This window comes from Piliocolobus tephrosceles, chromosome 8, assembly GCF_002776525.5.
Source record: "Piliocolobus tephrosceles isolate RC106 chromosome 8, ASM277652v3, whole genome shotgun sequence".
Lineage (NCBI taxonomy): Eukaryota > Metazoa > Chordata > Mammalia > Primates > Cercopithecidae > Piliocolobus > Piliocolobus tephrosceles.
This window is the reverse complement of record NC_045441.1, coordinates 86,903,114-87,047,292: the sequence shown is the minus strand read 5'-3', so window position 1 is coordinate 87,047,292 and position 144,179 is coordinate 86,903,114. Positions and strand designations below refer to the sequence as shown.

The 144,179-nt window shown below is 35.1% G+C and overlaps 1 long non-coding RNA gene and 1 pseudogene across 1 annotated transcript; one reads left to right on the top strand and one right to left on the bottom strand.

Annotated features, from left to right (window-relative positions):
* Window positions 1-7,107: 7,107 nt before the first annotated feature.
* On the bottom strand, window positions 7,108-7,372 carry LOC111552380 (annotated as a pseudogene).
* Window positions 7,373-47,286: 39,914 nt separating this feature from the next.
* On the top strand, window positions 47,287-123,904 carry LOC113220103. The gene is made up of 4 exons (XR_003307047.1): window positions 47,287-47,424; window positions 81,201-81,346; window positions 108,201-108,309; window positions 123,442-123,904. It is a non-coding gene; the product is annotated as an uncharacterized LOC113220103 (long non-coding RNA).
* Window positions 123,905-144,179: the final 20,275 nt, after the last annotated feature.

Below are 144,179 nucleotides of genomic sequence, written 5' to 3'. Positions count from 1 at the left end.
AATCTAGAAATATAAGGGAATTAACACATTCTGGAGAAATGTCTGGATTGATGGAGATAAGAGGTGGTGGATGAATATTCCCCTTTTTGGTCCTTTGGATCAACAATTCTGAGCATATATATACTTCAGTGTTCTTTAGGAGGTCCTTGTAAAATTGCCCTGCTTTAAACAACTCGGGAATGTATCTTTGTGTTGATTTTCCCTCTTTCTTGGTTTTTTCATGTATGGAGCTAGAATCCTTATAGATTATTCGAACTTTTTTTTTTTTTTTTTAACTGAACAGCTTGAGAAAGTATCCTTGTATTATTCCCTCTTTCTTGGTTCTTTTTTTCCCAATCTCCAATCCTAATTCTGGGGATAAATTCACAAAATATTCCACCTGTGTTTATATACTTGTCCCAGGCAATTCTTTCTGGAGAACTCAGGCTGAGGCAACTCCACTTCTGTATATAATTATTATTTGATTTGGATTATTGTTAGTAGTCAGCAAGTCCACAATGCTTCAGCCTAGCTGAATTCAAAAGTTCAAATAAAGACCATGAGCAGTGGCTCACGTCTGTAATCCCAGCATCTTGGGAAGCCAAGGCGGGTGGATCATCCGAGGTCGTGAGTTCGTAACCAGCCTGACCAACGTGGATAAATCCCATCTTTACTAAAAATACAAAAAGTTAGCCGGGTGTGATGGCACGTGCCTGTAATCCCAGCTACTCGGGAAGCTGAAGCAAGAGAATTGCTTTAGGCTGGGAGACAGAGGTTTCAGTGAGCCGAGATTGCGCCATTGCACTCCAGCCTAGGAAACAAGAGAGAAACTCCATCTCAAAGAAGATTAAAAAAAAAAAAAAGTTTGAATATTCTAATTCCATGCATCTGCTTCCACTCATATAATTTCATTCAGGCAGACAATTTCACACAGTGGCACAGTTACCACAAGCAGCTCTTAGTTCTTATCTTCTTTTCTAAGGGAGTTTAATTAGAAATAAAATGCCTGCATCTTTTCATCCAAAATTGCAATATTGTGTCCAGTTGGTCTGGCTTACATCACATCCCAGGCTCAATTAGTCACTGGCCAGGGTATGGAAGGCTTTGACCTCTGGAATAATTGAAAGAGGAGAGGGAGGTATAGTTCCTCAAAGAAAAATAAGTTTACTATTCCCAAATAACAACAGATATTTAATATTCATTACTTCTCTTTATCCTGTTCCTCTTCTTGCTCTTCTCTGCTATTTTATCAATATATACTTTTACAAATGATTATTACTATACAATAAGTTGGCTTCCATGTTTATTACGGTTTACCTTATCTTGCAAAGGAGAAAGACCTTTTTTAAGAAAAATAATAAAGTAAAATATGTTAAATAAATTAAAATAAATAAAAAATAAAAGAATGAGAAAAAATATGAAACCAGGAGTTAGAATAGATACCGTAGATACCCTCAGCTGATATTAGAGGATATCCACACACTTGACTGTAAGCTTTCTAGTGCTTACTGTGATCTATGAAATGCAATTAGTGAGAAAAGTATGTGGTTTCTCCATGCCAAAACAATATAATTATTCAGAAAAGGTAAGATACTCCTTTTATCAAGACCAGAAGTTCCTGCAGTAAGCCTCACCAAGAAAATCCTGTACCATTAACAAGATATATCTTCAGCCACTTATTTGTAGTAAATATATTGAAGTTAATTCATAGAACTCTCCTTCTAAAGCCCCTCGGTATAAGCTTAGGACATTATACTAAACTGTAATTTAAATGAAACAGTTATATGGATGTTGGATCTGTGTCCCCACCCAAATCTCATGTTGAAATGGAATCCCAAATCCTGGAGGTGGGGCCTGGTAGGAGGAGATTGGAAAATGGGGGTGATTTTTCATGAATGGTTTGGCACCATTTCCTCTGGTACTCCATCTCTCATGATAGTGAGTGTGTTCTCATGGGATCTGGTTGTTTAAAAGTGTGTGGCACCCCCTCTTTCTCCTGCTCTGGCAATATAAGTGCTCACTCCCCCTTTGCCTTCTGCCATGATTATAGCTTTCCTGAGGCCTCCCCAGAAGCTGAGCAGATGACAGCATTATGCTCCCTGTACAACCTGCAGAATTATGAGCCAATGTCTTTATAAATTACCAAGTCTCTGATATTTCCTTATAGCAATGAGATAACAGACTAATACAAATGTCAATCTACTGTAATCTGAGTATGTGGTTCTCTAAGAGTTTGACTTAATTTAGGAACAAAATGCCAAATATGGAGACCAGATTTTTCTTAGGTCTGGTACAGTAGGCATTAATCCCTAGCAGCCCTTTGATGAAACAAGACAAAATGAAAGTCATATAAACTCAGAAAGCACTAAATATTATCACATTGATGTATTAAATTTTTTGAGAGAATTTACAGTATATAAACATTTATATTTATTACTTTTCATGTATTCAGCAAATAGTACCCACTGTGTTCAATATGTCCTAAATGTTACGAATGTGATGGTGAGCAAGTCTAAATACAGTGGATGCTCTCATAAAGCTGAGAGTCTAGTGGAATAAACTGACATCAACAATCACACTTAAAAAGATATAATTACAAACTCATGTAAGTGCTCTGAAGAAAATAACTTGGCCCTGGTGTCTGCGAGGACTCTTCTAAATATTCATGCATATGAATCAATGTAATACTTTAGTTAACCCTATGAATTAGGCATTATGACTATCCCCAAATTACATATCAGCTAGCTAAGACACACAAAGCAAAAGCACATAGTTACTAATGATACTTCCTGGAGGTGAACATAGGCAAGTCTAACTCCAGAGTCAGCCATTTTGTTCCTGTAACATGTATTACAGTTTTATAAAACCATATAAAAACAAATTGTGAAGAGACCAAACTATCCTTATTTTCAGGTGATATAATCTGAAAAAATAGAGTTGGATGTAATTGATAAGTCATCCCCAGCAGGATGACATTGGCCAAATGATTACACCTGCCAGGGCATCAGCTATGCTGCTTCTGCTAAGTCACCTGGATAAGTGCTCATGCGGGGCAGCCCTGCTCCCTGTGCCCCCAGTCTCCTCACCAAGGGCGGGATTTGAGTCCAACCATAGCATTATTCATGAATTACACTGACACTCAGGGCTAGGTTTTCTCTGCTTGCCCCAACGTCAGAGTTCCCCCAGCAATGGTCACTCTTCCAGCAATGTGCTTATGCCAGAGTGAATAATACACTTTCAAATTCTTTATTATTGGCTTCAGTGGTGGGCTTTTTAAAATCCCAGTACTGTAAATGGGAGAAAATGATAAAACATGCAACAAGTTAGGCCCTGCCTTAACATAACTATTATTAATAAATCATCTACTGGTTCCAATAAAAGAAACAAGAACAATCTCACATACTCCCAACTTAACAGTAAATGGTGTTCCTATACACCATCAGTAACTAAAAGGAAAGGAAACTAAGATAGATTAATTTTCAAAGTAGCAAAACAAAACACTCCTCCAAAACAATCAGACAAAAGAAAGCAAGCAAGTAAATAAAAACAACCTACAGACTATCTAGAAATTACCTGTAAGTAATTTAGAAGGCTGTCGTAAGGTAGGTTTAGCACAAGATTTAAATAAATGAAAACTAAACTGAATGATATGATTTAATATTGTAAAGATTTTAATTCTTCATAAATCTATGATTGCAAAATAATTCCAATAAAACTCAGAGTTTTGGAAAAACATGAGGAGGCTATTTTAAAAATCTACATAAAAAAGGGTAGGCATAATGGCTCATGCCTATAACCCCAGCACTTTGGGAGGGTGAGGCAGAAGAACTGCTTAAGCCCAGGAGTTTGAGACCAGCCTGAACAACAGAACAGGAATTTGTATCTACAAAAATGTAAAAAATCAGCTGGGTGTGGTGGAATACACCTGTAGTCCTAGCTACTAGAAAGGTTGAAGCAGGAAGATCGCTTGATCCCAGGAGTTTGAGGTTGCATTGAGCTATGATCACACCACTGCATTCCAGCCTGAGCAACACAGGTCCTTTCTCTAAAACAAATACATAAAAAAGAATAAAAATGTATATGAAAGAATAAAATTCTGTTGCTTACTAATAGTATCTTTAAAAGATAAAACAGAGAAGAGGCCTCATGCTACTAGATATTAATCCATGTAATCCATGTTAGAGAACATTATCATGGAAACAGTGCATTCCTTATACAGGAACAGAAAGATACACTAACAGTCTTGTATACAAAGACACTGAGCATAGATATAAAGAAGTCCCAAACTTTTAGGGGAGAAAAGATGGATTATTTAGTAGAAGGCATTGCAAAAAATGGCTCACTTTTGTGGAGAAAAAAAATTGTGCCTCATTTTATATGAAAGGTAAATTTGATACAAAATAAAGATTTGAATATAAAAGGCAAAATATAAAAACTAAGAAAAACATTAATAATACAATATGAATTTAAATGCATAAATACTCAAGTTTTTTCTTAAAGAAAATGTTTCAGAAACTTAGAGAAAATATTTGCAATGCTTAAAACAAGAAATTTACAAGAAACTGCAAATCAAAAGGAAACCTAAATAAAACACAAGTAAAAATGGGCAAAAAGCATAAACAGGCAGTTCACAGCAAGGTTGAAAAGTTGTTCTATTACATCACTAATATATTAATTTAAACAGAAACAATACCAAGATTCTATAAGAATGGAATTAGAACTCAGAAAAAATGCCAAGTATTTGCAAATACATATGAAATGAAACCTATTGTGCTTTGTGCACTGTTGTTAGAAGTTTAGAAAACTGCAGATATCCAACAGTATTTAGGGAAATTAAGCATGTTTGTTTTTTTGTGAATATATCTTTGAAGTAGTAATTTCACTCCTTATTGTGTACTCCTTATTATATATTTGCTAGTTCATATTGGGTATTGTTTTAGGAAAAGAAGAGCTACATTTACCCAGGTATTCAGCCCAAGACAATTGGATAATGAAACCAGGATGAGTTCACACCATGGAGTAGCAGGAAGCTTTCAAAAGCAGTGAACATGAGATTCATACACCACCCTAGAATGACTGTGAAACAGAGTGGAGTGGAAAAAGTTGAGCAGAAATTCTTAGCATAAGATCATTTATTTTAATAAAAATAGATACATATATAAAACAACTGTTAATGTTCCTTATGGATATATATTTATCCAAAGACACATGTTAAACAGAATTGTGTAGCTGGAAAGAGAAAGACAAATAGAGTGGCAATTATGGCTCAAAGAGTAAAAATAATAAATAATGAGATAAAACCAAATATACCTTTGTTTTGGTTATTATTATTGCTGTGAAACAAATCCTTCCAAAGTTTAATAACATAAAACAATAGCAAAGGCTTGTAACCAACCCAAATATCCATCAATGATAGACTGGATTAAGAAAATGTGGCACATATATACCATGGAATACTATGTAGCCATAAAAAAAGATGAGTTCATGTCCTTTGTAGGGACATGGATGAAGCTGGAAACCATCATTTGGAGCAAACTATTGCAAGGACAGAAAACCAAACACCACGTGTTCTCACTCATAGGTGGGAATTGAACAATGAGAACACTTGGACACAGGGCAGGGATCATCACACACCAGGGCCTGTCCTAGGGTGGGGGAGATGGGGGAGGCATAGCATTAGGAGAAATACCTAATGTAACCAACATGGCACATGTATACATATGTAACAAAACTGCATGTTGTGCACATGTACCCTAGAACTTACAGTACAACAATAAAAAAGTAGTATTTATCATACTCATAGATCTATGAGTTAGGGCCTCAGAATGGCTATGTCTGAGGCCTCTGCTCAGAAGATTCAGATGGCTGGGGACATAAACACCTGGGGCTATATGATCCACTTCCAAGATGATGTCTGCACTCACATGTTTCAAACCTAAGTTGAGATCATTTAAAGACTGACCTGACTGGGACTGGTCAACAGAACACTTATACATGACTTATCTGTGTGGCTGAGGCTTGTCACAGCCCAATGGCTTGGTTCTGAGGGGACATCCTAAGAGGATCCTCCCTTGAATAGGTGTTCCAAGTAAACCAAGTAGAGGTTCCACGGTTTTTGGTAACCTACTCTCAGAAGTCACAGTGTCAACGCTACCACACTCTATTGGATGAAGAAGTCAAAACCTCACCTTGATATAAGAAGTGGAGATGCAGTCTCCACCTCTTGGTAGGAGAGGTGGTAAAAGAAGCATAATGAAGGACTGGAGATATTGTCAAGGTCATCTTTAGAAAATGTAACCTGTCACATTTGTGCACAAAAAGAAAGTGATAATGTCTCATGAGCTGAGCAATATATTATATTAATCACTCCACATCTCAGGTCTCCCCCACAACACCCCCACACACATGAAAATAAAGAAAAGATGTCTGATCTAAATGGCAGGTGGATGTGATCAGTAAATCTTTAGCCCTTGAACTTAAAGCTAAAATGTATGTAGGAATTAGATGGAAAAGAGGGAAAAGGATTTCAAGTGTAGGAGGCAGCATGTGTTAATGCATTGCAGCAGGAAGGAGCCAGGATCATGGCATATACTAGGGAGTGAAACATGGTCAGTATGACTGGGACACTGTCTCAGCCTGTCCATGCTGAATTTACCCTCCTATAATAAAATACCTGATACTGAGTAATTGATAAATAATAAAGATTTAATTCTCATAGTTCCGGAAATAAAGTCCAAGACCAAACTGTTGGCATTCAGTGTCTAGTGAGGGCTTTTCTTGCATCCTCTGGATGGGAGGAACACTGTGTCCTCACATAGAAGAAGGGACCAACCCTTGTTCCCTCAGCCCTTTTATAAGATCACTAATCTTATGAGAGTCCTGCCTTCATGACTTAATCTCCTCCTAAATGCCTCACTTCTTAATACTATTACATTGTTGTTTAGGTTTCAACATATGAATTTTGGGGGACATATTCAGATCACAACAGCAACCGAGAGAGAATAGGGAGGTAGGTAGAGTCCAAATAATGTAGGTAACATAAAAAATGTTGCAGATCATTTTAATGAGAAAAGGGAGCAATGGAATTTTTATTTTTTTATTTTATTTTATTTTTTTAATTACATGATTTTAACCAGATTTGAACAGAAGAATGGCCACTTGGCCCAGGTAGAAGTAGATGAAGTGTTTAGTTTCATGCGTCAGGTATATCCTAGTTCCTCCCCACCATGCAATGCCAAGTGGGATTGTACTTCTTGTCAAATTCCTTGTTGTTATGAGCCGCAATGTCCTCTATGTTGTTTTTATCCAGCGCCTGAGTAGTGCACTCCACTGAGTCCTGTTGCATCTCTTCCAACATGTCCGCATTTTTGATCACGGCCTTTCGGTCGCACATGGTCACCATGGAGAACTGCAACGGTCTTTCGGGGAAGGTGCTAGCACCGCTCAGGCCCCGCTGGAGCTGCCATGGCTACCGAAGCCCTGGAGCCACACGCCTAGTGATCCATTGAAAAACAAGGACTGCAGCCTAAATTCCAAATACCAGAGACTGAAATTTTCAGGCTTGCTAAGGGAATACCTCGTTGTTTGAATCTTTGCTGTGTTTTGTTCAGGGCATTCTCTGTATTAGTTTGCTGTGGTTATGAAACAATTAGCAGAAGAGCCTATGTTTGTAATTATTTTCTATTCCATACTTCTGCCCCACGTTTTTTTCTCTCAAAATCCATTCCTTTAAAAAATAAATCTGTTGCAGATGAAAAACGTAAATAAATAAAAAGACATGATTAAATGTACGTTTTGAAAATAATTCTATTTCTGTAGTGTGGCAAATAAATAGGAGGAAAGCCAGAGTCAATATAGGAAAACCCATATTTAGACTAATAAAGTGATCTAAAGAAAAGATAAAGTTTGCTTGAAATAAAATGAAAACAGTGGAAGTGGAACAACGTATACTTGTTCAGAGCAGGAATCGCAGTGAAAATGCTAATAATTTGGATATGATAGAGGAAGAAGTAAGAATTATCCTAAACCGAGCAATTGGATAGACTCAACATTTTCTGGGAGAGGCAAAGTTGGTTAGGGTTATGCTTATAAATTAAAGCTTGATCATGGATTTTGAACACAATATCTGTGCTCAGATTTTTCAACCGAAGTAAACTTTTGGAGACTATTGCATAAGTTTAATTTGCTATGAGTATTGAAAAAATTATTTATGAAGTTATAAAGTTTAATCAAACCAATGTTTTCTAAAAATATTTGTTGAGAGTCCTTTTTAAAATCATTTATAAAATCATATTGAGAAACTGAAATGAACAAATATTATAAAACATTCTTTTAAAGAAGATGGATGAATACATATCTTTCAGGAAGCCCAGCATAGTTTCTTTTGACCCCTATTTTAAATTGTTTGAAAAGACAATGTATCTGAGGTGAAAAACAGTATACAATTAATGTACAGAGAATGATAAATTTGGGGTCACATTTTAACAGCAAAACTGGGAGAGAGACTAATGTCACATTGAAAACATTGAGCTAACTGATATTAATTTCTATAGCTAATTGTATTGAATCTGTTTATGTGCTTAGCACTTTACATGTTTAACTAATATATTCATAACAATTTGATGAATTAAGAAATAGCATTATTTTTATTTCAAAGACCATGAAACAGACTCAGGAGAGTTATATTTCTTACAAAAGATTACCTGCAAGTGCAAAAACAAGAATATAAATTTGTGTGGTTTCTATCCATCTCAAAGACAACCCAAATCTCCATGAAAGGGAGACACAAAAATATTTATGAGAAACACTGCCCTGTATTTTATGTTTCTGTTCTACAAAATGAGATGTTATACAATAAGATTTAATAAAATATAAAAAACTAGAAAACTGCAAAGTCTAATAACTTTGGATCAGACTTTCAAAATTAATCAAGGAGAGTATTTTAGATGATTTTTCTCTATGTCACCTGGAATAGGTGTGGGGGATTGGCAAACTGTGAATTATTTGGCTATGACATGATGAATAATATCTGAATGAAAAATATCTAGACATAAGACCCTAGCATGTGCTTCTTAATCACTTTTTGGCAGAATTGAAGCTTCTCATTTGTTTGCTAGCCAAGACTCTTAAGATTAGGTATGGCATCATTATGCATTAGAATGCTTTTATAGCGTATTTCTTGGAAGGATTTTTTGAGAAGCCTTACATCTTAGTAAATGGAAACATAGACCTTTTAAGGTAATGTCCATGAATGAACTCAATGTAATTTTCCATTTTTTAACAGCTGCTGTTCAAGGAGATTATATATATATATATGGCAAACAAATAGCACTTTATAATGTTTACAGGTAGACTTTTTGCTATATTTATTAAAAAGTAAAATCAAAATGCTAAATGGTAGATATTAATCAGACACAAAATAATGCATAGGTTCCACATGTATAAGTTGGTTTTGATGTCATGAAAGAAAGTGCATTTAAATGCTTTGATTAACTGACATAACTAAGAAAAACTCAACTTTATGACCAACTGGGAATAATCTTTGGTGGAAAGTTGGCCTATAATTACTTGTGTCTTATTTGCCTCTGGCCCCTTTTTTTTAAATTTGGCTTTTACACTGCTGTTAACAGTTTTTAGCCTCCAGGGACATCAAGTTTTCCAACATTCTACCAGTAAGGAGAAAAAATGCTCTGAAAGAGTCCTGATATTCAAAGGCTCTTATGCAGAGTCCTTGGGACACTTTATGAAGTCACTGGTCCACACAATTGAGCTTCTAGTGATACTAATAATAGAATTATAAGAAAATATTGAGTATGAATTCATTTTCTTTCCTTGGCTCTCTCTTGTGTGATACATATTTGGTATCCCTTTCTCCTATGTGGTTTCTATGGAAAAATAAGGTCTGAGGTTTTAGTATTATTATTATTTTATTATTTTCTTAATAACGTAAGCATTCACCTCTCCCCTGAATGATCAGCAAAAACGTGAGTGGAGGCCAACAACAATAGCAAAAATCCTAAGCTGGCTTAGAGATTCTCTACTTCTTTCTATCTTATATGCTGTTATTAATCATTTATCAGTAGAATTTATATGATCTAGAAGAAAAAGATTATGGTACAATCCCAGGGAAAATACACAAAAAACTACCACTGTATCTGTTTCTAGTTAGCATCCTAAAGTAAAACTTAAAGAAAGGCCCTAGAGAATAGTATGTGACTTGGCCCAGCTTACAAAGGTAGAAACCAAGTACGATTTAGAATCAAGTGCTGGGTAGAAACAAATATTTGCCTTGAGTATTGTCTTCAATGGAGGCAAAAACAATTTGGATTTTCATACTTTTCGACAGTGGAATAAGTCTAAGACAATGAGTCCTATAAGATACTGGATTACAAATCTTAGAATCACATTCCACGAATACATTTTCCTCCCTCAACAAAATTCCGTCAATCTACATTAAACCATTAAGACTGAAATGGTTTTAAAAATTGGCAAGTAAATAAAACAGTCATAGGGTTTTATTGGACTTTAAGTTCTCACATTCCTTAAATTATACCATGGGCAAACATAAATTTACAATTTATCTGTCTTAACTTTGCCCCTACATTTTGTGAGGTGAAAACATTTCAATTTCAGTAGCTAAGCGATTTCAATGTCCAGTGACTTTGCAAAAAAGTCTACTTTGTCTGACTACCTGAATACACAAGTCCATCATTCTTAAAACAAAATATTTGCCTCAACACTTCTTTTGTTGGCCAGTATAAACTAGTATATAGCTAACTAGTATAAACTAGTTAATTTTTGTCAGCTCTTGTCTTGATAATCTACTTTACCTGGGACACTTATACCTTCCTCTAAGATTTGAATCTCACCCTGTCCTTACCATTATTTCTTAAAACCTTAAAAATGTGCCCTCAAAATCCTGTCCCAAAACTGGAATCTTGAAGCCTGCTGTTGGGCCCACTGATACTATTCACTTGTCTAGATCTTTGAAGCTTATTGGTCCTATGTCAAACTTTCCTACTTATCCGTTAAAATGTTCACTAATTGTCTTTGAGTGAACTTGTCCTATTTATTACCAGTTACTATTCTATCCAAATTCAGATCCTGTTTGTCCAGCTGGACTGACTGTGGTGTATGAAATCACGAATCTTGGTTCAATGTTTAGTCCTGATAGTGACCTAGCTGAATTTGTTAATAGAATTAAGCTTTATTTTCTTCTCCTTCAATATGGGGACAGAGTTAAGCATCTATGATTTTATATCTAATTAATATAGAGAAAGGATTGTCATAGATATATAAAAATTATATAGATAAGTATGTAAAGTTGATTCAATACTTATTTTATGAATAAGCACTGTAACAAGCTCTTTATTGAAATGATAATAATCTAGGGATTGTTATGATTTCCATTTAAGTGACTTGATAAGATCTCAGACTTTATTCTGAATCCAATACATTATGGCTATTATGACTTAGTTTATACTACTATTTTAAGAAATAGAGATAAAGCCCTTGGCATTGTCCCTGATATTTAAGTGGCAACTCCACCTGTCCTTGTGGCTGAGTTTAAGACAGACAGGAGTCCTGATATGGTTTCGTTGTGTCCCCACCCAAATCTCATCTTGAATTGTACTCCCATAATGCCCAAGTATTGTGGGAGGGAACTGTTGGAAGATAATTGAATCATGGGGGCGGTTTCCCCCAAACTGTTCTCCTGGTAGTGAATATGTCTCATGAAAGCTAACGGTTTTATCAGGGCTTTCTGCTTTTTGCATCTCCCTTATTGCCTCTTTGCTTGCTGCCATCCATGTAAGATGGGACTCGCCCCCCTTGCGTTTCACCATGATTGTGAGGCTTCCCCAGCCACATGGAACTGTAAGTCCAATTAAATCTCTTTCTTTTGTAAATTGCCCAGTCTTTCATATGTCTTTATCAGCAGCATGAAAACAGACTAATACAAGTCCCATCATTCTCTGAGTGTGTAATATTCACGTCTAGTCTCTCTGACCTAAGTTAACAACATACGTGCTGCAAAGCTATCACCAACTAATGTTGCCTCCCTTGCGCTGCATCTGTAGCTTCTTTATATTTTATTTATATCCCAGTTGATTACTTCCTATTTTCTACCCAATTATGTCTTTAACAAATCTTAAAGATATTTTTTAAAAACCCACTACAGTATGTATATTGCAGACACAATTCTGTTTTGGGTAATTGTTTTAACCAATAGTAAATTTTTTAACCTGAAGTAAAATGTAATGTAACTGAACTAAAATTAATGTGAACTATAAGATAAATTAAATACATTGACTGTATCTTGCATGAACTACATGACTGTCTATAGAATACCTACTACATGGAATGATCTTTGTTGCTAACAATTAGTAGACAGAAAATTCTTAAATTGTTTTTAAAAGTCAATTTGTCTGAAGACCTTGGAACAAAATGAAATATCATTGACTGACCACACAAGTTGGTGCTTTTGGAACTTAATTCTATCACTATTAGATATAGAAGAAGTAATTTGCTTAAATTCTTATTAAGTAGAAATATTGGTATCAAAAACTGTGAAGCGTCTGAGCATTTACCCTAAGTCATTGCTGACAAAGATAGAAGACTTGTGGTCACATATTACTCCTGGCACAGCAAATAGTATGAACTTTATGTTTGTGTTGGCTCTCACCACTCTGCATGTCCTACAGGGGTGACACAAATAGGTGTAGGTGGATGTCTCATAGGTAGTAGGTTGGTGTCACAGTTGAGAAATGTCAAGCTTAGAGAATCTGAGTCTTTTACAATGAATTGCAAACCTGCCTGATCTTGGCCTTTGAAGGGGATGTTATATTTATTATGCTTGACAATACAATAAAATGGGGGAAACACTCTCTGCTCAAGACAGAGACACTTTTTCTCCCTTCCAAGGTTCTTCACAGTATAAATATCCTTGACAAGATTGTCCAGGATACAGGCTATCAGTACTTTTTGCAAGATGTATAGAAATGCAAAAGATTCATGTAGAATTGTCTCCTAACAGTTGATTAACTGACACATTCTTTGATTAGATTCCAAGTTATGCTTTAATTAAAATTCAACAGTTCTAGCTGGTAATATCGAAAGTGAAGAAATTGATTTATCCTGGTTTTGGGGGCTCAACTCACATGGCTATTTCTGTGTATCCACAATATTATTTTATACTATTCTGAATAACTGATTCCAGAAAATATAATCATGCTTTTGGTACTGTAAGGAGTCGATTTCATTTATAAAATATTGGTGATGGTGCTGCCAGATGAAGTCTGTGGCGATAACTACACCAGAGTATTTCTGGTGACAGATATACCAGAATACATAGAGGAAGAATCTATAGAACCAGACAAAATTTCAGTTTTTGTAGTTTTCATCCTTTGCATTAGTTCATTCACTCAACCTATATGCCTATTCTATATTTAAGATATGGCCAGCATAATTGTATGTATGCTAGAAATATTGTGGTGAATAAAACGGAAAAAACGTTTCCATCTTTTGGAATTTAGAACCTAGTGGCACACTGCATCTTTTCCCGGTAAATCATGACTATTTAAGAGAAACACAGTGAGCAACTTCCTGGTAACTACCAATTAATGTTATGGCCCCATTACCATGCAATTAATAATCGAGAAAGTCGATATTACCACCTTTGACACTCAAAAAGATGAAAAGTGTAGTTATTTTGTCCTACGAACTGATTCCCTTTCCTATTTTATGCTTTATTTTTCTTCATAGTTGCTAATAGCCTGTGTGTGGGTGTTTATCTTATAAGTAAAACTTATTTATTTGCAAATGTTTATTTTCTACTAGAATGTAGGATGCACTACAATATAAGAAATCAGGGATTTCTGTCTGTTTTATTCAGTGTTACATACAGATAAAATAAAAAGTTCTGACACAGAGTGAGTACTCAATAAATATTTGTTGACTAAATTAAATGGATGAACAAAATAGATTCCCAGGGAGCAAAGGGTTCCCTAGATATTCCCAAGGGTAACTGGAGTTGAAGAAGAAAAGGTCTCCATTTGGTATTAGGTGTAGCATATCTTTGTATTAACAGAAAAAAAAATCCTATGTGAAACTTTGTTGGAGGCTGTAATTAAAATATAATTAGGGTTGGAATTAAAGTATAATTGAAGTTGGAATTAAAGTATAATTGGGGTTGGAATTAAAGTATAATTCATTTAATACTGAATATATATGAAAATAAGAAAGTATATTTATTACTTTTAATGGAAATATGTTTATACCCTCCATTCTAATGTGGCCTGGTGTAAAATGGTTTCATGTATAAAAGTGATCATGAAACTTCTTTTGAGCAGAAAACAGACCTAAAATTCACCCAGACACAAAGAAACAAGATATTTTCTTAAAATATGACTTGGTATGCAAAGACCAGGGCAATCTCTCCATATTTAGTTTTAAATCTCAATGGAAGGCAATTAATTTAAGGTGTATGAAAGGATAAGTCCAGAAACATGTTTAATGAAGACTTTCCTATGCCAAGGATGGTGATTATACCAATTGCAAATGATAGATTTATGTTTTTAGCTTTTCCCTCACATATGCCAGCTGGCCTGGAATAGAAGAATTTGAGTTAAAATACACTTCACCATTGTACTAAAAATATCATTTTGACTTGAACCTTAGGACTGAAAGGCCTAAGATAATAGTCTTACTTGTAATGCATACCTTTAGAGATAATATTTTAGACAGTTGCAAAATAGGACAAAAGAGATGACTCTTTAAAAAACATATAATGAATTCTTGACATTTCTGTAGTTTGGCTAAATCCAGTGTAAAAATGGTTTCAGGAAGTGAGATGTTTTATATAATTTCATTTTATAAATAAGAATATGCGTGTTCTTTTAGTTTAAAAATCCCCAAATGCAATGAGTATCATTCACACTGCTTTTGCCTGAGGAGGAAAACAAATTTTCATCTTGTTTTATTTTTTATTTCAATAGTTTTTAATTCAGAAAATCAAGTTTTAAAAATTATATTTATGCCTTGAGAATATCCTTAAGTATTTTTTAGAAAGCAGCCGTAATAAAGTAAAAAATAACTATGAGCAACAAGCTAAAAAAGAATTTTATTCATAAGCAATAAAAATCTCTATGTGATGATACTAAGAATTTTTCAAACTCAAGGGAAAAAGTGACCCAAATCATTTCACAGGTGTCACATTTAGAGAGGAGATAGCATCATTTATTATCGAAGTATTACTAAATCAGTAAAAAAGACATTTAAAAATATCTAAGCCCTCTATATGTTTTAGACAATATTTATATTTCAATCTACAAAATAGTAAGTTATGTATTAATATTTGGAAAGCACAGGAACCCATGACTTGATGGGACTTCTTTCTATAATTCTAATTACTAAATTTAATTCATAAGAAAAATAAGTTGTAATTCTAAGGTGGTTCAATTTATAAGTGAATGATGTGAAAGAGTCAACACTGCTTTTACTAAGTTATACAAAAGAACTACTGACAGAGAAAAAATTCATAAGCCAATACATTTCACAACGTATTTTTAATCAAAGAAAGATTAAAATACCAAACAATAGCCGTTCAGACTAACCTTTTATTCATTAGTAGATTACACCCATTAATCCACATCACAGTTTTCTTATTTTGTCTCTGATAATTCTAGAATTTTTGTTTCTTATTAATATTTAATATTTAGTTGATGGTTTAAACAAATTCTTCAGTTTGGTGAGACATTCACACACACACACACACACACATGTGGATGGTCTTTTTAAGACAATGCTGCTCGACTGAATCCATCTTTGCCAGGTAAACTACGACTCTCCCAGAGAGCCAACACTAGCAACTGCCTAAAAACTACAACCACCCCTTTGCCTTCATCCCTATGTATATAATTTCTACCCTCTTACCAATGAATATAGTTCTTTTTTTAAAAAATTAGGATAATGCTGGGGAGTAGGAATGGGAAAGGGAAAAGAAAGAAGCATGGACTTTGGAAAAATTTGACCCTGAAGCTACATTCATGCCTAACAGAGTTTTTAAAAAATGAAATAAAATAAAATAAAATAAGTCTTCAGATGGTAGAAAACCCAAGAGCTGTCTTGCCACACAATGATCAGAATAAGCACTAAGATTCTGGTGACTTCTTATAACACCTGTTTATAAATATCATTTAATCCTCATAGAGCTCTTTGAGGCAGATGCTTTGTCAGGACCTCTTTAAATATACAAGAGATTAATTTATCTCAACTCTGTATTATATATTTTAGCTAAAATATTCTGACTCAAGATCATGAAGTGCAGTGGTTTGCAGTTTGAGGAATAGTGACAAGGACACTTCACCCACACCGCCTCAGAAGTCATGCTCAAATTGCATTTGGGCTTCTTTAAACTACATATATCACAAGTCTGCTCAGAGTTTAACAGAGAGGCTACTCCACCTAATTATATATTATTTATATTAAATTTCCCCTTGCCCCAATCAGGAAGATTATTTTATACATTTATTATATAGTTAGAATTTTTTTGTTGCCACCTGCCTTATTTTGTGGGATCCTCTGACTTCCTGAATGATTTTTAAAATTTACAAATATTACAGTTTATTATTTATCTTATAAAATTCTAAACTTTAAAAAATGCGTAATGTCATGTGTTCACCATTACAGTATCATACAGAAGGGTTTGATCATCCTAAATCTCCTCATGCTTCACATTTTCATTCCTCCGTTCATGAACACCTGCAATCATTGATATTTTACAGCCTCTATAATTTTGCTTTTTGTGGAATGTCATACAGTTGAAATCACACAATGTGTAGCCTTTTTCAGACCAGCTTCCTTATCTTGGCATTATGTATCTGAGGTTCCTCCATATCTTTTCATTGTTTGATAGCTCATTTTTAAAATCACTGAATACACGTGATGATGTAACACAGTTTGTTTATCCGTTCACCTGTTAAAGACATCCTAGTTGTTTCCAATTTGGTTGTGAAGATGAATAAGGCTAAACATTCCTGTGCATGTTTTCATGTAATCATAGTTTTTAATTCAATTAGATAAATACCTAGGAGAGCTACATCATATGGTAAACCTATTTTCTTTCTTTGTAAGAAATAGTCAAATTCTCTTCCAAAATGGCTACATAATTTCATATTCCCATCAGCAATTAGTAAGAGTAACTATTCTTCCACATTCTCATCAGCATTTGATATTGTTAGTGTTTTGAATCTTAGCCATTCTAACAATTCTGTTGTGGTATGTCATTGCTGTTTTAGCTCAAAATCCCCTAATCGCAACTGACATCATCAAGCATCTTTGCATATTCTTGTTGCAGTTTGCCTTATCTTATTTAGTGAGGTGTTTACTGTGATCTTTTACCCATTTTTCAACTGGAATTTTTTATTTATAGCATTCTATTCTATAAATTTATCTCTAAGCACTGCTTTTACTTTATCCCACTAATTTTGTATTTTTATTCATTTTTAGTACAAAATACTTGTTGATTTCTCTTGAAACTTCTTTTTTGAACCATGTGTTACTAGAAGTATGATGTTTAATCTCTATTTTTAAAATATTCAGCTCTATTTCTGTTACTGACTTCTAGTTTAATTCCTTGTAGTCTGTGAATATACATTCTATGAGTTTTATTCTTCATTTTTTCTTTAGAGTGTATTTTAGGGCCCAGAATGTGGGTTCTCTTGGTGGAGGGTCCATGTGAGCTAAGAAGGCATCATATCATATTGGTTGAAATATTCCATTCTATCAATTAGATATGTTTGATTGATGATTGTGTTCCATTCAACTGTGTCCTACTAATTTTCTGCCCGCGTTATCTGGCTGTTACTGAAAGAGAGGATTCAATTCTTCATCTGTAATAGTGAATTTCTCTATTTCTTCTTATACATCTATCAGTTTTGCATCATATATTTTGACACTGTGTTGTTAGGGGCATACACATTAAATTTTATTTTGTACTTTTGGAAACTTAACCTCTGTAACATTATGTAATGACCCTCTATTTCTGTCTATTTTATTTGCTGTAAAGCTTACTTTGTCTGAAATTAATATAGCTACTCCAGCTTTCTTTCACTTAGAATTAGCATGATACATGTTTCCATTCCTTTACTTTTAGCCTGTGTCTTTATATCTAAAGGGAAATTTTGTAGATAATGCATAGGTATTTTTTTATATAGTCTGATATTCACTATTATTTAATTTGTACATTTAGGCCACTCAAAAAGTGCTTATCAACCACTTTTTAAAGTGCTTTTTTATATAGCTGGAATTATATCTACTGATTTGTAACAATTTATTCTGTGCATTTTTCTTTGCCATTTTCAGTTTTCAGATTTTTCTTATTTTTCTGGTTTTATTGAGAATCTTACATTATTCAATTTTGTCTCCCCTCAATGAAATAAATTTTATTTCCTTAAAAAATGTTTTAGTGATTGCCCTAGATTTTGAAATGTACATTTTACAACTAATTGGAATTCTTTTTCAAGTAACCCTATACTTTTTTTGAGTAGTGTTAAGTACCTTCTAACAGAGTAGTCCTAATTTCTCCCTCCCATTGTTAGTGGTGGTGAATCTGTACACATCTGCAATAGCCTCAATTCTTGCTGGTTACTCAGACAAAAGAATTGGCCTGGGGGGGAATAAGACAAAAGGGGAGACCCAGGCAAGTTTTGGAGCAGGAGTAAAATTTTATTAAAAAGCTTTAGAGCAGAAATGAAAAGAAGTAAAGTACACTTGGAAGAGAGCCAAACAGGTGACTTTAGAAATCAAGTGTGTGATTTGACCTTTAACTTAGAGTTTTATATGCTGGCATGCATCTGTGGTCTTGGGTCTCTTCTCCCCTGATTCTTCTCTTTGGGTGGGCTGTCTGCATGTGCAGTGGCCTGCCAGCACTTGGACAGGGCCGCATGCGCAGTGTATTACTGCAGTTGTATGCACGCTCACTTGAGGCATTCTTCCCTTACTAGTCAAGTGTTTCTATAAAGTCATATACCAGTTAAACTCTGCCATTTTGCCTCCTAGCATGCATGCTTGAGCCCACTTGCCCAACTCCTGAGATCTTATTGGGAAGCTGATCAACAGTTTCAGGTTTTTCTAGCTATTGGTGCCTTTCTCTGGCACAGGCTGCTACCAATTATTATTTAAGAGAGACAGTTAAGTGCCTGATCATCATCTGATGGTCACCTGACGTTCCTGCTGGTAAGGCAGGCCCTCTCCTGTCCTATTCATGTCTGACTAGCTACCTACTGCAGCACCTCTCTTGTAATATTGATGCCACTTACTTACTTATTTGTATAACATTATGACTTTGAACAAATAGTAATCTATCAGATAACTATTACAGATCTATTAGATCTATAATAATAACTATTTATAGATCTATTTTATATAACTATAATAATAACTATTTACAGATCTATTACATAACTAGCTAGATTCATTCCTTTTGACAATTTGTCATAAAACATAGGAAAACAACATTTTATTTTACCGATATTCATTGCTTCTCAGATGCTCTTTCTTAATGGAGCTCCAATTTTGTATATAATTTTCCTTCTTTCTGAAGAACTTCTTGTAATGTCTCTTTCGGGTAGTTTTTACTAAACCTACTAGTAAAAAATATTTCCTCAGGTTTTGTTTTTCTGAGAAAGTATTTATTTCTGCTTCACTTTGGAATGATCATTTTGGTGAATAAATTATTCTTAGTTGGAAGTTTTTTTTCAGCATGTGAATATTTCACTTTACTCTTTTCTTGCTTCTATTGTTTCCAAAGAGAAGTTTGATATAGTTCCTCCCTTGTGTCTATCTTGTTTCTTTTTCTTTATATGAATGTCAAGGTGTATATTTTTTGGTCTTTATTTGCTTAGTGTTTTCTGGGTCTGTGTTTTAGTATCTGTCAATAATTTTTAAAAAATCAGTTATTACTATTTCAAACATTTATTGTGTTCCTTTCTCTTTCTTCCCTAGTATTTCAATTACACATATATTACTCCTTTGTAATTATCCTACAGTGCTTCGATATTCTATTATGTCATTAACTTTTTTTTCCTGTTTATTTCTGTTTGAAAAATTTCTATTGACATAATTTAAAGCTCATTGACTCTTTTTCTCAGATGTGTCGACAAAAGTCATTTTACATTTCTTTCGCTATGCTTTTGATTTTTGGCATTTCCTTTAGATAATTTCCCAATGTTTCTATTTCTCTGCTTACATTACCCATACCTTCTTATATCTTGTCCACTTTTTTCCATTAGATCCCATAAATCATCGATGAATACTGTATTAGTCTGTTCTCACACTGCTAATAAAGACATACCTGAGACTGAGTAATTTATAAAGGAAAGTGGTTTAATTGGCTCACAGTTCCACTTGGCTGGGGAGGCCTCACAATCATAATGGAAGGCAAAGGAGAAGAAAAGTAACATCTTACATGGTGACAGGCAAGAGAGAGAGCATGGACAGGGGAACTCCTTTTTATAAAACCGTCAGATCTTGTAAGACTTATTCACTATCATGAGAACAGCATAGGGAAGACCTACCTCCATGATTTAATTAATCCCACTAGCTCCCTTCTATAATAGAGGGGAATTACGGAAGGTACAATTAGAAATTTGAGTGGGAACACAACCATACCATATCATTCTGCCCCTGGCCCCTTCCAAATCTAACATCCTTTTCCCATTTTAAAACCAATCATGCCTTCCCAACAGTCCCCAGAAGTCTTAACTCATTTTAGCATTAATTGAAAAGTCCACAGTCTAAAGTCTCATCTGAGACAAGGCAAGACCCTTCTGCCTATGAGCCTGTAAAGTCAAAAACTAGTTACTTTCTACATACAATGGGGGTACAAGCACTGGGTAAACACACTCATTCTAAATGGGATAAATTGGGCTAAACAAAGGGCTATTTATGCAAGCTCAAAAATCCAACAGGGCAGTCATATAGTAAAGCTCTGAAATGATCTCTTTTGACTCCAGGTCCCACATCCAGGTCATACTGATTCAAGATGTGAGTGGGCTCCCATGGCCTTGGGGCAGCTCCGCCCCTGTGACTTTGCATGGTACAGCTCTGCTCCTGGCTAATTTCATGGGCTGGCATTGAGTGCCTGCAGCTTTTCCAGGAATATGGTGCAAGCTGTTGGTAGATCTACCATTCTGGAGTTTGGAGGATGGTGGCCCTCTTCCCACAGCTCCACTAAGTAGTGCCCCACTGGAGACTCTGTGTGGGGTTTGCATCCCTTCTGCACTACCCTATCAGAGGTTTTCCAGGAGGGCTCTGCCCCTACAGCACACCTCTCTCTGTACATCCAGGCAATTCTACACATTCTCTGAAATCTAGGCAGAGGTTTCCAAACCTCGATTCTTGACTTCTGTGTACCAGCAGGTCCAATACCATGTACTAGCTGCTAAGGCTTGGGGCTTGCACCCTCTGAATCAATGACCTGAGCTGTACATTGGTCCCTTTCAGTCAGGGCTGGGAAGCAGGGCACCAAGTCCCTAGCCTGCACAGAGCAGGAGGGCCCTGGGTCCAGCCCAGGAAACCATTTTTCCCTCCTAGGCCTCTGGACCTATGAAGGGAGGGACTGTTGTGAAGTTCTCTGCCATGCCCTGGACACATTTTTCCCATTGTCTTGGCAATTAGCATTTAGCTTCTAGTTACTTATGCAAATTTCTGTAGCCAGCTTGAATTTCTCCCCAGAAAATCATGTTTTCTTTACTACCGCATTATCAGGCTGCAAATTTTTTAAACTTTTATGGTTTGTCACCTCTTGAATGCTTTGCTGCTTAAACATTTCTTCTGCCAGATACCCTAAATCATCTTTCTTAAGTTCAAAGTTCTACAGATCTCTAGAGCAGGGGCAAAATGTTGTGTCTCTTTGTAGAGCAAGGGTGACCTTTACTTCAGTTTCCAACAAGTTTCTCATCTCCATCTGACACCAGCTCAGCCTGGACCTTATTGTCCATATCACTATCAGCATTTTGATTAAAGCCATTCAACAAGTCTCTAGAAAGTTCCAAACTTTCCTACATCATCTTGTCTTCTGAGTCCTACAAGTCTTTAGGAAGTTCCAAACTTTCCCACATTTTTCTATCTTCTTCTGAGCCCTCCAAACTGCTCTAACTTCTGACTGTTATCCAGTTCCAAATTCGTTTCCACATTTTCAGGTATCTTTACAGCAGCTCCCTACTATCTGGTACCAAGTTACTGAATTAGTTTGTTCTCATACTGCTAATAAAGACATACCCAAGACTGGGTAATTTATAAAGGAAAGAGGTTTAATTGACTGACAGTTCCACATTGCTGGAGAGGCCTCAAAATCATGGTGGAAGACAAATAAGGAGTAAGGTCACATCTTCCATGGCTGTAGGCGAGACAGAGCATGTGTAGGGGAACTTCCCTTTATATAACCATCAGATATCATGAGACTTATTCACTATCATGAAAACAGCATGGGAAAGACCTGCCCTCATGATTCAATTACCTCTTACCAGCTCCTTCCGAAGACAAGTAGAAATTATGGGAGCTACAATTTAAGATTTGGGTGGGGACAAAGCCAAAACATAAACGATCAAACTGTAAAAGATTTAGAGAGTTATATTCTGAGCAAATATGAGTAATCATGGCAGAGGACCATCTCAAGAGGTCCTAAGACAGTGTGCCTGAGGCAGTGAGGTTACCATTTAGTTTCATATATTTTAAGAAGACAGAAATTATAGGCAAACACTTAAATTAATACATATATGATATACATTGGTTCAGCATAAAGAGGCAGGTTACCTTGAAGTTGACAAGAGTGGTGGTGGGCAGGACAGAATTAAAACTCATAGTGGGATTCAAACATTTTCAGATTACTAATTGATTAAAAGAGTTAAGATTTCTAAAGACTTGTCAGTAGAAGCAATGCTTGAGTTAAAGAGGGCTATGAAGGCCAAGGTTCTTGTTATGCAGATGAAGGCTCCAGGTAGCAGTCTTCAGAGAGAATAGACATAAACGTCTCTTTTCAGATCTTAAAGGTGTCTGATTTATCTCTCTCTGATCCAGGAAAGAACTAGAAAAGGAAAGCCTGGCTGCATTAATGAAGATTCTCTACAGATACTTATTTCCTTCACAATAGACAGCTTTGCAGGAACATTTCAAAATATGTCAAAAAATATGCTTTGGGTTAAAATATTTTTATTTTCTTCAGGGTCTGCTATCTCTTATGTGATGCTATACCAGAATCAGATTGTAAATTGGTATCTTATGGCCACAAAAAGTCTGTTTTGTCAGTTTTATGATCTTTATTTTAGTGTTAATGCTTATAAGTTGTGCATAAATTCCAAAATGGAGGGGATATGTCAAAGTGTGCCCAACCTCCCTTCGCATCATGACCAGGAATTTAGTTTTATAGGTTTCTGTGGGGTCTGTTGGTCAAGAAGGGATCCATTTAGTCAGTTGAGGGGCTTAGGATTCTATATTTAGTTTACATTCTTAATCATAGTAATTTTAGATTCCTTATATGACAATTCTAAAATCTGTGTCAAATCTGAGTTTATGCTTGATTTTTCAATTTTCTCTTGCCTTAGCATGCCTTGTAATTTTTTCTTGAAAGCCATACAAGATGTATCAGTTACAGAAAATGTCCTTTAGTGTGGCTTTTATGATAATCTTGCTAGAAGGTAGCGTGTGAATAATGTTTGCTGTATTCTGTTGGTACTAGTGCTAGAGGCTTCAGTTTCCTTTAGTATTCTTGTTATCCCCGCTCTGCCTCCCTGCACACTCACCCCCAACTTTGGAAAGTTGGAAAGGTTTCCAAGGTTAGAAGTTGGTGTCTTATTGCCACACAGAGTCTGTTTTGTCAGTCTTGTAATCTTTCTTAAAGATCCTTATGATTCTAAAGATCATAAGACTGACAAATAAATAGATGGAAGTTTCAGCTTTCACAACTGTAATTCATTGTGATTTTATTGGTTTCCTGTTGATGTGATGGTAAGGTGTGGGGACAAAAAGTGTTTAATAATCTTGTGATTAAATCTCAATCTTTTAGTGGGACTGAGTTGTTGGACTGTGACCTTCACAACCTTTTATTTTTATTTTTTGCCTTTTTCTATCTCTCAGTAGAAAGAATGATGAAAGCCTGGGAGGATTTAGGGACTGGAGTTTGTTAATTGCCCTCCCTGCAGGTCAGATACGTTTTTGAGAAAATAGTTTTCCTTGCAGTGCTGTCTTTGTTATGGAGAAAATTATTTAGCTGTATTTCAAAAGGGTTATTTTTTCCCTGTTCTGCCAAAAATGTAAGGGTATTTTTCTTTGATCTTCATCATGAGAACCTGGTGTTGTTCTTGAAGGTAAAACTCACGAAAGTATCCTCCTACCACCTCAACCCTATGACTGGGTGACTAGGAGTTTCTCACTCTCAAGCTACACTTCCAGCAATTCATCAAAATTATCATGTAAGTGTTCTTATGAGCATATGACTGCAGCAGCTTCTGGCCCAAATAATCTGATGGCAAATATGCTCATCTTTATTCACCTGTCACTAGCTTTTAGGATGGTGGTTTTGCACTGTGACCTCAATTCTCTGATGCTTCTCTATTAAGTCATTGATTATTGGTTTGTTAAACATTTTCCTTGTTTATGTTTTTATTAGTTATTTATTTATTACTTCTTTCTCTTGAAATTGTTTTCTGTGATCTTAGTAGCACACTATAAACATAATTTTCTCCCTGGTTTTCCCTCTAATTCACAATAATTGAATATTACTTCTCTGTGTTTTATTATTATAATAAACACTAACTCTCTATTCTCTATTGTCCTTTGTGTTCACTTAGCAAACTTTACCTGGAAAGCTCATTTATGCTACTGTCTTCAGTGGTCACCTATAGAATTATGCCATGGAACTATTTTGTTTGGTCTAGACATCTTCCAAAGTTCTAGATGTGTGGATCCATCTATTTACTGAGCGACCAGACACCGAGGCATAAAATTACTGAAAACTGATTACTGAGGAGCACTCTCAAGAGAAAACCTGGTTAAATGTACATATTGCTCAGTGACCTTCCCCTCTTGCAGGAGTGAGCTCTTCTCCAGTTTCTGCCTGCTTTTGTTGTTCTCCAGTGTCTTTAAGAAGGTATCATCATTATAGTTATAGCTTATCTTAGTATCGATGGAAGGTTAATCTGACATAATGTTTTCTTTCATTATCAGAACTATATCTATTCTGAATGAAATTAAACCCTCAAAATGTATTCAAATTTATCTCTGTAGTTCACTACCTAAACCATTGTGAAACTGACACTGAGCACAATGCATTTACTATCTAGGGAACAGTTTCCCGAGTAAAGACTTTTTTTTTTTTTTTTTTTTACAACAACATATATAATTGAATAGGGCAACAAATGTACATAATTACTGAAGAGACAAATTATTTTCTGAATTCTATCCCTGACCTTATAACCCACTTTGAGTGAAAAAAAAAGTTTAACAATACAAATGTCAATGTGCGTATTTGATAGATTTATGTAAGAAAAGAAGAAAATGTTATGAATAGGCATAAATATGCTTGGCTGTATATTAATATATTTTAAATTATTTTTTGAAACTATTTAAGTAGACTCCAAGGCACTCAGCTTAAAAAAATAAAAATAAAAAATAAAAACAAACCTACGAAAAGATTCAATAGATACAATTTTTCAACACCACATTCTGGCTATTTGAAATTAAGAGATTCTGTTTTAGGTAGCCTGTATTGTAGATGGATAAGAAGAGTGGCAAGCACCCCATTTCTTTATAGTAAGTACTGTCATATACCTGCTGTAAGTATTCAGTAGTTTGTTTTCTCAATATTTACTTCAAGATAGTATTTTTTTCCTTTTGTCAGGGAAGAAGGTTTGCACTGGCTTCATATATTGGTCTAATTTTATCTTTTTTTTTTTTTTTTTTCGGTCTTTATCCTTCTGTCTTACTGGGTTCCTAGGCTCTCTGGAAAGTCAATACCATAGTACTAAACATGAAGAATTAGGGGAGGATGACAGGACATACATAGGTTTTAATATTTAACAACACATTGATCAACACGTTGACCAAATACACTAATTATTTTAAAATAAATTGCCTTAATTAGTAGGGAAATATGGTTATGTGTCTCATATTTGTTTTTTTTGTACTTAAGGAATATTAATATAGTTGCTAAATTGCTTTGCTCTTTAAAAGTGTTTTTGGAGCTCAATGTAATTAAAACATTTTTGTTGTTGTTGTTGTTGTTGTTGTTGTTGTTTTTGACAAGTTCTTACTCTGTAGTCCAGGCGGGAATGTAGTGGCAGGATCACGGCTCACTGCAGCCTCAGCCTCCTGAGTAGCTAAGGCTCCAGGCATGCACCACTCACACCTGACTTATTTTATATTTTTAGTAGAAACAGAGTTTTGTCACGTTGCCCAGGCTGATCTCAAACTCAGGGGCTCAAGAGATCTGCCCGCCTTGGCCTCCCAAAGTGCTAAGATTACAGATGTGAGCCACTGCATCACCTTTTTGATGTTCAGTTTATCAGCATGCGAAAAGATAACCAGGCTAATGTTCTAGTACATCCTCATCCCCACGTGTTACCTGTTATTGGAAGGTTGAAATGTATGTAATTAGACAAAACTTTTATTCTTCAAACAGTGACAAGTCTAAAATACGTGAATATTTCCTTGAGAGATAAAACATTGATTTAAAGTCACAATATATACATTAACAATATTAATTAACACTATTAAGAGTTTTTTTATTAAAATAGAAAGGAACAAGGGTACTAGCTACCTATAATTATGAAAATAGTAAACAAAAAAAACTTGGAGATCAGTTAATATTTTACCTAAAATTGTAAAGATCTAATATTTTTGACTCCGTTATCTTATTTAATTCTTATAATAATCATAAAAGACAGGAATTCATTTTCCTATTTTACATTTGGGAATATGGAGACCTAGTAGAGCGAAGAATTATTTCAAAGGCAGTGAAGCAGGGGTTGAACTCAGAACTGATTCTGAAGTTCATGCTCTTTACATGATATATTCTGAAGGCTTTTAGTATAGTGCATAATAATTTTAAAAAATATATTAATAATCTTTAATTATAAATATTAACTAATTATATAGTTTATTCCACTGGGATATTTATTTTAGAACCTTTTTTGTGACTTTGATAAAGTCTGAAAACTATTAAATTTATTATTATACTGTGTTTGTTTACAGCTTTGCAATGCTGATGAATATTCTCACCATATATAGGCTACTGTCTTTCCTTTTTAATTTACTTTTTATTTCAGAAGCATTTTAGATTTACAGAAAGGTTGTAAAGAGTACAAAAATTCCCATATACCCTACATGCAGTTTTTTTGTATTGTTAACAGGTAGCATTAATATGGAACACTTGTCAAAATTATCGAGGCAATATTGACATATTTTTACAGCAATTACTTTATTCATATTTTCTTAATTTTTACTTAATACTCTCTTTTTTGTTCTAACGTCCCATCTGTTAAACCACAGTATACTTGTCACGTCTTAAGCTACTCTTGGATGTTACTGTTTCTCAGACTTTTTTTTTCTCTCTCTCTGTAGAGACATTGACTGGTACAGATTTTCTTTGTTTTTGATGACCTAAAAATTTTGGAAGAGAGTTGATCAGGTATTTTGTAGACTGTCTCTCGATTTGTTATCGTCTGATTATTAGTAGAATGGAGTTAAGTGTTTTGTGGAGGGAGACTACAGAGGTGAAATAGTATCTTCATCACATCATATCAACGGCACACTCTGTCAACATGACTTATTACTGTTGATGCAAATCTTGATGCTGGCTGAGGTAGCGTCTGTCAGGTTTATGCATTGTGAAGTTACTGTCTTTGCCCTGCCTTCCATACTGTACCCTTTGGAAGAAAGTCACTATTCACAGCTACAGTTAAGGGTTGAAGGGCTATGCTCAGTCTTTTTTAAGGTAAAGAATCTGCATAAGTTATTTGATATTCTTATGTACAGGAAAGTTTTTTTTATATTCTTTCTTATTTATTTATTTATTCATTTATTCATTTTTCTGTCACCATGGACTTATAGATATTTATTCAATATTGAGTTATAATCCAAAAATTCCATCATTTATTTTGTTGCTCAAATTATTCCAATTTTGGACATTGGGAGCTTGTTTATTTGGCTTCTGTAACCTTCGACATTCCATCATTGTGGTTTTTTATGGAGCATTTTCTTATTTTCCAGCACTGCAAGGTGTTGTACACTAATTTTTCTTTCTTTTCTCCTTTTTTAGATTTGGGTTTAGCAGTATGCTTGGATAAAAGAAATGAAGCAAGGTAGGAAGGAAGAAGGGAGGGAAATCTACATTCATTCTTCATATTCCCTGGTCCAGTCCGGAAAACAACTATTTATCCAAAGGGCTGTGGTTCTATCTAATGGAGAATGGTATTAGAAACTAAGATCTGGTATAAAAATAAGATCTGGTATAAAAAATGACAGCTTTCAAACTGAAAATAATAAAAAAGCAAAATTGAAAAATCAATTTAGAGATAGAATATGCCAGAATTGTTAAAAATAATTTTGTAATTATTTGTTTGAAAGTAAATATTTACATTTTAAAGGGATTTTACGATAGTATTATCATAAACGAACAAGCATTCATAGTATTAAATTTTTCTAAAGAGACATAATATATCTGTTAACCACAAATATGTCACATGTCAAATACTACTCTAGATGTTTGGAATTTTTCTCTCTCCTTCATGTCTCACTTTGTCTCTTCCTGTCGCTCTTTTTCTGTCTCTTTCTCTCATTCTCTCTCTCTCACACACACACATATGCACACACACACATACATACACAATCACATATACACAAAAAAATCTTTAAAGACAAAAAGAATGTTTACAAAGCTTTTATAATCTATTCAAGGATGTGAGCATAATTTTAATATATTTATTACATAGCAAGTAAAGAGTGGTGACAATCTGATTTACATTATGAGGAGTGATACAAAGGGTCGCAACAATGGCACAAAGGACACTCAGTTGGCTGGTGCATGTATATCAATCTTATGACTTAAAAGAGCAGTAACCATAAGTATATCTGAATATTGTTTTAGCAATAATGCTACTTTCTAATAACTGCATTGACACATGATGACACACACTTAATTCTTCTAAATCATGAGTTGATATTCTTAAATGATCAGGTGAACTGTTTAGGGGAAATGTTAATGGTAAAATGGAATAAAATTTCCAGGTAAAAAGGATTATGCAAAGCTTGATCCAAATACTGCATTTGATTTTAATTAGTGAAATAATCTGAAATAGTGTTTTTTAAACATTTTTTAACATAGATAACTAATCTAAAATGAGTATTTTTAAAATTGTTGTGTTTTAATGATCAAATGTTGGTCATAAAACTATCTTAATTTATAAAATAGTCAAATTCAAACATCAGGCCAATACCCTTGAGGAATATAGATGCAAACTAAAATCCTCAACAAAATATCGATAAACCAAGCTCAGTAGCACATCAAAAAGCTAATCCATTATAATCAGGTAGGCTTTATTCCTTGGAGGCAAGTTTGATGCAACATATGCAAATCAATAAGTATGATTCATCATATAAACAGAACTAAAACCAAAAACCAAACAATTAGCTCAATAGATAAAGAAATGTCTTTCTCTAACATTCAACATCTTTCTGTAGTAAAAACCCTCAATAACTAGGCATTGAAGAATGATACCTCAAAATAATAGGAGCCATCTATGAAAAACTCACAGCTAACATCATACTGAATAGGCAAAGACTAAAAGCATTCCCCCTGAAAACCAGAACAAAATAAGAATGTCCTCTATCACCACTCCTGTTCAACATAGTATTGGAAGTCCTGGCCAGATCAATCAGGCAAGAGAAATAATAAAAGTCACCAAATAGGAAGAGAGGAAGTCAAACTGTTTCCTGTTTGCAGATGACACAATTTTGCAGATTGTGTTTCCTGTTTGCAGATGACACAATTCAATTCTATATCTAGACAAACTTATAGTCTTTACTCAAAAGCTCTTTGATCTGAAAGAAGAAAAAAAAGACGACAACATAAAACCTTCAGCAAAGGTTCAGAATACAAAACCAACACACAGAAATCAGTAGTATTCCTATAAACCAATGACATCCACACTGAGACCAAATCAGGAACTCAATTTAATTCACAATTGTCACGAAAAGAGTGAAATATGTAGGAATACAGCTGCCCAGAGAGGTGAAAGATTTCTACAACAAGAATTATAAACCACTGCTGAAAGAAATCAGAGACAATAATGCAAATGGGAAAACATTCCATGCTCATTCAAAGGAAGAATGAATATTGTTAAAATGGCCATATGGCCCAAAGAAGTTTATGGATCCAATGCTATTCCTATCAAACTAAAAATTATGTTATTCACAGAATTAGAAAAAAACTATTTTAAAATTCATATGGAACCAAAAAAGAGCCCAAATAGCCAAGACAATGCCAAGTGAAAAATAACACAGCTGGAGACATCATGTTAACTGACTTCAAACTATATTACAAGGCTACAGTAATCAAAAGAGAATGGACTTGTACAAAAACAGACAGAGCAATGGAACAGACTAGAAAGTCCAGAAATATTGCTGCCCACCTATAACCAATTGATCTCTGACAAAGTCAACAAAAACTAGCAATGGGGAAAGGACTTCTATTTCAATAAATTTTGCTGAAATAACCTGCTAGACATATGCAGAAGTTTGAAGTTGAACCCCTTCCTTACACTATACAAAAAAATCAACTCAAGATGTATAAAAGACTTAAATGTAAAACTTAAAACTGTAAAAACCCTGGAAGATAACCTAGGAAACACAATTCTGGATATAGGACTGGGCAAAGATTTTATGACAAAGTTGCCAAAAGTAATTGCAACAAAAACAAAAATTGACAAATGATACCTAATTAAATTAAAGAGCTTCTGAACAAGCACACCCTAAACTATCAATAGAGTAATCAGACAACCTACGGAAGGGGAGAAAATATTTGCACACTACCAGTCCCACAAAGGTCTAATATCCAGAAGGTACAAGAAACAAGTTCATAAGCAGAAAACAAACAACTCCATTAGAAAGTAGGCAAAGGACATAAACAGACATTTTTCAAAAGAAGACACACATGTAGCCAGTAAGCAAATGAAAAAAAAAAAAAAATAGCTCAACAGTATGAATCATTCAAGAAATGGAAATCAAAACCACACTGACATACCATTTCACAACAGTCAGAATAGCTATTATCAAAGAGTCAACAGCAACAACAACAACAAAAACGGGTGCTGGTGGAGTTGCAGAGTAAAGGGAATACACACAGTGCTCGTGGTAGTGTAAATTGGGGTAGCCATTGTGGAACTCAGCGTGATGTTTCCTCAAAGAACCTGAAACTTGATCCAGCAATCCCATTACTGGGTGTTATGATGGTTAATATTGAGAGTCAATTTGATTGGATTGAAGGATGCAAAGTATTGTTCCTGAATCTGTCTGCGAGAGTGTTGCCAAAGGAGATTAACATTTGAGTCAGTAGACTGGAAGAGACAGACCCACCCTCAACCTGGGTGGGCACCATCTAATCTACTACCAGGACGGCTGGCAGAGAAACATGGAAGGACTAGACTGGCTAAGTCTTCTTGCCTCCATCTTTCTCCCGTGTTGAATGCTTCCTGCCTTCAAACATCTGACTCCAATCCTTCAGTTTTTGGACTATTGGACCTGTTTGCCAGGGCTCTCAGGCCTTTAGCCACTAACTGAAGGTTGTACTGTCGGCTTCCCTACTTTTGAGGATTTGGGACTAGGACTGACTTCCTTGCTCCTCAGCTTGCAGACGGTCTATTGTGGGACTTCGCCTTGTGATTGTGTGAGTCAATACTCCTTAATAAACTCCCTTTTGTATATACATCAATCCTATTATTCCTGTCTCTCTACAGAACCCTATTACAGGTATATACCCAAAAGAATTTAAATTCCTCTATCATAAAGACATATGCTCACATATGTTCATTGCAGCACTATTCGCAATAGCAAAAACATGGAATCAACCTAAATGCCCATTAACGATAAAGTTGATAAAGAGAATGTGGTACATATGCATCATGGAATACTACGTAGCCATAAAAATAAACAAGATCATGTCTTTTGTAGAAACATGGTTGGAGCTGGAGGTCATTATCCTTAGCAAACTAATACAGGAACAGAAAACCAAATACCATATGTTCTCACTTATAAGTGAGAGCTAACCAATTAGAACACGTGGATGCAAAGAGGAGAGCAACAGACCTCTGGGTCTACTTTAGGGTGAAGGATGGGAGGAGGGAGAGGAGCCGAAAAATTGTCTACTGAGTATTATGCTATTAACTGAGTGTGAATTAATCTGTACACCAAACCCCCATGACACACCATTTGTCTATGTAACAAACTTGCAAATGTATCCCTGAACCTAAAATAAGAATTATAATTTTAAAAGCTAAAAATAACAAAATTGTCAAATTCTACTTTAATTTCTTTACCTCTCACTTTTCAATACACAACTTTTTTTCCTGAAATTTAATATGCTTATTATTTTTTTTGTTATGTTAGAGAAAAATAAAATGTAATATTAAAACAATCTTGATAAAGGAATTTTTAGACATTTCTCAATTTTGCAAAAGGAAATAATAACTTCAATATTAAAATTGATTTAAAATTATAAAACAAGTTTTTATCTTTAAATATTAAAAAAAAACTATAAGTAGCTTACTGATTTGTAATTAAAATTTAGTAAAACCACAACGGCCATAAAACAAAATGACAAAAATCTTTGAGCAAAGAATTACTAATCTATTAAGAAACTTACGTTTTTCATACTGTGGTATTGGATTATTGTTACTGGATACACAATAAGTTCCATTTTTTTCTGTTTGCTTTTGCTTTAGCCAATGGTAATAAAATACTTGGTACTATTTGGTTGTTTTTCTTCTGTTTCAACTGAAAATATTATTTAGAGACCTCATGTAGCCAACTAAAAACATTCATTTCTATATTTATTTCTTCTTTTATGTTGGTCTTATACCAGCATTTGAAATGAAATTTTCCAGTTTGCTGCCTTTTATAAACCATGTTTCCACCATCTACACATTATTTCACTAAGGGAAATAAGTATAGAAAATAGAAGTAAGTATTTCCTTATGAACTATGATTTCTACTCTAGTTATAGAGACTACAGGTGAGATTTTATTGATGTCAGGGAAGTGCTTCACTTAAATAGGGATTATATATTATGTGTAAATGAATTGTAAAGCCACTTGGAAGGCTTATTAGGTTAGGTGAATAGGTAATTCAAAAAGGAGTTTATTTCTAATTTCAACTTTATTTATAGATTGTTAAATAGAGGAATGTTAAAACTAAAATGATACCAGGGATCACTTAGTTCAATCTCCACAAATTAGGTATTTAAGATCTATAAATGTCCTAATTTACAGAAAGCTGTACCACCAGTAACTGACAGATGTAACATAAGACCTCAGCCTCCTGAATTTCGGGGAAATTTAGTTTCCATTGAAATATGCTGTATTCTCAGTTGTTTTTACATGAGTGTAAGGCATTGACTGTGTCGAATGCTTTATTTATAAAATGTTTATGAAGTTTTTAGTCCTATTCAAATGTTTATTTAATTGGATTCTAGTGTAAAACATGTGTCTAGGGACTATGACAAATTGTAGTCCTTGGAATCAGGCAAAACTATTTTGAGCTAGTTACTAGCCAGCTGTGCACTTCTGTCAAAACTCTTAGCTTCTACAGCCGCTATACAAGACTGCTGTGGGGATTATATGTCACCTAATGGGTTTCCTGGACTGTTTTAAGTCATTAACAAATAATATCAGTAGCAGTTATATTGTTTCTGAAATTTTAAGATTTCTTCTCGTGATTTAAGTCCATTTATAATCCATGGCAGGACAACAATTATTTTAAATTAAATAGTATTAGAAAAATGCAGAGCGGTTACAAATACTTCATCTAGGGATTTATGTCAAGGCTGAGTTGTAACAATACCAACACTTTCTTCCACAAAGTAGTCTTTTTATCTGTAAACTAAACAAATGACTACTGAGATTTTTATCTCTAAAACTCATAAATGATATCAGGGATCACTTAGTTCAATCTCCACAAATTAGATATTTAAGATCTATAAATGTCCTAATTTACAGAAAGCTGTACCACCAGTAAGTGACAGATGTAACATGAGACCTCGGCCTCCTGAGTTTTGGGGAAATTTAGTTTCCACTGAAATATGCTGTATTCTCATATTTCCATAAATAAGCTTAAGCATATATCATTAAAAGAACAAAAACAGCCAGAATATGTAAAATACAGTCTATGCTTTGGGGAAGTAATAATTTAAATCAGACTTTTGTATAAAAGTAAAAGATTTCAAATTAATGGAAAAATAAATCATTTTAATTTTTAAAATTATTATACATCATATTACTCGAGACAATTTAATTGGAGAAAATTAAAATTGATATTTAAATATAAAAATAGTACTAATTATTTTAATTTATTTTCATACTTTTATTTATAATACAATCAGCAATATAGCTATAATCCCTGTGATCTTGGGCATGTCACTAGTATTTTTAGGTATTAGAAAATGAAAATAACTACTATGTTGTAAAAGCTCTAGGGAAACTGTCATCATACATGTACAACGGAAGTCTAAATTGATACAACTTTTATAAAAAGCCAGTTGGCCGTATTTATCTACCACGTTACTAGTTAGTAACCTTACCTTATGTCCAAATGATAATTCTACTTCTAGAGAATTCCATGGAGGAAGAAATGAATAAATATATACTAGGATAACTATCACATTTTTATTGATTATACTAAAAAATAAGAAATAACAAATATTCAAGTAGGAAATTTGTCAAATAATTTATACTACATTATTATAATTAAATATAGTAATCATTTTAGAGAAATATGTTATAGCATAAAAAATGATGAGGAATATATTACTATATAAATGATAAAAAATTTAATTGCCAACTTAAAAGTTTTATTAAACAATTCTATGTCTATATATTACATGCACTTATATAATAATTTATGTGGAATGCATATTGCAATGTTTTTACAAATCATCCCTAGCATATTGGGATACAGATTATTTGGTTTCATACATGGTTTTAAATTAAATGGATCATTTCAGTCTCACTGCCATGTAGTTGTTAATAAATTTATTGTCAATTTAATGGCCAAAGTATGCAGACATTATAGAATGGAAATCAATTGTTTTATTTATAATAATACTAAATATTTATAAAATAAATATATAAACTCTCAAGCAAATTATTTTATATAAGCAGAGCTAATATTCAACTGATAGCTACCTGTGCAGGTTTAGTGGCTATTTACGGCTGGTTCTCATTCTGATGGATCAGGGCCTGTGCAGTTCTAGTTGTTAAACATTTAAAATTTTTATTTGTCTATTACTAAATGTAAATTGGTGGATAGTGATTTCAGTAACTAAATTTGAAAAGCATGAATAAGTCTGTATATCGGGGAGGGGGAAATGTATGTGGACATAATCAGTGAAAGTTCGAGATCAGTTGATTTTGAGGTATCTAAGGTACCTGTGGCAAATTATACTTTACTAAAGGGCTACAGAATATTTTTGGTCACTCCTGTTCATCAGGATCCCTTCCATTGCCCCATCATATCCTTTCACCTTAAACATAGGTGGGTCTTTGTGATTTCTTTGACTAAAAGAATATGGCAGAGGTAATGCAATATAACATCTGAGATTAGGTCATAAAAGGCAATACAACTTCTTACTGACTGTCTTGAAACACTAACTCTTAGGATTCATCTGCAATGCTGCAAAGAAGTCCAGAACAAATGCAGAGGCACAGTTAGAAAGCAACTATGACCTCAGTTGGGTTCCCACTCAATAGCTGGTATTAACTTGCCAGCCATGCGAATAAACTATCTTTGAATAAGATCTTTCAGGCCGGGCGCGGAGGCTCAAGCCTATAATCCCAGCACTTTGGGAGGCCGAGGCGGGCGGATCACGAGGTCAGGAGATCCAGACCATCCTGGCGAACATGGTGAAACCCCGTCTCTACTAAAAAAAAAAAAAAAATACAAAAAACTAGCCGGGCGAGGTGGCGGGCGCCTGTAGTCCCAGCTACTCGGGAGGCTGAGGCAGGAGAATGGCGTAAAAATCACGGGAGGCGGAGCTTGCAGTGAGCTGAGATCGCGCCACTGCACTCCAGCCTGAGGCACAGAGCCAGATTCCGTCTCAAAAAAAAAAAAAAAAAAAAAAAAAAAAAAATCTTTCGGACCTCAGAGCCAGCCTAAGTGATGCTACACGGACCAGAAATTAGACTACTCTGGAGTCTTGCTATAATCACAGATTAATTAATAAAATAAAAGAGTGTTGTTGTTTTCAGCCACTAAGCTTTTATGGTCTGTTTCACAGCAACTAATAACTGATGCAGGACCTTATTTGTTGTTATTTGACTTTTGATAAAAATATTTCAGTAATATATGACACAAGAAAATGCAGAAAATTAAGCTCAACTGAATCAAATATGTGCAAAGGCATTTTAAATGTGTTTGCTTGAAGGAAGAAATTTTAATCTGGCTAAAGGAAAAGAGAGACATGAAAAGCCACATCTCCATTATTATGATACTTAATTTTTTTCATAAACAGAATTGAAAGTATTAACATAGTTGTCTCACATTTGCATCTCATAAATGTATAAGTTTTTTTATTACATTTTTCTCTTTGTAAACCACATCGTTCCTCTTTTCATCCCCTTAATTGATAAAATATTTTGTAGGCCAAGTCATACTCTAAAGATTTATTTCGCCTTGGCATGAAATAAATAGTGACTCATGTCTGCAATCCTAGCACTTTGGGAGACCCAGGCAGGTGGACTGCTTGAGTCCAGGAGTTCAAAGTCAGCCTGGGCAACATGACAAAGCACTGTCTCTACAAAAAAATACAAAAATTACCCTGGTGTGGTAGAGTGCATCTGCAGTCCCAGCTCCTGAGGAGGCTGAGATGGGAAGATTTCTTGAACCTGGGAGGTCACGATCGCAGTGATCTGTGATTGCACTACCACACCACAACCTGGGTGACAGAGTCAGACCCTGTCAGAAGGAGAGAGGGGGATTGGGGTGGGGGGAGAGAGACAGAGAGAGAGACAGAGAGGAGAGAAGAGAGAAGAGAATAGAAAGAGAAAGAAAGAAAGAGAGAGAAAAAAAGAAAGAAAGAAAGGAAGGAAGGAAGGAAGGAAGGAAGGAAGGAAGGAAGGAAGGAAGGAAGGGGGGAAGGAGTAAAGGAAGGAAGGAAGGAAAAGAAGGAAAGAAAGAAAGACAGAAAGAAAGAAAGAAAGAAAAAAGAAAGAAAGAAAGAAAGAAAGAAAGAAAGAAAGAAAGAAAATAAAAGAAGGGAGGGAGGGAGAGAAAGAGGGAAGAAGCAAGGAGGGAAGGAGTAAAGGAAGGAAGGAAGGAAAAGAAAGAAAGAAAAAGAAAGAAAGAAAGAAAATAAAAGAAGAAAAGAAGGGAGGGAGGGAGAGAAAGAGGGAGGGAGGGAGGGAGGAAGGAAGGAAGGAAGGGAGAGAGGGAGGGAAATAAAGAAAAATAGAATTTTCTGCAACCATCCAGAAACTACAGCAGACAGTAAGAGTTAAATTCCCAGGAGTTTAAGAAGCTGAGGAATCTTATTATAAAATTTACTTTTCATAGAAATCACTACTTTGTCAATATTGCTGAAGTTTGGGTCCCTGAAAGCCAAGTTTGCTCCCTGTGAACCGTTGAGCAGCACCTCATCTTCCTGCTGCTGTGACTACTTGGCAAACAGGTTCATCATTCCATTCTTTGAGAGGCAGTAGAGCATGGTATTTAATGGTACAGACTTTGAAGCCAGACTAACTGTGTTTGAAGCCCACCACAGACAATCCATGTAACCTTGAGAACTTCATTTAACCTCTCCTTGCTTCAGTTTTTTCATCTATAAAATGAAAATTGTATAATAGTGTCTAACACATTGGAATAGCATTGTGTTGTTGAGGAAACTAAAGCTAAAGTAAGATTCTTAAAACTGTACCTAATACTGAAGAAATACTATCTGTCAAAGTAGCCGGAAGACTTTCTCAAATGCTTTTCAACTTGCTGCTTTTACTATGGAGCTTGAAAATCCAAAAATTCATATTCAGTCTTCTTTGCATTTAGAGGCATCCAGTGATTTAAAGGGGATTTCAGGAAATCACTTGCATTCCTTATTAAAGGAACAGTTGAAGTTAGTATTGCCATTCTTTCTCCCCTTCTGTCAACTTATAAAGCTTCCACATTGGCTACAGCTGCAGCAGGGAAAAATTGAGAAAAAAGCAGGATCCTAAACTCTAACATCTGCCAGATGTTAAGCCCACAGCAGCAAATATTTATGAAAAAAAAAAAAAAATCACTATTGGAGAAACAACTAGTTCAATCACAACATGTATAATGGTACAATTGCTGCAAATAATTCCACTCCTGCCTAAAACGCCTAGCTAGGACTTATAATACCAGATACTCTGTAGACATTTCATACATGTAATGTATAATTCTAATAAGACCTGCTGGCATGAGTACATTATGCCAATTCAAAGGTGAGGAAATTGAGGTTTAGGGAGATTACATAAAATTACCTAAGTTGTACAGTTAGTAAATGGAGGAGTAGAAATCTGAACCAAAGTCTGTAAGAGTTTACCATGCTCTTAACAATTATGCTTTTCAGCTACACTATAGGCATAGGAAGCAACCTAGGGGCAGAGAAAGAGAGTATCTGAAATTGCTTTTATAAAATTAAATACAAAAGTGTTCAGCAATTAAGAAATAAAGATACATTTCACTTAAATTACTTTTATAGATATCCAAATTGATCACATTGATCGACATATATTCAACCTCCTGTTTCTCTTTCCCCATAATAAAATGGAAAAAGAGCTATTTAAATTCTAAATTATACATTCAGCTTTTGGTGGGGAAAACTAATGGTTTGTGTCTGGAGGCATTTTCTGTATCATTTGTGAATGGGTTAGTGGTTGAAATCCACTTCCTAATTGTCATGTGTCCACCCACCACTATTGTTACAGATTTAGTGGTAATTTCAAGATCTGGTATGGTAGGAAGAGGCACTGTTTTCTAGGGCTCTTGATATTTGTCCTTCACTAAAAACAGGATAGTTACAGATTAATTCCTTTGTAACATAATCTATTTCCATTACAGCTCATGTCAAACATGCTATTCTATTTTGTGATTAGGCCCACAAGATTATAAACTCTTACCTTTAGAGGATTTAACCTTTCTAAAAGTAGTCTGAAACTTGAAGAAATCTGTAAACATTTATGTAGGAATCATAACCGCAACCCAAAATAAACAAGCATAGGAAAGCATTGGGGTGGCTGGTGAAGTTTAGAACAATAATAAATATGCTCACTTTGCTACTAGGAGATAAAATAATAACAAAACCAACTGCACAATTAAATATGATGTTTCTTCACATGGTTATTTATTTTCTCTTCAGAAATAAATTTAAGTCTTTTGTTGTTAAGATGTCTAAACATTTTTTAATCAAAAAGCAAAAAAATTGTGAAAATGAAAATGATAATTTATACAGATGTTATGCATTATGATCTTGGGCAACGTAGGTCACAAGAATGATTTAGATCAATCTGGTTTGGTTCCTTTTGAAGAGTTAAGCATTAACATATTCCAAACACATAGAAATAAATTAAAATGCAAAAGGAACACAGATTTTTGTGCATTTGTTCTACATTTTTCTCATTCCTTTTACTCATTCATCCTACAATTATTTATATAGCCTATTATCTTATAGGAAATAAGGAAACTGAAAAGCCACAATCATAGCTATGTCTTCCATGGAAACTTAATAATCTCAAATGAAAAATAAAATGTAACAACTAGAAAGTATTACACATAATGCTGTGTTAAATATCATAAGAGCAACAAAAATAGTAGCTGCAGGGTTTCAAGGATAAAGAGTTCAATGAGAAAATGAAGGGTGAATATGTAGAGGATGAAGACTTTGAGATGGGCTTGATTTTTACTAGATTTTGTAGGGAAAAAATGGGGCACTTCTTTTAGGGAATCAACTTCTACACTTCTGAATGTCCTTCTCTCTGATGCTTGGTCCCATCCCTATCTCAACAACCGTGCTTCAGGAAAAAACAAACAAACAAACAAAAAGCTACCCTAGCAGGCCTGTAGCAGTTACCTATAGAACATTTTCTTGTGGGTTAGGCTTTTGGCTGGCACTGGAATATTCAACCTTCAGAAAGTCTGATCCATTGATAAAGTTGGTTTGCCCACCTGTGTCACTGCACATCTACTTTCTTTCTGAGAGTCTGGAATTTCATCAGCTACAGCCATTGTTTGTGCCTGTGTGACCACCCTCAACTAAAAACCTCAAACTCCCAAATAGGGCTCCTTTGGTATGGCCTCTCCCAAGAGGGAGAACATAGAGAGGCCATGCATGAACCCCTCCAGATTCTGCCTATCCTGTTTCCTTTTCTTTTAATTGATGACCCTGCTGTGTATGCTTGCTGTGTTGAAGTTCTGTGAGTCTTTCCAGTGAATCACTGTGTTTGGATGCTCCCTGGGACCATAAAACATCAGTCTATCGGCCCCTTTCATGCTTTACAACTCTTTCCTACCTAGAATAGGTGCCGTACTGAATCATGTTAGTAAAACTTACACTCTAAAGTAAAAAGAGGTTACTTAATATAACCCTACCAATATATCTCAGCTATCTTGTATGCACCTCTCTTTTGATAGTCACACCCTAGTCATCCTTACCTCTTCCTAGTTTCTCAAAAAAAACTAAGGTTTTTTTTTTTTTTCCTATTTGGGGTCTTACAATTAACTCTGTCTGAATGATTCTTCACTAACTTCTCCCCAAATACCCACCATACACACATTTGAATGGATGGATTTGTTTCACCCCTGATGTCTTAGTTTAAATGTAATGTTTTGTTTGTCTTTTTCTTTTGAGACAGTTTCCCTTTGTTGCCCAGGCTGGAGTGCAATCGTCCAATCTCGACTCACTGCAAACTCTGCATCCCAGGTTCAAGCGATTCTCCTGCCTCGGCCTCCCAAGTAGCTGAGATTACAGGCATGCACCACCATGTCTGGCTAACTTTGTATTTTTAGTGGAGACAGGGTTTCACCATGTTGGCCAGGCTGGTGTCAAACTCCTGACCTCAGGTGATCCTCCCGCCTTGGCCTCCCAAACTGCTAGGATTACAGGCATGAGCCACCGCGACCGGCCTTAAATGTAATCTTCTTAAAGGGGGATATTTTGACTACACAACTTTAAATAGTACCTTCCCCCACGCTATTATTTGCTTATATAACACTCTGATTATTTATTTCTCTAGTCATTTATCAGAGTTTCTAATTATATATTCAATTTTCTTTTTCTTTTTGTTTTTTTTTTTTTCCTTTTTTTGTCTTTGCTATTAGTCTTTAAGTTTGATAAAGACAGAGACCACTTTGGTTTTTTAATCAATGTATACTCGGTCCCTAACCCAGTAGCCTAACAAAGAGAAGGCAATTAAAAATTATCAAATAAAAACTTGTATTCAAATATAGGAGCTAGATGTAGCCAATATTACTTAAAGGAAGGATATTACTTTATTACAATATTACCCCAGGAAGGAGAAGATACTGGATAAACCAGTATACCTAGGAGAAAGCACATACATTACACAGAAGAAAAAACATCAGATTATTTTTTAAATTTTTATCATTCTGATAATTTTTGGATTATGTCAATTTTACTCTTAGAAGTAAAATAGGATCTGTGCAATCTACTGGGTATCCTTGGGTCAAAGAAATGGTACTTAAGTATTTACTGTAGTATTAAATAAAGTACAGGAAAGCTAAGTATAAGCTGAAAAATAATAATAATTCTTCCCTGGAGCAATGTGTGCAAGGCTCTCCTGGAACTGAAAGGACCACTATCCAGTATGCTCAGGCATGTCTAAGACACTGGGGATTTCATCAAAAAGCAAATATATCTGTAGGCTAAGTTTAAACTGTTGCCAAAGGATAGATCTAAATGATTTAACAAGAAAATTGATTCCAGTTTGTCATTGTCTATAAAAGCCTGAAAATCAGTTGATAATATTTATTTATGAACTTCTATAAAAATCTTCCCAGTGCCATATGTTTTAATTTTAACCATTGGCCCCAAGCTCATTATAAGTACCTTTATCTACAAGTCATTTCCCACAAGGACAAGTTTCAGAAAGACCTTTGTCAGTAAAAAGCTGACTATGGGAAATAGTTCAAATTTCAAAAACTTCAATATTTATACCCCAAGACATAATAAAGTTCTGAAATAGAACTTTTGAGGTTATGTTTTCTAACAATAACAACTGTTATCAAAATCCTTCCAAATACATAAATATATATATGATCTGTTCATGTAAATTTTAATGGAATGTATGTAAAGAACAGCCTTATATGGCTCCAAAGTTCAGGTGTAAGTATGGTCAAATTTAGCAACCTTGACTCACTTTGTGGATTTTTAGCCAAGGTAAGATAAGAAACTACATCAAGCCAATATTTAGAAAACTTTGTTTAAATATTTTGTTTGAAACAGTTGCTTTTGCAAGGCATACCAACTGTATCAAAGGATCTTGAAAAATATTTTAAAATGTTGGAAGCAAGTTGCTGCCCTTCCTAAAGAAATCGTTTGAAAAGAATAATATTTATGCAATACACACCACACATATATGATTCACTAGACAAAAAGTGGGCACTCAAATACTTGCTGATTATTTAATTTTTCTAACATATTCAAAAATATATTTTAGGAGGATAGAGGATGTTTTTTAGGGGAATGGAATATTGCTCCTCTATGTTTGACATTAAAAAGTAAATAAAATCAGAACTCCAGGATATTTCATACTCATGTTGAAAAATTGGTTCTGTTGTATTCATTATAGTGACTTCTGGCAAATTCCATGTCAGTTTCTTTTAAAGTGAAAAATCCCTTCTACTCCTTATAAACAAATTGCACATTCAATGGAAAAAAATTATGTGAAGCAAATTGTTTACCTCTTCTTTCAATGAAAGCAAAAAGAGAGGCACATAATAGGGAATTACAAATGGATTTTTAAGGTAGCTTCAAGGAGAGAAGACTGAATTAAAGTAGCTTCAAGGAGGGAAGACTGAATTAAAATTGTGGCCAGCAAGTCTGAAGAAACTAGTAGACTCCTGGGATGCTAGGGTGCAGTGGAGAAAACAATTCGAGGCCAAGCTCCACACATTCCAAATTCAGCCAGCCAATTTCTGACAGAGTGTTCTTTAATTCCCAACCCCTTGGACCCTAGTTTCTTCCTCCATAAAGTTAGATAATCCTACATCCATTAAAAATGTTCCCAGAAATTATGTAAGATAAAATAGAGGGTTTCATACACTCATTAATTTTTAGTCTGACATGAGGGATATCAGAGTCCAGCTTTACTTATTGCTTCTTATTTTTTTATTTTATTTTATTATTATTTTTTTTTTTGAGATGAGAGTCTTTCTAATGTTGCCCAGACTGGAAGGAGTGATGTAATATCCAGTGTTCTCACCATAACATTGAACTACCTGACCCCTTCCTTTTTATAAAAAGGGCTAGAAAATTAGTTACAAAGGAGTGACTGGGTTTATAGTATTCTCACCATAACAAAGATAACTATATGGGGTAATGCATGTGTCAATTAGCCTGATCCAGTCGTTTATATATATATTTCAATACATTTGTTGTACATGATGAATATATACAATTTTATCTTTTTTTCTTTTTTAAACAGATGGGGTCTCTCTATGTTGCCTGGAATGAACTCACACCGTTGGGCTCAACCTATCCTTCTGCCTCAGCCTCCCTAGTAACTGGACCTCCAAGCACATACCACAACACCTAGCTCTATTTTATCTTTTAACTTAAAAATAAATACAAATTTTTAAAAAGGAGTTAGAAAAACATGGTAAACATAGCTGTTTTGAAACTATATATATGTGTATATATATATATATAATTTTAACATAATGCTTGACATATTTAAATGAATGTAACTAAATAGTGAACTTTAGACTAATTCCTGTTAACTATCAAATTGTGTATCTACCCTCTCAGTAACCCCACATGAATATCTAAAGGATATCTCTAAGTTAATATAGTCAAAACTGAAACCCCAAACATGGTCTCCCCGACTCTTCCTTATTTCAGTCAAAAGCATCATCATCTATATATTTGCTAAAGCCAAAGTACAGGAGATTGTCTTTTTTTTTTTTCTTATCTCCTCTCAACTTCAGCAAACTAACCTCAAAATCCAAACAAGTATCAAACTCACCCACAAAATATATCCCTGAATCTGTTTATTATACTTCAGCTCCTTTAAAAATCTCCAAAGCCATCATAATTTCACGCTAGTTTCACCACCCTAATTCCATTATGTAGTCATTTTTTTTTCTAGTTTACCAAAGAAACCACCGAACAGATCTCTTTACTGTCAATCTGTTCTCCACAGGAAAGTCTGAGTGGTATTTTGAAAAGAAAAAAAGTCATGACAATAAACCTACTTAAATATCTTCAGTGGTTTTTCTTCGTTTTTAAAATACAATCCAAATATTTTATGTGAGAAAATCTCTACCAGATCTGTCCCCTGCCTACCTTCTTAGTGTCAACTCATATCACAAGAACACTGATCATCTAACTGTTCCTCAGACAGGTAAAGCTTTCTAAAATTTCAGCTTCTTTGCAAGAGATTTTGATGTGTCTCAAACACATCCTTTTTGTTCTTCAAAAAACTATTTTTCTTTTGGCATTCAGGCTGAGGGTAAATGATACCTCTTTTTGTTGAGCTTTGCTTGAACTGACCGTGAAAAGAAATCAATCTGAGTTTGCACTATCTGCCTGGCATTTTTCATACTAGGTTAATAATCTGTGGTCTGTTCTTTGCCTACTAGCCCTAGATTTCAAGCTCAATGGACAATAGTAAATAATAAACCAATAAATCTTGAATAAATAAATGGACGAAGAAGAAACTGATAAATGCTTGGCTTATTCTGTTTTTTTTTGTTTTGTTTTGTTTTTTCAGATGCAGTCTCACTCTCTATTGCCCAAGCTGGAGTGCAGTGGCACGATCTCAGTTCACTGCAACCTCTGCCTCCCAGGTTCAAGCGAGTCTCCTGCCTCAGCCTCCCGAGTAGCTGAGACAATAGGCACCCACCACCACGCCCGGCTAATTTTTTGTATTTTTAGCAGAAATGGAGTTTCTCCGTGTTAGCCAGGATGATCTCGATCTCCTGACCTCGTGATCCACCTGCGTTGGCCTCCCAAAGTGCTGGGATTATAGGTGTGAGCCACCGCGCCCGGCCTATTCTATCAATTTTAAAGTCAGTTGAAGGCTAGGCTGTGTACTGCTTCCTGTGGCACTCAGCAACATATTTTGTACAGATTTAGTAATCAATGAATATTTTTGATTAAAGTAAAATGTTCCATGTCTCTTCCCCCACCCCCCAACCCTGGGGAAGGAATTTTAGCATTAACAGTTTTCTTAGACCATGTAACAGGTGTGTTGTTTCTGATTTTACCGTGTGTTGCTGAATTGAGAACAGGTGTGCCATTTCAGACATTTCTCCAGTTGTATACTTAGTAGTAAAATAAATACAATGAGTATTTTATATTAATGTAGAAAATAGTTTTACGTTAAATGACATATGAATGTATCTACAGTGACTTAGAGGCATTGTGAATCATTTCACTGCAATCTTAAGTTCTAAATTAAATCCTGCAGCTTGCAGGTGTTACCTCAAGACTAATTAAGAAACACATATGAAAATAAGAATATTTGGTTAGCAAAAAGTCATAGATTTTTACAGCTGAAGAAAATTTAGAGATTGCTAAGATTTGTGATTTCTTATATTAATAAATTGAAGGCTATAAATGTAATTGACTTGCCCAATTTCTTACAAATATATTTAGTAATCTCTTACCAGTCTTGACAGTTACACTTCTAAAAATTCTGTGGTTACCAAAGTCATAACTAGAAAATTAAATAGTTAATTTTAAAAGGAAATATTGAAAAAAGTAATAAAACTGTGCAATTCACATCAGTTTATAATGTCTTCATTTAAAAATTAATCAGATTCATGGGAGGAAAAAGCCACTCAAGTAGCTACCCTTTCTTAAGCATTATCTCTTCAGAGTGTTCATGTACAGTACCACGATCTCCTGAGGCAGATTGCAACACAACTTTTCAGGTAAAAGTTGTACCAATTTTTGACTTTTACAAACCAGATCCTACTACTTTGAACTGAATGACTTTTGAATTTGTATACGCTTTGCTTTTTGTCATTTTTCCTGATCTGGATAAATTACATGTGTAATCCTCTGGTGTTTAAAAAATATTAGTAGTTAATATTGATATATTCAAGTGTACAGTGTATTCTTTTCTATTAATCTCTATCATGTAAAGAGAGGTATTTTTCCTTCTTTAGAAATCTCAAAAATATATCTACATGGACAAATGAGCAGAAATTATCATTGTGGTTTGCTAGGAAAGGAATTGGAGAAAATCACTGTAAAAAGACCATATATTTTAGCATTAGGGTCAACAGGCATAAAACCAAGTTTTCTCAAAACTTCATTGAAGAGAAATAACAGTACATGGACAAATAGGTCATAGCATACATTTCTTCACTCAGTCCAATGTTCTCAAATTGTGCCTTTATATTTTAGCTTATGAAAGTGTTTATAACAGATACTAGTTATAGTGTATAATATATTAATAGTATATCTATTACATACTAGCTATATATGTTATATAACTATATAAGTTATAGTATATATTATATAATAGACACTTAGTTCAGAGAAGATAAGGTCAGCCTTCCTCTCTTGTTCTCTCCCTTCTTCTTTTTTTTTTTTTTGTACAAAAGATTGGTCCAGAAAGATTAGCTAAGACATTGATTAATATGGAGTAGTTATTTAACCCAAAGTAGGACTCTCACAGGGGCCAAGTGGATAGACAGTTTTGTGTGTGCTAGATACATCAGTTTACTTGAAAAGACTGGAAATAAATAACAGGAAATTGGTTGGTGCTCAGATAATTATTGAAAAGCAAAAAATAAAATTAAGCTAGGAAAATAATAAGAATCCTTTATTCTCCTCTTCCACTCATGGTGAATCAGGACCAGTGCAATGAATCACCCTCAATACTTCCTGTGAATGGCAACTGCTAAAGGGAAGCTTCTGCCTCTCATCATATACACTACCTCAGGGGCAAAAAAAGAGATCATTACAATGGAGGCCAAAGAGTGGTAAGAAAGTTCTACTTATTTTTATACCTACTTATTTTTATTTTATACATCTAAATAATTTGTACATGTTGGTTAAGTATGGAGAATTGAACAGTGTTAAAACTAATTGTTGGGGCGGAGCAAGATGGCCGAATAGGAACAGCTTCAGTCTCCATCTCCCAGCACGAGTGACACAGAAGACCGGTGATTTCTGCATTTTCAACTGAGGTACTGGGGTCTTCTCACTCGGGAGTGCCGGACAATCGGTGCTGGTCAGCTACTGCAGCCCGACCAGCCAGAGCTGAAGCAGGGAGAGGCATGCCTCACCTGGGAAGCACGAGGGGGAAGGGAGTCCCTTTTCCTAGCCAGGGGAACTGAGACACACAACACCTGGAAAATCGGGTAACTCCCACCCCAATACTGCGCTGTAACACCGGCACACCGGAGATTATATCCCACACCTGGCCGGGAGGGTCCCACGCCCACGGAGCCTCCCTCCTTGCTAACACTGCAGTCTGCGGCAATCTAACCACAAGGCACCAGCGAGGCTGGGGGAGGGGCGCCCGCCATCTCTGAGGCTTAGGTAGGTAAATAAAGCCGCTGGGAAGCTCGAACTGGGTGGAGCTCACAGCAGCTCAAGGAAACCTGCCTGTCTCTGTAGACTCTGCCTCTGGGGACAGGGCTCAGCTAAACGAGCAGAAGCCTGTGCAGACGTGAACGACTCTGTCTGACAGCTTTGAAGAGAGCAGTGGATCTCCCAACACGGAGGTTGAGATCTGAGAAGGGGCAGTCTGCCTGCTCAAGTGGGTCACTGACCCCTGAGTAGCCTAACTGGGAGACATCCCCCACTAGGGGCAGTCTGACACCCCACACCTCACAGGGTGGAGTACACCCCTGAGAGGAAGCTTCCAAAGCAAGAATCAGACAGGTGCACTCGCTGTTCAGCAATATTCTATCTTCTGCAACCTCTGCTGCTGATACCCAGGCAAACAGGGTCTGGAGTGGACCTCAAGCAATCTCCAACAGACCTATAGCTGAGGGTCCTGACAGTCAGAAGGAAACCTATCAAACAGGAAGGACACCTATATCAAAACCCCATCAGTACGTCACCATCATCAAAGACCAGTGACAGATAAAACCACAAAGATGGGGAAAAAGCAGGGCAGAAAAGCTGGAAATTCAAAAAATAAGAGCGCATCTCCTCCTGCAAAGGAGAAGAGCCATCGCCAGCAATGGATCAAAGCTGGTCAGAGAATGACTTTGATGAGATGAGAGAAGAAGGCTTCAGTCCATCAAAACTCTCAGAGCTAAAGGAGGAATTACGTACCCAGCGCAAAGAAACTAAAAATCTTGAAAAAAGAGTGGAAGAATTGACAGCTAGACTAATTAATGCAGAGAAGGTCATAAACGAAATGACAGAGATGAAAACCATGACACGAGAAATACGTGACAAATGCACAAGCTTTAGTAACCGACTCGATCAACTGAAAGAAAGAGTATCAGCGATGGAGGATCAAATGAATGAAGTGAAGCGAGAAGAGAAACCAAAAGAAAAAAGAAGAAAAAGAAATGAACAAAGCCTGCAAGAAGTATGGGATTATGTAAAAAGACCAAATCTACGTCTGATTGGGGTGCCTGAAAGTGAGGGGGAAAATGGAACCAAATTGGAAAACACTCTACAGGATATCATCCAGGAGAACTTCCCCAACCTAGTAGGGCAGGCCAACATTCAAATTCAGGAAATACAGAGAACGCCACAAAGATACTCCTCCAGAAGAGCAACTCCAAGACACATAATTGCCAGATTCACCAAAGTTGAAATGAAGGAAAAAATCTTAAGGGCAGCCAGAGAGAAAGGTCCGGTTACCCACAAAGGGAAGCCCATCAGACTGACAGCAGATCTCTCGGCAGAAACTCTACAAGCCAGAAGAGAGTGGGGGCCAATATTCAACGTTCTTAAAGAAAAGAATTTTAAACCCAGAATTTCATATCCAGCCAAACTAATTTTCATAAGTGAAGGAGAAATAAAATTCTTTACAGATAAGCAAATGCTTAGAGATTTTGTCACCACCAGGCCTGCCTTACAAGAGACCCTGAAGGAAGCCCTAAACATGGAAAGGAACAACCGGTACCAGCCATTGAAAAAACATGCCAAAATGTAAAGACCATCGAGCCTAGGAAGAAACTGCATCAACTAATGAGCAAAATAACCAGTTAATATCATAATGGCAGGATCAAGTTCACACATAACAATATTAACCTTAAATGTAAATGGACTAAATGCTCCAATTAAAAGACACAGACTGGCAAAATGGATAAAGAGTCAAGTCCCATCAGTCTGCTGTCTTCAGGAGACCCATCTCACATGCAGAGACATACATAGGCTCAAAATAAAGGGATGGAGGAAGATCTACCAAGCAAATGGAGAACAAAAAAAAGCAGGGGTTGCAATCCTAGTCTCTGATAAAATAGACTTTAAACCATCAAAGATCAAAAGAGACAAAGAAGACCATTACATAATGGTAAAGGGATCCATTCAACACGAAGAGCTAACTATCCTAAATATATATGCACCCAATACAGGAGCACCCAGATTCATAAAGCAAGTCCTTAGAGACTTACAAAGAGACTTAGACTCCCATACAATAATAATGGGAGACTTCAACACTCCACTGTCAACATTAGACAGATCAACGAGACCGAAAGTTAACAAGGATATCCAGGAATTGAACTCATCTCTGCACCAAGCGTACCTAATAGACATCTATAGAACTCTCCACCCCAAGTCAACAGAATATACATTCTTCTCAGCACCACATCACACTTATTCCAAAATTGACCACATAATTGGAAGTAAAGCACTCCTCAGCAAATGTAAAAGAACAGAAATTATAACAAACTGTCTCTCAGACCACAGTGCAATCAAACTAGAACACAGGACTAAGAAACTCAATCAAAACCGCTCAACTACATGGAAACTGAACAACCTGCTCCTGAATGACTACTGGGTACATAACGAAATGAAAGCAGAAATAAAGATGTTCTTTGAAACCAATGAGAACAAAGATACAACATACCAGAATCTCTGGGACACATTTAAAGCAGTGTGTAGAGGGAAATTTATAGCACTAAATGCCCACAAGAGAAAGCAGGAAAGATCTAAAATTGACACTCTAACATCACAATTAAAAGAACTACAGAGGCAAGAGCAAACACATTCAAAAGCTAGCAGAAGGCAAGAAATAACTAAGATCAGAGCAGAACTGAAGGAGATAGAGACACAAAAAACCCTCCAAAAAATCAATGAATCCAGGAGTTGGTTTTTTGAAAAGATCAACAAAATTGACAGACCGCTAGCAAGACTACTAAAGAAGAAAAGAGAGAGGAATCAAATAGACGCAATAAAAAATGATAAAGGGGATATCACCACCGACCCCACAGAAATACAAACTACCATCAGAGAATACTATAAACAACTCTAGGCAAATCAACTAGAAAATCTAGGAGAAATGGATAATTTCCTGGACACTTACACTCTTCCAAGACTAAACCAGGAAGAAGTTGAATCCCTGAATAGACCAATAGCAGCCTCTGAAATTGAGGCAACAATTAATAGCCTACCCACCAAAAAAAGCCCAGGACCAGATGGATTCACAGCTGAATTCTACCAGAGGTACAAGGAGGAGCTGGTACCATTCCTTCTGAAACTATTCCAATCAATAGAGAAAGAGGGAATCCTCCCTAACTCATTTTATGAGGCCAACATCATCCTGATACCAAAGCCTGGCAGAGACACAACAAAAAAAGAGAATTTTAGACCAATCTCCCTGATGAACATCGATGCAAAAACCCTCAATAAAATACTGGCAAACCGGATTCAGCAGCACATCAAAAAGCTTATCCACCATGATCAAGTGGGCTTCATCCCTGGGATGCAAGGCTGGTTCAACATTCGCAAATCAATCAACGTAATCCAGCATATAAACAGAACCAAAGACAAGAACCACATGATTATCTCAATAGATGCAGAAAAGGCTTTTGACAAAATTCAACAGCGCTTCATGCTAAAAACGCTCAATAAATTCAGTATTGATGGAACGTACCTCAAAATAATAAGAGCTATTTATGACAAACCCACAGCTAATATCATACTGAATGGGCAAAAACTGGAAAAATTCCCTTTGAAAACTGGCACAAGACAGGGATGCCCTCTCTCACCACTCCTATTCAACATAGTGTTGGAAGTTCTGGCTAGGGCAATCAGGCAAGAGAAAGAAATCAAGGGTATTCAGTTAGGAAAAGAAGAAGTCAAATTGTCCCTGTTTGCAGATGACATGATTGTATATTTAGAAAACCCCATCGTCTCAGCCCCAAATCTTCTTAAGCTGATAAGCAACTTCAGCAAAGTCTCAGGATACAAAATTAATGTGCAAAAATCACAAGCATTCTTATACACCAGTAACAGACAATCAGAGAGCCAAATCAGGAATGAACTTCCATTCACAATTGCTTCAAAGAGAATAAAATACCTAGGAATCCAACTTACAAGGGATGTAAACGACCTCTTCAAGGAGAACTACAAACCACTACTCAGTGAAATCAAAGAGGACACAAACAAATGGAAGAACATACCATGCTCATCGATAGGAAGAATCAATATCGTGAAAATGGCCATACTGCCCAAGGTTATTTATAGATTCAATGCCATCCCCATCAAGCTACCAATGAGTGTCTTCACCGAATTGGAAAAAACTGCTTTAAAGTTCATATGGAACCAAAAAAGAGCCCGCATTGCCAAGACAATCCTAAGTCAAAAGGACAAAGCCGGAGGCGTCACGCTACCTGACTTCAAACTATACTACAAGGCTACAGTAACCAAAACAGCATGGTACTGGTACCAAAACAGAGATATAGACCAATGGAACAGAACGGAGCCTTCAGAAATAATGCCACACATCTACAACCATCTGATCTTTGACAAACCTGAAAGAAACAAGAAATGGGGAAAGGATTCCCTATTTAATAAATGGTGCTGGGAAAATTGGCTAGCCATAAGTAGAAAGCTGAAACTGGATCCTTTCCTTACTCCTTATACGAAGATTAATTCAAGATGGATTAGAGACTTAAATGTCAGACCTAATACCATAAAAACCCTAGAAGAAAATCTAGGTAGTACCATGCAGGACATAGGCATGGGCAAGGACTTCATGTCTAAAACACCAAAAGCAATGGCAGCAAAAGCCAAAATTGACAAATGGGATCTAATTAAACTAAAGAGCTTCTGCACAGCAAAAGAAACTACCATCACAGTGAACAGGCAACCTACAGAATGGGAGAAAATTTTTGCAATCTACTCATCTGACAAAGGGCTAATTTCCAGAATCTACAAAGAACTCCAACAAATATACAAGAAGAAAACAAACAACCCCATCAAAAAGTGGGAAAAGGATATGAACATCCATTTCTCAAAAGAAGACATTCATACAGCCAACAGACACATGAAAAAATGCTCATCATCACTGGCCATCAGAGAAATGCAAATCAAAACCACAATGAGATACCATCTCACACCAGTTAGAATGGCAATCATTAAAAAATCAGGAAACAACAGGTGTTGGAGAGGATGTGGAGAAATAGGAACACTTTTATACTGTTGGTGGGATTGTAAACTAGTTCAACCATTATGGAAAAGATTATGGCAATTCCTCAAGGATCTAGAACTAGATGTACCATATGACCCAGCCATCCCACTACTGGGTATATACCCAAAGGATTATAAATTATGCTAATACAAAGACACATGCACACGTATGTTTATTGCGGCACTATTCACAATAGCAAAGACTTGGAATCAACCCAAATGTCCATCAGTGACAGACTGGATTAAGAAAATGTGGCACATATACACCATGGAATACTATGCAGCCACAAAAAAGGATGAGTTTGCGTCCTTTGTAGGGACATGGATGCAGCTGGAAACCATCATTCTTAGCAAACTATCACAAGAAGAGAAAACCAAACACCGCATGTTCTCACTCATAGGTGGGAACTGAACAATGAGTTCACTTGGACTCGGGAAGGGGAACATCACACACTGGGGCCTATCATGGGGAGGGGGGAGGGAGGAGGGATTGCATTGGGGAGTTATACCTGATATAAATGATGAATTGATGGGTGCTGATGAGTTGATGGGTGCAGCACACCAACATGGCACAAGTATACATATGTAACAAACCTGCACATTATGCACATGTACCCTAGAAGTTAAAGTATAATAAAAAATAAAAAAAATAAATTAAAAAGTTGCAAAGGATACAGGTTTTAATAGAACCTACATGAAGTAAAGCATATATGACATTGTATTTTAGGCTTTCCTTTTCTTTTGTTATCTTTTAGGGGGAGGTCTAGATAATTGTTATAAATATATTCAGGCCCTGTATGAGAAGGCAATACTATAGGTGAAAAATAATTAAGGCAGTCTCTAGTTACAAACAGAATACTTTTTTCAGTCTGTCACTAGCATATCATAAGGCTATTAGTGATTCAGGAGCCCAAAGATTTTAAAATCTTTCAATATTATGTATAGATGAAAGTAAGTTACGTTTTGAAAGTATAAAGGGAAACCTAAAACAAATGACTGATAACAAAGAATTCCAGCGGCTTTGGGTTCTTTGTATTTCCTTAGAACTTCAATTGTAGTATATACTGAAAGATTACAAATTATGAATGTTAATAAGGATGGCAGCAACAGCCCGTCTGGGATGGCCACTGAGAAGATGTCGGTTAATGTGAGGGGAGGTACAGAGGGGCTGTGTGCTTCGTGGAATCAGTGGGGGCCTCGCCAGCTTCCAGGTCGTCTGGGTGGGAGGCCGGTGTTCCCCAGCACAGCTACAGCTGCCCAGCTGTGGTTCCAGACCCTGGCATACCTGTGCTATTTGGGGGCTGGGAGCTGGCAGTAGCCCCACCTTCTACCTAGTTGGTGGGATGGGAGCCCCTCACTCCCTGGTGCAGCTGCAGTGCCCAGCCAAGGCTCCAGACCTGGGCATCCCTGCACCCGTGGGGACCTTGGAAGTCACCCTCATCCCGCAGGCTCCTTGCTTCCATTGCCTGGTTTCTCTGCTCCCAGGGTTTGCTCTGATATCAGAGCAAAGTTGAGGATGAACACAGGCGCTGGGGCAACCTGGCCAGTTGTGCACACACTCAGGGCAGCACTGATATGCCAACCCCCTGCTGCCTTAGCCCCCTCCAGACTTTGAGTGCTGACTAGTATGGGAAGGAGGTTGATGGAGATGCCAAAGGCAGCTCAGGGTGGCCCTGCAGGCATCCTTAGATATGAACAGCCTGGGTGCCTTGGATGACATGTAGATGGCAGCAGGAGGCAGACAGGCTCCTGGGCAGAAAGGGGTGGATCCTGGTAAAGCACCACCTTCAGGCGAGAAATGGCCAAAGGCATGGGGGCCAGGTTGTGAGTTCCAGGTGGAGTCTGTGGCTTGAAGTGAAAACTTACTGTGCTTTTTCCAGGCCTTTCCCATGGCCACCCATAGACCAATTAGCATGCACATCCTCCTATCTGAAGCCTATAAGCCATCCCCCTCCCTCACCCTACCGCCACCCACCCCCACTCAGCCAGACACACAAAGACCAGACAACCTGCCTGCAGATAGGAGCTACACATACACACTCAGGGTCTCTCCTCCTCTTTGCTAAGAACTGCATATTTCTTCAGATGACCTGCCAGTGGAAAGGAGCTACCCACTCCAGCCCTCCTGAGAGCTGTATGGTTGCTTTATAAAGCACCTCTCGGCTTTGCTTACCCTCTAGTTTTCTATGTACCTCGGTCTTCCTAGATGCGGGACAAAACTTTGAATCTGCTGAATGGCGGGAATGAAAGAGTTGTAACACAAGCAAGGCTGAAACAAACACCCCCTTCCCCTACCCCCGACTCTCCATGTTGCAAATGACAGGGAGAGCAGAGCTGCAGCCCTTCGGGAAGCCTAGACCTAGCTCATGCACCCTTTCCCACTCCGTACCTGGCTTACCCTTGTAGATCCCGGCTGGCAGCATAAGCCAGGCACAGCCTGCCACGCTGAGTGGAGGGCAGAAGGAGCCCAGCAGGCCTGAGCAAAACTTAGGCAAAGGCGCCACCAGCCACAGAGGCTTTAGGCTGGGAGAGTGACACCTTAAGGATTCTATGGCAATAGTTTATTATCTTAAATAATAGGATATATTTTGTATGACACATATATGATATCCTATGAATTTCAGTCAGGGTTATGTTGATGAATGTTCAAAACTTATTTTTCAGGAGAAAAGCATCCATGATCTTTTGTTGATTTCTGTGGTGTAAATAATCCCAGCGAAGCCACTTTTTAACTGTCAGCAAGGCATCTTCAAATACTGAGTTGGAAGTAGATATGGACCATACCATGGGCTCTCTAAAGAAGGTGTGAGTCTACTCCAGCAACCACTGATCTTAACTCATCATCCATGCTTTTCTATACATAGAATATCTTACCATTAGGTCTAGGCACAAAAACTTAACTCACCTATGTAATTTCTACATGATTTTGTGTTAATTACATTTTTGCTTAGGATGAAATGATCAGTATCTATGGCCCCTTAATAACTTCACAAAGTTATTAAGCTAGAAAATTTTATATATGATTGAGATGCAGAGTGGCCTTTTGAAATTTTAACATAACATACTAATTTGCTTGAGAAAAAAATATTTTGTGATAAGGCTTCATCTTACATAGGTCAGAGATGTGGTACACAGTAAAGAAGTAAACAGCTAATTTTTGGGGCAACTGACTTTATTTGTATGTTATCATTGTCCCCACTTCTTCACTATCAGTGTGTTCCAGACTCTGTGCTTGCCCCTTCAATTATATAATTCTACACACCCACACCCAGAACATTAAAGTAAAATTAGGAAACTGGTTTTAATGACTACATAGTATCCTTTTGTATGAATATGTTCTGATTTTCTCCCTAGTCTTAACTTTTGCCTCTTCTGTTGTTGTGTTTTTTCTAGTTTTATATGTTGTATCCAAAAAATCCCTTAAAATCACTTTGTAATTTAGAAGGAGAGGTATAAGTATACAAATAAGTTAAAAACCTTTCTCATACAATTGATCCTCATTATTTATGGATCCTATATTTGGAAAATTTGCCTATTCACTAAAAGTTGTTTGTAACCTTCACGTCAACACTCAGGTTTTCACAGTTATTTGTGAAATGCATAGAATTGTGACAAATTTGAGTCACCTGGGGCAAATGTTCCCAGATGACATCAAATAAAGTGACACCTGCCTTTCTTGCTTCAGGTCTCAGATTATAGAACAAGTATCTTGTTTCAAGATGTACTTAAAGCCAGGGTTTTCACATTTTAATGCTTTTTGTTGCAATTTTGTTGCTTAAAATGGCCAAGAAGAGTAGTGCTGAAGTACTCCCTGGTGTTCTTAAATATAGGAAAACTGTGATGTGTCTTAATGAGAAAATACATGTGCCACATAAACTGTTCAGGCATGAGTTATGTGCAGTTGGCTGTGAGCTCAATGAGAATTAATTGATAATAGAGTACATATAAGAATAAGTGTTTGGCCCTGTACTCACAAGGCTTATTATTTACTCACAAGGTTTGTAATCTATTTGTTGAACTTCTATTTAAATGAGATACTTAGGGTTATTTTAAATTATATTTTCACTATTGCTTAAGCTTATTTTAAAATTATAATCTTCCTAGTTAGGAAAGTGGAAATTAAAACAAGAGTTAGTGGAAAAATCACAAAATAGTCTTCATTCCATTTTCACAAGATCATACCACAAGAATTGTCCCGGAGGCAGGGAGGCAAGATAGTGGAATAGAAGCCAGCACCGTTCATAACCTGTGCTGTAACACCAAATTTTAACAACTATCTGCAACAGAGAAGTACAATCACAAGAACTAAAAATCAAGTGAGCAATCACAGTACCTGGTTTTAACTTCGTATCATTGAAAGAGGCATTGTGGAGGTTCTGAGAGATAGTCTTGAACCACAGATGCCACCAGAGAGTATGTACATTTTGCAGAAAAAGAGCACAGTGAATGCGTGTTATTATCTTGAATTCAGTTCTGCCCTGCCGTAGTAGAGAACAAACCCGAACTGAGTTCAGCCAGTGACCACACACAGAGGGAGCATTTAGACCATATCTAGCCAGAGGAGAGTCATCCATTCCATTGGTCAGAACTTGAGTTTCTTGGAAAGTCTCACAACCACAGGTCAAAATGCTCTGGGTCACTAAACAAACTGAAAAGGCATTCTAGCACCCAGGGACTGATTCCTAGGCAACTCCTAGTGCTGGGCTGAAAGTCAGAGGACTAGGGTGGCATGTGACCTAGGGAGACACTAGCTGAGGTAGCTACACAAGAGCTTGCATCACTCTAACCCAACTCCAAGCTGTGCAGCTCCCAACAACAAAAATGTCCGCTTCCTTCTGCTTAAGTGGAAGAAAGCAAAGACTGGAAAGGATTTTGTCTTGCATCTTGGATATCAGCTCAGTCATAGTAGGACAGGGCATCTGGAAGAATCGTGAGACCCTTATTCCAGGCCCTGTGTCCCTGGGGATTCATCACTGCTGACTAAATAGCCCTTGGGCCCTGAGTAACCACTAGTGATACCCAGGTAGTACGCCATGGGCCTTGTACTCTAAGGCATGCTGGCTACAGGTGTGATCCAGCATGTTACTGGCTGTGGTGGCTATAGTGACATACTCTTCCTGTTTGAGAAAAGTAGAGGGAGAATTAAATGGGACTTTATCTTGCACCTTTGGTACCAGCTTGGCTACAGTGGGGTAGAGAAACATGGAGGCTTTTGGGGTCCTTTAGTTTAGAACCAGATTCATGGACAGCACTTCTAGACCTGACCTTGGCCAGAGGTTAACCCACTGCCCTGAAGGGTGAGTCCAGACCTGGCAGTATTCACCACAAGCTGATTGAAGAGCGCTTGAGCTTTAAGTGAACTTCGGTGGTTGACCTGGAAGAACTTCCTTGTGGGCTAATGGTGGTGGTGCCCACAGGGAGGGGCTCCTCTGTCTGTGGAAAGGGGAGGGAAAAGCTGGAAAGACTTAATATTGTGGTTTGAGTGCCAGCTTAGCCACAGTACAATAGAACATCAAAGAAATTTTTAAAGTTTTTGACTCTAATACCTGGCTTCCAGAGAGCATATCTGGACCCACCTGGGGCCTGGGAGAACTCACTGCCCTGAAGGAAGGGCACAAACCCAGATGGCTTAGACACCTACTGATTGTAAAGCCCTAGGGCCTTGAGTGAACATAGGTGATAGTAACAGGTCTTGGGCAATCCTTAGTGCCGTCCTGGTTCAGGTCTGACCCAGTGCAGTGCCAGTGGTGGTGGCCACATGTGTGCTTACATCACTACACCCCCAGTTCCATGTGGCTCAGCAGAGACAGAGAGAGACTCTGTTTGAGGAAATTAAGATGAAAGAATAAGTGTCTCTGTCTGGTAATCTAGAGAATCCTGGAATTTATCCAAGACCACAAAGGCAGTAACTCTACCAGTGTGAAAAAACACAGCAATATTGAGGCCTAATTACCTTTGAATACCTGGAAAGCCTTCTCAAGAAAAATGGTGACAAACAAGCCCAGACAGTGAAGACTACAATAGATACCTAACTCTTCAACTCCCAGACATCTACAAACATCAAGATTATCCAGGAAAACATGACTTCACAAAACAAACTAAATAAGGCATCAGGGACTAATCCTAGAGAAACGGAGACATGCAACCTTTCAGAGATAATTCAAATTAGCGGTTTTGAGGGCACTCAAAGAAATTCAAGATAACACAGAGAAGAAATTCAGAACTCTATCAGGTAAGTTTAACAAAGATATTAAAACAATTTAAAAGAATCAACAGAAATTCTAGAGTTGAAAAGTACAGTTGACATACTGAAGGATGTAGGCATCTTTTAATAGCATAATTCATTGAGCAGAACAAAGATTTACTGAGTTTGGAGACATGGTATATGAAAATAGTCAGAGGAGATAAAAGAAAAAAGAATAGAATACAATGAAGCATGCCTACAAGATCTAGAAAATAGCCTCAACAGGGCAAATCTAAGAGCTATTGACCTTAAAGAGGTGGTAGAAAAAGAGATAGGGGTAGAAAGTTCATTAAAAGGAATCATATTAGATAATTTCCCAATCCTAGAGAAAAATATGAATATCTAAATACAAGAAGTTTATAGAACACCAAGCAGATTTAACCCAAAGAAGACTATCTCAAGGCATTTAATAATCAAACTCCCAAAGATCAAGTATAAAGAAAGGATCACAAAATCAGCAAGAGAAACTAATAACATACGATGGAGCTCCAATATGTCTGGCAGCAGAGTTTTCAGTGGAAATATTACAGACTAGGAAGGAGTGGCATGACATATTTAAAGTGCTGAAGTAAAAAAAAAAAAAAAAAATTTTACCCTATAATAGTATAACAAGTCTAGTTATCCTTCAAGCATGAAGGAGAAATAAATACTTTCCAAGACAAATAACACCAGACTTAATCCTACAAGAAATGCTAAAGGGAGTTCTTCAATCTGATTAATAGGGATGTGAATGAACAAGAAAAAAAAAAATCATCTGAAGGTAAATAACTCACTGGAAATAGTAAGCAAATGGAAAACATGGAATATGATAACACTGTAATTGTGGTGTGTAAACTTCTCTTATCTTAATCCTTTTCCTCTTTGCTCCAAGAATACTCACCGACAACACTTGTGGCTGCAGTAGTTATCCTGAGATAATTATGCCATGAAATATCTCACTTTCATTTTTATTTTCACATTGCTTTAGTACATTAACTTTGAAAATCCTATTTATAGCATTCTCTGTTTTTGGTAGTGGTCTTTCCATTTACAAAATATAGTAATTCTCAATCACTAAAAATGTCAAATCTTAGAAAATGTAGCATTCCTATGTGTGAGGCTAACATCATTGTTGAATAGTTGTTGGCTGAAGATTCATTTGATGAATTCGATTGTTTCTGAAATAGATGATTCTGATGATTCAGATAATTCTAATGTTAGTTCTGTTTAGGAAACAGTTTTTATACTTTATTTTCACATTTAAGAAAGGAAAGAAGGAAGAGAAGACTACAAAACAACCAGAAAAAAAAAAATAACAAAATATTAGTAGTAAGTCCTTACTTATCAATGATACCACTGAACATAAATGGGAGTAAACTCTCCAATCAAAAATCATAGAGTAGTGGAATGAATTTTTAAAAAGACTCATTAATCTGTTGCTTACAAGAAACACACTTCACCTGTAAAGAAACACAGATACTGAAAATAAAGGGATGGAAAAATATAATCCATGCCAATGGAAACAAACAAACAAAAAGCAGAAGTAGCTATACTTACATCAGACAAAATAGGTTAAAGGAAAAACACTACAATAAAAGACAAAGAAGGACATTATATAATAATAAAAGGTCCATTTAGCAACAGGATATAACCACTATAACTATATATGCAGTCAACACTAGAATACTCACATATAAAGAAAATATTATGAGAGAGAGAGAAAGAGAGAGACCTCAATACAATAATAGTTGGAGACTTCAGCATACCACTTTTGGTTTTAGACAGAAGTCCCAGACAGAAATTGAAGAAACATCAGACTTAATCTGAAGTATAGAAAACATAAACCTAATAGATATTTACAGAACATTTCATTCAATAACTGCAGAATGCACATTCTTCTCCTCAGCACATGGATCATGCTCAAGAATAGACCATGTTAGGTCACAAAACAAGTATTAAAACATTTAAAAATTTTGAAAAAAAAAATTTTTAAGACTGAGTCTCACTCTGTTGCCCAAGCTGGAGTGTAGTGGCGCCATCTCTGCTCACTGCAAGCACTGCCTCCCAGGTTCACGCTATTCTCCTGCCTCAACCTCCCAAGTACCAAGGACCACAGGCGCCTGCCACCACGCCCAGCTAATTTTTTGTATTTTTAGTAGAGACAGGGTTCCACCGTGTCAGCCAGGATGGTCTCGATCTCCTGAACTCGTGATCTTCTGCCTTGGTCTTCCAAAGTGCTAGGATTACAGGTGTGAGCCACCGCATCTGGCCAAAAATGTTGAAATTTTAAAATATTGAAATTTTTAAAATATTGAAATTGATAAAATGTTGAAATTTTATCAAGCATTGTATCTGACCACAATGGAATAAAACTAGATATCAACAGCTAGAGGAATTTTGGAAATTATACTAACACATGGAAATTAAACAATATGAGCCTGAAGGACTAGTGGGTCAATAAAAAAGTAAGAAGTAATTGAAAAATTTCTGGAAACAAGTGATAATGAAAACACAACATACCCAAACCTATGAGATACAGCAAAAGCAGTTACCTAGAGGGAGATTTATAGCTATAATTGCCTGTATCAGAAAAGAAATAAAACTTCTAATAAATAATCTAAGAATGCATCTTAAAGAACTAGAAAAAGAAGAGCAAATTGAACCCAAAATTATTAGAAGAAAAGAAATGACAAAGATTAGAGCAGAAGTAAATGAATTTGAAATGAAGAAAATAATACAAAACATCAACAAAACAAAAAGCTGTTTTTTTTTTTTTTTTTTCAAGGAAGAGAAAATTCGCAAACCTTTAGGTAAACTAACAAAGAAAAAAGAGAGAAGACAGAAATAAATAAAATCAGAGTTGAAAAATGAGACGTTGAAACTGATACCACAGGAATTCAAAGGATCATTAGTGGCTATCATGATCAACTATTGCAAATAATTTGAAAAATCTAACTTTAATTGTTAAATTTCAAATGAATAAATTCCCAGCCACATATAATCTACCGAGATTGAACCATGAAGAAATCCAAATCATGAACAGACTAATAACACTTAATGAGATGAAAGGTGTAATAAAAAGTCTCCCAGCAAATAAAACGTGGGACCCACTGGCTTCACTACTAAATTCTACAAAACATTTAAAGAAGAACTAATACCAATCCTACTCAAACTATTCAAAAAAAAAAAAAAAAAAAAAAAAAAAAAAAAAAAAGAGGAGGAGGGAATACTTCCAAACTCATTCTACAAAGCCAATATTACTTTGATACCAAAACCAGACAAAGACACACACACAAAACCAAAACTAAAGGCCAGTATCTCTCATGAATATCAATGCAAAAATCCTCAATAAAACACTAGCAAACCAAATTGAACAACACAGTAAAAAGATCATTCATAGCAACCAAATGGGATTTATCCCAGAGATGTGAGAATGGTTCAGAATACTCATATTAGTCAATATAATATATTATACCAACAGAAGAAAGGAGAAAAACCATATGATCATTTCAACTGATGCTCAAAAAGCATTAAAATTCAGCCTCCTTTCATAATATAAATTCTCAAAAACCTGGGTATAGAAGGAACACACCTCAACATAATAGCCATATTCAACAGATCCACAGCTAGTATAGAAGACAATGGGGAAAAACTGAAAGCCTTTTCTCAAATATCTGAAACAAAACCAGGATGCCCACTGTCACCACTGTTGTTCAACCTAGTCCTAAAAGTCCTAGCTAGAGCAATCAGAGAAGAGAAAGATATAAATGGGATCCAAATTGAGAAGAAGCAGTTGAATTATCCTTGTTTTCAGATTATATAATGTTATATTTAGAAAACCTAAAGACTCAACCAAAAATCTATTAGAACTGATAAACAAATTCAGTAACACTGTAGGATACAAGATCAACATACAAAAATCAGTAGCGTATTTATACACCAACAATGAAAAATCTGAAATATAAATAAAAAAGCAATATTCTAATTTACAATAGCCAAAAATAAAATTAAATACCTAGGAATTAACAAAAAAAGTAAAGATCTCTATAATAAAACTATATGATACTGATGAAAGAAATTGAAAAGAACACCAAAAGAGTGGAAAGATATTCTATGTTCATGAATTGGATGAATCAATATTGTTAAAATGTCCACACTATCCAAAGCAATCTACAGATTCAGTGAAATGCCTATCAACATAACAATGACATTGTTCCCAAAAACAGAACAAACAATTCTAAAATTTATATGGAACCACAAAAGACTCAGAATAGCCAAAGCTCGCCTCAGCAAAAAGAGCACAACTAGAGGAATTACATTACCTGACTTCAAATTATACTACAGAGCTATAGTAAATAAAACACCATGCTATTGGCATAAAAACAGACGTATAGACCAATGGAATAGAATATAGAACCCAGAAACAAATCCACACACCTATAGTGAACTAATTTTTGACAAAGGTGCCAAGAATATACATTGGAGAAAGGACAGTCTCTTTATTATAATAAATATTGCTGATGATAAAACCTTCTATCCACATAAAATTGAATGAAACTAGGCCCCTATCTCTCAATGTATACCAAAATCAAATAAAAATGAATAAAGGCCTTAAATCTAAGACATCAAACTATAAAACTGCTACAAGAAAACATTGGGGGAAACTCCAGGATGTTGGTCTTGGCAAAAATATCTTGAGTAATACCCCACAGCCATAGGTGACCAAAGCAAAAATGCACAAATGGGATCACATCAAGTTTAAAGGCTTCTGCACATTGAAGGAAACAATCAACAAAATGAAGAGGCAAAAGAGGCAAATGACAGAATGGAAGAAAATATTTGCAGACTACCCATTTGATATGGCTTAGCTCTATGTCTCCATCCAGATCTCAATTAGTAGCTCCCATAATTCCTCCCATGTGTTGTGGGAAAGACCTGGTGGGAGATAATTGAATCATGGGAGTGGGTCTTTCGTTCTTGTGATAGTGAAAAAGCCTCATGAGGTCTGATGGTTGTAAAAATGGGAGTTTTCCGGCACAACCTCTCTCTTTGACTGCTGCCATCCAGGTAGGATGTGACTGGCTCCTCCTTGCCTTCTGCCATGATTGTGAGGCCTCCCCACCCATGTGAAACTGTAAGTCCACTAAACTTCTTTCTTTTGTAAATTGCCCAGTCTTGGGTATGTCTTTACCAGCAGTGTGAAAACAGACTAATACAGTAAATTGGTACCAGTAGAATGGGGTGTTGCTGAAAAGATACCCCAAAATGTGGAAGCCACTTTGGAACTGGGTAACAGGCAGGGGTAGGAAGAGTTTGGAGGGCTCAGAAGAAGACAGGAAAGTGTGGGAAAGTTTGGAACTCTGTAGAAACTTGTTGAATGGCTTTGACCAAAATGCTGTTAATGATATGGACAGTAGGGTCCAGGCTGAGAAACTTGTTGGGAACTGGTGCAAAAGTGACTCTTCTTATGTTTTAGCAAAGAGACTGGTGACATTTTGCCCCTGACCTAGAGATTTGTAGAACTTTGAACTTGAGGGAGCTGGTTTAGGGTATCTGGTAGAAGAAATTTCTAAGCAACAGAGCATTCAAGAGATGACTTGGGTACTGTTAAAGGCATTCAGTTTTAAAACGGAAACAGATCATAAAGTTCAGAATTTTTTTTTTTTTTTTTTTTTTTGAGGCGGAGTCTTGCTCTGTCACCGGGGCTGGAGTGCGGTGGCCGGATCTCAGCTCACTGCAAGCTCCGCCTCCCGGGTTTACGCCATTCTCCTGCCTCAGCCTCCGGAGTAGCTGGGACTACAGGCGCCCGCCACCTCGCCCGGCTAGTTTTTTGAAGTTCAGAAATTTTGCAGCCTGAAAATGCAATAGAAAATAAAATCCTGGTCGGGCGCCGTGGCTCACACCTGTAATCCCAGCACTTTGGGAGACCGAGATGGGCAGATCACAAGGTCAGTAGTTTGAGACTAACCTGGCCAATATGATGAAACTCTATCTCTACTAAAAATACATAAATTAGCTGAGTGTGGTGGCAGGCGCCTTTAGTTCCAGCTACTCAGGAGGCTGGGGCAGGAGAATTGCTTGTAGCTGGGAGTTGGAGGTTTCAGTGAACTAAGATCACGCCACTGCCTCCAGCCTGGGTGATAGAGTGAGACTCCATTAAAAAATAAATACATAAATAAAAATAAAAAGTAAAGAAAATCCCATTTTCTGAGGACATACTCAAGCTGGCTGAAGAAATTTGCATAAGTAATGAGGAGCCTAATGTTAATCACCAAGACAATGGGGAAAATGTCTCCAGGGCATGCCAGAGTTCTTTGCAGCAGCCCCTCCCATCACAAACCCAGAGGTTTAGGAGGAAAAAGTGGTTTCATGGCCCAGGCCCAGGGTCTCTCTGCTGTGTGCAGTCTAGGGACAGCTTCAACTGTTGCTTCAGAGGGTGGAAGCTCCAAGCCTTGGCAACTTCCATGTGGCATCTAGCCTTACATTGCATAGGAGTCAAGAACTGAGGTTTGGGAACCTCCACCTGGATTTCAGAAGATACATGGTAATGCCTGGACACCCAGATATAAGTTTGTTGCAGGGCCAGGACCCTCGTGGAAAACCTCTTCTAGGGCAGTGCAGAAGAGAAATGTGGGGTAGGAGCCCCCACACAGAGTCACTACTAGGGTACTGTGTAGTGCAGCTGTGAGAAGAGGGCCATCATCCTCCGGGCACCAGAATAGTAGATCCACTGACAGCTTGTACCATGCATCTGGAAAAGCCACAGACACTCAATGCCAGCCCATGAAGCAGCTGAGAGGGAGGCTATACCTTGCAAAGCAACAGGGGTGGAGCTGCCCAAGGCCATGAGAACCCACCTCTTGCATCAGTGTTACCAGGATGTAAGCAAGAAGATCATTTTGGAGTTTTAATATTTGACTGCCCCACTGGATTTTGGACTTGCACGGAGCCTGTAGCCTCTTTGTTTTGGCCAATTTCTCCCATTTTGAATGCCTGTATTTACCCAATGCCTGTGCCCTCATTGTATCTAGGAAGTAACTACCATAATTTTATTTTATGGCTTATAGGAGAAACGGATTTGCCTTGTCTCAGATTAGACGTTGAACTGTGGACTTTTGAGTTAATGCTGAAATGAGTTGAGACTTTAGGAGACTGTCAAGAATGCATGATTGGTTTTGAAATGTGAAGACATGAGATTTGGGAGGGGCCAGAGGCAGAATGATATGGCTTGGTTCTATGTCCTGACTCAAATCTCATCTTGTTGCTCCCACAATTCCCAAGTGTTGTGGTAGAGACCCAGTGAGAGATAATTGAATCATGGGGGTGGGTCTTTCCCATACTGTTCTTATGATAGTGAATAAGTCGCATGAGATCTGTTGGCTTTAAAAATGGGAGTTTCCCTGCACAAGCTCTCTCTTTGCCTGCCACGTAATATGTGGCTTGCTCCTCCTTGCCTTCTGTCATAACTGTGAGGCCTCCCCAACCATGTAGAATTGTAAGTCTATTAAGCCTCTTTCTTTTACAAATTGCCCATTCTTGGGTGTGTCTTTATCAGCAGTGGGAAAATGGACAAATACACCACCTGACAAGGGATTAATAACCAGGATATATAAGGAGCTCAAACAACTTTATAGGAAATAATTTAATAATTCAATTAAAGAATGGGCACAGTATTTGAATGGACATTTCTGAAAGAAGACATACAAATAAATGGAAGCAGATAAAAGAAAAGGTGCTTGGAGTAATGTGAATCAAACTATAATAACATATCATGTCACTCTAGTTAAAATGGATTACAGACAAAAGAGGCGATACCAAATGCTGGAAAGTATGTGGAGAAAAAGGAACCCTTGTACACTTTTGGTGGGAATATAAATTAATACAACCACTGTGAAGAACAGTTTGGAGGTTCTGCAAAAATTAAAAATAGAGCTACCATATGATTCAGCAATCCCACTGCTGGGTGTATACCCAAAATAAAGGAAATCAGTATATCAAAGAGATATCTGCACTCCCATGTTTGTTGTAACACTGTTGACAATAGTGAAGATTTGGAAGCAAAGTAAGTATTCATCAACGGATGACTGAATAAAGAAAATATGCTATTGATACACAATAGAGTACTATTCAGACATAAAAAGGAATGATATCCTTTCATTTGCAGCAACATGGATGGTTCTGGAGGTCATTATGTTAAGGGAAATAAGCCAGGCACAGAAAGACAAACATCACATGTTCTCACTTATTTGTGGGATCTAAAAATCAAAACAGTTTAGCTTATGAAGATAGTATGTGAATCATTACTTCAGGCTGGGAAGGGTAGTGTGGGGGTTGGGGGGAAGGTGAAGATGGTTAATGGGTACAAAAAATAGAAAGAATATATAAGATCTAGTATTTGATAGCACAACAAATAGTTACTAGAGTGACTATAGTAAAAAATAATTTAACTTTACATTAATAAAAACTAAGAATATGACTGGATTGTTTGAAACACGATGGATAATTGCTTGAGGGGATGGATGCCCCATTTTCCATCATGGGATTATTATGCATTGCATGCCTGTGTCAATATATCTGATGTACTCCATTAATTTATATACCTGCTATGTACCCACAAAAATTAAAAACAAAAAATTATTCCAAATCATTTTTAGCAAATGCAGTTATTGATAGGTTAGTTTTCTTCCTCCATTGATGTTCACATTCTCCACAAGACTGAAGCTATTCCAGTTGTTTCTTATTTTTTTCAACACACTCTATGCTGATGAACTGTCCTGTGTCTTTAATTATTGTGCTTTGTACCCGAGAGACTGAAAGGAAGTAGACACCACCATCACCAGCACAAAGCAATTCTGGGAAGAATGCCTTTGAATTCAAATTTCAATTACATTGTTGTTTTAATCATGAGATTAAAGATATGGACAAACAAGCCCTAATGTGGGACCTGGAGACAGTGAGAGTGGGGTGTTTTGCAGATGTTTAAAAGTTACTCAGAAGTACAAGTGTATATACAAAGAAAATGTGACTATTATCTCTCTGTGAATGCCTGCAAAGCAGCATTACCCAGACATATGGAACAGGTTTTTCTCTTCCCAGAAAGAAATTAAAATTTAAGGAGAGGAAATAGAACAAGCAGACAGAGAATCCATTTATTATATGGCTCCCGTGGACCATATTGCACAGGGAATGATACTGGGTAAAACCCCCATGCGAAAGTGGCTTTTATAACTAACCAACTCAACCATGTGTTTAAAGCATTTTAAATTTCCCTAGAGTTGACTCTCAGAAGTAAAACTAAGAACTCTTTAGTTAGTCCAAAGAGGTTTAATGTAACTTTGAACAAATTTCTTGCAGTCAAACATTTTTAAGGAGCCCAACTATCTACTAAAGAATTCTGATTACACTCCAACTCCTAAATCAGCAGAGATTATAATTATGCTTTACTTTTTTTTATATCACCTAGCACTCTCGGGGAAAATTCTGGGTTTGTTTCAAAGGTTAGAAGGTAAGGATCAGAAAGTCTTTTCAATGGAATATGTTTTGTTTCTTAAATAGAAGGCACGCATACACACAGATGGATTATTTTTCATGTGATTCAACAGCAACATACGATCTCTAGCGAACATCATTTTTTAAATAAAGAATGAGTGCAATATAAAGAGGAAAACTATTAAATATTGTACAACAAAAGAAAAACAAAAGATATTTAGTACTTCTTTAAGTATTCCAAAAGAAAGACTAGAACCATACCTACTTTTCCTTTGTTTTATTGTCATTCCATATATTTGCCTTTGTTTATTATCTCCAAATTTTTCCTTCTTGGCAATCTTCATTTTCAGCAGCAGGAGGCAAACTAGACGTGTAAAGGAGTCTCAAAGCAAAGCACGACAGAATGTCTTTGAATTCAAATTTCACATTGTTGTTTTAATCATAAGATTAAGGATGTGTACAAACAAGACCTAGCGTGCATCCCAGAGACAGTGAGAACGGGGTGGTTTGCAGATGTGTAAAAGTTACCAAGAATTACTAGTGGACAAACCAAGACTGTTCCTGTCATCTCCAATAGAATAGACAAAAAATAGAAAGCTAACTTATTAATATTTATTATAAATGATTTGGACGTGTACTATGTTTTTGCTGAAACTAAATAAGGTAATTTATAAATTGTTACATAAATTATCATGCTTTTTATTTTCTCAAAAAAGAAGAAAACCCTTCTGGGATAAAGGGGAGGGTGGAAAAAATTTTATAAAATGAAACTGTCTGGGTTTTTATGGTTCCCTGTTTTACATTTAAATCTTTAATCCATTTTGAGTTAATTTTTGTGTAAGGTATAATGAAGGGTTCCCATTTCAGCTTTTTGCATATGGCTAGCCAGTTTCCCCAGCAACATTTAATAAATAGGGAATCCTTCCCTCATTTCTTGTTTTTGTCAGGTTTTTCAAAGATCAGATGGTTGTAGATGTTATTTCTGAGGTCTCTGTTCTGTTCCATGGGTCTATATGTCTGTTTTGGTTACTGTAGCCTTGTAGTATAGTTTGAAGTCAGGTGGTATGATGTTTCCAGCCGTGTTCTTTTTGCTTAGTATTGTCTTGGTTATATGGGCTCTTTTTTGATTCCATATGAAATTTAAAGTAGGTTTTTCTAATTCTGTGAAGAAAGTCGATGGTAATCTGATGGTAATAGCATTGAATCGATAAATTACAAAGGGTAATATAGCCATTTTCACTATATTGATTCTTCCTATACATGAGCATGGACTATTTTCCATTTGTTTGTGTCCTCTCTTATTTCCTTCAGCAGTGGTTTCTGGTTCTCCTTGAAGAGGTCCTTTACTTTCCTTGTAAGCTATATTCCTAGATATTTTGTTCTCTTTGTAGCAGTTTGAATGGGAATTCATTCACATAGGCATGGGCAAAGACTTAATGAGGAAAACACCAAAAGCAATTGCCACAAAAGCCAAAATTGACAAATGGGATCTAACGAAATTGAAGAGCTTCTTCATAGCCAAAGAAACTAGCATCAGAGTGAACAGGCAACCTACAGAATGGGAGAACATTTTTGCAATCTACCCACCTAACAAAGGTCTAATATCCAGAATCTACAAGGAACTTAAACAAATTTACAAGAAAAAAAAAAAAAAAAACAGATCAAAAAGTGGGCAAATGATATGTACAGTCACTTCTCCAAAGAAGACATTTATGTGTCTAACAAACACATTAAAAAAGGCTCATTAGTGATCATTAGAGAAATGCAAATCAAAATCACAATAATATACCATCAGTCAGAATGGCAATTATTAAAAAGTCAGAAAACAATAGATGTTGGTGAGGCTATGGAAAAATAGGAACGCTTTTACCCCATTGGTAGGAATGTAAATTAGCTCAACTATTGTGGAAGATAATGTGGCAATTCCTCAAAGATCTAGAACCAGAAGTACCATTTGACCCAGCATTCCATTACCGAGTATATACCCAAAAGATTATAAATAATTTACAATAAAGACACATGCACCCATATGTTTACTGCAGGACTGTTTACAAGAGCAAAGACATGGAAACAACCCAATACTCATCAATGATAGACTGGATAAAGAAAATGTACACATACACCATGAAATGCTATGCAGCCATAAAAGAGAATGAGATCATATCCTTTGCAGGGACATGGATGAAGCTGGAATCCACTATCCTCAGCAAACTAACACAGGAACAGGAAACCAAACACCGCATGTTCACACCCGTAAGTGGAAGCTGAACAATGAGAACACATGGACAAAAGGAGGGGAAACGACACACACTAGGGTCTGTTGGGGGGTGGGGGGCAAGGGGAGGGAGAGCATTAGGACAAATATCTAATGCATGTGGGGTTTCAAAACTAGATGACAGGTTGATAGGTGTGCAACAAACCACCATGGCCCATGTATACCTATGTAACAAATCTGCATATTCTGCATGTGTATCCCAGAACTTAAAGATAAATAAAAAATAAATAAAATGAAACTGTCTGGAGTTGTTACTGCCTTTAAAAGGGATAGCACAGCTTATGTTGATAAAAATTGGCATATATAGCCTTTCCTTACAATGTACAGAAATTGGTAAGAAGCAAGGAAAAGGCAAGCTATTTTTAAAGTCTTTCTTATTCCTTCTGTGTTGCAAAAATGAAAAGATCACTTACTCTAGGGCTCTATTCTTAGAAGGAAAGAAAATTTTGGGGTAGTGGTCTTTCATTTTAATAAGAATATTAATGATTACAGTTATCCTGTAAACCTCCTCCCCATTTTTAGGACAAGATAATAATATTTTTTAAGTCACAAAAATTTTGTGAGAAATAAAGAAGATAATATTCTGTATACTAAACAAATGTGTATAAATTAAACGAAGTATATAATTATTTGTTATCAATAGAAACAAATAATCACAGAAATGATCATAGCACAGTTCCCTTGGAATTGTTGCCCAAATGACATTTCTCCAGAATATCTGAAAATGATCTGTGAAAGACCTATTCAGTGATTCTGAATATCTTTTAGTTTTGAGGATAATACCAATCTTTTTGGATATAAATGGAGTTAAACTATAAAGTATTTCATAAAGTTATAAGCAGAAAGCTAGAAGAAATATATTTATACTGTGTGGGCTAATGCCCTACATTTATAGATAAAAAAATTATTCTGAACACATAAATTATAAACTCTAGATATTATTTATAATACAGATTCAGGATTGGTAAACACTTTCAGAAAAAGGTCAGATAGTAAGTATTATTAAATTACTATTTTTTATGACTATGATTATTAAAATATTTTTAATAATAGCCATTCTGACTGATGGTATCTCATTGTGGTTTTGATTTGTATCTCTCTAATGATCACTGATGAGCTTTTTAAAATGTGTTTATTGGCCACATAAATGTCTTCTTTTGAGAAGTGGCTGTACATATCATTTGCCCACTTTTTGAAGGGGTTGTGTTTTTAGCTTTGTGGGTCCTATATTCTCTGTTGCAACTACTCAACTGTGCCATTATAGTATGAAAGTAGCCATTGAGAATGTATTGAATAATGACTGTGGTAGCTTTTCAGTAAAACTTAATTTATGAAATCAGGCAGTTGTCCAGATATAGCCCATGGACCATAGTTTATCAATCCTTGCTATAGAGTAAAACTAATAGTGTAATTCTGGACAGTTTCCTGACATCAGACTAATACAAGACAATGGGATCTAAAAGTCCATCACAGGCTAGCATAATCGGGAATTCTATTAGAAACGAATTCGTTATTTCGTTATTTATTTAACAGGTGTTGAACACTGCTTAGTGGCAGACACTGTGCTATTACCTAGGTAAAACAGACTTGCAGGGTGTGGGCTCTTGCCTTCCAAGGTGAAACACAGATTGCATGATGACTGCTTGTTATATTTCAACAAAACCATAATGGAGCGGAAGAAAGTTTTTAAAGGCCCAATTAGAATGATCAAAGGATTATAAAGGCTTCTTTATGAAGATACACTTAAATAATTAGGACCCTATAATCTGGAAAGAATAACTAAGAGGTGATATGTCTGATTTTATTTAAATTAACTTTATAGATGCTAATAGGTTACATGTGCTAATTTATAGTCAACATAGCTTGGGGAGTCTCTTGTTGAATAATTTTGTGACTGCTAATAAAAAGGCATAAAAAATAATATATCAGAAACAGAAATCAAAATTGTAAGAAAAGTTAGATATTCAAAAATTCACATTTTTTTGTGTGTCTTCCAGAATTCTTCTATACACATATAATACTTTTTGCATTGCTATTATCCTAGATAAGATGTAATCCTTTCTCAATTAATGTAGTATATATTCTCATGCTGTCAGTCATTACAATGATAATTTCATTCAATTTTGGAATTTTCTTCTGATTTCTTTGACTTTTCACTGTAGAAGATATGTTACCCTTTGATGTATTTCTACTCCATGTTTTTTTTTTTTTTTTTTTTTTTTTTAAAGCACAGACTTCTATCTACTGCTACTCGAATCTTTATCTCAACTATCTTTTACATTTTCATAGGTCACAGATACCTCAAACTCAACATGTCCTGGAAATAAACTATCATTATCGCTGTTCAAAGCAGTAAATTCCTTTTTTATTCCTCATCTTTCCAAATAGCGATATCATAAACCAAATTCTCAAGACAAGATTCAAAGGATTACTTTAGACTCTTGTTTTCCCTCTCCTCTGATTCTGCAGGTAATTGCGTATTAAATTCTGTCACTTTTACCCCCTGGGAATCAGTGCCTTAGTGTAGACAGTAACATTGCTTGCTGTGATTATGGCAAAAATCTTATTTCTAGCCTCCTGTCTTCAATTCATCTTCCTCTCTGCTGCAGAATTATCATTCTAAATGTACATTTGATTATGTAACACCTAATGAAAATCCCCCATTGACTGCAATAATGATCCAGACTATTTAATCACAAGTAAAATAAATCTTACCTAAACTGGATTAAAATTATTGGGACTTGACTAATTTAGAAAGGTGTTATGGGGATGACAGGATCCCTGGCTTGAATGACGTTTTAAAATTTATTATATCTGATTCTCTGTCACAGTTTTCTCTGTCTCAGTCTCTCTCTCTCTTTTCTCTGTTTTTTCCTTCAAGAAAGTTTAAAACACTTGATTTTTTGTTAAAGAATTAAAAGATTCAGAAAACACCTAAAAGTAATGGATTTCAATGCACAATTGGGAAATTATTGGAAAATTCTGCTTGGTTTTGTTCTCTGTCTCTTTCTCTGCTTTTTATCTTTCTCCCCTTTCATTATTAAAACATCCTACCCAAATCAAAAAATGAATATTCAAAAAGCTAAATATACATGTAAGTATCTAGGGACAAAAATTTATATAATAAAGAAAACAATGTGTTTAACCTTAGGAAAAGGAAGGTAACAGTCTTAAGATTGCTCAAGCTAAGATAACAGATATGTCTCGATTGAGCTAATTCCCACTGAAGGGTTGACATTGTTAGACACTTAAGTGATTTTGATTATTTTTAGATATAACTTGTGTAAATTGATGTATATAATTTATATCACCATTTGAGCTATTCTAGTTTATTTTGATTATTTCTTTTTGTTGTTGTTCTTTAGCAGGTTAGTTAACATGCATCACAACTTCCTCCAATCATATACTGTTAAATAAGAATATTAGTAACAACACATGAAAAGTGACTTGGATATTAAAAATATATACGTAGGCCAATATAAAAATTCAGAAAATGAAAGTTGTATATACACATATATACATAAACACACACACATTGCTAACTTATTATTTCATATATATCAAACTATGCATTAGTGTTATATTCATGATTGCTAAGTTATTATTCTTAAAATAAGTATACTTGAGAGTGCTAATTATTATGGGAATTCAATTCTCTGAAAATGAAGAAAATGACCATTTTTAATTATAAAATGCAACCTCAAAAAGTTGTTTGCTAATTTTTTACACCCCACACTGAGTTCTGAAGACATCGCTCACGTAAAAGGAAGAGATTAGTTCCAGTCTTGGGGCAGTCTTTAGGGAGAGACAAGAAATATCAACTTACATTTACAAAATGATGTTTCAGGGCCCTTTTGTTGAGGTCTCCATGCACCAGCTGACATAAGATGTTGAGTTACATGTCAACACAGGGAAGAAGGGCCTGCACATATCTCTGTAGTAGATCTCTGCCTGATTGATCCACTAGACAAAGGAGGAATACTATGTTAGCGGATAGCATTCATTGGTTCCCACAGTAATTCAAGTATTTATAGACATGCTTTTTCATTTTCCTTCATACTGAATCTTGAACCACTTAAATCCAGACTATACCAATTATCAAGTACAACTGTTTGAAATCAGGGTTCTTTGACAATACTTCAAAAGTTTTATTTTAAACTATCATATGCATAGATGCTCAAAGACACCAGACTTGAATTTTCCCATGTAAAAATAATGTGAAAGATCCCTCTAATAGTCTACCCCCTCATATGTATAATAATGTTATTATATTTACAAAAAGAGACACAATCTGTTACTTATACATTATTGTTTCCTTTTTAAAAATGGTTATTTTGAAATAGAATTCCAGCTGAATCATTAATAAATATCACTACATAAAAATTTTACACATTAAGCAAGCACCATGAGCATTTACCTGTGATTATTATGTTAGTGCTTTACAATCCCTTAATTGAATAATTGAATAAAGATAAGAATACATAAATATATTTAATTGATTAATCATATTTGTCTGATTAGACTTTATTTTTAATATTATAATACAGGGAGATCTTTGTGGAAATAACAATGAATATTTGCTACAACTGAGTATGACAGAGGTATGCTAAACTGGACCATATAGTTATAAATAAAAAAGAAAGGTAAGGTCATGTGAACATCAGATTAGTTTATATGGAATTAATTAACTCAGTAATTACTACATTTATTTTAAAAATTCATATGAGATAAAAAGTCATAGTAGATACAAGGTAGGTCTAAAACGTTAACTCTGAACCTGAGAAATTAAAAATTAATAGCAACAGAATTAGCAAAAACTTGGATAATGCTATTAATTACCCGGGTGTGGTAGCATGTGCCTGTAATCCCAGCTACTTGGGAGGCTGAGACAGGAGAATCGCTTGATCCTCGGAGGCAGAGGTTGCAGTGAGCAGAGATCACACCATTGCACTCCAGCCTCGGCGGCAAGAGCAAAACTCTGCTTCAAAAACAAAACAAAAAAACAAACAAACAAAAAACAATATCACATTCATGAGGCACAGTGTTTTCAAACCAAATTATTGGAAAACTATGGATACCAGGAGCAATACAAGGATTTTTAAGACTTCACTTTGAATTTTATGAATATTACATATGTGTGCGTGTATAACTTAAAATTATATGAAAACATTCAAATTTATAATTTACTCTATATTAATACATTAGAGACCAGTGATATGTTAACTCATGCTTCAAATTTAATTGACAAAGGACTTCTTATTTTTCTCCAGACCTTAAAATAAACATCTCCAACTGTAAACCACATTAAAATGTATTTGAATTTCTTATAATGTGTCATGGATCTTCATCTGAATTCACATTTCACCTGGGCACCCATGTGTTAATAAAATGTATGCATGAGTACACGACTTGAACACATATACACCATGTTTCATTAAATGCTAAACAAGTCTCAGCCACGTATGCTAAGAGAACACTCACATCAGGGAATAATAGTTTTTCAGTAAGAAGTAAACATCTAATATACAATATTATCATAGACTTGTATCATTTCAACATTTAGAAATCCTATTTTTTGTGTATTACTTATATTGTTTTAACATTTAGGTTGTTTGAGAGCAATTGATTAAATTTGCACTTAGAATTTATTATTTCACTTTAGTGTTTCCAAATCAACTTAGTTCAAAATTATGTGATTTTTTTTTTTTTTTTTTTTTTTTTTTTTTGAGACATAGTCTTACCCTGTTGCCCAGGCTGGAGTGCAGTAGTATTATCTTGGCTCACTGCAACCTCTGCCTCCCAGGTTCAAGTGATTCTCCTGCCTCAACCTCTTGAGTAGCTGGGATTACAGGTTTCTGCCACCACTCCCAGCTAATTTTTGTATTTTTAGTAGAGATGGGTTTCACTATGTTGGCCAGGCTGCTCTCAAACTCCTGACCTCATGTGATCTGCCTGCCTCAGCCTCCCAAAATGATGGGATTACAGGTGTGAGCCAACAAGCCTGGCTTAAAGTAGGTGAAAATGCCAAAAGATCTTAATCAAGATCCAGTTACTATGTTTTGAATATACAGAATTTTGCTGGATTATATATATATATATATAACAAACTTAATAGGATTGCTCTATGTAAGGAGTCCTTAGTTCTGGGAGGGAGAGAAGTTCAATTTACTTTTGGTTGTATTGCATTGCATTGCATACTCATTTACAAAATAGTTATTGTTTAAAATTTTTACCATGTGCCCCCTGTAACAAACTAATTGTCTAGTGCAATGTAGCAGATGTTATAATTATGGATTTTTTTAAATGTAATTTGAAATGACTTCATCGTAAGACTCCAAGGGTTCTTGAATCTAAACAACCAATATAAAGTAAATTTGAATCTGATGTGCAAATGTTATCATTAATCATTTAAATAGGAAAATATACACATTTTTTAAGTCAGGAAATACATTTACAAAATGCATTTGAATATTTTCTTTCATATATGTCATCTGAGAAAATAAGTTTTAATAGCCATTTTCCCATAACTGCTATAAAGCTTAACTTTACAATATACTTTCACTTGTATTGGATCATTTAATTCTTTAAAGAAAAAAAAAAAAAAGACATGTGAAGTGGGAATTACACTCATTTTATAGTGAAGAAAACTGAGGCTCAGAGAAGTTTAGAGCTTCTGGTAAGACCCAAATGTCCTATTCTATTTTTTACAATATTTCCAGGGATGGAAGATGTACATATGAAAAATAAATAACACAAATTTGAAAGTACAACACAAGCAAGTACTTTCTACATAAGAAATTGAGAATTCAAAAAATAATAAAGGAATGGAAGTTTTATTCCAGGAGCACCATGAGAAGGCCTTATGGCCTCAGCGCTCTGAAGACCAGCACTGACACCTGCTAGAGCCTCTGCCTTAGTGCCAGTAACTCGATGTTTTTTGGGTTCCTTGTGTCTAAGTCCATGTCTGGGATTCTTTCTACTATCTCTGTTCTGTTAGGATCGAAACCTTAACTGTCTTTGCTACTTGCTGCCTAAGATACAACATGTATTCATTAATAAGTATCTGATAAATGAATTTATGTTTTCTGTCATCAGCCTAGAGATTGGTTTTATTTTCTTGAACCCTAAACAGATTATTGAGTTGTAGCTATAGATGCCATAATTGTAACGCTGGTAACTTATCTGCCCTCTTATATTATACATTGTTTTCTCTTCACTGGTCCCCCACTGTCATGTTAAACTAACTGATTAAAATATAATCTATTGCTTTATGTATGTAACCTTCTTCACCTCTGTCATGCCCACCAATTTTTATTTGCCTAACTGTGCACTGTTTGGTATATTGCATTCTCTCTGATGCTCATGACTTCCTGAAGAGATTACAGCTTACTTCATTTACTAAATATCCATTGTGCTCAATTTATAAGTTCAATGCCAGGCCAGCTGTACCACAAATGTCTCATCTGTACTTATTTAGACTGTGTCCCGGCCTGTCCTCAATCATGACACAGAGTATAATTTACCACACTGATCTGTGCAAAGGCATTCCTCCCAGTTATATTTGACAAGAACATAAACATTATAGACAGCATTTTTTCAAACCTTTAGCATTCATGATGGCACCTGACATTCTTGAGAATCACAAAGAAAAAAATGAATAATGTATCTTTGACTATCATTTCTGTAGAAGGATCATCTTGCAATGCTTTATTTAGTAAATTATTATCAGCATATTCTTGCAAAAGTGTATATTCTGATAATTGTGCTTTTCCTATATTCCACTTGAAATCTAGGTAATGTATGCTGCTGTTAATCATACACAATAGCCTGCAATGGATAAAAGTTGTTGTTTAAATTCCTCTAGAATTCCCCACCCCCATCCCCCTGCCAACAAATTCTACTCCAAGAGGAAACTCTGCCTCTTTTTTTTTTTTTTTTTTTTTTTAGTAGTATCTCACTCTGTAGCTAAGTCTGTAGTAAAGTGGTGCAATCAGAGCTCAATGCAGCATTGATCTCCTGAGCTCAAGTATTCCTCCCTGCCTCACCCCTCTAGCCACACAGCCTGTAGCTGGGACTATAGGTACTTACCACCACTCCCAGTTAATTTTTAATTTTTTTGTGTGAAGATGAAGTTTCATTATGCTGCCCTGGCAGATCTTGAACTCCTGGGTTCAAGCAATCCTCCCACCACAGCCTCCCAAAGTGTGGGATTACAGGCCTGAGCCACATGGCCCTGCAAAGAGTAATCTCTATCCTAAACTTTGTGTTTGTATGTCCCTTATTTTTATTTTTATTTATGTATTTATTTTTGAGACAGAGTCTCAGTCTGTTGTCTGGGCTGGAGTGCAGTTGCGTGATTTTGGTTCACTGCAACCTCTGCCTCCCTAACTCTAGTTGCCCTCCTGCCTCAGCCTCCTGCGTAGCTGGGACTAATTTTTGTATTTTTGGTAGAGGCAGGGTTTAAGCTTGTCTCTTATTTTTAGAGTGTTTTATAATATAAATAATATAATATTTTAAGTCTTGCATGCTTTTGAATTTAAATAGTACATTGTGTGTAATTGTACATTAAGAAATTAATTTTCATTTAAAAATATTTAATTCTAAAGACACCAAAATTTATTTATCCACTCTATCGATAGATTTTGGGTATTTTCAAGGTTTTATAGTCTTGAAGTGGTAATATAAATATTCTTATGGTCTTCTGGTGCACATATGTTTCCTTAGGTACAAGTCTAGGAGACATATTGCTTGTTTGAGATGTTAAAATTTACAAGATAATGCCAAATTGTTTTTCAAAGTAGTTGTAGCAATTTACATTCACACTAGTAATATGTCATTAACACCAATGTTTTTCTCCAACATTTGTTATTGTTGAACTTCTTAACTTATGAAAATTAAACAGTGGCACAATGTTGTCTTGATTTAAATTTCTCTAATCTCTAATATTGGTTCTATGCATTTACTTTTAGAATACATATTCCTAGCTTTTCCCCACCCCCAAAAACACACAAAAATGAATTCCTCTAGAATATCTGTAATTAAACATTGTGCTATATAGGTTTCGAGTTGTAGCTGAGTACAGGTCAACTTTATGAAAAGATACTCACAAGGCTATTGCTTCTTATTGTAGGTTTATTATAAATCAGTAGAGGAATAGTAAAAACAACATTATAGTAAAAGTTTTGGTAATGGTCTTTCTTTAGGATTTTAAAGAATCAAAATAAAAATAAAACAAGTAAAGATGGAAGTAGATAAAATACAAATGGTGACCATTTACTCCATTATAATATTATTAAGACATTGACTAACGGAAAATCGTATTGATTTTTTTGCATGATGCTAAAACTGAAAAAAAAAAAAATACTTCACCCTTTAATGGATCAAGCTGCATGTTCTACTTTCAAAAATATGTAATTTTCATTATGGTGCCATAAAGAAGTTAGTGTTATCATCTATACTTCTATTATCTTTTTAAATATATGTAGCCAGTAAACATTGAGTTAAAACTTTTCCTGTGTTTAACCAGCACCAACAAGCAGAACATTAAACATGAATTTGATCACCAGACAATATTTTAAGCCCATCTTTAAATAGCCTATATGAGTTAATTTTATTTAAAATGAATGGCTTGGTTAATTCACTTAAATCAATGGTTTTATCTCTCTGTAAAACAACAGTATCCCAAACTTGTACCTAATCAAAATGTACATAAGGAACTTACTTAAAATATTTATTCTTCTACCCTCTCTTAGTGAGTCTAATTTGGCAGATTTGGGGCTTGGCTCAGAAATTTGTACTTTCAACATGAGCTCCAGACTAATGGTTTATCAGCTACACTTTAAAAACGATTTGGGGGAAGGACTATCAGAACAGACTCTCCCTTTGCTAGAGTTCCTAACTAAGAACCCTGAGATAATCATGTCACTATATTACAACCTGGGCTACAGAGCAAGAGGCCATCTGGAAAAAAAAAAAAAAAAAAAAAAAAAAAAAACCCTGAGAATTCAAAGTTGATTAGAACCTGAGGAAGCCCTCTAGAATGTTCTCTACATTTGAAAAAGAAATAAATGTAAAAATTTTTTTAAATGTAAAAAAAAACTGCTCTAGAATGTATATTCTCAACCAGAGTGCCAGCTTCATGAATGCTGAGATTTGTGTTGGTTTTACAGCTTGAATGTCTCTGGTGAAGGCTTTCAATAGATATTTGTTGAAAAGGAAAGAAGGAAGAAAGCAAAGGAGGAAGGATGGAAGGAAGGATGGAAGGAAAGAAGGAAGAAATGAAAGAAGGAACAAAGGAAGTTAATGAAGACTCAAGGTGATTCTTAACTTTCTAATATAGAATTCTCTTTTTGTTTCCCCCTTCAATCCAGATAAATGACATGCCATGATGGAAAATCTGAAATATGTTTTGTGATGCCTTTTTGCTGCTACTACCAAGAGTAAACCCAAACTCTTGAAACTGGGCCTTTTTCCTCTTTTTCTGCTATTCCCCATAGTAACCTTCCTTGCTTGCACGTTCCACTACACCTCAGTGATGCTTCAGATATGCAACTAAACTACTGCACAATAAATATAAAGCTAGGACAAGTCACTTAATTCAGATTTAAATATACAAATTTTCCTTGCAGTAACTTAAAATTGATACTTCTCATCCACTGATTTCCTGCCAGGATCTTGCCTACTAAGGGCCATGATTATTCTGACTGGCATATCTCATTTTTTCCCTTTAGTTAGGCAAGTTACTTTAGTGAGACTCTTAGTAGAGACTGTATTGTTTGGTGTCTGGAAGACTGTCTTTTTTTTTTTTTTTTTTTTTTTTTTCCCAGTGTTTTCTTTATAATCTTTGTAGTCTATTGTATTGGGTAACCTTGGATTATAAACTCAGTTTTGAGTTCTAAGACTGATTCATTAACACACTTAAACCTTAGGTTATTTATTTTATTTCTGGAGACTTCAATTTCGTTATCAAAAAAATGAGAGCACTGCTAGAGAAGACCTCTAGGATCTCTGCTATTGAATGATTGTGTAATTCTCTGCAGAAAGGTAATTTTCCTTGTAATGCTGACTCTGATTCTTCAGATTCACTCTCTTTCACTGTACCCTCGACTATTTGTTTTCTTGCTCTCTATTAAGTAGAAATAAATCCACAAATTTTCTGAAGATAGAAATAATACTTCTCTATCACTTTTGGGGAGGGATGATATTTTGTCACAACTCTATAGGAAACAAATTAGGATTCAGAGGGGTTTTGACTTTATGAACTTGAGAATAGCTCATGTTGAACATGAAAATTTGCATATTATCTGACGCTCTTTAAGATCTTCTAAAATGTTTAGCAACAGGGAAGTTATCCAGCCTTGTTATCTGAAAAAAAAAGCTGTGAGAAAACAATTACACAAACTTTTGCTCGTTAACAGATGGCTGACAGACACAGTCATAGGCCCCTTGTTGTTTTGTTACATTTTTTGGAGCAGTTTAATCATGTTAAATAGTAAAGTTTTCACTCCCCCAGAACCACCTCCAATACATCATGGTTTTACATGTTGATGAACAACGTCACCTCAATGCCTTAAAAAAATGCAAGATATTTAAGCCAATTTCCCCATGTATAAAATAAATGTATGTATATATATCTCTTAGCTCCTAGGTCCTTCCTGTCAGCGCTTAGGTTTCCAGAATTAATGGTCCGTATATATTCTTTCTCTGCCTCTGATTTCTCTCCTTTCAAGTAATCTTAGCACTGTTTCTCTTTCTGTAATACCTATGTCCTATAATTCTATATTTCCCTGCTATACTTTACCTTTAACATGTATGCCTTACATTTAATTCAACAAATATTTATTGAATCGATATGTATAAGGTATAAATGTTCAAAGATTTTTTAGATACAGCTTTTACACTCTAGGAGTTTTGCTAAGAAAGAGAGAATATATAAACAATTGTAATAAAGAATTAGTAGAATATATAGATAGATAGTTAAAGAAAAGACTAAAGTTTGGCCAGGTTATTTCTTGTTAGCTCTATTTTAATTAACTAATTCATTTTCAAGTATAGTAAAGACTAGAAATTGATTCACACACAGATTTTAACAGTGGATTTATGCATTTGCATTGTCTTCTGCCAAAATCAGACCTCTAATTTTTAATTTTTTTTTTTTTTAATGTTTGTATGGTAAAACTGAAAAAATGACTTGGTGGCAGACTGGCCTTTCACATTAGCTCTTTAAATTACACTAAGTAGGCAAGAGAAGAATATAATTACATATGAAGTCAGCAGTGCTTAAAAGATAAGCAATGGAAATGTTTTATGTCCATGATAGCAAATAGATTAAACACTTACTATGGGGCAGGCACTATTCTTAATTTATTCATATAAATTAAGACTTAAACTCCCTTATGTAGAGACTATTATAATAAACATTTTATAAATGAAGGAAAAGACAGAAAGTTGAAGTGAGTTGCCTAGCGAGGAATAATCATGCAAGGTTGTTCAACTTAAGAGCCATGTTCTTAGTCTTTACCTCTATGTCTCTCTGGGGTAAGAACACTGTTTGAAGGACAAATGGCTATGGAATCAAATAAATTGGGATCCAAGTATTTCTGATACTTTGTATGAATCAATCCGTTAGTTTTAGATGCTTTAGAAAATAAAAAGGCCATTCTATCTAAAATATCTAATAAACTTCCTTGAGTAAGGACACTTGCATCTGTCCAGTTTCCTACACTTGGGCAAAAAGTATCAAGATTTGCATTCATGGGCTTCTGTCTTTTGAAGAGCACATGCATTTTATTGGCATCTTTTTAGTGTGTACATGTGGGGTGCATCCCATCCAAAGATAAATGCATACCACAATGGCTGAAACATGGCTAGCAAAATAGTTGTGTTGAAAATTTGTTCTGACTCTTAACTATCATCTAACCATCAAAAATAGCTGACGTGATAATGATATCAGAACAGCTGTGCTATTTTAAAGTGTTTTGGTTCCTAAACAACCTCCCACTATTACTCCCTGTCAAGATTTGCTGTTTTTATCCACTTGTGCAAATAAATTATTACTTGAATATGGAATAGATCAGGAGAAAATATGAAAGAAATATGCTTAAGTAGATATATTTCCAGACCCAATAGTAATGGATGCAACTGATTTGCCAACTACATTCAGTTTATACATTGTAAAAATGAATCTGCTACCAGAAAGCCTGAGTTGAGAAAGTCCAGACTGGTTTATAACAATTTCCTGCTGGTGTTTTTTGACATAATTTAACTCTGAGTCAACAAAAATTTTTTTCTATATCATGTAGCTTGACAATATTAATTGAATACTTCCCCTTGGAATTTGAACCATTGACAAAGAAGCCAAAATTTTATCATGTTTCCAGAGGTCAAAACTTAATTAGCAGGCAATAGTTTCCTGAGCAGGTACAGTTGTTATGTCTAAAAAAGACCTCAATGAAATATACCATCACTTAACGCTCAGTTTTCTGAATAAAAAAGAAAACGGATCCACTGGAGGGTGAACGTAGTGTCATGATAACTAAAGTCAATTTGTTGGTTTAGGAATCTGCTTAGAATTTTAGTTATTCAGCTGTGTTTACTAATAAACTGTGCAGGCATGTAAACAAGCAGTCTCAGTGACACAATGGCTAGACTCTCTGTTTCCAAAATATTGGCCCCAAGTGCAAAGTTCATTCACAAAACTACACTTCCATTGGGTAAGCAATGGATAGCTGAGCAAAAGAGAAGCTATTGTTCTAACTTTGTGATATTTTTGAACATTATAAAATCTTAAGGTACATTCTAGGTAATACTACCAAAGAATAAAAATAGAATAAGAGCAAACTTTCATATAAATGCATACAAACACCACATAATTCTTTTAAATTTAAAAAAAAGAGAGGGAAAGGAAAAGGAGATGAAGATCAGTATTACACTTCAGGCTTTTTATGTAGGATATACTAAAAGACCATGACCAAATGGCTCTGCCATTGTGGGTAGTTCCGGACCTGCCATTTCCCACAGTCCAGATTTTTTTACAGTCTCTAAGATTGTTTTATAAAATTGTTAGATCACATCAATAAGATCTGCCAAATTAAATATTTGATTTTTATCTGATATTCTATATCTGGTAAATACACACACACACACACACACACACACACACACGTCTAACATTCTCTAAGCAACTCAATGATTTAACTATTAATGTTTTATGAGTTGTAAATATTATATATATATCCCTTTAAGTAATAGTTCATAACATACATTTAGCTTTAGCTTTCTACTCAACATATATTTATAAACTTTAACATTACTGAAATATTTTGGATCCCAATATACACGTACTCTCTAATTCCTACAGAGTTTAAATTAAAGCTACTTTTAAAGAGTTAATAAAGTTTCTTATTTAGTTTTTAAATGAAGGAAATAAAATTTGAGCTTGAAATATTAAGATTGACTCTTCATGGGAGCTGGAATGAATTATTTAGAAGCATTCAGAAAAACACCGCTTTGCTATATTTTTTTTCTAGCATAAAAGGTGGATACCCTATTTACTCTGAGTATTTCCTAAAATTTCATGGATTTTGTGTTTTGATCCCAACGTAAACATTTTGGAAGTTAAATATTGGAAAAACCTTGGAGAAGATTCTTGAATCCCACCTTTATATTCTTTCCCTCCGCAGCTGAAGTAGAAGTTTTCAGCCTTGTCCTAACAGAACTTCACTGCAAATACCTGCGTCCCTTTGTTTCCCGTCTTAGGCTTTCTTCAGCTCTGAAACCAAAAATGCACTGAACTTAACATACTCAGGGGCAATCCTTAACAGATGGAAGACTTAGTGGATAAACCCCCAGCCTTCGTATTGTTCAGTGGGACAATTTGAAGGTGTGGTCCACACAATAGCTCAGAGGGGGTCCAATAAAGTGGAGCATCAATTATCTGTAGCAGTAACCCTCTCATTAATGTACCATTTATTGGCTTTTCTCCTTTTCCTGTCTCACGTATCTCATCTGTCCCCCACTTTTATCTCCTAAGATCACTTCCCAAACAAACTATATGTTTGTTTGTCTTTTTCTCGCATTGGCTTTTGGAGAAAAATGAACGAAAATAGTTTGACCTCCAGTTTCTATAAAGAGATACTTAAACCTTTCCAATACAAATAAACAAAAGTTCAGTGAACCTCTTGAAGTAAAATTCACAAAACAATGTTCTGATGAATTAATCTATATGATTCGAAAACTTGTGTATTCCATTGCCCTGATTGCACAGATAATCTAAATATCAGAAAGAAACCAAAGCTATCCTCAATTGTACCTAATTTTTAGTTTTGATGATGCATGAAACTTAGATGTTGCTATGTTGTTCAGTATTTGGCCAGCAAAAAGCTTGGCTAATTCTCTTATCATTAACCACAACCTACATCAGCATTGTTGCCAAGAATGTGAAGATAAACTCCTCAATGTAATACATGCCAAAAAAATTGTGTCCTTTGTGTCTAATTGAACATTTTTTTCCATTTTTTGGAAAGTGAGCACTTTTTTTCAATTATGTTTGTTTTTAAAAAGACTGTAATTTTAACTGGATGAACTGCTTACTAATTCTTTCTTCTTTTTCTGTTTTCCCTGTGGAGTACTTCCTATTTACTTTTCTTATCTAAGGTGAACAACATAATGTTTATACATACATACACACTATATATATTAAAACATATGTAGTTTTATATATGATGTGTGTATATATAGACACACACACATAGTTAAATGATTAGTTTAAACACACGAACAAGGTTGGTTGAAACTCAATGAAAATGCTTTATTCCCAAGTATTTTTACTAAATAATAGTACCACTAAATTAGAAAATTTTCAGGCCCTAGATTTTATATTAGGGATTTATTTAGCTGTAGTGCAAATATGTAGAATATAATTCATAGGGAAACATTTTTTCCAATTAAGATCTTTGGGGATTATACTAGCAAAAAAATACTTAAATTTGATATTTGAGGCTAATAAAATAAATGTAATTAATAATAATGCAAAAACATAACTACAATTGTTAAAATATATTAGTTTAATATTTTGTCTAGTTAATTTAACAAAAGAAAATGAGACGGAGCAGAGAAAAGGACAAAAGATAAATTGTCAGAAAGTTGGTCTACTTTGTAAAATTCTTAAGTGACTTAGATGCAACTAAATAACATGCTACTTGAAAATATAAATAGTGAAATTTCTTATAATTGTAATTGTTATTTCATGGCCAAATGAGATGTAAACTGTAGAAAACCTCTGTTTTTCTAAGTTGTAATGAGGAAAACTTATCTTTCTGTCTATATGTAACTTTTCAGAGCCAAAATATCTCTGAAAAAATTCGTCTCTTTGAAACTCTTTTCCTTTTCTTGTAAGCAATAATTATGCCATTTTTCAAGTAATGTCTCATTCTTAAGAGCCATCAATGACATTGAGAGAGCTATAAAAGATTTTAATTTTATGTATTGACAAGCATAATCCAAATTTCCTATTTCACCGGATAAAAGTAAATTCTGTACCATCTAGTCTAAAGGTAAGATTTATTATTTTCTGTAAATACTTAAAGTTAGTAAACACATTTTTAAAATTTATTTATTTATTTATTTATTTATTTATTTATTTATTTATTTATTTATTTGAGTCAGAGTCTCCCTCTGTCGCCCAGTCTGGAGTGCAGTGGCGCGATCTCGGCTCACTGCAACCTCTGTCTCCCAGGTTCAGGAGATTCTCCTGCCTTAGCCTGCCTAGTACCTGGGACTACAGGGGCCCGCCACCACGCCCGGCTAATTTTTTTTTTTTTTGTATTTTTAGTAGAGATGGAGTTTCACTGTGTTAGCCAGGATGGTCTCGATCTCCTGATCTCGTGATCTGCCAGCTTTGGCCTCCCAAAGTGCTGCGATTGCAGACGTGAGCCACCATGTCTGGCAGTAAATACATTTTCTGTTGGGCAATACATTAATTTAGAAATTTAAAATTAATAAATAATTGCCAGCAATCAATACTATTATAGATAACACCTTTAAAAAAATACAGTAACTTAATTGATGTTTAATTTCATCTCTAAACAATTTATTTTAAGTAAGGAATTGCAGGATGGCCCCAAAGTTCAGTTGAAGCTAAAGCCAGAGCTGTCCAACTTCCCACCATATTTTCGCCTCCATGCCGAAAAGGGAAAGCATTACCTTTTGATCAAAAATGAAGGATATGACTAAACCTATTAAAAGTTGTGCTCTTTTCTTCCCCACATTTTGCGTTTTGGATTTCCCCCTTGCTGTTCTCCTGAGAGTGAGTTCCCATGAGACGTGGTTGTTTGAAAGTGTGTAGCACTTTCCCCTTTGCTCTCTCTCCCTTCTGCTCCACCGTGGTAAGATGTGCTTGCTTCCCCTTCTCCTTCTGCCGTTATTGTAAGTTTCCTGAGAGCTCCCAGCCATGCTTTCTGTATAGCCTGAGGAACTGTAAGTCAATTACACCCCTTAACCTCATAAATTACCCAATTTCAGGTTTCTGTTTTGTTTTGTTTTGTTTTCCGAGACTGAGTTTCACTCCGTCTCCAGGGCTGGAGTGCAGTGGCACAATCTTGGCTTACTGCAACCTTCACCTCCAGAATTCAAGCAATTCCTCTGCCTCAGCCTCCTGAGCAGCTGGGACTACAGGCGCACATCACCAAGCTAAGTTAATTTTTGTAATTTGTAGTAGAGACGGTGTTTTGTCATGTTGGCCAGGCTGGTCTCAAATTCCTGACCTCAGGTGATCTGCCCACCTCTACCTCCCAAAGTGTTGGGATTACAGGCGTGAGTCACAGTGCCCAGCCTCAGGCAGTTCTTCATAGCAGTGTGAGAATGGACAAACACAGCTACATTCTTGGGACCTCCATTTTGGACTTTCATCTCAAGAACTGTGAGAGAATAAATTTCTGTTGCTTTAAGCCACTCAGACTTTGGTGATTTATTATAGCAGCTTTAGAAACTAATATGGAAGGTGGCTAAATATTTTATATGACTTGTATACTTCAATTATTGCTCACATGTCCAGTATTATACATAAGTAATTAAAGATTCTATTCTTCCTGAGGTAATAACTTACTAGATAAATAATTAGTTAACATTCTTTGAATGGTATCCATGTAGAAGGCACCATTTCCATTGTTTTCATGTATTAATTTGGAAAACTTTCATAATTACATAAAAATATGTACTAGTATGTCTTCAAGTTTATTATTCTATTAGTGTTTCTTTCTTCCTTCCTTTCTTTTTTCTGCTTTTGTATGGATAGAATCAACCTTTTGTATGCTGTTACTTTTACCCTATCTTTATATTTCCTGGGTACCAATCTCCTTACCTGCAAAGAAAGAGATTTGAAAATGTGGTCTGTAGAGTCCTCTCCTGACATAGCCTATGATTCTAAATCCTATCCACAATTCCCAATTCAAGACCAGATGGCCATTTTCAGTTCCCCCACCCATGTTGCCAAGATGGGCTGACTTCTCTTTGCCAAGTTTCTTCATGGGACCAATGTGGTACATCCAAAGTGTATCCAATCTTGAAAAAAATGATGACATCCTGGAGGCTAGACTATGTGTTATACTTTCTTATCCTCATCACAGAATAGATGTTTAATAAACACCTATATTATCATCACAAAATCACTTATATCTTGTATGACATTGCACTAAAAAGAAAAGAAAGTTACTGTCACTTGATTAACTTTCTTATCTTTTAGGGGGCACAAACTCTGCTTTTTACAACTTTTACTCAGGAGACTGATTTGGCACAGAGAGAACCAATTAAGTATCACTATTTTTGTTGTATCACTTCCCCCTGCATATCCTGATTTAAAAATTCTTTTACTACCAAAGAAATAATGCATCACTGAATCAGAAAATGTTTAATTATGGTCTGGTGGGAGCTTTGCTCACACGTAAGTAAACCGTGTAACTTCTGGAGTCATTGAAAAATAGTATTTCTTATTATCTGACAAGACGTCAGCTATGCACTTAGGACAAGCCTCAAAAACACTTGTTTGACCATAGGTGGATAGGTGGACATTGGGTCAGAGTCAGATAGACTTGTGTTTGAAATACAGCTTTGCCATTGATTATGTAAACTTAGAGAAGTTGATTAACCCTTCCCAGCTTCAGTTCCTTTGTTACAGTAAAATAGAGATGCTAGTAACTATCTTATGTTTTTGTTGAAAAGATTCCTTAGGATGATGTACATAAACCACTTAGCATTCCTTGGCATAAAGAAAGAAGCTCAATAAGTAACTTTCTTACTATTTAAATCATTGTGTGGAAGCATTTATAGAGTGTATTTTTGTTTATCTTTAAAAACAATTTGCTTTGGTTTGTCAGATTAATTTGTGAGAACATGAATAGCACAGTTGTATAAGAAGTTTAGAACCTGTTTAGTGTAAGATCATGGAACCATCGAATATTAGAGCAGTAGAACCCTGAGACATGAAACATTTCATTTCACTTCCATCATTCACAACACAAAACACATATACATCATACAGACGAAGAAAGGGAGACCCTGGAAATCGGAATATATATTTTTTTGTTTGCATATATGGAAAACTTGGAGGCTAGTCCTAATTCTCTCTTTCTCTAGCCAGCATTGCTTTATCCACACAATCCAGTCCTCTCAGATAATGAGAGAATAACATGAAGAAAATTGAAAGAAAGTAACAAAACATGACACAGATGTGGAGTGTATGTGTTATCTATTAACAAAGTAATGCTATAAGACAACCATAATGCTCAGTGACATACAATAATAAACATTATTCAAATCTATAGGTGGGTTACTTATGCTGGACTTAGCTGGACAGATTTTCTGATCTGACTGGGCACCCTCAGGCATCTGTGGTCTGTTTCTGAGGAAACAGACGGCTATTGGCTGAGGCACTCAGCACTTCTCATAGTCTATTATCTTCAAGGTAGCTTGGGCTTGGTCTCACAGCATGGTAGGAATCCAGGCGAGAGAGAGACAGCAGAGGTACTCACATCTCTTGATGCTTAGGCTTATCCTAGCACAGTATCACCTCTGTCAAAGTCTACTAATGAAATACATCATGAAACCAATCCAGAACTAAGCGGTGGGGAAACAGACTCCACTTCATGATGGGAAAAACTTAAGAGTGCTGTTGCTAAGATGTAAACACCAATAGGGGTAAAGAGTTGGGGCCAATTTTGTAGGCATTCAAAGGAGATTGTATAATTATGTAATAAAATTTACCTTTCCATTCTCTGTCTTATAATATTTCTCCAAAATATTTGATACATTGGTGTCTAGTTGCTCTCTAATTGATATCATAAGAAAACTTCAACATTTAATAAGAAAAAAATGCCAAAATAAAATCTTTTAAATGTTAATAAACTCAGTTGAATTGCACAATGTAAATACCAATTTCATCTCTTCTTTAACCATAATCAACCTTCTATACCCTTAGTCTGAGTGCATGTGGTCTGTTCTTTATCATGAGTTAAAACCAGCATTTGAAATCTGTTTGTCACTTTCTGAAATCAAGATTAGAATTAAGTGTTAATGCTACCAAATATATCAATCATCTTAACACAACCATTTAGGCACTCATACAGAAGCCTTATAATCCTCTTACAATACAACATATGAGAAAATCTTGAAAATTATTGTTGTGATATATATGCATTTTATACATTTTTATTTTATTTATATTTTATATATAAATAAGAGTAAAAATAATTACTTAAAGAATCAGTTTATGTTATTATTTTTAATGGCAAATCAAGTAGATTTTAGGTGAAAGGTTTAGAGTTGAAATAATCTATCTTATGTATAAGGTAGAAATATTTGGCCTTTTTCTAAATTATTGTTAGTTAACAAGAAGTCAATTTGAAAGGTTGTTTATAAAACAATTTTATAGTTACTGTTTGAAATATTAGTAATATTCTTCAAGGATATTAGTAAGTTATTGGAACTTATTAAGAGGATTAATCTCTGAAATTAATTTGCTATCGTAAACACATTTTTAAAAAATTGAACTTATCTCAATAGTACAGTATTAAAATAAGCTTATTCCCTACTTCAACACTTAATACATTTTTGATAAAATAAATTACTTTCACAATAAATATATTATGAAAAATGCATATTATTTTTCTATTCCACTGGAAATAAAGGTAAACTTTAAAGTAAGATGATTGTTCTATAAATTTCAAGACAATTCTAAGTAAAAAGGTGCTAATCTCATCTTAATGGTGTTACCTTAAACTTAAGCCAAATCATAAGAGTATAAGAAACCAGGCTAGGAGGGAATGAAATATGGGTCCCTGAGCTTTAATAAAGAGTGATTATTTCAACTGAGGTTTTTTTCAGGACTTGATGCTTTTTTACATCACTGACATTATGGGAGATATTATCAAAATTGGTAACAAATATTTTTGAAGATGTTAATATTTGAAGAACTATAAATGCAAGGCTATAGTTACAAATGCTGTACATCAAACTTTTCCCTTATGCACTTATGAAAAAATAACATTATAAATATAAAGATTTTCTGTTTTTCATCTTTCGTCAACCATGAATGACTTCCAAATTCTTCTGTTAGCACAGGAGGAATAATGTTTCAAAATGTATTTTTTTGAGCATGTATATTGGCAATATAAGGGGCTAGCTGAACTTCTAACACCTGGCAGATATTAACTCTCAGTTAATGCACTTTTTCTCTGGTATTTCTAAAAGTGCTGTACTGCAATATTTTTTGTTTGTTGATTTACCTGGTTAGACAGAATAGGTATCTAATTTAGAAAAGGTAGCTCTTGTTTAATGTGACTTTATATTTATTTACAGTGTTCAGTATTATGTTACATTCTCCTTAATGAAATCAGCTAAATTCCAACAACAACAAGAAAACTCTGAGGTATTCATGTAGAGTAGGGTGCAATAACCTTTGCTGTTTTCCCAATAATTCATTTGGCACTTATTGCTTGTAATAAACAGATCTCTTCATGCGCTCTGAGGGAATCTGATCTTTCACTAAGGTAAGTGCTACCCCAAGGGTTCAAAGAGGATAGAAAGAATTTAGAAACCTCAAAGTTGGCTTCTGTGAACACCTGGTTAATTATGTGAGACAATAAATGGGAAATATGACAACTTTAAACATACTTATTTTATTTCCAGGCTACCAGGTTGTGTGTGTTTGTGTGTGTGTGTGTGTGTGTGTGTGTGTGTGTATGTATGCATGTAATTGTTTTCCTGCTTCCCTATGTAGAATACATATTTTAAAAACTTTATAATAAACCTTATGAAAGATAACCCTCTGGACTCTGGCTCATCTAATTTTACCTTAGAAGGAATAGGATTAGCTACCAATCTTAATACCAAATACATGAAAAGCTACCAAATCATTAGGATTGGAAATCAAAGCACATGGACATTTAGGAAAGATCTGAAATTGTTCATCTGAATTATTTTAAATGTTAGGGATATTTGTGATATTTTAGTATATGGAAGTATATTTTGCATTGAGTCTCATCTCAGTCTTTACATGTATAGATGATATACATGTAATAATGTTTATGTTCAGTTGTTGTTTATGGTCAATGAGGGGTAAGAGTAACTCTCCCATTGTCTTCCAGAGTAAAATTGACAACCATAATAATACAAATAATAGCTAATAAAATATACTATTTTATTAAATATGTTAATCTTTCCAAAACCATGCTGATTTTACTATTACTATTACAACTTTACTGATTAGAAAGTTGATTTTAAGTAGTTAAACATTTACTTTCCCACAATGATCCAGTTCACAATGGGTGAAACTAGAATTCAGATAGAGGTGATGATTCCAGAATTTGAGCTGTTATTAGCTGCTACACTGTACACTGGATCATTTGTTTTAGGAGGTTCAATCTCACATTTGTATTTGTACTTATGCAAAGCCCAAAATACTCCATTGAAAATCAATATGGGTATGACAGAGGCCTCCTTTTCTATCACAGGTTTCTTCCCTTTATGCTCATTAGAGCTAACCTAATAAATAAAAAGGTTTATTTTTATGAGAATGTTTCTAACATATCAATATTTGCACATGCCATATCATTACCAATAAAGTTCACTAATGAACATGGCTTTGTACATCAAGAACTGTAAATGGTCCAAAGTGTGTTTTATTCTTAGGCAAAATAAGTAACTTACCACATATATATGTGATTTTGGAGGTGCCTACAGAACTCTTCTGTACCATTGTATCTCCACTCCCCAAATCCCAACCACCATCAAACACCTAATTTACTCATCACCAAATTCTGAATTGGCAGGATGTGTTATACATGGAAAAAGCTCCAATGTGGGAAGAGTTGATAGTTGAAGGAAACTGCAGGCTTGGGATTTGAACTAATGCTCTCTCCATCCCTATCTCAGTAAGAAAAGGCAGGACCTTGCCAAAGAAATGTCACAATAAAAGGGAAAATGAAACATCTATGGTACTGTAATATTCTAAATGATGTCAGGACCTAGAAAATGCTATCCTTTCATAAATACCATTGTCAAATATCAAAATGTTAGTGGTATAATAGTAGAAATTAAAAATCTAATTAGATCAATATACTAATTTAGTAGTGAGATCCCATTTCCTACTTCAGATTTGGCTTCAATTCCAAAGAAAAGTCAGAAAAAATATTTTTAATGCTGTTGTAATAGCATTATAGTTCTTTATTTTTGTTTTGCCTCTGTTTCAAAAATTATATCTATGTAATTTATTTTATAAATTAAAAAAAAGGCCACTGATTTTACCCTCTCTATACAACCTTATTTTTGCAATATAACTTTTTGTATCTCCTCAAACTTGCAACTCTTCCATCAAGAAGTAGAATCTATCTTCCACCCCTTGATTTGTGGCTTATCCATATGACTTGCTTTGACCAATGGAATATTAACAAGTGTGATGCTAATAGAGATTTAAAACTATTTATGCACTGGATCTTGCTCTCTTGTGGCTCATTGAATCTTGACGCTCCATGTGCAGACACCTGAGTATCCGTGGAGGATGACAAAACTTTTCAAATGAGGACTTTATAGACTAATCAACTTGCCAACTGTCAGATATGAGTGAGATGATTCTAGACCATTAAGCCTTGGCTGAGCCTGTGTGGACAAAAAAAAAAAAAAAAATTGTCTAAGCAATCTAAAGAATTGTGAAAATAATAAATACTTGTTGTTTTAAGCCAATAAGTTTTGGGGTGGTTTGTTACACAGCAAAAAATAATTGATACATTCTCTAGCTTTTTGTTGTTGTTGCTGTTGTTGTAGATACAAATCTTTAAGAAAACATAGTTAGCACTTTCTGGCATGAGAAAAATACATATGGAAATGTAAAAATATGAATGTTCACACTATTCAGTAATTCTAAGAGAGCATCTAATTGCTAGGTTCTGAAATAGAATGAAATACCACTGCTCAGTTTACACGACGCAAAACTGGCTCCCGTTGTGTTGCCAGTGTTACATGTGAGGAAAATGAGAAGTACAGTTACGTTTATGTTGACACGTCTTCATTTCAAGTTTAAGCATTTGATTTGTTTATACTTTCCCCCATTTCCTTGGTTCAGCTGCACTGTCTGGGTTTTAACAAGCTTCAGTTTTACCTCATTCGGTGAGACAGTGTCTGAGTTTAGGATTAACATTTGTACAGTGAAACATAAATGCTCATGAATTGTATATAATATTTTAGCAAAAGCTTATTTAGTTTTACTGCTTTCACAAATTTTTGGTTTAACCAGCAGTCTTCTGTTACTCCCTTACAAGTTCAATTTAATGAATGGTAAGAATGTAATAGTTGGAATGTTTTTATTCTAGGTTAACAAGTTTAGTAGGTAGCTGCTCTCTGCTATTAAGTAAAGTTTCAAATTTTATTTTATCTTTTTCTATTTCCCTCTATCCCAAATTCAAACTGCTTCTCTTAACAAATAGATCTAAAAAGTTTAAGTTACTCTGAAATAAGTGTATATCTTGATCAGATTAAGTAAAAATAATGCTTGGAAAGTTTTTTAAAAACTACGCACAAAGTTTGATGTCACTGTAACACCATTTTTCTGTCTTGTGTCTGTAGTATATTTTTGAAATCTTCTGCTTTCCCTATTTTTGCCCGTTTTCCAGTGTCCTGAAATAAGCGCTCCCTGTCCTCAGGAATTCAGTGATCTAAACATCATAGATTTGGAAGAAAACTTAGAGGCCTTCCTGAGTCTATATTTAAAATATATTTTACTCCTATTATCAGTAAGAAATGCATTAATATGCATATAATATTAATAACATATCTTCATAAATTAATATTTATTTTCATATTTTCATCAATGCGTGATGATAGTTTTTAATTCTATTTTATTTTGTTTCCACTGACTTCTATTATCTTTTTATTTGTTGGGTTTTTTTCTTGTTTTGCTTTTGTTTGTAAGTGTTGGTCACTCACTACTAAATTGATTTTGCATTTTACTATTGGATTTTGATCTATAGATGGAAATACACTGTCCTACATTAGAAGGAATAAAATAATTTACATCTTAAGATGCTTGTTATTATAACTATTTCATTCCTTCTCATCTTTGTCTGCTTTTCTCCTAGTAAACTAGATATCTCTATTCTAACCTCCTCTTAAGGCAGAGGAAATGTTATCTTCACAGATCTCAGGCCCATGGCAGTGTCATCCCATGAATCTTTTATCCTTGGATCTCCTTTTCTTTGATTTCCTGATAATTATAATTGCTCTCAAATTGGCTTATAGTTAATTTCATCTTTTTTAAAAAGTGTCTTTTTACCTGTCCTTCTTAAGCCACCCTACACACATATACCCTGCTTCCAGCTACTTTTAAGTTTTCTTTTTTAGCTTCATTTTTCTATCCCAGTGGCCCCTGCTCCAAGACTTTGTCTTAGATACTAATTCTTGTGATAACAGCCCTTATCATCATCATTTTTGTAGAGCCCCAAACACTACTAGGAATAATTTAAAATGGCTGGAATCAAGTATGGTTAGCAAAAATGACTGCCAAAGATGGAGAAACTAAAAATTATTTTGATGAGAAATGGGTCCCTCTACTGGTTTAAAAAATAATGAAGATTTAATTAACTAATTTATGTCCCTTGAATGTTTTTCTGTCACTTTTCTAGATAAACATTGAACAATGATATCAAGTAAATAAATTAAAGTTTGAGAATATATTTCCTTGTTTAGAATTATGTCAGGTAATCTCTCATGTATGAGCTGAATTCCAGTCTACTCTACTTCCCAGAATTACTCAGAACTCACTGGAGGGAAGCTCTTGCTTTTCTGCCTCTGGTATCTGCTCAAATGCAGGCACTCTTATGGTTACAAACTTTCCCAGCTTCCACTCTCTCTTATGTTTCCCACCCCAAACCTTTCAATCTATTTTCCCCCTACTTACTTATGTCCATCATTATGAGAAATGAAGTATTTTATTTTCAAAAGTGTCCATCCTTGCAAGCACATACAATTAAAGTGGGATATGTGCATTCCTATCATGACTTTCTAGACTTTCAGCTGTAAGATGGGGATGCATTTATACTGTGCAGAGAATCTCACTGTGCTGAGAACCTATATTCTTCTCTTGGGAATTAAATCACTTCCCTTCCTTTCTCCTCACTAAACTCAATTCCCAGTTACTCAGGGTTTATTGATCGCAGCTAGATGTAGATAGAAAAGCAAAGTTCAGGGTCGTAGGTCTCTGCTAGAGCGCTTTTGCAGTTTTGAAGATTACTGAAATCATTGTATTGCTAATTGGTGGATTTCAATAGGGAGAAGAAAATCAGTCAATGTGGGCTGAGAAAATAGTTAAGTGCCAATAATCTTACTTCACATTTAATAGTCACCACAGGCCTTCCCTATTTCATCCTTTGTTTATCAATAAAGTATTTATTTATTGATTCATTTCATAATGGTTATACAATTTATAACCAGAGCCTAATTTTGATTTGATAGTTTTTATCACTTCTTTATAGCAATATAGGTCACATAGTAATCTGCCATTTTTCACTAAAGTCAACGTATGAATTGTTATTTGATCCCTTTAATCTGGAGAACCAGCTGAAATTTTTAATTTTAGAAAACAGAAGCGAAAAGCAGAATTTTTCTTAAAAACAAGAGCATTATGTATATCCTTAATTCTGTAAAACTCGATCAACGGAAGCCAGAAAGTAGTAAGAGCAGACTAATGACAACTGTTGCCAGACAATGCCTCCTTGATGGAATTAGCTACATAAATAATTTGTAAGGCCCCAGTGCAAAATAAAAAGTGGGGCTTCATGTTAAAAAATTACCAAAAATTTCAATTCACCCATAGCAAAACATTAAATTATTCTCAGGGCCCTTCTATGTATATAGGACTCTTTGCAACTGCACAGGTCATGTATATCCATGAAAAAGGCCTTGATTCTAGAACTTGTTTTGCAAATGTATACTGAAAGCTACAATCTCCTCCTCATTTGTATCTGTATTTATTGTATTGAGTCTTTTTTTTTTTTTTTTTTCCATCACAGGCAGAACTTCTTGGAAGAGTACTATAATTGCTAGCAAATTCATTGGGAAACTGTTTATATGTGTGGAAAATAACACAATTAGATTTCTGCTTCATACTATTAAGCAAATAATCAGTTCTAGGTGGATTTAAGACTGAAATGTAAAAATTGAAAGTTTTTTTTTTTTTTTTTTTTTTAATTTTGAAAACAATAGAGATTATGGTTTTAGGCCAGGGAAATGTTCTTTAAAGAAGGTGTACAAAAAACACAAAAGTTGAGATTGATATATTTAACTATATTAAACATTTTAGAAACCAAATTGAAAGACAAATTAAATACATTTAAAAAGTCAAGGCTATAACATGAGAAAGTTATCTGTCACACAGATAGCTGATAATAGAGGTTACCATCAGAATGTATAAAGGATCCTTTAAAATAGGCAATTTTATATTTTAAAAAATACTATAAAAATAAATATACTTGAATGACCTATATATCTATAAAAACATGCTCATTATCAGAACACTTCCAGGTACCATTTTACACCACATCCTCAACTCCATCAATAGCCTTGGATATAGTCACAGAACTTCTGAGTCACGAGGAGTAGGGTGGGGCCTTGGAAAGTTAAGTTTGAAGAAGCTCTCTGAGGGATTCTGATGAGTACCATGGTTAAAAAATGTTTTCCTGAATTTTAACAGATCCTAGTCCAAAGGAATCAATCATCATAGCCTAAAATTGTAACTTCCACACAGTTTTTCAATCTGTCATTTCCTTTCCATTGCTGTGGTTCATAGAGTTTAGAGAGGGACTTTGGTACGTGTAAAGAGGTTGGTCTTAAATGTCAGACAGCAGTATGCTCCAGCTGTGCAGGAGATGCAAGGACCATTAACCAGAGACTTCCAACAACCACATGGAAAGCAAGGAGAATAGAGTTCATGAGTCTCCATCAATGTCTTCTATATTTCTATATTTCTATATTAGGTGGCAATCATTTCCTCCAAACCCTTTCTCTCTAAACCCACAGCTCACAGAGAAACTGTATTTCCTGATGTTCACAAGAACCTGTCTCACTTCTTCTTTCATCCTTGATTGATGGAAGGAATAAATCATTCTTCACTTCTAGTGAAAAAGCAGGGAAGAAGTGCTCAGGGAAGGATGCAGCCAGGACATGGGTTTTTATTGGACCTGAAAAGATGATTAGTTGCCCTACAATAGAGCAGAGGCATGTTCTGATAACAGTAACTTCTGTATCATTTGAGGCAAAAAAAGAAAAACAAACCTTATATAGTGTCTCACAAAAGAACCCTTTAGCTAATCTCTCTAATATGTAAAAAGCTGTACATCTTAAGAAATAAAAGATTAAAAATATATATATATATAAAATGGGTAAAATATGTGGATAGAATTTACACAGAAAAAATAAATATATATAAATTACATGAAAATTTGCACCGTATTTTTCTTTATAAAAACGGCAGAGATTACTATTACTGGGAAACTGGAAAATTTCAAAAGTTTTACAGTTTATTCTGTAGCTGTGGCTTTTGGAAAGCAGGTACTCTCATGTCTTACAAAATGGTCAATCTCTGTCAAGGAAAGTTCCCTTTCATCTATAATCTCATTTTTAGAAATCCACCCTGACAATAGACCTTCCAGAATACAAAACAACATATTATGGTGAATTGTTATAATTGTGTGTTGCCTCAGCATTCATTTTGAATACAAGTTAAACTTTCTGATACCAGAAGCAGGGCTCAGTCATTCTTGACACAACTTCCAGTTCTACACCACACTTATATGGCTCAACCTGGCCAAAGGACTTAGATCCATTTCTCCCGCTTCTTCTAAAAGGACAGTCAGGCTTAGCCTGGGAATGTAAGGTGATCCACACCGTATTCCCTTACATATACTGCTAGTTGCCATGTGCTCTCCTCCCTCTCTGTCTGACTCTTCATTCCTGCCTCTTATGACCTGGGGAGAGGACTGCCCTCTTGACTCATTGTGTCTCGCTGCCCAGGATCTGTAAGTGAAGATCTTTGGATTTGTTTCTTATTGCGGTAGTATATTAAATTTGCGCCTTCCATCTGAAAAACCAGGAGCTTCCCCAGGCTGGGTTTTTTCCTGGAAATGCAGGCGAGAGCACGAAGTCAAGCTTTCAGTGCCAGAGCAATGGTTAGTCATAATCTGGACACAGGTCAGACAAGAGAAACATGGGTATCTGCCAGTATAAAGAAGTTTCCCATGTGACAGACACCCCAACCCCACACCATCATCACGAGTTGGACAACTAGACATTAAGCCATCCTCCGAGTAAAAGAAATAAATATCCTATGAAAGGCGTACTGTAAACACCCATATCCAGCCCCAGTCCTTTTCCTTTAGGGCAAGGTTACCTGGTGCTCTGGTACTGGAACCCCAGGTTAGCTGGGGGCACTCAAAACACATATGCAAATGTTATTTTTTATGATGCTATTTTGTAATAGCAAAATTTCAAAACTTAAATTCTCATCTATAAGAAACTGCTTTAATAAAGCATCATAAAAAAAAAAAAAAGAAATACTAAGTAGCCGTTAGAAAGAATGAGAAAAATCCGTATAAATTGATAGAGGAGTAATTTCTAGATTATAATTTTATGGAAAAAAGGAAGGTCAAAAACTGCATTTAATACTTTAATATGGTATCATTTGTGCAAAAAGAAGATAGATTTTCCCCCAAAAAGAACTAGGGAAAAGATAAAGCAAAAGGTAATAAAAATGATTATATAAAATGGATGGGAGGGAACGGGTGGAGCTAAATATAGTGAAAGGAAGATTTCCTTGAGTAAAACTTTTAATATAGTTAAAAATCTAAATAAAATTAAAAATCTAAAGCTATCTAATAACTGAGTCTATAATTATTACTATTAGTGGCAGTATCCCTATTTATGATGTTATTTTATGGGTACTGTAGAATAAAGCCAATAAATTAATACATTAATTTTATTAAAAGAAGACATGCCTGTAATCCCAGTGCTTTGGCAGGCAAAGGAAGAAGGATTGCTTGAGGTCAGCCTGAGCAACATAGTGAGGCACCATCCCTACAAAAATGTTTAAAAATTAGGTGGGCCTGGTAGCACAAGCCTGTAGTCCTGGTTATTTGGGAGTCTAAGGCAGGAGGATTGCTTGAGCCTACTAACTTGAGGCTGCAGTGAGCTATGATCATGCCACTGCATGCCAGCCTGGGTGGCAGAGTGAGACCTCGTCTAAATACATACATACATACATACATACATACATACATACATACATGCATAGTTTTACTAAGAGAAAAAGAGGTACCAATATAAAATACAAGGTAAAAAAATCCTGTTAATGTTAAAATTTTATTAGAAATATTAGTTTGAATTCTTGATTAAAAACACCAAAAGATATTTCCTGTGTCTGTCTGCTATGAAGGTCTAAAAACAATAATAACCTAGTAGCAATGAGACACCAAATGACCAGATATTCGTTTCTAAGTACAATTGCTGATTATAAGTAATTAATATCTATTATGCCAGAAGCAAAAAAAATACTAAAAGACTCATGAAGTAAAAGGGAGGGGGCAACACTGACCTAAAGGGGCCCCTTCAATTCAGGTTAATTTGAGAATCTCCTAGAATAATGACAACATTTGATTATAATCTCCTAAAACTGTGAGTCCAAAAACACAAAACATAAAAAACAAAAAGGAAAAGTCTCCTTTTACAGAAGACTACCAATAGAGCATAGAATAAATGATGAAATTAGATGAAATGCGAGAACTAATGAGTTTATATCTCCCAATGTAAAATCTCCTTTAGGCAATTACTATAAATAGATGTTTAAACCATTGGGTTAAGAATCATTGAGGAAGAGAAACTTTTTGCATCAGTTGTAAATTATTACCCACAGATTAATAGATAATTACAGAGGAAAAAATTACAAGGAAGAGATATGACAATCACTACTCATACCCAAGTGATCCAGCAGTTAAGCACACAGTGGAGCAGCCTGATATTATGTACCTCCTACGTGTGATGCTGTAGAGTGCACAGCATTATCCATGAGCTGTCATTGCTAAACGACAGATTTTCCCTGAAGGTAATTATGATGAAATAAAATAATGCAAATTCAGACAGCAGAATGTTCTCCAATAAAAATGACCTGACTCTTCAAAACAAAATGTAAAACAATAATAAAAAACAATAAAGTATTTAAAAATAAGACACAAAAGGCATGTGTTAGGGGAAATTCTTGTAGATTAAAATAGACTAAATAGTCATAACAATTAAATGCCATGATGAAACCTCATTGGATCCTATATCAGGAAACAAACCTAAAAGTTACTTCTAGGACAATTGGGAACATATGATTGTGGACTGAACACTCAATAATCTTATAAAATTATTGTTAACATGTATTTTATGTCTGATAATGATATTGTGGTTATGCTGGATAATGTCTTTCTTTTATAAGGTGTTTGCTGATGTATTTATGAGAAATTATTGTATCTGCAATCTACTTTTCAAATCGTTAAAAATTATATGCAGAGAGAAAGAGAGACAGAGCAATGGTGGAGGACAGAAACACTGATGAAGCTAGGTGAAGGGTTTAGAGCTAGTCATTGCATCTTTAAAAAGTTCTCTATAGAGGGGGATTTTTTTAATAATACAAAGTTGGGGAAGGGGAAGGTGTTTGTCTCATATTTACTTTCTGCAGCTCATATTCTGAAAGTTATATTCTTGTTCTTTCCAAACTGTACAAAAACTCCCTTGTTAAGCAGTCAAGCTATAACCACAACAGCAACACCACACCCTCAAGTACAGTTGAGTTTTGTATATTGTTCTCTCATTTCAAAGAGCAAACGGCTATTTCTTGCCCTCCCTGTCCATCCCCACACTGTCTCTAAAGGGCAAAAGCCCAGATAAGCAATTTAACAGTTTACATTAACACAGAAGACTTAGTATATGATTTCAGGTTAAGGTGATTTCGTAATTGCTATTGCTGTTGTTTTTGCCTATTACATAATTTTTCCCAGAACAAAGAATTCTATGACACAACTGGGGATTATATAATATAGCTTTAGGAAAAATCTAATTACCTAAAAATTGTAAATGACTCCCATATATGCACATGCTACATTACGTGGATTTGTGGGATATCCTCACAAAATTTTCCATTAGGTAAAAATGCATTTCCTGAAATATTAATGATACCTGTAATTATTTTAGCAACATTAGTTCTCTCCTTTAGATTAGGTCTGTATAGTGCTAAAACCTACTAATTGTTTAATAAATACATGCTGAGTAAATCACTGAATGTATGGTACTAGAGTCTTGAGGTTCAATATCAGTAATCAATAAATAGATCTTTGAGTATAAAGGAGATGTCTGAGGGAGATGTGTAGACTTTAAGGGAAGTAAGTCAAAGAAGAAAAATAAACTGAAAGGGGAAGAGGAAGGGTAAAAGAATGGTAATAACTGGAAGCATCAAGAGGGATGTTTCATTCATATTCTTTAATTTTTCTCTTAGTCATATTTCAAATGAGTACTCACTACCTCATAGCTAGAGGCTGTCATATGGGAGAGTGAAACTTATAAAAAAATTCCCTTTATTGCAGAACGTTCTATGAGGCATCACTGCTGGAGAAACTATTAGAGTAAAAAAGAGGTAAGAAGTAAAATAAAACTTGAAGAAAATAGGCAAGAAATAAAACTATAACATCTGTAACAGTTACATCTGTAGTTTAAAAAATGAATGAGCAGACTTAAAAAATTTATACTTTTGATTTTATGTTCTATTAACATACTTGGTTTGATTTCTCATAGACCCTTACTTTAGTATTTCCAATTAGAACCACACTCTTTAAAATTGTGTTTGCTGCATATAAAATAATCATTGCTGTAGCAAATCTTTCAAAAACTAAAGTCAAGGCAATTTAAAGATGTGTGATGGAAAAGAGAGGGGGAGTTAAGTCAAGAAGCAACAATTAAGGAAATGTCTTAAACACCAACTCTATTTTGGTTTTCTTGAGCATTTCCACTCTTTCCACTTGTGTTAGTCACCATCCCGCAGTTTCCTTTCATGTCACTGAAAGTGAGTTAACTCAGAAAATAAAGCGGCATCTGTCTCCATGCTTTCGCTATTCTAAAAACAACTTACATTGCTCGCTACTGCGGCATAGAAGTTTAGTCAGACTCATTTGTTTTTCAAGTACCTTCCACTGTCTGCTCAGAATAAACACTATTGGAAAAAATTTACTATAGTAATCTTATGTGAGTTGTTTCCCTCTCTCTGAATTCAAAACATTTTTTCAGTATATGAGAAAGGCAAACTCAATTATTTTATGCTCAACAGAATTTTACGGAATCCCCTGACAGTTCAGATAAACTACTAAATGAATGTTTATTAGAAGCATGCATGCAAACGATACATTATAGGGAGGAAACTACTCGAAGCAGTTATTCCACCTGTAAACAAAGTTTGCCTGGGAAGATTTTATTTTATTCCTAGAAAAATGCTATGGATTAGATTGAAAACTAGAGAGTATGTCATTTTAATTTTGTTTGTCTGACTCTGAATCTTGTGTAACCAAGAATGTCTATTCTCATAGATTTTGAATTTAGACCAAGTAAAAACTTGACAATAGACTTGGTGTCTGCTTTTCCCAAACATCATAACTTTTGAAAAACCCATACTATCAGCTGTGGTGAAGACAGGAGATGAGGGAGACAGACAGATAGATAGATAGATAGATAGATAGATAGATAGATAGATAGATAGATAGATAGATAACGGACATAGATAAATAATTTTACTGGCAATTCTACAGTCTCCTATGAATACCTGCACCACTCTTAACAGATTTTAAGGTTTATTTTGTCATCATTGTGAAACCAAAGAATAGGTAGAACTAGCCTAAATTTTCAACAATGGTTTTAACACAAAGTATAACACTTATAACAACATATATTGTATATAATGACTTTAACTATTTTGATATTAGTTATCTTTTCATTATTTAGGATTCTAATCAATAGAAGAATTGAAGCATATCAGTTAAAAATCTGTTAAGTTAAAAATCTTAGTTTATAATATTTTAAGGAATAGTATATCTGAGTAGATATACATAGTCATAGAATGACAAGCAATCAGAATAACAATGGAACTTATGTTATATTAGTCCCGGGACATCATCAGATGATTCCAGACATGACCTCAATTGCTCCCCATAATATTATAGCAGTGTCATGCATATATGAGACAGTAAATATGGAAGTGTGCTTCTAAACAATTTCCTGATAGTGAATGTTTTAAAACTTATCTGTGACTCTATTTAATAAGTCTGATAAAATTGTAACTAAAAGAAGGACAAAAGAGGAAAAAAAGGTGCAAAAAAGAGGAAGCAGAAGGAAAATAAGATAGAGAAGGATAAAGATAGGGAGAGAGGGAGAGCTCAAACCACCACCACCATTATCACCACCACCATCACAACAACTGGGATAGCGATGTTCCAATGGAGTAGTATTATTATCATTATTATTGCTTAATCTTTATTTCCATTAGCACTCTAAGTGTGACATATGAAAGCTTCCTAAGGAAATAGATTTGAGAAAGCCAACTCGCAAATCTAGTGCTTCATTATATCAGCTGCATAAATTGTTTCCTAATTGGATGCTTACTCATCTTTTAAACATACTACCAGGTATACAATGTTCAGGTGGAAAACCAGTTTAGGTTAATATGCCATGTTATCTATTAGCACGGTAGCTGATTACTAAGTAATGCAAATGTTTAAATTACCAAAAAAAAAAAAAAAAAAAAAACTACATCCTAATAAAATTTAACTTTAATTCTCTAGAAAATACACAAAACAGTGGACATTTTCAGGCATCATGGAGCATTTAGACTAACATTTTCCTTCATATTGATGTCAAAGAGAAAGAATCAAAGTGACTTATGTCACCAAAAGAAACAGGAAAGAAATATTATTTTAAACACCTACTCACAGCTGTTACCAAAAGTCATAGTAGATTTACTATCACATCAAATAAAAAATCAAAACATTGTTTGTCTTTATTATTTCCCCTACCGTGGGGAAGTAAGTGACCCATGCTAGTCGGTGAATTTTCTTCCTTTCTGGTGCACATGACAAGAGTAGGTTTTGGCATTTATTTTGCATTACTGTCATTCTACGAAGAAACTAGAAAATATAAAATATTTGTATATATTAATTTCAGAAACCAAATTGCATAATATTTGTAATGAATATTAAATGCAACAAATTCAAAGTCATAAAGAATTAGATATACTTTTATGTTAAGATGGCTTTTCTGTTAGGCTTATCTTTCAGAATTATAGCATTGGACAAATACATTTATCTAGTTTAGATCTGAATATCTACATTTACATGTGCACATCTTCATACAAGTCAGACATGCCCACAAATATGCTCCTTTAGTAGTCTGAGCAGTTTTGCTGACCTGTTCCAAAATAGAAAGAAAATTATTAAGTAGAAATTCCCCAAGGGGAATCAAGTTTAAGTAATTTAAATGACAGTCTTGTTTAACTTTGCATTTTTCTATAGGAAGTCATCTCCTGATCTTGTCAGAAAGAATTTTTTTTCCTTTGTAACTCAATAACACCCACATATGCCTTTGTTATAGTAGTCACTTCATTTTCAGTTTATTTTCCTTATTTCTCTCTATTACACGTAGAACATAGAATTTTGGTTAGTACTTAATCACCCATTACACATAGAACATTGTTTAGTACTCAATAACAGATAAATGAATGAACAAAAATTATTATTTAAATTCTATTATGTTTCACGTATAGCAATTCTACAAAAGAGTGCAAGGGAATAATTAAGACACAGAGCCAGTAGTTTATCAACACAGAATTTGGTTCCTTTAAATTAGGTGCTTACTGCATGTTCTCACTCACAGGTGGGAACTGAACAATGAGATCACTTGGACTCGGGAAGGGGAACATCACTCACCTGGGCCTATCATGGGGAGGGGGAAGGGAGGAGGGATTGCATTGGGAGTTATATGATGTATGTAACATCAGTTACATTGGGAGTAACTGATGTAAATGACATGTTGATGGGTGCTGATGAGTTGATGGGTGCAGCACACCAACATGGCACAGGTATACATATGTAACAAACCTGCACGTTGTGCACATGTACCCTAGAACTTAAAGTATAATAATAAAAATAAATAAATACATAAATAAATAAATTAAGTGCTTAATATTAATTTGTCAAGTGGATTTATAATTAAATTATGCAAAAATTAAGTGACAATATTATATATTACGGTCTGTAAAATAGTAAGAAAGCATCTTGCACTTGTTACAAAAAACAGTAAATATCCACTGTTTTGAGGTGACTTATTTATAAAAACCTCAGTTAATTCCAGTTAAGTTGACAAGTTCTGTTTTGGAAAGATTTTCACCCATCCTGGCTAAGAAGCATTAATGACAGCTTAATCCTATCACATCTTTTCATGAGAATACTATGTTTTGGCAATGACCTCAATTATAATGCTAGTTTATTCTTTTTCTGAAAGATATACCATGAAACTTTTAACTACTCCACTCCCACAACAGGATGTTCTGCTCTGATTGGCAGGGAGAGTTTGAAGGTGGGCTGGCAGAGACTGTGACCGCAACTGACTGCGTTCTGCAGAATTATGGTAATGAAATTGAAAGCCAACTTTCGTGAAGCAGAAACCCTCAAGGTAATTGCCATGTACTATAACTTTTCCTCCCATTTGGAAAACAGAAATAAACAGCACAGTTTCCCCATGAATCTACTGTATTTACCAGTATTGTTTGTGGGGTATACTTTGCCAGTTGACATTACTTTAGTAAACTTATTATTATATGGTGAACACCTGCCCCATAAATATAGAATAGAAAAGCTATATTATATTTGTGTTTGGTGAAATGAAGTGTTACCCAAACTCAGATGTGGTGAAGACCTTTTCTGCTCTCTATATTTATGGGAGCTACATGCCACTTAACATATACCAAATTTGGTAAGCAAACAAGCTTGACTCAAAGTTCAACTTTACATGATCTTTGTGACCGGAGATTGGGTCATTCAGTTTCTAATGTATAGTTTCAACTAAGTTAGAATTCTAAGTATGTTTTAAATTTTAAAAATAAAATGTTAAGTTTCTTACTGAATAGCTAAATATTGAATTGAAAGACTACTTCTACACTAGATTGATGGAGTTTTCTCTTATTAGTATAGAAAACCATCAGAAGTTTATTTAGATTAGGTATTACTTAGGAAGATAGCATTAGGAAGTATAGCCTTATATTTTCCTATAGCGACAGGATGTAATGGTGAGAAAGAACAGAAGCCAGAGAGATCTGGACTTGCATTTCTGCTACTTTCTGTATTCTTAGATAACTCACTTCAAATCTCTGAATCCTAATTGTTTGTTTAAAAATACAACTCTATTCTGTAAGTCTCTTTTTTAAGTATTTAGAAATAACATATATAAAGACCAAAAACAATCTCTGGCATAGAAAATTAAAACACATTGTTACCGTGATTGCTGTTAATACTACTACTCTTGTACTTTTAGTAAAATATCTTATAATTTAATTATTCTAATATTATACTTTCCATTTGTCTTATTGTGAAGACGGAAATAAAGTTATAATTGCAACCATCAACAACAAAGACATTGTTGAATGCCTACTATGTCCAATTGTAGCTGGATAACAAGACTATGAGAATTGTAAAACCAACACAATGTCCAAACCTCTTTCCTCAAGTCAGCTGGTATTGCCACTGAAAAGGAATTTAGTCTGAACCACCTGGAAGAAGGTATAGCACTAGAACTGAGGGTCAAATACCTTGAATTGATTATCAACAATTTCTTCATTTTTCAAATAAAAAACTGTGACCTATTAATGTAAAGGTAACTGAGAAACAGTTATTGATTTATACACACACACACACACACACACACACATATGTATATATTCCAGATAAATGTAATCTTGGTATTGCTAATTTCTTGTTGTACTTCCAAGTTACAAAACAAAACATAAATCAATCTAGCATGCCCATAAATAGAGTCTGATCATAATTCTCTGCTCTCCTCAGACTGGAGAAAACAATGTTACCAGATAAAAATATAGTGAATGACGGTCTTAACAGCGAAATTGAGGAAACTGTTTCCTCAGTTAAATTCAATGTGAATTTCCTTACTTTTTATTTCATTTAGAAGCAGAATTTCTCATGAAGAATATACTGTAAAGAATTTCTTTATATTATACTCACATTATTAGTCATACTCATGTGCAATGGAATATTCTACAACAATTTTTTTTTTAAATCTGAGGCAGCTTTACATGAACTAATGTGAGCAAGTCCCAAGACATGTTAGGGGAATAAAACAAGACTTTACAACAATGATCTAACCCCAAGGCAGCAGCGAGGCTGGGGGAGGGGCACCCGCCATTGCTGAGGCTTAAGTAGGTAAACAAAGCCGCTGGGAAGCTCGAACTGGGTGGAGCTCACAGCAGCTCAAGGAAACCTGCCTGTCTCTGTAGACTCCACCTCTGGGGACAGGGCACAGCTAAACAACAACAACAAAAAAAGCAGCAGAAACCTCTGCAGACACAAACGACTCTGTGTGACAGCTTTGAAGAGAGCAGTGGATCTCCCAACACAGAGGCTGAGATCTGAGAAGGGACAGACTGCCTGCTCAAGTGGGTCCCTGACCCCTGAGTAGCCTAACTGGGAGACATCCCCCACTAGGGGCAGTCTGACACCTCACACCTCACATGGTGGAGTACACTCCTGAGAGAAAGCTTCCAAAGTAAGAATCAGACAGGTACACTCGCTGTTCAGCATATTCTATCTTCTGCAACCTCTGCTGCTGATACCCAGGCAAACAGGGTCTGGAGTGGACCTCAAGCAATCTCCAACAGACCTGCAGCTGAGGGTCCTGACTGTTAGAAGGAAAACTATCAAACAGGAAGGACACCTATACCAAAACCCCATCAGTACGTCACCATCATCAAAGACCAGAGGCAGATAAAACCACAAAGATGGGGAAAAAGCAGGGCAGAAAAGCTGGAAATTCAAAAAATAAGAGCGCATCTCCCCCTGCAAAGGAGCACAGCCCATCGCCAGCAACGGATCAAAGCTGGTCAGAGAATGACTTTGATGAGATGAGAGAAGAAGACTTCAGTCCATCAAATTTCTCAGAGCTAAAGGAGGAATTACGTACCCAGCGCAAAGAAACTAAAAATCTTGAAAAAAGAGTGGAAGAATTGACAGCTAGAATAATTAATGCAGAGAAGGTCATAAACGAAATGACAGAGATGAAAACCATGACACGAGAAATACGTGACAAATGTACAAGCTTCAGTAACTGACTCGATCAACTGGAAGAAAGAGTATTAGCGATTGAGGATCAAATGAATGAAACGAAGCAAGAAGAGAAACCAAAAGAAAAAAGAAGAAAAAGAAATGAACAAAGCCTGCAAGAAGTATGGGATTATGTAAAAAGACCAAATCTACGTCTGATTGGGGTGCCTGAAAGTGAGGGGGAAAATGGAACCAAGTTGGAAAACACTCTTCAGGATATCATCCAGGAGAACTTCCCCAACCTAGTAGGGCAGGCCAACATTCAAATTCAGGAAATACAGAAAACGCCACAAAGATACTCCTCGAGAAGAGCAACTCCAAGACACATAATTGCTGGATTCACCAAAGTTGAAATGAAGGGAAAAATCTTAAGGGCAGCCAGAGAGAAAGGTCGGGTTACCCACAAAGGGAAGCCCATCAGACTAACAGCAGATCTCTCGGCAGAAACTCTACAAGCCAGAAGAGAGTGGGGGCCAATATTTAACATTCTTAAAGAAAAGAGTATATAATTCTATTATTTTTTTCTTGTTCTGGAACTTAGCATGTTTAATTTAATTATACATTTTATTGTTGTGAAAACCACATTACATAAAGTTTACAATTTTAACCATTTCTAAGTGTGTGGTTCTGTAGTGTTGAGTATATTCACATTGTTATGAACAAGATCTCCAGAACTCATTCCTATTGCAAATCTGAAACTTTATACCCATTAAACAATAATTCTCCTTTTCTCTCAAGCTCTGATAACCACCATTCTACTTTTTGTTTCCATGAATTTGACTATGTTAGATATCTCATATAAGTGGAATCATACAGTATTTGTCTTTTAATGACTGATTTATTAAACTTAGTATAATGTCCTCAAGGTTCATCCATATTGCAACATGTGACAGGATTTCCTTTCTTTTAGGACTGAATAAAATTCAATTTTATGTATATGCCATGTTTTGTTTATTCATTCAACCATTGATGGACATTTGGGCTGCTTCTATCTTTTGGCTAGTTTCATGTTTTAATTGAAAACATATGAGATATGTAATGTCTATATCCATGTATAATTGGATATTTATGATATAACATATATATAAACATTTTACCAAAAAATAAGTTTTGAGAGTAGAGGAAGGTATCATCTTAATTTATTACCAACATTATTTCTCTTGAGGTATAACCACTTTTATCAGTTCATTGTATATCACAAAAAGATTTTTTAAAAATGTATGCATCTATGTACATTTAAAATTGAATTATGTATGCTATGATATTGTATTTATTATTCTATTTTTTAAAACTAGCACTCCTTTAGAGTAATATTTGTATCAGTAAATAGAACTTTACCTCATTTAACTGTTTATTAAATATATGATTATTCATGATTATGTGGACTGCTTTCACTATTGTGTTATCATTTAACTATTTTTGAAGTATAATACATATACAGAAAAGTATAAACACCAGTTAATGTACTTTCACAAACTAAATTCACCTAGATCTGCAAATAGATGATTACCAGCCCAAGAAACTTCCCAGTCACTATTAACTCTGAGTGGCAACCACTCTCCTGACTTCTAACAACATAAATTAGTGTTGTCTCTTTTCGTACTTCATGTAAATTGAACCATATGAACAACATTCTTTCTTGTGTTTTATCTCTTTCATTCAACATTATGTTTGTGATCCTTATTCCTACTGCTGCAAATCCTGGCAGTTAATTTTTTTCATTCTTATTTCTATACATGCCATTGTATGAATATAAAACAATTTGCTTATTCATTCTGCTTTTGATAACCATTCAGAAAATTTTGATGTGGGCTACTATAAATAGGGCTGCTGTGAGCAACATCATTCATTTATTCTGGTGTACACACTGCTGTTAGTTCTATAGCTGGCAGTGAAATTGTTGAATTATCAGAGCATGTACAGATTTAGCTTTAGAAGATCCTGATAAATAATTTTCCAAAGAAAATGTACTAATTTGAATTCCAATCACAGGGTGTAAATAAATAGTTTTATCAGAGGCGTGTGAACCAGAGCAACTCCATCTTAAACAGGAGCTGAGTAAAAGGAGGCTGAACCCTACCTGGGCTGCATTTCCAGACAGTTAAGGCATTCTAAGTCACAAGATGAGATAGGAAGTCAGCATAATATACAGGTCTTAAAGACCTTGCCGATAAAACAGTTTGCAGTGAAGGAGCCAGTCAAAACCCACCAAATCCAGAATGGCAAGAAGACTCAGTGCTACACTCCCATCGGCACTATGGCATGAGTAATCCACCCCTTGTTTAGCGTATAATCAAGAAATAACCATAAAAATGGGCAAACAGCAGCCCTCGGGGCTGCTTTGTCTACGGAGTAACCATTCTTTTACTCCTTTACTTTCTTAATAAACTTGCTTTCACTTTGCACTGAGGACTCACCCTGAATCTTTCCTTGCCCAAGAACCCTCTCTTGGGGTCTGGATAGGGACCCCATCCTGTAACAGTTTCTTCATTTTATTATCACATTTAGTATTTTCTACGATTTTTATTATAGTCACTGGTGAATCTACAATAGTATCACATTGTGACAGATATACGTGTGCTATAATATGCATGCACCATTTCTAGGAATGGGTACTGCACTTCAATGATTGCCTATGGTCGGGGAACAAGAATTTGGGTGTGAAGTATATAGTAAAACTCACTTCTCACTTTATAGTTTTTGATACTATTTGAAATATTTTAACATGTGCTATATTATCTTTTTAAAGTTTTCCTTTCTTTCATGTCCTTTTTAATTTCTAAGAGAAAAGTAATTCGTCTTTAATATTAGTCTAAAAACCAATTCATTTTTTATCCCAAGGCCACTGGGAGTTGGACAATCACATGGGAAGTGTAAAGCTCAAATTCTCTTGCCAGCCGTTAAGTTTTTGTGGACAGAGCAAGGAGATGGGAAACAGAACGGAAGTGAGGCTGAAACTCCAGAGTAGTATGAAGAGCCAGATATTCACGGCCCTCCCAAACATGACTTACTGTTCTCTTTACTATCTGATTATTACTGATGTTGAAAGTTTCTTTTTTAAAATATGTGTGTGTGTGTGTGTGTGTGTGTGTGTGTGTGTGTGTGTGTGTATTCCACTGGGGTCCAGCCTAGAGGTGTAGAAGCAACTGTCTCTGCCTCCCTGATACTGGCCTATATTTTCATACTGGCCTGACCTGAAGTCGAAATCAAGAGAAAAGTCATCAAGCTGACATATAGGTATGTGATCAAAATTCTTTGTGCTATTAAAAGAGAAAGAAAAAATAAAGCAAGGAGAAAATATAGAATTAAGAAGTATGATTTCAAGATTTATTCTTTGATTGAATAAAATTACCCTCAAATGACTCAACTAACAGATGACTAAGGTTTTACAAGTTGTATTGTTAGGGAACTCCTACTTGGAAATCAGCTACCTGTGATTTCCTCAAGAACCTACTGGGCCAAAGCTCATATGATTCTTAAGTACTGTTCAGGTTGCAGAGCCTTCCTTGTGCAGCAGGATACTGTGTTCCCTTGTGAGTGTGACAGTAAAGATCAATGACAGGAGATGGGTCAAAGCAATGCATTAATACCACCAGTAGAGAAGAATTCCCCATTTATTCTTTTGACTTTATTGGACTGTTTCTGTTTTCCCTAACATTGTTTGTTGTGTAAGATAGAATGGTTAGGTTTATAATCAGAATTTGGCAGGGGTGCTGTGAGGACTCACATTTGAATTTGATTAAGGGAAATGCATTTTACCCAGAGATGCTGGCCCTAGAATACGATGACTTAACAGCATGTCTTTGGATTGTTCCTGTTGGAGAGAGGATGAGTGCATGTTTATTAAGTAAAATAATTATATTAGGTGGAGCTATTCATGGAATTATACACATATGTGTTAACTAGACAGCTAAAAAATAAAATGTGGAAGATATAATTTAACCCCCTTGTTTACTCACATTTTGTTTATTAACAGCAAGTGTCATCATTTCTGTGGATCCAAGCCTCTCACTCCACGTGATTCTGGGTGGTACCAGTGCAATAAGTGCCATCCTATTTTCCCTTTCTAACCTGTATCCCCCCAAAAATAGGTCTGACTTAGCATATTAGCCATCAGTTTGATCACAGTCATTGGCTTATTTATGTGATGTCAGCATAAATTCTTCTCTGGGATTTAACATGTGGGTGCCAAAGGGGAGAAAAGCACATATGGGTGCTAAAAGGGAGAAAATATGTATTTATAATTAGCAAAGCATACTAAGCTCGGAGGTAACCTGGTCTTAGAACAGGATAGTTACAGCTCAGGTTACCTCTGAGCTTAGTATACTTTGCTAATTGTGTGTGTGTGTGTGTGTGTGTGTGTAACTTACTTTCCTCTGACCTTAGTAAGCTTTGCTAAGAACAGTCTAGAGTCTTGTGTATACATATTACTACTATTTTTTCCAACATGGAGGAATCTTACCTACAATAAGCCAAATGACCACCAACAACAAAAAAGGAAAGCTGATGAAGCCAAGAGACAGAGTGACTGACTACTATGTGTCCCTAAGTTACTAAAGCTTACGTAACCTCCAAGAAACCTCCGAGGTAGATGGCTAAGAGACAAGGTAATTAAGTGATGGAAACTTAAGTCTCTGAATCAGTTGGAGGCACATGGATTTTGGCAGTTTGTCATGGGTATTTGGAAAGTCAAGATCACAATGTAATTGTACATTTTTATGTAAAGAAAAATGTTTCACCATGTCGTATTCTAAAATTTGTGTCACTATTATATAAAGATGGACTTACACATATGTAACTTTATATATAGCTTGATGCCTGGTTTTCTACAGTTTGTCTTTGATTTAAGAATCAACCATAATTTAAGAGGATAATGGATTATTGAATAGTTAGTAAACATTAAATAGTAATAATATAAAATATGTTTAACATGCCATTGCTTTTATAATCAAAGTATGTGCTTACATTAAGTGAATGGAATATCCATATTATGAACAATATGTAGTTACGATTGTCACAGGTAGAGCAGAAGTTTTCTCTCTTGCCAGGCATTTAACACAACCTAATAACATGGATAGAGAGACAAACACTCAAGAGGAATAATAAATTTATGTTCTGCTGCTATAAGAGGATAATTTTATGTTTTATTAAGATTGAAGCTTACATTGATATTAAAAATTGTGCTTAATGGTAGGAATGTGAATTAAATTCTTACTGTATTAAGCCTATTTAGCAAGTAAAAATAATTTAGTATATTCAACACATCATGTTTTATAAAGGCTGTATTGAGGAAATGGTTACCTTGCCACCTTAATAGTGGTGTATAATATGAAGCACACCAAAGGTCTAATCCCTTCATTTTATTGCTTTCTTCCATTTTCTCAGCTGAAATGACAAAATTAATCTTCCTGGTCTGTGTTTTGAGTGAGTTACAGTCAGTAGCATCCTGTGCTCAAAAAAACAGACTTCACTCAAGGCAAACAGGCGTGGGAGGAAGGAACGTGTGACTCAAAATTCATCTGAACTTAAAAGACTGTCTTTTCCCTCATGCGTCATCAAAATTAGATGTGTTATGTCATAAAGCTTTACCTTCTTACTAAAACTGTGTTTTAAACTGCTTAATTTTGTTGACGAGAGGTGGAGTGGCAGAAAGGAAAGCATATGCATTGATTATTTTTTAGTACACTGGAAGAAAAGACTGCATGTTTAAGCAATATAATTTGTAGGTTTTAAGATTATTTGATAAAAGATAAATCCTCATGGGCTTCAAAAACAGTAAACCTATTAACAGATCTAATGTGACTTGAAATCATTTTAAATACAGTATGTACATTTCCAATGCTTGATTAATAAACTGCTTGAAGTTACTTATCTATTAGCTCATCAAATTGTCTATTATAAGTAGCCTTTGTATGTAACGTAATACATGTTTTTAAATGGATTATTTAAGAAATTTGATTTTAATATTCTTTCATTATTTTCTTTTTAATAATAAATGGTTAAATAATTGACTCTTAATTTTAAATTTCTCATAGTAAAAATGTATATTAACTGAATATGGGTTTTATAATTTTTTTTAGTGCCACTTTAAACTTTTTTTCAGGAATTTAAGTCTCTCATAATTTGTAGTCATGAAGAATACATAGTTTATGCTGTTTGTGTATTGGAGATAATGTAGAATGGAATATTATTCAATGACGCAGTTCACACTAGTGCTGATCTCTTTCACTGCAGTGAAGTCACAAATGAATTTGCTAAAATGTACTAAGGAGATTTTAGAAGAATAAAATAATAAAGATTTTTAATTGTTTTTCTACTCACTGAAAGGTTATACTTTTTAATGATACAAAAAGTATTTGCAATATTCTTGCATGTGAATTTGTAAAGAAATATTAGTTTCTCTACAAAGTATTTTAAGTAAAACTCTGCTTGGAAAGAGGTTAGATAAACTTTGGAGGACCCTTCAGGTTCTTGAGTCAGTGATTCTGTGATGTAAGCAAATAAGACAGTATGGATTTGAAGTGGACATGTTTCAGCCAAGTCCTTCTATGAGCTGAGCCAAGCCAGTCATCTGGTTTTAATGAACCTCCTTTGGAATGCAAAAATTTTAATGTTTTGCTTGGGGCCACTATAGTTTTAATTATTTGTATTTGACATGTGTTGAGCAATAGCTAAGCACTTGTGATTACTCAACACAACATTTTATGTGGTGCTTGCTTACTTTAGCCTGAAGTGTAAAATATAAGCATTTTTCAGATAGGGTAAAGGGAAATAATTATAAGGATAGGCCATTGGTATTTCTGATTGAAGCTTAAAAACATTCAGAATAGTTTAAAGTTAATGTGACTTACTGTCCATGTTTTTGTACATATTCAGTTATCTTCAAAAGTATATATTAAAAAATTCTGAATCATGCAACTTTAAATTAGGAGATTGTGAATACTTGATCACAACCAGATGTTTTGAATCTCTACTAGCTAAAGACAAAAAGGGAAGTAGATTAAATTGCATAAGTTAAGAACAATTACTGCATTGAAATGGAGTGAATTAGGACCTAAATTTTTAAGTCCAAGGACCTGGTTTTTAATGTCAAAATGTTTTGCAGATATCCACATAGTAGCTATGGTAATTTTTGTAAGCTCTGATTAGGAAATTATGTAACAACTAAAACTGTCATGAGGTCAGTGACATTTTAAAATGAATTTATATGTTTAAAAATAGAAAATATCTACTAGTTTAAAAATAACGTGAACATGAGAAATACTATTTACTAAATCCACAAAAATATACATAATGAATTTTAGGATACCTTATTGTAACTAAGAACTCCCTGAAGCTTCTTTCATCTTGAGTACCAACATTGTTATTAGAAATTAATCAAACATATTTAATATCATATTATTATTTAAATAAAGAAGTTCTCAACATCTAACCTATTTTAAAAACATATATAAAACTATATAAATATAAATAAGTAAATAAATTGATAACTACAAAACAATGCACATACTTCTAAATATGTTGAATGTAGATCATTAAAATGTTTTTTCTTTATCTGTTAGGAAAAGCCAGCATATACACTTCTAACCTACATTAGAAGAAAATGTAGACTCTGTTAAATCTCATGGATAGATAGTTTTAAAGATTTGTATTTTAGACATGAAAATATTCTTCATCATTTTTATTATGTATAATATAAGGTATTTTTTATTTAATTTTTATCATTTTATGGTGCTCATCAGAAATGCTTAAACTAATGCTTTTAAAGCATGGTTATAGGAGTTTGGATTTGAGCCTACTTCCTTTTGTATAAATGTATTCTGTAGTGAGAAACATGTTTTAACTATATAGACTGTACTTCTCACTGGTTTTACTGATATTATAAATTATATGCAAAAGAGAATGAATTGAATTATCAAGTGTAAATCTGTCATTACTATTATAAACATCACTTGCTTCTTAACACAGAGGTAATACTCTGATATTAGCCTCTAGAAAAAAGATCAATATAGTACCATGAAGTGTAGTGCCCATTCTAAAACCCAAAAGGCACAATGTTCCAATTTCTTTTATTCTATAAACTCAAGTCAATCAGTATTCATGACATTCTGCTCCATTACTAGCAGTATTCTAAGTTCTGATATGGTGGCTACAAAAGAGGAAATGTAAATGGTTGCTGAATTCACATAAGTGAAAGTATGGGTACTAGACTGCACTCATCTACTGTAGTTTCATCGACAGTAGTCTCCCCTTAAACACAGTGGATACTTCAAAAATCCCCAGTGGATGCCTAAACCATGGATAGTGTCAAGCTCTATACAGTATATACTATGTATTTCCTGTTCATACACACCTGCAATAAAGTTTAATTCATACATTAAGCACAGTTAGACATAGATAATAACTAACAATTGAATAGAATACTGTAATAATAGTTATGTAGATGTAGTTTTTCTCAGTATCCCTCTCTCTCTAAAAATTTCTTATTTTTGTACTATATAACTGGTAGCTGAAATCTTGGAGAGTAAAACCACGATAAGAGAGGACTACTGTAGCAAAGAAGGAGTAATTTTTCTATGCCAGTTGGCCAGTGATAAGAACTTAACAAGTCTGACTGTATTATCATTACAAACAAGCTGGTAATTCAATACATCTTTATATTAACAGGGGCTGGTGGGATTTCCACTGACCTTCTTTTTTTTTTTTTTTCTTTTTTAGTCCAACCAAATCAATTTCTTTGGATTGTTTATGAAACTTGTATTAGACTTCCTGTTCACAAGTGTCAGTTGCACTAACCAAATAGAGTTGGGTGATTTTTCTTTGCTCATAAAGGTGATAGTTAACATGATTAATACTAGACTATTCAATGTTGGCAGATGAATCTGAATAATTATGATGACAGGCTTTAGTATATTAATGAGGGTTTATTGGGATTACAGAGGGTGAATAACAAGAACAAATTGTGTTGACAATACATTCATAGATTTTTATCAACAAAATTAAATAATTATTTTCTTATCATCCCTAGCTTAGTAAGTTATCACTTCATTCTGCCAATTTTGAGAGCAAAAACTTTAAAATCATCTTTGATAGCAATTTTTCTCTTATAGCGCACATCAATTCATTAGCAAATTCTGCCATCTCTGTATTCAAAGTTTGTACAAAATCCATGTACTCTTACAGTCTCGACAATTACCGCCTTGTCAATGCACTCAAAGTATAACAATAAACTCCTAATACATGAATAAAGCATGGAATAAAGTACATTCCCAGCATGTAAGAAAATCAGTGGGTGATTGAAACAAAGAAAAAAATGACTAAGGTAATGTAAAACTATATATGTGTTTTAATATGTTAATAAACATGCATGCTTATTGTGTATGTTTAATTTAAACACATTAAATGTAGCCTTACAAAATCTAGAATAAAATAAAATATTCTGGGCCGGGCGCGGTGGCTCAAGCCTGTAATCCCAGCACTTTGGGAGGCCGAGACAGGAGGATCACAAGGTCAGGAGATCGAGACCATCCTGGCTAACCCGGTGAAACCCCGTCTCTACTAAAAAAAAATACAAAAAACTAGCCGGGTGAGGTGGCGGGCGCCTGTGGTCCCAGCTACTCGGGAGGCTGAGGCAGGAGAATGGTGTAAACCTGGGAGGCGGAGCTTGCAGTGAGCTGAGATCCGGCCACTGCACTCCAGCCTGGGCGACAGAGCGAGACTCCGTCTCAAAAAAAAAAAATAAAAAATAAATAAATAAAATAAAATATTCTAATATCATGCAATCAGTTCATAGAATTGAAACTTTTTTTTTTTTAAATATCATATCCATCAGTGATCCTCAGTAATGCTGTATTTCCCAGGATCTGGAGTGATTCAGCATATTTCTCCAAGTTTGCAACATTTCATGACCTGAGTTTCTTAAATTTAAGTGCTAGAATGATTTAGGTATAACTCTCTAAAACTGACTATGATAGATCATAAATGCTGCTTCTCATTTCTTGGAACAAATTATATTATTTAATATAATTAAATATAAGTTAAAATGACTATTCTTATTAGAAAAATGTATCCATCAAACAATTTTAGGCTTTTATTTTGTAATTTACCATTAAAAACAAAGAAAACTATCTTACAGGACCAATAATGCTGGCCAAATAAGAAATCCACTAGAATTGTTACACATTTAAATCTGGTAGACGAAATGTTTCTTTTTTTGTCTCTATCTTTTTTCTTTTTCTTTTTCGTTTTTTAAAATGAAGTTTCACTGTCCTTGCCCAGGCTGGAGTGCAATGGAGCGATCTCAGCCTACTGCAATTTGGGTCTCCCAGGCTCAAGCAATACTCGACTCAGCCTTCTGACTACCTGAGATTACAGGTGCCCGCCACCATGCCCGGCTAATTTTTGTATTTTTAGTAGAGACGGGATTTCAACATGTTGGCCAGGTTGGTCTCGATTTCCTGACCTCAGGTGATCCGCCCACCTTGGCCTCCCAAAGTGTTGGGATTACAGGCATGAGCCACTGCGCCTGGCTGTCTCTATCATTTTTTATACTTTATTAAGGTATAATTGACAAATAAAAGTTATATATATTTATGGCGTAAAAAGTGATATTTTGATACATGTATACATTACAAATTGATTAAATCAAGCCACTTCACATATTCATCACCTCACATACTTATATTTTTTTGTAGTGAAAGCATTTAAGATTTGGTCTCTTAGCAATTTTATGTATTAAAAACTTTATTATTAACTATAGTCAGCATGTTATATATTATATATTCATAATTTATTTATGTAATTGTAACTTTATATACTTTGACCAACATTTTGCCATCCCCCACACCCAGCCACTGTCAACCAGCTTTCTACTCCCTGCTTCTATAAATTCAGGGTTTTTAGTTTCTACATGTAAGTGAGATCATACAGTACACATCTTTCTATTTCTGGCTTATTTTACTTAACAGTGTTCTCCATGTTCATCCATGTTGTGTAAATGAGAACATTTTATTATTTTTATGGCTAAATAGTATTTCATTTTGTATATAACCACACTTACGTATCCATTCATCTGATGATGGACACAGGTTAATTTCATATCTAATTTATTGTGAATAATGTTGCCATGCACAAGAGAGAGCAGCCATCTCTTTGACATACTGATTTCATTTTGGGGGGCTATATACCTATATACCTGCAAGTGGGATTGCTGGACAATAGAGTATACCTATTTTTAATTTTTTGAAGAGCCTCCATTCTGCATTCCATAATGGTTGTACTAATTTACATTCTCACCAATATGGTACAAGGGTTCTCTTTTCTCCACATCTTCCTCAATACATGTTATGTTTTGTATAATAGCTAGTCTAACAGATATCTCACTGTTGTTTTAATTTGCATTTCTCTGATAATTAGTGATGTTGAACTTTTTTTTTTTCATATATCGGTTGGCCATTTTTATGTCTTTTCATTATTAAGTTCTTATAAGATGTATAGTTTGCAAGTGTTTTCTCCAATTTTTAGGTTTCTGCACTCTATTGATTGTTTTCTTTGCTATGCATTAAACATTCAGTTTGATGCAATCTCTTTTGTCTATAATTGCTTTTGTTGCTTATGTTTTTGGGTTCATGTACAACAAAATACTGTCCAGACCAATGTCAAGAAATTTTCTCATAGTAGTTTGACAACTTCAGGTCTTATGTTTAAGTCATGAATTCATTGTTTTAATTTTTTGCATATGGAGTGAAATGAGGTTCTAATTTCATTCTCCTGCATGTGGATATCTTGTTTTCCAACACCATTTATTGAAGAGACTATTGTTTTTCCTGTGTATGTTCTTGGCAACTTTGTTGAAGATTAATTGACTGTACATGTGAAGATTTATTCTTAGGCTTTCTGTTTTGTTTCATTTTTCTCTATTCCTGTTATTAATGCCAGTATCATCTGTTTTGATTAGCATGATTTTGCAGTAAATTTTGAGATAAGGAAGTGTGATGGAAGTGTGATGCCAGCACTTTTGCTCTTTTTTGCTCAAGATTGCTTTGACTTTTTGGCATCTTCTTTGGATTTTACAAATTTTATATTTTTTTCTGTTTCTGTAAAAATTGTTACTGTAATTTTGATAAGGATCGCCTTGATCTGTATATTTCTTTGGGTAGTATAAGCATTTTAATAATATTAATTATTTCAATCCATGAACATGGGATATCTTTTCATTTATATGTCTTGTCTTCAATTTCTTTCATATATGTTTTATAATTTTCAGTGTATAGATATTTCACCTTCTTGGTTATATTTATTCCTAAGTGTCTTTTTAAAATGTCATTATAAATGAGACTCCTTTCTTGATTTTTTAATCAGATAATGTATAGAAACACAATGATTTTTGTACATTGATTATGTATCCTGTTACTTTACTTAATTAGTTTATTAGTTCTAACAGTTTTTGATTTAAATGGTATTTATTATCTTTCAGTTCGCAGGTGCTGTTCTCAATCCAGGAATACAATGATGAATAAGCTAAAGCCCTTATTTCAGAGCTGACACACACTATACCTAATGTATCAAAAATGGTTCTTGCTATATTTCTGTTTATTTGTTTTTATTTGCAAGAATATAGATAGCATCTGCTTTGACATAAAACTTTTATGTGTCTTATGTAGTTGATTTATAAATGTTCTATCTATAAATATAAAACAATAAGTTACTAGTAACAGTTGGCTTAGGAAAACTTTTAATCATGTCCTACATTTTACAACTTGTAATTTCTACCAAATGTTTGTATTTTTATTAGTCTTATTAAATATAATAAATATTTGCCTTACTTAACATATTTTAATAGAATTCTTCATACGTTTAGCAGAAAACTAATTATGGTTTCCCATGTGATTTTTCTTTCATATACACAGTATTATTTAAAATAAATTTTTATAAAATAAGCCAAGTGGTTTTTATTGTAATGTATATGTTACATTAAGAAATAATATACATTCTCTAATGCCATTTTATATGCTATCTTCTAAGCACTAAGTTATGTTTACCAGGAAAAGGTTCAATTTGGTGACTTAAGTAATTTCTTTTCTATTCCTTATTTAGAATTGCCAGTAGTGTAGGCGTATGTCTGGGCCATTCGCCCAACTATACTAGTGGTTCCCTTTCATTTTCTTTCCCTGATTCAGCATCAAGCATGAGTTACATATGGTCACCAATCTTCCAGACAAAAAATAGCTAAAGAAGAGTAAATTTTTCCACTACATTAGTCATCTGGGACTCCTCTCTGTGGTCAGTACCTGTATGGAAAAAGAATTAAAAAAGTGTTTTCACTGATAACAGTCCTTCAAACATATTATTTTTTCAAAAATCATCAAACCACAAAGATAGTTCCAGTCAGACATCCAGATGTTTACTCTGAGTCAGAGAGTAGCTATCAAACACTGTGGTAAGGGATTCCCTAAGTAGGTAACCGAGTTTTCTGTACACAGCAAAGGCTCTTAGACTTGGATTTGAGTAACTAAGTTTTATTTAGTTTGCTGACTTTTAAGTTTCATTCCATGACTTTTCTGACTACTCTGTATAAAATTTGGAGCTATTTTTTATAATAAATACAATGTGGAATAGAGCAGAGTTCCCACAATGAGGTAGTTCATAGATGCATCAGATGTGCTTAAGAAACTATAAAAATAGCTAAACGCCTAGACACATTATAGTTAGCATCATCAAATATCATTGGAACTATTTAGAGGATAAGGGTATCACATACGTTTGAAAATATCAGGAAGTCTTCACAAAATTGATTCTACACTTTATGAGACTGAAGGATTTCAACACAGAGAAAGAGGGTGACTTTTTAGGGAGAAGCAATGTTATGAGCTTGCATTAGACTTTTGTGACCACAGGAAATTATTAGGATTAAATCATGAAAACTATGCAGAGCTTTAATTTTGGATGCTGATTTGATCATTTTTATTTAATTTGGTAGCCATTTTTTAGTATAATTACATTTTCTAAGTATGATTTAGAAAAATTAATCTAAAGTCTTGAATAGAATGAAATAACATCAGGTAAGAATAAACAAATGAAACCAACGAGGAGATAATGAGACCAATGAAGAGATAAGAGACCAATGAGGATGCAATACAAAGTACAAAAAAAAAAAAAAAAAAAAAAAGAGAGAGACAGAGAGAAAAGAAAGGAAAGGAGAAATGTATTGATAAAGTAGAAATTACACTGCCTAACTGGCTAAGAAATACATTTGACAAATTATGCTAAAAATTTCTGTTATTTTGAATTGGGACTTGTATATTGCAGATGTTTTTATTAGATTGAGAGGTAGGGTAGTAGACTTGGCTTTCAGCCTACTAAGTTTGTAGTTCCATGAGTTCTTCTGGGCAATTTATCTAGTAGACATTTAAAATCAGAGAATTGAAAGCCTCTAATTTTGTTATGCAAAATTGTCATCTCTTGCCTATGGTGCCATGAAACAGAAAAGGATAATTTTATTTTGTAACACAACTTGACTCCACTGCTATGGTGCTGTGAGCAGGGTCACCAAAATCTGTTCTGTTCTTCCAGAAACTGCAGATAAAGGGAACCCAAAAACTGTCAAGCTGGCAAAAGCATACTAATTCTTTAGCAGCCACACTACTGGTCTCCTTCTCTCTGCCTCAACTAGTTCACTGAATGATAAAAATCACTGTTTGTCTTCTCTGCAAGATTCTGATTATGGGAAAAATGACTTGTGAGACTAGTATTAGGCTCTAGTAAGTCTGATGTACTTTGTGCTACAAATTTGTCTTGTCCTATTCTGTCATAAAGAGGGTTACCATAGGATACGATGCAGGCCTGGGACTCCTATAACCTCGTGTTCAAGCTGGCCTTGCAGACTGGTCAATTAGAAAACATAGCTGCATTTCCCACAGGCAAAAAACTGGATATGGTTTCCCTCTTGTCTTGTTTTGTATTCTCAAGAGCTTGACTTTGTGACCATGTGGGGATACTCTCTCTCCGTCTCTGCCATCCAGAGGGTGGGAAGTTTCAGGTTCATATTAGGTTACTGGTCTGAAAGGACCGAGAGTCGATGAGATGCATTAGCACATTCTTCATCCCAAATGTGTCAAGCCCTCTGGTGAGTTTTGTTTTAAAATGTCCCATACTATGGGGTTTTTGCCATCTTTTGCTATATTAAGCCCCTTTCTGAGGGTGAATTTTTGGGGATCGTGAGGATGCCTCCTCTATGATCTCTCCAGAAATACCTCTTCCATAGTTGATAAGAACCTGGAACATCACCATCTGAGTTTCAAAAGGGCTTTTGGATTGAGTTACTATTTGAACTAAGTACACCATTGAAAGAAAAATATTTTTGTAGATATTTTATTCTCAACAATTGAATAAAAAAGTTTAAACTTAGAAAATGACATATAACAATGTCATGGCTAGCCTTAGAATATTCTCTTGGGCAGTTAAAATTCTTTGCAAGCTTTAAAATGGCTGTTCTAGACTTCTTTTCAGAAAAGTGCTGGCAACTGCCCAATGCTGTACATTGGTAGCAAAGGCTTTGCCCTTTCATGATGGTGGCCTGGGTTCATATCTCTGGCTTAGGAAATGAGTCCTTTCTGGTTTAATACTTTTGGAAATTTTGCTATTTCTTGATTATTTTTTCCCTCCATGGACAGCGTCTGATCTTCAGTCTTGCACCATCTCATCTTACAGTGGTTCCCTCCTTCGGTAGATTCAGGATTTGACGTAAAAATTGGATCCTTGACTTTTGGGGATCTGTTCTGCCTTCCACCTATCCCTCCCCATTAGGCCTAGAAACTGCATGCTCTCCTGGTGCTGTTCCTTACAAGATTCCACCCTAAAGCCAGTAATGCAATTAAGAAACTTACATCTAAGAAAATCACCACAGGTAAGGATATCCTTATTTTGGCCATGTGAACTTCTACTCATACCATTTTCCCTGAGTTTGGATAAAACATTAATTATCTGTATTGTTTCACTTAAGAGTTACCACTTTAGAAATGCAAATTTAGTGTTGTCTAGCTGACATATGTTTAGGACAGGGAACAGGTAATCAAGAGACTAATGGCCTAAAACGAGGAAGAGAATCTTAAAAACTGGCAAATGAACAATCTTATAACTCTACCAGATCTGCTTTTTCTGTTCATTTACATGTGCCATGTGAGTGATGTTTCACAACCAAAATTATATTAAAAAGTTCCAATTAATTGGCTTAAAGAAAAATTAGCACTTAAACATTTTCTCAAAAAATAGAAATTTTAACCCAAATGCATTTTAGTTCACATAACCTTAGTAAACTTCAAAATATACTTTTTAACATTAGTAAAATAAAATTAAAACCTTTTCATAACTTAGACATGATTTAAAGTATACAGGTCAGTTACTGTCTTTTCTAGACATTTTAAGGTCATAAACTCCTTATATGACATTTTTTGATAACTATTTAACTTGTCTGTTTTACAGCCATTAGATTCTAGGAAACGCCTGGGTACCTATAGAGTTAGCCACATCCCTTGGCTGTGCTGGGAAAAGTCAGACATGGTCAGCAGTTCTATTTTTGTCCTGTGTTCTGCAATCTAATAGATTAAAAAAAATATATTTACGTGGTTGATGGGTGGAGCAAGATGTCAGACAGAAGGCTCCACAGATTGTCCCTCCATCAAGGACACTAATTTAACAACTATCTACACAAATAAGCACATTCATAAGAAACACAAATCAGGTAGGCACTCACAATATCTGGTTTTAACTTCATATTGCTGAAATAGGTACTGTAGAGGAAAGCAAAACAGTCTTGAATAGTAAATGCCACTCCTTTCCCATCCCCCTGGCAGGGGTGCTGTGGTGATGAGAGCGTTTCTGTTCCTTGTGTTGAGGGAGAGCCAACAATTGTGATGCACTGAACTCAGTGTTGCCCTCATTATAGCAGAAAGCAAAACTAGACCAAAATCAGTCTCACCCACGAAGGGTGCATTTAAACCAGTCATAGCCAGAGAAGAATCACAAACCTCGGTGGCTGGAAATTCGGTTCCTATACTCCTTGCTACCACAGGATAAAGTACTCTGGGGTGGCAAATTAATCTGAAACATAGTTGAAGCCACTAGAACTGCAATGCCTAGGCAAGTTTTAGTTCCAAGCTGTGCCCAGGTACTACACTGAGGACCGTGGGTGAGATGCTGAGACTTGTTGGACTCAGGTGAGAGCCAGCACATTCCCAGTTGTGGTGGCTATGGGGCAATACTCTTTCTGATTGAAAATGATAGAGAAAAAAGTAAAGGGGCCTTGTCTTGCACCTTAGGTACCAGCTCAGCCACACTGGGGGTAGAGCACCATGGAGGCTCCTGGTGTCCCAAATTCTAGGACTTGACTCTTGGATAGAATTTCTGGACCTACCCTGGGCTGACCTACCCTCACCTGAAAGGTGAGTACCAGGCCAGTCAATATTCACTAGAAGCTGACTAAAGAGCCTGTGAGCCTTAAGGGAACATTGGTAATCATCTGGTAGTACCCCCCAATGGACTAAGGTGGCAGTGATTACAAGATAAGGTACCTCTTCCTTCGGAATGGGAAGGGAAGAGTGGGAAGGACTCTGTCTTGTGATTTGAGTGCCAGCTTAGTTGCAGTACAATAGAACCCTAAGTGTACATGTAAAGTTTTTGATGCTAGGCCTTGGCTCCTGGACAACACCTCTGGACCTACCCCAGGCCTGATGGAACTTGCTACCACCCAAAGGGAAGGAAATAGACCTAGGCTGGCTTTGCCACCTGCTGGCTATAGACCAGCCCTCTCCCAGGGCTTTGAGCAAACATAGTTTGTAGCCAGGAATTGGTTAGAGCAGGCCTTGGATGAGATCCAGATATGTATTGGATTCAGGTCTGACACAGCACAGTCCTAGGTGCCCTAGGGGTGGTGGACACAGGGGTGTTTGTGTCACTCCAACCCCAGTTTCAGATGGCTCAGAATAGAGGTACAGATTTTGTTTGGGAAAAAGTAAGGGGAGAGTACAACAGTCTCTACCTGGTAATCCAGAGAATTCTTCCAGAACTTGTCCAAGACTATCAAGGTGGTATCTCTACAAGACTGAAAGAATTACAGCACTACTGGCCTTGGGGTCCCCCTTAAGCAGATAAAGCTTAGATCACAACTTTCAAGTCCTTTCAAATATCTGGAAAGCCTTCCAAAGAAGGATGGGTAGAAACAAGCCCAGACTGCAAGAACTATAATAAATATCTAACTTTTCAATGCCGACACATAGATGAACATCTACAAGTATCAAGATGATCCAGCAAAACATGACCTCACCATAGGAACTAAATGAGGCACCAGAAACCAGTCCTGAAGAAATAGAGATATGTGACCTTTCACACACAGAATTTGAAATAACTTTGTTAAGGAAGCTAAAAGAAATTCAAGATAACACAGAGAATGAATTCAGAAATCTATCAGATAAATTTGACAAGAGATTAAAATAATTAAAAATAATTAAGCAGAAATTCTGGAGTTCAAAAATGCAATTGTCATACTGAAGAATGCATCAGAGACTTTTAATAGCAGAATTGATCAAGCAGAAGAAAAAATTAGTGATCTTGAAAGCAGGCTATTTGAAAATGCACAGTCAGAGGAGACAAAAGAAAAAATATACAAGAGTATTGGCTCTAAAGAGGAGACAGAGAAAGAGATAGGAGTAGAAACATTGTTTAAAGAAATAATATCAGAGAACTTCACAAACCTAGAGCAGATATCAATATACAAATACAAAAAGGTTATAAAACACCAAGAAGATTTATCCTAAAGAAGACTACATCAAGGCATCTAATAATCAAACTCCCCAAAAGTCAATAAAAAAAAGAGAGAGAGAGAGAGAATTCTTAAAGCAACAAAAGAAAAGAAGCAAATAACATAAAACAGAGCTCCAATATGTCTGGTAGCACACTTTTCAGTGGAAAATTTATAGGCCAGGAGAGTGGAGGAAGACATATTTAAGGTGCTGAAGGGGAAAGAAATCCCTTTTACCATAAAAGAATATATCTGGTTAAAATAAACTTCAAGCATGAAGGAGGAAAAAAAGACCTTCCAAGACTAACAAAAGCTGAGGAATTTAATCAACACCAGACATGTCTTTCAAGAAATGCTAAAAGGAGTACTTAAATCAGAAAAAAAATGATGTTAATGATCAATAAGGTATAAAACTCACTGGTAATAATAAGTACACAAAAATACATAGAATATTATAACACTATAACTGTGGTGTGAAAACTGTTCTTCAGTGGAAAGACAAAATGATGAACCAATCAAAAATAATAACTACAACAACTTTTCAAGACATATCCAGTACAACAATGTATATATATTAGCAAGAGGTTAAAAAGCAAGGAAATGAAGTTAAGGCATACAGTCATTATTAGTTTTTCTTGTTCCTTGTTTGTTTCTTTGTTTATGTAAACAGTGTTAAGTTGTTATCAGCTTAAAATAATGACTTATAAAATAGTATTGCCACATGGTAACCTCAAATGAAAGAAGATACAAAAGATACCTAAAAACAAAAGAAAGAGAATAAGTCAATCACTTTACTAAAAGGAAGACAGAAAAAGAGAGAGAGAGAGAGAAAAGATGACAAAACAACCAGAAAACAAATAATACATGTCAGGAGTAAGTCCTTACTTAGCAACAATAACATTGATTGTAAATGAAGTAAACTTTCCAACAGAAAGACATACAGTGGCTGAATGGATGAAAAAGCAAAACCCATTGATCTGTTGCCTACATGAAACACACTTTACCTATAATGGCACACATAGAGTGAAAATAAAGGGATGACAAAAAGATATTGTATGCCAATGGAAACCAAAAAAGAGCAAGAGTAGCTACACTTATATATCAAACAAAATAGATTTTAAGACAAAAACTATAAGAAGAAACAAACAAGTAAGATCTGATAAAGCTAGAATATATATATAAATTTTAAAATATATAAGCTCCAATAGTCTTTAACATCTAACTTTCAGCATTGAAAAAATCTTCCTGACACAAAATCAACAAAGAAATATTGGACTTAATCTGTATTGTAGAACAAACAGATATAACAGATATTTATAGAACATTCTATCCAGTACTTGCAGAATACACATTTTCTTCAGCACATGGATTATTCTCACAGAATGGAAGAAAATATTTGCAAACTACCCATCTAACAAGGGGTTAATTACCAAAATATATAAGGAGCTGAAACAGCTCTGTAAGAAAAAAATCTAATAATCTGATGAAAAATGGGCAAATATTTGAATACATATTCCTGAAAAGAAGATATACAAATGACAAATAGAATTATGATTAGGTGTTTAACATCATTTATCATCAGAGAAAAGCAAATCTAAACTATAATGAGATATCATCTCACCATGGTTAAAATAGTTTATACCCCAAAGACAGGCAAGAACAAATACTGGTGAGTATGTGTCTTCCTTTTAGTAAAGTGATTGACTTATTTTCTTCTTTTTGTTTTTAGGTATACAAGGGAACTCTTGTACACTGTTGTTGGGAATGTAAATTAGTTTAACACCATGCAGAATAGTTTGAAGTTTCCTCAAAAAGCTAAAATATAGAGTTACCATATATCCCAACAATCCCACTGCTAGGTATATAACCAAATAAAATCAATTTATTGAAGAAATATTTGCACTCCTGTGTTTGTTGTAGCTCTGTTCACACTAGCCAAGATTTGGAAGCAACCTAACTTTCCATCAACAGATGAATGGATAAAGAAAATATGGTATTTATACACAATTGAGCACTATTAAGACATAAAAAAAAATGAGGTCCTGCCATTTGCAATAACACAAACGGAGCTGGATGTCATTATGTTAAGCAAAATAAGCCAGGCACAGAGAGACAAAGTTCACATGTTCTCAATTATTTGTGGGATCTAAAAACCAAAACAATTGGGCCGGGCGCGGTGGCTCAAGCCTGTAATCCCAGCACTTTGGGAGGCCGAGAGGGGCGGATCACGAGGTCAGGAGATCGAGACCACCCTGGCTAACACGGTGAAACCCCGTCTCTACTAAAAACTACAAAAAATTAGCCAGGCAAGGTGGCGGCGCCTGTAGTCCCAGCTACCCGGGAGGCTGAGGCAGGGGAATGGCGTGAACCCAGGAGGCGGAGCTTGCAGTGAGCTGAGATCCAGCCATAGCACTCCAGCCTGGGTGACAGAGTGAGACTCCATCTCAAAAAAAAATAAAATAAAATAAAAATAATTGAACTCATTAATATAGAGAGTAGAAAGATGGTTATCAGAGTTTGGGAGGAGTAGTGGGGAAATGAGGGGCAGCTGGGGATAGTTAATGGAAGCAAAATATAGTTTCAATGAATGAATAAGACCTAGTATTTGATAGCACAACAGGGCAACTGTAATTAGTAATAATGTGTTAATTTTGAAATAATTAAAAGTATAATTGGATTGTTTTTAACACAAAGATAAATTCTTGAGGGGATAGATACTCCATCTTCCATGATATGATTATTACACATTGTATATCTGTATCAAAACATCTCATGTACCCATAGAAGATACTTTTAAAAAATAAAGACATTGCTTATCAGTTTTTCACTAAAAATAAAAGTTCGTTAAGAGTTAGCATTGTAACATAAGTAATTTGGACTGCTGAAGGAAGAGTTTTACATTCAAGGCATATAAGGAAAGTAGAATGCGTTCTTAGCGAAAGGTTATAAGGCATTGAAATATGTTTTTTATGTTTTTTGTTAAAGTAGTTTTGTCTATATTAGAGGGGTTTTATTGTATTGTACTGTGTTAAAAGAATGATAAAACAAAACTGAATATTCTTGCAAGTTGTAAAATATTCATAAGAGGTTGATTTATAAAGGATTTTCTATGTGTGTAAGCAAATGTGGTCAAATTTAAATGGGATTATTCAATATTCAAAATTATTCCATTTGTTTTTCAATGAATTATACATTAAAGAACATCAATGCAGGGCTAGCATCTGGGATCATATTTCACAATAACAAGATTTTCTTGCAGCATTGATTTGCTCTATAATATAGAATTACAAAAGTTATAAGAGAGTTATGAATATCTCACTTTATGGTCAAACTGATTAAAACTAGATTTATTTACAAAATTTTCTTAAGGGTAACTTTAGCATGAATGATACACTAATGCAAAAGTCAAATTTGGTTTTCTTTTTTAAACTTTTTTTTAGAATATTGAGACATTTTGAAAGTTTGCCTTTTGAGCAAACTGCAGGAAAAAGTGAAAAAATAGGGAAGATGGAAGAAGCAGATTCAGAAGGCCTCAACTCATCTTTACTGGGTCTTGTCGTTTGGAAAGCTGAGTCTCCTTTCTATCAACAAGTAAAGATATTTTTCACATTTGAAACCTTTGAGTTATAACTTCTGCTAAATTAGTAATTTATGATCCTGTTCTGTGATATCCAGGGTTTTAAATCTTTGATATTTGACAAAGCTTTCAAAATTGAAATTTCAAGTTATAAACTAAGTCCTTTTGACCTCATTTACCTTTCAGATACTAAGTTCCCAAGAGCCTAAAAGAGACATTTGGCTTATTTGGCATGTTACAGTCACAAAGGAAGCATTGTCAGGTATAAAATGGTGTTTCTCTTTCTTTGAGTTGTCTTTGTATAAATGTGTCCTTGGTGTGTATTTCAGAATTGTCTGATACTTCTATAATTCTGATATGACTGTGTATGCTATTAGTAAAAATTGATTGTTATGTTAAATTTTTGAATGCCACACAAATGACCCAATTTCTCTGTCAATTTTGTCTTTAACTGTGGTTATTCTAAGACTTGTGTCATCCACAATTGTTTTACTTTGACTCTTTTCAAAAGGTGCCTTTAAAATCAACTATAAGACTCTGTCGGGTGCTGTTAAATGCAGGTTCCCAAAAAATTTGGAAATAGTGTCATTGAAATAAATCAAGAAAACTTTCCAGGACTCTCATGGAGAGCCCAATATAAAGTAAAACAGAAGTTAATTGCATGAACTGACAATAGAAGATTGCAATAGTTTTGTTATGATGTTTTGCTTAAAACATTGCTAATAATTTTTGTTTTGTATTTCAGAGTCAAGAAAACTTCTTTTGAGCCATTTACAACATCTAATAGTTGAGTAAAGTATACTACCGTGAGCAAAATTAGAACATATTTATATGTCTCTACATGATTTCTCCAGAATTTTGAAACAAATTGTGAGTATTCTTAGTTTATGACAATATAGTTATTTGCAGAAGTTTAATAAGAATCTATTTTCTTTTGAAACACAACAAAATTGGAGACACTGGTTATTTTACCAAGGCTTTGAATCAAATGACATGTTTTCAGACTGCTTTAAGAAATTGAAGTTGACCTATAAAGCTGATAAAAGCCTTTTGGAAAAACTGTCCTCATATCTTGTTCTGTACAGAGTTTCTAACCCTGTGAAAAATCTCACTTTCTGGTAGGCCCAGGAACCCCAAGTTATTTTTGGACTTCAAGAAGAGAGAAATTCACTCAATTTATACAGGTATCTGCAGGCACAAATAAATCCTTGGCTGGATTCAAGAGGCTTTTAAAAGACTTAATTTGAGATTCCTTATGAAAAACTTCCAACAAAGCCATTAAAAAAAAAAAAAAAAAAAAAAAAAGCCTATCTGGCTAAAAATTAGGTCAACTGTGATAAGACTAAAGCTTATTTTTCAAATACATTGGTCCTACTCTGATGTGTCTTTGGCAGAAAGGTAGAGAGAAAAACTATGTTTCACAAAAACTATAGTACACTTACTAGATTGTGGCCCTGTTTATTGTTTTTGAGTCTCTCTGATGACCCAATATTTGATGGGTTCTCAGAGTTATTTACCTGGCTCTCTCAAGGCTTGCAATTAGCTCTGTATGGATTCCTGAAGCTAGGGCTTTCACTCCTTGTGATAGGGCTTATTAAAACTGTGGATAAAAGTGCCTGAAGTGGCTACATTGCCTGGGTATATACTCTGGGGTTCGTTGTCTCATGCCAGGAAAATTTAGGACATGGACACACAGTAGGAGTTTAGGAATGGAGGTTTAATAGGCAGAAGAGAAACAGCTCTCTTCACATAGAGAAAGGGATCTCTGAGCAGAACGGACAAGCTGGCAGTGGATGTGCTGGAATTTAGAGTCCAGTTTGAGGAGGCAATGTCTGATTTATGTAAGGCTCACAGATTGGTTTGATCAGATATGACACATAGTGCGTGAGGAAGGGTGGTGGCCTCACCCTAATCTTATTATGCAAATGTATTCTTCTCGGCTGGCACCATCTTGTCTGCTCCTTACTGTACATGTGGCTGGCAGAGAAAGGAAAATGGAGCCACCATCTTGAACATGTCTAGCCCTTAGTTCCTGCTGGCATTCACCCGTGCAAGCTCCCAGCTTGCTTGTCTGTGTCTGAAGTTTGGTTTTACAGGCTGCTTTGTTAGAAAATAATTTGAGGCTGCTTTTCATTAAAAAGAAAAGCCTTACCAAGGACTTCTGTACCCTCACTATCTGCCTAAGTGATTTCTTCTTAATTCCTGTATCAGTACTAATGTTTTTGCTATGTGGATGTCGAAATTTAAAGCAGACACCAGTGAATATACACAGACAACTGCAAGATGATTTCACTCCTTTTACCCTAAGAGCAACCCTTACCACAACTATGCACCCTGTCAGCAGGAAGAAGTTAGAGTATTTGCCAGTCTTTCTCATCTCCATTGCTCACACCTCAGAATTGAGTCAATGTGAAGCCCAAGTTGGGTGCTTAAATAACCTTTACAGAAATAATAACAGAGTGAAAAATCTAAAGTGACTGACTACATCTTGCTTCTAGCTTCAAAGGTTGGCTGTCTTCACTCATTCCTTGGCATAAGGCAAAACTAACCATGGAGAAATTTAGTTTATAATTTAGCTTTGCAACAAGGGTGATAATAGGCCTTCTTGAAACTGATCCCTTCCTTGTTCAGTGACGGAAATCACCTTTGCAAAACTAATGACAGGCCACAAGATTAGGATCATTGGAGGGTCCTGAATTCTGCTAAAATGTAGACATTGTTTCTATAATCCTTTGCTGTTCACAAGTCATGTGTCCAGAGGTCATAAGATTTATGACATCCCCAATTGCTCCTACAGATAGCATCACTACTGTAGAGCCTAAGATTGGTCTTTGGATGTTTTTGATTACTTTTGAATTCTCAGGACTGACTGACCCCACCCAGACTCATGACTCATGGTTCAACCAGTTTTGTGGTCTCCCTCCCTAAAGGCAGCCTCAGTATATTAAGACCATTTTCCTGCCCCATGATTGCATCCCCAACCAATCAGCAGCACCCATTTCCTAGTATCCTACCTACTAAGCTATGCGTCAGAAACCCAAAGCTTCAAGTATTCAGGGAGATTGATTTGTGTAATAAATTTATCTCTTTCATGGCTAATCTTGTATTAAACTCTTTCTTCAATACACTAATAATAATACAAAAATATTGTTGGAGATCAGGAAATAACTACATTGCAAGGTAATTTATTTCAATTATTATTGAAATAACTACATTGCAAGGTAATTGCATAGTTATTTTAAATTACCTGCCTGGTATCCTGAATGTCCTCAGAGGGCTGCAGGGAGCTCTGAGAGTGTTCTCTAACATGTTCTCCAACTCTCCATATCTGCTCTGGGTCTTGGATTCTCCATCAGGGGATCTGGGGAGAGTCCTTCATGTAGGTGGCAGTAAGCTCTTCTGGGGATCTTGCTTGAGCTTCTTTGGACTGAGAATTCTGTCAGATTCTGGATGGGGCCTGATGTGTCTGCCCAGCTTTGTGGCCAGGCAAAGAGAAAAACCTGCGGAGGGAGGATACCCAACTGAAATGCATCACTCACCGCCAAAGATGAACCCGACACTAGCTTCAGCAAACCTGGGTGGTGAATGGTTTTAAAACTTTGCTAAAACCAGAAGAGCTGTGTCCACTCAGCATCAGGTGAAACTGGCCAAATCGGGGCAGCTGGATGGGCTTCTTGGGGACAAGGGAGAAAACTCCATTTTATTTCTGAGCTACTGAAAAGCAAGATAAGGGAGCTCTTGAATCAGACTTGCTCTAGAGGTGTGTCTATGAGTTTGCTCTCCACTTCCCTGGCTCACCTTCGGTGGTCAACGAGGGCCCCTGGAACTAACTGTGTGGGAAAGGTTTGTGGAACTAGAAAGCTCCTCAAGTTCAAAGGAGTTGGAGTTTGTATGTGAAGTTTAAATTATACTCGAAGGCAGTGGCTGCAGGTAAAAAAAACAAAAATGAAAACCCAATACAAACATAAAAAGAGTTAAAAAAAAAAAAATTACCTGCCTGGTAATAGCTTGGAGTATTAATGTTTTAGCAGACTATTTGCTCTCAAAAGAGATTGGAATCCTTTCGTACAAGTAGAACCCGAGTGACATTTTTCTTAATCAGAGAGAGATACACACCTAAGTATTTTATGCCATTTGAAATGTTATTGTTTTCTAACATTCTTTTATTAAGATAACCATATTAATAAAAAAATTTAAATATATTACTACTTACCTGGTTTGATTTGCACAGACTTTTTTGGTAATAATTTCTCTTAAACTAGGTTGTGAGTACCTAGAGCGGAGGCATTGTGATGTGTTCATCTATATAATTCAGGAACTATGCACTGAAAATTGAATTAGCCCCAATGGGAGCTGAATTAGCCCCACATGTAAGTCCTCAAGTATCCTAGATTCATTATTACTTTGAATGAGGGAGCACTTTAGATGATTTAGCCTGACAAGTGATCATCAGATAACGAGTCATCAAGTGTGCTATGCTGGCATTAATGGAGCTTCACAAATTGATTTTATTTCTATTTCCTGCTTGTTATTGCTAGAAATGGAATTCTTGTGGGAAAAAATTCATTTCTTGATCTTCCTATCATTTCTACTTTGCTATGCTTGGCTCATTACAGCAAAAGTCCCAGTCCTTTTATTCAATAAACAAATATTTATGACTACAGTTTATGTTCCAGGCACTGTTCTAAATGCTTGGTATATGTCATTGCGGGAATCACTGATCGCTTTCCTTATACAATTCACATTTAAGGAGGAGTGGGGAGGCAGTCAACAGAAAATGCATGAAATGGTTAATATGCCAAAAGAAGAAAAGTGGTAAAGGAAAAAACAGAGCAAAGCAAGGAATATCTGGAGTAAGAAAAGTAGGAGGGTTTCACATTGCATTTTATGAAGTTAGTCATTGAGGTGGTGATGTCTGAGCAAATAAATGAATTAATCTCAGAAAAAAATCCTTTTATGTATGGAGCAGTCAGTGCAAAGGCTCAAAGTTGGAGGCACATCTAGTATTTGTAAATGATGAGGAGTCCAAGAGCTGGAGCAGTCAAGTAAGAGGGAGAGTATTGTGAGATGAGGTTACAAAAATAGTAAAGGGGTCAATTCAAGCACTGTCTGGTCATTATAAAGACCTATTTTTGCTCTAAATAAAAATGAGAGCCAGGGCAGGGTTCTCTTCAAATCTTCTATGTTTTTATAGCCTCTGTCTTTATTTCCCCTATTAAAAATACGAGTACATCAAAATATCCCATTATAGTAGCAGATTTGTCTATTTCCCTGTAGTCTTAAAAGTTTTGCTTTCAATGTTTTATTAGGTGACTATAAGTTAAGAAATGTCATAAATCCATGGTGAATCTGATGTTTTAAAATCATTATATAGAGGCTACTACTAATAAAGCTGTTTTTGTACAAAAAATTATTTTGTCTGAGAGTAATATATCACTACTAGAATACTTTTTGGCTACTATTTGTCTGATGGGTTTCTTTTTTTTTACATTGTATTACTTTCTACTTTTCTTTAGCTTATGGATGTATTTTAGAGAAGCAGCATACAGCTTGATGATAATTTTGCTTGTTTCCTTGTTTGCTTTTTCCTTTTCCAATTCTATCCGATATTCTTTACATTTTCACTGACCCGTATTTTGTTCTTTTTACATTTGTAGTTATTGTGCTTTCAACATCTTCTGTATTTTTATGTTCTTTCATTATTTTTTGTCTTATTTTATGAATTGATTACTTATATTGTTTTTAGATTTATTTTATTGATTATATATTAATGTGAGAAGTATAAACATAATTTGACTTTATAAAGCATATGCTTGAAAATTTACTGTGCACATTTAACTGGATATTAAATTAAATAATACCTTATTTGTTACTGGATAAGCATAAGAATCTTAGGAAATTCCACTCTGATTATTTTAAATGCTAATATTGTCCAGTAGTTTATTTATCTTCTTTTTACAAAGAGTAAAACCAAACAAAAACATCATTATTATAAGGATTACTTTTATATATTATCTATTAAGTTGTCTTTATTTCCCCAGAGGGAGTGTTACAGCACTCTTTCAGCTCTGCCATGTGCAGACAGCTTAAGTATTAACACCTCAGTGGGCCCTCTATCATTTTGTATGAGGTGGCCGCTTTCCATCAGTGTGGGCAAAGGGTAAGTGTATCAGCCTTTTGTATTCACACTCGTGGCACCTGAGCTCTTGTATGGCTTCCAGGAGAAATGGTGTCCCATAAACAAATTGAAGCATGGTAAATGCAGGCAATTTTATTGCCGATGTAGGTGGCTCTCAGTGGGAAGGGGAGCTGAAAAGGGGATGGGCAGGAAGGTAATCTTTCCGTGCAGTTCGGGCAAGGGACCCACTGCGTTCCACTCCTCATTGGAGGAATTATATATATATATATATATGTGTGTGTGTGTGTGTGTGTATGGTATATATAATATATAATTATAAGTATATATAATTATATAATATTTAATGTATATTTCTATATATAATATAAAATTATAATACATATATATTTATTTTTGCATTTTTTCTTGGTATTTCAGTTGAAAGTTTTTCTGGACCTGGCTTCATGTTCACTTCAGCTGTGTCACATTTACAGATGAATCCTTTGAAGTCATACATCATTTCTATTATTGTATTTCATATTTCTAGGATTTCCTTCTGATCATTTTATAGTTTCATCTCTCTGCTTGCATCATCCATCTGTACTTTTATTGTGTCTCTTCATTTCATTAGAATCTATAATATATTATAACCTATAATATATTAATCATAGTTATTTTAAATTACCTGCCTGATAATTCCTACATCTGTGTCACATTTGAGTCTGGTTCTAAGGTCTGCATTTTCTCTTCAGAGAGTGTTATATTTCATAGCTTTTAGCATGCCTTCTCAATATATGGTGAAAGCCGGACATGATATATTGGATAATAGGAACTGAGGTAAATAGACTCTTACTGTGAGGATTTATGCTAACATGCCTGGGAGCTGTGAAGTTTTTAAGGTTTGTTGTAGATGTAGGTGACAGAAGCTTCCATGTCTTTTAGTGTCCTTGATTTTTCTCCCCTCTTGACCTTGGGCTTCTGTAAGTACCCCTTCTTAGATAGAGTCTGTGTCTTATACCTCTTTACCTGTTATCTTTATTACTGTACCACGACCCTGGTGTTAAGTTGTAAGAGAAGGTAAGTATTGTACAGTCATATAACTAAACTTTAGTCTTTAAGTGGGTCTGTGTCTCAGGACTATGACATCATATTTTAAAATGTTATCATATTTCAAACAAATATGATAGCCCCTCCCCAAGACTATCTATCCAGATAGATAGAAATATATACAGAGAGATATAAATATATTTCCTTTTGCATTTTTTACTTTTAGCATTTCAGTTGAAAATTTCACTTCAGCTGTGTCAAATTTACAGATTACTCCTTTGAAGACATATTTCATTTCTATTATTGTGTTTTGTACTTCTAGAATTTCCTTCTGTTTCTTTTATAGTTGTCATTTCTCTCCTTATATCACCCATGTGTACTTTCACTGTGTCTCTTCATTTCATTAGAACCTGTATTAACCATAGTTATTTTAAATTTCCTGCCCTGATAATTCCCCCTTATTTCCCATCCTCTTCCTGTTTACAGCATTTCGTTTGCTTCTTTAGTCCCTTATTTACCATACTTCCTCTGCCTTAGATGAGATAAAAAAGGTGGAGGGAACTACAAGTTCCAAGGCATTACCTATCACCAGCTGTTATAAGGGTTCAGAATTATGCATTGGCAAAGTATTCTCCTAAAGAGTAGGCTTTTTTTTATAGAGAAGGTTCTGGATATGCTTATTCCCCAATGCACTGAGCATCTTTATTCCTACCGCCACACAAGGAAGAGAGAATTCTTCAGAGACCCTAACAAAGAAAACCTGATGGGGTTTCTGGAGAAAAGGATGAAAATGTGGGAGGTCTTTCTAAGACTAGCCTCCAGGAGTTCCTCATTTTTGGTGAGCCCACACTCGACCTTAAGTAAATCAAAATTAGTATTTAAATGTTCCCAACAGTTACGGCTTCAATGGCTCTGTTCTAAATAAGGCAGACCTTAGTTGCCGTATCTTCCAGGATCAATTTGTCTCTCCAGCTTTTCAAGTATTAGTTTGTCCTTAAAGTTTGTTTTTTGATGGGTCCAATAAAAGTAATTGATTCCAAGTTTTTCCAACTATTTCTTGCTGCAAGGATAGAAGAGATGACTTTCAAGAACATCATGTGGTGAATTTGATACCGGAAGTCCCCAAGTGGTCTTATCTAAATCAGTAAAGACAGTGTAATTGCATCCCCTGCCAAGTGTGATATATTCTATTCTGTTCTTTCTTCACTTTGACCTTCTCTGCACTTTTTGATTACTAACTCGCAATCCAGGGTTCTCTTTTCTTGTAGTGGCATAAATTATGAATATCAGAATCTGATTCATACTTCTGAATTTTTGGATCCAGAACTTTCTGGGTCCAGATCACCTTTTCAACTTTCTACTATCATTCTTCTACACACTCTTCTCTACTCAATGTACACATAAAACAATTTCTGAAACTGTCTTTGCAAGGATTATAGCAATAAGAGGGAGCTAATGTCACCGACTGCATCTTGCTTCTAAATCTAACTCCTTTCTTGTTCTTGCAAGTAGGCCAAGTTAACTATGGGAGGAATTTAGTCTATAGTTTAAATCAAATACGGTAACAGCCCCTCCCCTAGACTAACTTCCTCCTTGCTCAGAGACCGAAACTATAGCATTAATGAAAGGCCACAAGGTTAGAATTGTGGTATGGGCCTGAAATCTGTTAAGACATAGACAGAAGTTAAATGGTAACCAGCCATTGTTCCTTAGCTTGCTTTTCTCTAATTGTTTACTTACTGCTGAGGGAGTCACATAACTGGGGTCCAGAAGATTTATAACTTCCCCAAATTGCTCCTGTAAATAATCCCACTATTATGAACCTCAGGACTAGTCTTTAAGGTATTTTTCAGTTTGCATTCTTGTGGACCAGCTGATGTCCACTGAACCCACGATCCATACCAAGGAACTGACTCAACTTGTCCTGCAACCTCCACCCAGAAACTGCCTCAGTGTAGGAAGATAGATAGTTTCTATACCCCTATAGTTTCATTCCTAAACAATCAGCAACCTCCATTCCTTACTCTCTTGCCTAGAAAATTATCCTTAAAAGCCTCAGCCTCTGAGTTCTTGGGGAGGCAGACTTGAGAAATTTCTCCGATCTTCCTCTCTCAGCTGCCTCGTGATTATTAACTTCTTTCTTTGATGTAACACCTGTTGTTCTCAGTGTATCAGCTGTTTTTGGACAGAAGGCAAGAAGAATATGATTGGGTAATGATATTTTCTGCCAGAATTTCAGATAACTGGTATGAAAATAACTACACTTTGGCACAATGTTTTGATTATTTTTTTTTCCTTTTTGAGTGTAACTTTTCCTGAAATTTACTTTTTGTTTTTAGTTGCTCAACCTAAGTTTATATTTATAGTATGCTACTGACTGTGCTTTCACCCTCTTTTTCTCCTCAATTCCAAGAACTTCCAAAATACATTATTATAACTTTAGGACTTTAGACCTCTTTTGGAGTTGATTGCAATTTTCAGTTCAATCAATTTTATATGCTATCATTCTGAACTCCATACTATAACCCCAGTATGATTGTGTAACTTGTATAATTACAGAGGCATTCAGGAAAATTCCTGCAAATATTGCTTCTATCTAGATTATAACATCATATTGATCTACCTCTTGTTTTGTTTTACTCAGAGCTTTAGAGAAAATGTGCATGGCTTTAGAGACAAACCTCTTCATGTAAACTCTAGCAGCTGTATAATTTTGAATGGTCAAATTCCTTAACTCTTCTGAGCTTTTAAAGAGCTGCCATATTGTACAACCTCACAGAGCACCATTTACACAGATTTCAGTATAAATCACACTTTCCAGAGATACTACATGGTGGTTCTAATATTTGTATCAATTATAAGTAACAGGACATTTAACAGGGTATCTCCTCTTGTCTAAAAATTTCATACAAATTCCTGCAACTGGGAATAATCGCTGATAACTGCTTCACATGTACTAAACTCATCCATTCAGAACCTATTAGGTAGCAGTACTAGTGTGCCTGTCATCAACCTCCAATTCAAATTCAAATTATGTCAAAGAAGGCTAGAAATTAGGAGATAATTTTATCACAGTAAGGAGTGTTTTAGATTTCTTCTCTCCCCATGAGGTTGTAGGAGCATATTCTACAGTGGCATAAAGTCAAAAGGTATGGTACAAGTTAACTTCTTATAAATATGGGCTTTCTTCAAGAAGGGAACACTCATATCTTGCTGCCTACCTTACCTTACTACAGAAACCAGAGACAAATGCTATGAAAGATCTTTTTGGCAAAAATGGACATGTGTTCCATGAAAATATTGAGCTAACCAAGAATACAGAGCCTGCTGATTGCTTTCTACCTGAGAAGTTCTATAAATAGTCGGCTGGTTGTAGCTGCGTCTAACAGCGTGGCAAAGAGAAAGGGCATTGGTAGCAGCAATCTTCATATCCACCTTCTGGTGTGGCAAGGATGAATGAGTATTCCATGGAGTCAAGTGAAAACAAAAAGGTCATTTCAAGCCATCTTTATCTAAGAAGGTTTCTGCTAAACTGCAAAGACTTTAACATTAGAGGCTATAGTTCTGCTTAGGACAGAAAGTGAGTGGTTTCAAGAACTGAGCCAAGGAATATCACATCCATGTTAGAAAAGACAGCAGTGAGAAAATCCTTGGTGGCTTTATAAGGACCTAAATATT